This window comes from Scleropages formosus, chromosome 23 (assembly GCF_900964775.1).
Source record: "Scleropages formosus chromosome 23, fSclFor1.1, whole genome shotgun sequence".
Lineage (NCBI taxonomy): Eukaryota > Metazoa > Chordata > Actinopteri > Osteoglossiformes > Osteoglossidae > Scleropages > Scleropages formosus.
In genome coordinates, this window is record NC_041828.1 from 12,741,332 (window position 1) to 12,860,844 (window position 119,513).

General features: G+C 45.9%; 5 protein-coding genes and 1 long non-coding RNA gene across 7 annotated transcripts; 3 read left to right on the forward strand and 3 right to left on the reverse strand.

The window, feature by feature from the left end:
* Positions 1 to 194: 194 nt before the first annotated feature.
* scrt1a (scratch family zinc finger 1a) lies at positions 195 to 4,022 on the reverse strand. Its single transcript, XM_029248375.1, has 2 exons — positions 2,516 to 4,022; positions 195 to 1,305 (listed from the first exon to the last, which is right to left on the reverse strand). Exons 1-2 carry the CDS (start codon positions 2,628 to 2,630, stop codon positions 581 to 583), a joined length of 840 nt encoding a protein of 279 aa, XP_029104208.1. The 5' UTR covers positions 2,631 to 4,022; the 3' UTR covers positions 195 to 580.
* A 23,916-nt stretch (positions 4,023 to 27,938) lies between these two features.
* On the forward strand, positions 27,939 to 48,712 carry LOC108922034 (uncharacterized). Its single transcript, XR_001965102.2, has 3 exons — positions 27,939 to 28,102; positions 48,125 to 48,279; positions 48,514 to 48,712. It is a non-coding gene; the product is annotated as an uncharacterized LOC108922034 (long non-coding RNA).
* A 2,069-nt stretch (positions 48,713 to 50,781) lies between these two features.
* On the forward strand, positions 50,782 to 60,353 carry slc39a4 (solute carrier family 39 member 4). 2 transcript variants are annotated; one of them, XM_029248346.1, is made up of 13 exons: positions 50,782 to 50,814; positions 51,091 to 51,335; positions 52,653 to 52,943; positions 53,441 to 53,639; positions 53,963 to 54,117; positions 54,792 to 54,963; positions 55,412 to 55,584; positions 55,898 to 56,083; positions 56,420 to 56,515; positions 56,666 to 56,720; positions 57,016 to 57,168; positions 57,527 to 57,714; positions 57,967 to 60,353. In XM_029248346.1, the coding sequence occupies exons 2-13, from the start codon at positions 51,132 to 51,134 to the stop codon at positions 58,093 to 58,095; spliced, it is 2,001 nt and encodes a 666-aa protein (XP_029104179.1). In that variant the 5' UTR covers positions 50,782 to 50,814; positions 51,091 to 51,131; the 3' UTR covers positions 58,096 to 60,353. The 2 variants fall into 2 exon arrangements, with proteins under 2 accessions (XP_029104179.1, XP_018587461.2); XM_018731945.2 differs by lacking the exon at positions 50,782 to 50,814 and having other exon boundaries at positions 50,831 to 51,335.
* Positions 60,345 to 84,504, reverse strand: LOC108922068 (maestro heat-like repeat-containing protein family member 1). Its single transcript, XM_018731944.2, has 43 exons — positions 84,382 to 84,504; positions 83,748 to 83,826; positions 82,881 to 83,026; positions 82,214 to 82,345; positions 81,714 to 81,876; positions 81,188 to 81,286; positions 80,953 to 81,104; positions 80,423 to 80,563; positions 80,099 to 80,191; positions 79,885 to 79,963; positions 79,194 to 79,307; positions 79,029 to 79,102; positions 78,516 to 78,638; positions 78,235 to 78,345; positions 76,346 to 76,490; positions 75,630 to 75,670; positions 75,415 to 75,556; positions 74,644 to 74,696; positions 74,192 to 74,299; positions 73,905 to 74,024; positions 73,415 to 73,537; positions 72,912 to 73,058; positions 71,942 to 71,968; positions 71,180 to 71,302; positions 70,953 to 71,032; positions 70,338 to 70,476; positions 69,653 to 69,748; positions 69,417 to 69,521; positions 68,812 to 68,947; positions 68,508 to 68,620; positions 68,119 to 68,271; positions 66,565 to 66,719; positions 65,836 to 66,001; positions 65,542 to 65,744; positions 65,265 to 65,402; positions 64,264 to 64,378; positions 63,367 to 63,513; positions 62,966 to 63,154; positions 62,696 to 62,845; positions 61,792 to 61,926; positions 61,599 to 61,701; positions 61,153 to 61,218; positions 60,345 to 60,905 (listed from the first exon to the last, which is right to left on the reverse strand). The coding sequence occupies exons 2-43, from the start codon at positions 83,752 to 83,754 to the stop codon at positions 60,775 to 60,777; spliced, it is 4,983 nt and encodes a 1,660-aa protein (XP_018587460.2). The 5' UTR covers positions 83,755 to 83,826; positions 84,382 to 84,504; the 3' UTR covers positions 60,345 to 60,774.
* Positions 84,505 to 86,217: 1,713 nt separating this feature from the next.
* recql4 (RecQ helicase-like 4) lies at positions 86,218 to 99,112 on the reverse strand. Its single transcript, XM_018731849.2, has 24 exons — positions 98,842 to 99,112; positions 98,462 to 98,495; positions 98,124 to 98,218; positions 97,532 to 97,678; positions 95,964 to 97,111; positions 95,696 to 95,795; positions 95,219 to 95,369; positions 94,798 to 94,905; positions 93,030 to 93,179; positions 92,342 to 92,434; positions 91,960 to 92,096; positions 90,944 to 91,027; positions 90,587 to 90,775; positions 89,997 to 90,179; positions 89,673 to 89,871; positions 88,976 to 89,253; positions 88,634 to 88,771; positions 88,153 to 88,522; positions 87,863 to 87,992; positions 87,574 to 87,740; positions 87,182 to 87,371; positions 86,911 to 87,091; positions 86,664 to 86,772; positions 86,218 to 86,339 (listed from the first exon to the last, which is right to left on the reverse strand). The coding sequence occupies exons 1-24, from the start codon at positions 98,923 to 98,925 to the stop codon at positions 86,218 to 86,220; spliced, it is 4,587 nt and encodes a 1,528-aa protein (XP_018587365.2). The 5' UTR covers positions 98,926 to 99,112.
* Positions 99,113 to 99,320: 208 nt separating this feature from the next.
* hgh1 (HGH1 homolog (S. cerevisiae)) lies at positions 99,321 to 104,178 on the forward strand. The gene is made up of 7 exons (XM_018731841.2): positions 99,321 to 99,386; positions 99,877 to 100,484; positions 100,645 to 100,745; positions 100,889 to 100,987; positions 101,238 to 101,329; positions 101,560 to 101,682; positions 102,454 to 104,178. The coding sequence occupies exons 2-7, from the start codon at positions 99,943 to 99,945 to the stop codon at positions 102,634 to 102,636; spliced, it is 1,140 nt and encodes a 379-aa protein (XP_018587357.1). The 5' UTR covers positions 99,321 to 99,386; positions 99,877 to 99,942; the 3' UTR covers positions 102,637 to 104,178.
* Positions 104,179 to 119,513: the final 15,335 nt, after the last annotated feature.

The following is a 119,513-nucleotide window of genomic DNA, read 5'->3' on the forward strand; positions in this document are numbered from 1 at the left end:
AAAAAGGTAGCAAACTCAAACAAAAAAACAAAAAAAAACACCTTATTCAGAAAGTGGCAAATGCTTTGGCATATTGATGACGAAGGCTTTGTAAAACAATAATACTAATAATAATAATAATAATAATAATAATAATAATAATAATAAAGTGCAAATAAAGACTCACAGTTTATGGATAATAAAAATTGGGTGAAAAGACATAAATAAGTGAATGAATAAATAGTTTTACCTCAATGCTGAACACTTTGTGGTCACTGGCCGCAGTAAAACAAGATCCCATATATTAAAAAAAAAAGGAGGTTTGACCTTTTGTAAGACGACAACAGACATTTTTTGAAATGTCTTCACTGAGTTTCAGCAAAAGTTCATATTCCTATTATTCATATCTCGCCCCTAATTTGTGTCAACCGCGGGACGCGACTGCAGAAAGAGAAAGCAAAAGTATGCTAAGTGCATGCGAAAAAAAAATCCGTATTTTCCTCTGCCGAAGAAGAAAAAATGTGCTATAGTCAGTTCTCAAGGTGGAGGAAAAAGGAGGAGGAGAATCAGAGAAGGTGTTTGTGTTTCTGCCGTGTGGAAGTCATGCGTCAAGCGGACTCAGGGGCGAGAAGGCGCCCTTGAAGCACGCCGACTCGTAGTGCTTGTTCAGGTACGACTTGAGCGCGAACGTCTTGTTGCAGCGCTTGCACTTGTAGTGCTTGAAGGCCGAGTGCGTCTGCATGTGCGCGCGCAGGTTGGAGCGGTCCGCGAACGCCTTCCCGCAGTGCGCGCACCCGAACGGCTTCTCGCCCGTGTGCGAGCGCATGTGTCCCTGCAGCAGCCACGGTCTGCTGAACGCCTTGCCGCACACGTCGCACTTGTGCTTGAGGTCGTGCGTGAGCAGGTGCATGGCCATGGCGGGCATGGACACGTACACCTTGCCGCAGGTGGGGCACTTCTTGGCCATCTTGCTGTCGATGCTGCGGTGCGTCTGCTTGTGCCGGCTCAGGTTCGAGGACGTGGCGTACGTCTTGCCGCACTCGTTACACGTGTGGCGCTGCGCGTTCCGCGCGTTGCTCAGCACTTTCCTCCTGGACCTGCCGTCCGTGATGAAGAAGGCGTCCACCGCGTAGCCCTCGCTCACCGCGTTGTCCCCGTTTATGTAACCGGAGGAGATCTCCGACTGCGGGCTGTCCGGCTGGTCCGAGTCGGGAGTCCCATAGTCACCGTGCATGCCCCCGTAGATGGGCTCGGGGGAGGGCACTTTGATGGCATTGTCGCTCTCCCCATCGTACACGGACGGGCTGATGTAGTCGCTGATGTACCCTGGTGATGGAAGAACGGAGCATCCTCCATCATCATCACCACCACCACCTTCATCACCATTTCTATCACGATTTCACTGACACCTCTTTGTCAAGGGTCAGATTACAATATTAGATAATCAGCTTTGCCACGATCTGCCCGTTTATACCGCCGGGTGTTATTACCGTGTCCATTCAGGGTAAGAGCCTCGGTACTAATGGCAGGGGTGGGATTCGAACCCAGGACCTTCAGGCTGCAAGGCACCAGCCTCGAACACTAAAGTACCCTCTTACGGCTTTTAACTTCGGCATGGATGCTGGTTTGACAAATGCAATCTATCCCTGACAGTTTTCCACCGACGACCCCTGAAGGGCAGCGCGTTCACAGTAATCTAGAAACGCACATTTGAATATGTGAACTTGTACTCGAGGTCTTTCCCCACTATCTCACTCTGACTGAGCGACACCTCACTGTTTCATGTAGCACAGTTACGTTAAGGACAAAGACAGGGGAATCGCGACTCTTCCTTGGATTGACATCGTCCGCGTTTTAACAAAGATCGCAAACACACCAACCTGTGTCCGCGGAAATCGTCCCGTATTTTTTCACTCGGTTTAGCGGATTTACTGTCACCAGCATTCAATACATGATAACGACATCCTGAACATACAAGGGGTCAGCAAAGCGCGAACACCTATGTTCCTCGGTATATTTATAATAGTTTTGAGAGGAGCAAACGTCAATGCAAGTCTTAATAAGATTTGCGTCTTTCTCTCTGCGGAAGCACATGGAAACAATGTGCAAGCGAACAAATAATTGCTGTGGTTTCGTGTCGAAGTTTTAAGGACACCGATCCACCACGCACACTTGTGGGAGGCGGGGAAGCTCGCGCGTCGCGTGCCGTCCGACAATGACACTCCATCCCTCTCAGTTGCCATCGCGCGTCGGGTGTTTCCGAGCGAACGGAACGGCACCGCGAATAGATCCCACGAGGGGAGAAAATGTGCAAAGTCGACAATTTTGACGTTCGCTCGGTCCAAAAGGACAGCGCAGCTGATTTAGCACAAACTATGGGCACACTTGAACACATAGAGGCTGTCGCCGCGTGCCATTGTTAGAAAGACGTGGGGGAGCATGCGAAATGCCTACATATGAGAATTTGTGGAGGGTGGGGGGGGGGGGGGGTTACAAACATGAACCCGCGCAGTTAGAAAGGAATGGGCTCCTTTACCTTTGTCGTGGAAGCGGAGATTGAGGTCGGTCCTGGATCTGCCGTACGAGCTTTCGAGATCAGCAGATGAGAAATCATCGAGCTTCACCTTTTTCACCAGGAAAGACCTTGGCATGTTTCTGACGCTGCACGAAACACTCGTCCGGCACGAAGTCTTCCTCTCCTCATACAACACACACTGATGCACACTGTTTCACCACGGAAATGACCTCCCTGTGTGTGTAGCTCTGCCGCGGTTCAAATACCCGACACGGGGCTAAAAAAAAAAAAAAAAAAACGCAAAAAAAACCCTTCCCTCTTTGCCTCCCTGCTGCTGCTGCTGCTGCTGCTGCTGCTGCCGATGATGATGATGATGATGATGGTGATGTTGAGCAAGGAAGAACCGCCGTTCCTCTGGACGGAAATGCAACTTCAGCACTGGACAGCTCCCCGCTCCCGCGGCGCGCGCGCACACACGCACACGCACGCACGCCTGCAGCAGCGGCGGCAGCAGCACGGGCCGTGGACTCGCGCGCTCTCCACCACCTCCCTCCCGCAGCGAGGCGTCCGCTCGTGCCTCCTCGTGCCGCCGTCCCTGACGCTACTGTGTCGCACAACAGAACAGAAACGGGGTAGAAGAAGAATAAGAAGAAAAAAAAAAAGAAGAAGAAATGTTATTTCTGCCTCGAATTTGGAAATCGTCTAATAATTCTGGGTTTTTAGGTTCGATTCAGCGCGTGGTGGCTAAATTTATTGCACGTCCTTGAGAATTGCTATTAATGTTATTATTAATATTATTCCCGGAAAAAAAAAAAAATCAAGCGAGCGAGGAAGGAAGAATTGACGCTTCGGTGGAATCGCGGACCGTCTCCTCCCTCCCTGTGCCGCTGCCTCGCCACTCGAACGTCCTGGATGTCTGAAGTCCTGTTGATCAGCTGTTGGGGGGATTTATAGGGCTGCGATCAGGTGGGAGATGGAAATGGAAGTGCTTAATTTAATCCATCAAAAAAAATCTCCCGGGACCGGCGTTGGACTGGAATGATTTATTGACGCTGTTACTCGTCCCCCCTCTCTCATTTTCTGGAAACAAACCGCCATGTTCTTGTTAAATAAGTACCACACTTATTCCTACTTTATTAATAAGCGCAATACCCGCCGAGCTGTCCAAAAAATGAAAGTAGCCTTATAATGTGTTATGGTATTTTACTTGTATCCTGTGATTTCGTCTATGCGGATTTGATTTTGATAGTTTGATTTGAATACTTTCATGATCAGTGCGGGCTATACTTTTAAAGAAGCTGCTATTTAAAATATACTATATACAACCAAACTGCATGTGAAGAGCATATAGTGTTTTATTATAGGATGGATGTGTGTTATTGACTCACAGATCAAAGGCAAACCCGGCAATCAATTTCCTCTTAATCATTTTTTCCCAGTGCCACAGACCAGTACAACAATAATGACCCTCCCTCTGCACAGTTTTAACACACACTGTTACCCTGAACCATTAAACCAAAGGCTGAACATGGCCTAAAGTTTGCGGGTCACTCTTTTACATCACACCATGCAAACCAATGGTGCCCTGCATCGTGCAGATGGATGGGACTGGGTACCAAAAGGTCCCTTTTTCCTCAGTGATTCCTCTGGAAGCCATATGTCCCCAAGTAACAGGGACCAAGGAGCAATATAAGCATTGCCTTCTGTTTTTTTTTTACATCTTATTGTGACTTGTGAAGCTTGATCATGCTGCTGTCTGTGAGCTCATTGCTGAACACAGCACTGACAGTTCAGACTGGATCTGTAGAGTACTTTACTTTATATGAGGTATTGTTACGATTGCTATTAGTGATAACATTATCTCCACACCACACCTTTTCAATAGGCAGTAACAGTTGTAAAGACACCCGGCCTGTGTTCTTCTTTTGTTATTTTTAAATAAATAGTGACATGAGAAAAAGTCAATAATTCTTCAATATTTTTGTACAGATTTCTTTTTTATTAAGTTGTACATCTTGCTGTGCATTTCATCATCATTTTCACTGTCCTTTGAAAGCATGCCAGGCTTTATCTTATTATTCGGTCTAAATGAAAATGGTTAATTTTTTAACTTCCGACAGCAAAGAGATGAAGATATTGTGGTCAGAACTGAAACATTAATTTTCGTTTTAAAAGATGTAATAGCCTACAGTGATCCAACGTTACTACAAGAAGTGTTCAATAAACCTCAAAGGAACTGCCAGTGATGGTTGTTTTAATCTATTTTCTCCCCTCCTTTTTGACACATCCCATTTTTTAAGCATATTGTATAGAATTTTAGTTTGTTCAATGTATATGGCTTTGCAGATGGTGTGTTCAACTGTCCCACACGGCTGGCCGCGAGATGACCTCGCACAATTGTCAGAAAAAAGTCACGAGAACGGATCGCGCGTGGAGCACTCAGCATTTCCCAGAACTGCTGAGTTCAGCCCGAACTAGAGAAAATATAGAAACTGGCCTCATTTGCATAATAACACCCTAAGATGTTCTGTGATGCCCAAATGTCCTCCAAATCAGAGGCTTCACTGGCATTTAATTTTCATGCGTCATTTTGAATAAGAGAAAATAGTGTTTTGGTTGTTTAGAGCCATGTTTGTCTGGTTTAGAATGACCAGCCATCTGCGCTCCTTCCACCACCCAGTGGACTGTCTGCTCCTACAGGAGAAACTTGACTGGTGCAATAATATAAGACAAACCTGGTGGGCGAATAAGAATAATTTCTGTAATTAATAATGTGAATAATTATGTTAATGACGTATTTACACACCAATAGCTAGCGTCTTTTGGAGGTTATTTTTGCAAAATCACAGAAATCTCATCAATTTGAAATATTTAGGGTGACCGTGTTGGACAATGGAGCAACATAAAAGGGGCCACCTTTGAAAAAAATTGCCATGTGCTGTTTAATGGGCCAAATCTACATGTCATTTTAATTCAGGGTGTCAGTCGACTGGCTGTTTCCCAGTTAATATGGCACACGCATGCGATTCCCATTAGGCGAGTGACCCATCAGCCTCACCCACCAAGACGCACATGCCCAGGCAAGAGTGTGACTCCAGCTGGTACATACATGTACAGAGGCAACCGGGGGGGTGGTAAAGAGGCTATCGCAGCTGCTGCTTCCCAATAAATGGAAGCAGTAGGGGCAAGGCCAGCAAAGCACAGGCAAGAAGGGGGCTTCCTGAAGTAGCCCAGAGACCCCCAAGGGGGTGGAAAGTTCAAGGTTAGGCTGGAAGACAAACTGGTGCAGGAAATATGTGACTAGATGGAGGCCCAGCTAGAGGACAAGCTGCAGGGCCTGAAGCGGTGGCTAGATGAAGGTCACATGGAGGAAAGTGGACGCTAGAGTGCAGGAGGAGAAGTAGAGAGCAAGGTGCACAGAGAGGAAAAGAGAGAGACTGTGAGTGAAGAGAAGTGATTTCAGGGACAGAGGAGGAGAAAGGATACAACATAGCTAATAGGTTTTTAATTCATAAGATCAGGTGTTAAAAAAATTTTAAACATGATTTTCCAGTCACCTTTTTCTATATGAATACACTGTACTATGAGTGGCATTCCAAGTCATTTACAGGAAGTATTATATTGGCTAATAAGTGTTTGTACTGTAGTTTATGGGATCTTGATGGTCATGCATGAGTCACTAGGTAATTTCAGCAATAACAATTAAATTATGAAGCGACTACAAAGGTATACACTCTTAAAATATACACTCTCAAGGATCATGTATGGTATTATTGTTGGTCCTAAAGTGTGAAATGAAAAGTTTCCGGAGAAAATATACTTTTACGGAAACTGTACTTTGATAAGAAGTGAGAATAGAAAAGGTTCACAGATGTCAGACTTACTTGTCATGTTTTTAAGTTTCATTATATGTGAAACGATCAACAATATTACAACACGGCTGGAGGTGAACTGTTTAAAGAGAGAACAGGTGGCAAAGCACTTTGCTGATGGACTGAATCAACTTCTGTGTTACAGTAATAACAGTATTTCTGAGAGCGCATCTCATTTTGGTTGAGAACAGGTGCCACTGTACTTTGCTGATGGATTCAAGAAACAACTACGTTGGTTTAAAAAGGGTTTTATAAAGAATAGCTAAATTCCCCAGATGATTACTGATATCTTAGCTTTGACAGTGCTTACCAGGTGTATAAAACAAATCCTCTTATCCTCACACTGAGTACCTTAACCAGAAAAAGAAAAAATACACTGAAAGCAGAACATTTCAAAATCATGTAAGAATGCACGTTCCTGAAAAAGGAAAATCTACAGTATCGGAAACTTGTGACATAAATATAGTTTTTTCAAAGCATATCTGAAAACCTTATCATCATCTTGAAATTTACATTTCACAGCACCCAACAGCAATAAACTATTGAAATTTACATTGAAGTATACCATAAAAGTCACATATAACAATGATATTCACAAAGAATGTACTGTCTACAGACTGACTGCTTAACAATAGATGTGTACAAGCCTATACAGGACAGAGGCATTTAATGACAACTGATGGAGGAGTCGCTGAAGGGACAGAAGCATTAATGGTGCTTGAGAAAGCTTTGAACTCAACTTTCTGCCACAGTAAAATCTGTTTTGTAGATTTTTTTTTCATCAGGTTGCTGAGTACCAGTAATAAAAATCAACCAAGGAGGAAAAAAGTCTTCTCCAATCTTTGCTGAATTGACTTGGTCAGAATTGTGCAAGTGAATCAAAAATAAATAGTAAAACATCAATAAGAGAGCATAGCAAGAAGCAGGAATTTCATTATGACTTTTTCCTGTGGCTGATGCTGCTGCTCTAGTGCTTAGGAGGCCTTGCAAACACAGTGAGGTTCTGCCAGTGCAGGTTGTGTTGGACACCTAATCAGTTATAATGATAATGCTGTGTTTAATGCCTTTGCCATTTTAGTGTCATCAGGCTCATAATAGCCCACGAAAACACATAATAAGAGAATAAACCAAAGGGTCAATACACTCATGAGATCTTAAGACAGCCTTGTGATCTGCTGGAACTGATGTGGCTAGAATGTGGCTTTGACATTTGATTCGGGTGGTAAAGCCACGTGTTCTTCTGCTTAGCTGCTAAATCTATGAAGATCCCCTACTATTTGCCTGCACTTTACTACAAATCTAGATAAATGTAGTTTGGAGACATCTTGTCTTGTGGTTGAATCTGTCTGCACATTAACGTAAAGGCGGGAATCCTAAAAATTATGTTAACGATGACTGTCAAAGACTTACATAACCAGTGCACCGCGGCCTGTGCAGAAATGAAATTCAACAACTTACATAACCGTGCAATGTAGCCTGTATAGAAAAGTAGTTTTACCCTGTTTTGGAGGAAATGAAAGAACAAAAATCATTACCTTCCACAGACAGCAAAACATTGCCATGTCACATGTTATAAAAGGAAACATATTTCCGAAGCCTTCGCCGCTGAGGGTGAAGGGACAGCAATATTTGCTTGTGCTCGGTGATAACATCATTACGGGTATTGTTGCTCCAGTGTTCAGCGTAGCTGCAAATGGGCCCTCTGAGTGCCGCGATTGCCTGCACCACACTCTCTGGACTGCTCAGGGATCCCGATGCCCTGACTGCAGGACCTCACCTCACAACTCTGCATTCATGCCTCCGTGCTACACAGCGTATGGATATATTTAAGTTCCATTGACTTCATTGTCAACAGGGACCTTGACTTCCTCTAAAGAGCCATCTTGTAGGGTGTAGATCTCCTAGAAACCACTGGGCGACAGCAGAAAAGGCCAATGAATGATAACAGAGTTTTTAATGGGTAGACATATGCAGACGTAGTTACGTAATTTATGATCGTTCAAATCCTTGGGATAAGGCATATTTCAGATCTGGTTAGCAGGAAGAATTAAAGTCGTCGTGAAAAATTTGCAACTTATTTTCGCATTTATTTGTGTCGTTAGTCATAGACTTGGCTAGCGCTGTGTTTTTCTACAGCAGCTTATTCCATTCCTTGCACTGCACTATGTCTCTGGAATGCTCTTTTCCATGCTGGTGACCTGTCACGCAATGACTAGAATCCCACCATGATTTGTGATACAAAGGCAGGTGGGCGGCGGTGGCCCTGCACCAAGGTGTGAGTTCGGCGCAGCAGCGCAGTAAATTGCAGGCGGCCTTCAGAAGCGCATGAGCGCCACGGCGACGCAGCAGTAGGGAAACATTAATCTGTCCCAGACCAGCACCTGAGGAATCAGCCGCGGAAATGCACTCTCTGCTCTGCTCAGAAGAAACAGCCATGTCTATTGATTTGTTTTTCAGGTTATTAAAGCCAAAAGGTTTACAAAGCCCGGTGGCAGAGCAACGGGTGGCTGGAGGGAGACTTGTGATGGGGACTTTGTGACCTAGATCTGTTGGATTTGCTGGAATAGAATAACAGGGACACCCTAAAGATGTGTAAGGAATAGATGTAAACGTAGATATGTTATAGCATCCTTTCTCAGCACCAGCATTAACCTGCGAACGGTATCCATACAACAAATGAAAGCGGGAAGTATGTTCCACACAATGGCATCTGGTGAACAGCGTTACGACCGATATAGCCAGAAGTCTTGCCATGCAGAACCAGCCTATCAAATCCCCGGATGCAACGAGCTTAACAGAAGGACATACGGCTGTCAGTACTGCCTTCGATTTCAGGAGCCGTGGGTGGGTTGGGACAGTGAAGGTGTGCAGGCGGCCACCCCACCCACGTCTGTGCTTCAGTGCCTTCCCCCCTCCAGGCCTCCAGGCCCTCCATGCTCGAGTGGGCGCGGAGGGAGGCCATGTGTCCGACGGCGGACACCCTCGTGCCCTGGGACTTCTCCAGAGAAAATCACCTATCCGTCTGATCTGTGGGAGTCTGGGGAATGAGGGGGCAACATTAATCTTATTTGTCATAACCGGTCCCAGGGGAGGACCCCATCGGCTCGGACCCCTCGATTGGAGGATTGGCGGAAAACCCTTCATCGCACCCCAGCAGTCCGTGGACCTAATTAGATGTGAAAGTTAAAGAGGCCGAAACAGGGACAAAGGCGGCATTATGCAAATTCTGTTTGATTTTTGTCCATTCTCCTTCTTCCTTTTTGATGGCGAGCGCTCATCTTGGAGGAGGAGAGGAGAAAGACCGCACGGGTAAAGCTGCAAGCGGCCCCCTCTATGCCCAGCCAGATGAATCAGCCGGCAGGACCAGGCTAATTGGACATTTTATGCAAAGTCCCAGTATAATTGAGGTTTTGTTGTTGTTTCTTTTTATTTGTTGCCCAGGGACATGTCTCGAGCGACCTGTTTTGATCTTTGTGAGGTTCAGAGTGTAGCATGTTGACCGTGAGCCGCGGAGAGCAACCCAGAAACTGAGAAATCATCCGTGGGGGGGATACAATTACCACGAGTCCGACAATAACAAGAATAAAAAAGGAAACATCTTAAAATCACCCACATTTTAAGTTCTGTCCCCGGAATCATGTAATCAGGAGAATGTAAAAGCATAACAAAGTGTAGATGCGGGTTTCCGTTGGAGCAAGTGGTACCTAAGTATACTCACAGCCTCTTTACTCTTAGTCAGACTCCATTGTCTTTTAATATATACAATATTTTATCTTAACAGCTTTTCCCAGAATGCTTCATGTTTGTGCAGCTATAAATCTGATTTTTTTTTTTCCCCTCTATGCTCCATAAGTTTGAATAGATAACACCTGAGCAGTGCAGCATAAATTGGCGGAGCCACATGAGAACTATAACAAAATGTTTAACAGAGGAGAGAAACACCTCCCTGATAGCTGCAAATACATTCAACGCTCAGTGGAGAAAGTATAGAAACAACGTCGTGTGAAGCGGCCATTAGAGACGAGTTTTTTTTTTTTTTTTTTCTCCCCCCTCTTGCAAGGGGACAACGTAATCTCTGAAATCTTCTGACCTTTAATTATAATGATTCTGCCATTGTCTCCTCGGCTCTACATTGTTATATCAGCGTAAGAGCGGTAAGGGAGGGCAGCAGAGGGAGGGGAGCAGCGGACGGCCATTGTCATTAGCGGACAGAGGTGTAAAAACATCCAGGCCAATATGTTTTAATGAAGAACACACAAAGAGATTAGAATAAAGAAAGGGCCACTGGTAAATTGAGAGAGCACATGCGGATCAGGGCACTCTAACCTGTTTTACATAGAGTCTGCCGTCGGGGGAATTGAGCAGATTAGCATTTTTATTGCGCCGCAAAGCCCCAGCATCCCGGGCTGTTCCGGCAGACTGCGCCTACCGCCACATCACCTGTTCTCCTCCACGCAGTCACGGTGGACGGAGGGCCGCTGCTGGCTCAAAGTCACCGGCTGCACGTGCGTGTGCGTGCGTGAGCACAGCCAGGAGAGAAAGAGAGAGAGAGAGCGTCTGGGTTAGCATTAGCACGAGCACACTGGCGCAAGGCAGTGGCTACGGCTCTCTCCTCGCATTCAGTCGAGAAAGGAGCCTGAAAGAGACAAAAAGAAGCGGTGGAGTTGGTGGTGGCTGAGGGGTGGGTGCGGGGCGGGGGGGGGGGGTGTCGATTTCTTTCAAAGGGAAGAAGAATGCAGAGAGAGTCACAGTACATTTTCAATTACAGCGAGCGCCGTGCCTCGCTGTTGTGTTGCCATCTGCGTGTCGTGCTCCTTGTTGCGTTCATGCGGGATGACTTTGGAAACACAAAGGCAGCCGGGGGCTACGGCGAAGTGGAGGGGCTCTCGTATCGGTTACCGCGCGGCTGGGCTCTTTTCAATTAGTCAGCTCTTTCCTCCAGCCTTATTGCATCTCCTACCACCTGAGGAAGACACCATGTGGAATTCTATTAGAGAAGCTCTTTTCCCTAAATCAGATATTCTCCTCTCGCCCACGTCCCCCTCACACACAGAGACACACACACGCACACACACACGCACACACACGCACACACACACTTGCACGGAGTTCTTTGTTATTACTGTAAAATTCTTTGTGGGCAAATAATTTAGAAGGAGCAGCCTTTTAGTCGAACGCCAGCTTGCTGTGGCTGGCGGGAAGTTAAACAGCGCTATGCTCTGCCTCTCGCTTTCTCTCCGTAGGCCGCGCGGCTCGCGTAGGAAGACAATCTCATTATCCTCTAAACGGGAGACGCCGAGTCCATCAGTGTCAAGGGGCAGACATCAGATACAGCAAGATGGGCTGTTTGAAGGCCTTTCGAACAGACGCCCTTCTCCTGGAGGCCCACGGCCGCAGAGTCTCCAACACCTCTGCGCTGGACGCCGCTCTGTCAGGGGAAACCGGAGACGGGCGCGTTATGGGATGCGAGACAGTAGCAGGACACCGTTATGGGCAAACATCGATCACGCTTAATTCGCTTGCGCAAAGATCAGGTTGTTCCGACGCGAGGAGAGGACCTTGTAAAAGCTCAGGCTTACGGTGGCAATCGCTTCATTATCTCTTCCGCTTTCGCTGGCAGGTTCTCCGGTGGAGCACTCAGCCTCGGGTCTGCAGAACCTGTTTAATAACACCCTGGTGCAATGAGATTAGAGCTGTAATGGAGCAACGCCGCACCTTGCACAGGCCCATGACCGATGCTGTGTCGTGTCTCTGTCCTCGTAGAGCCGCACAACAAGGTTCAGCATGCGATTTGGAGGCAGGAGAAATGAACTCAGAGCCAAGAGCCCTCCGATCGCTGTCTGGATGCTGCTCCGGCTGCTGAACGCACGGGACATTGTTCAATTACCCGCAGTAATTAGCGGCATCTCCACCGGTTACGCTTGTTCTCCTTGGCCATGCTATTTACCACGCCGAGTCGCACATGACGAAACGCATCCCGATTAAGGAACTTTCATCATCGGAAACAAAAGAATGGAAAACAATACCTTTACCTAAACAGCCTTCCGATCGGCAGCATTAAGGCAGACTTTTGTTCTGTGCTCTTAGTCACTTTCACCTCAGTCGTGTTTTACACCCGCTGCCAGTTGATTCTCGTCTGTCCTTCTCGTCCACCACCTGGCTGATCAGGTACTAACAAAGGACGTGATCAAGCAGCTAATTAAGGAACGTCGGAAACCATGGTGAGCCTAATTAATGGCCACCGAGAATGTGGCAAGACGAGCGTCCCCCAATATGTCGCCGACGAAAACGCTACAGACGTGCGACAAGATGTACTCAGACAGACAGTGGGGAAGTAAGAGCTCTTCCAAACCTTCACCAAACTATCAGGATCTGTAGTTCACTACCAAGCTTCAGAGAAGTTAACTCATTGATTATCTGACGCTTGCATCCAAAGTGACTTACAGTAAGTGATTCTTTTATACAGCAGTTTATTTTTACCAGAGCAATTCAGGGTGAGCATATTGTCCAAGTGCACTACAGCAGGACAAGGAACTTGGACTTGACCCAACAACCTTTGCCATACAACTCAGGACTTTTAGCCTCTAAATTACCAGTGTTCTGTAGGCTTCGTCATGAATAAGTCAAATAAATCAGCCGTTCAGCTGATTGCTGCTTGTAATAAGTTTGAAAGCAGCTTAGGTAATGTTGAGAGCTCAAGGGCCGTCACATGGTGGCAGCTCAGGATTGTAAGGCCTGGTTCGCTGGGGGTGGAGCTGGTGTTGGGAGCATCTGACCGCAGCTCTAGCTGTTTGCCAACTCGCCAACGCAGTGCCACCATGCAAGCCAGCGGGGGGACAACGCATCCATGGGGGTTAGCACAAGCGCTCGGCAACATGGGGCCCAATTAAAACAAAGGGAAGGATGTGTAACATTCATAACAGTGATTAACATGACAAACAGCCGCACGTGCTAGCCCTACTCGGGGCCAAGGGCTGGTGAGGAGGCATTTGCCCCCGATCCATCCCTCTGCTACCCCTCACCCACCCCTCCAGCCCCACCCCCTCGTTCCTCCAGATGGCGCAGGTGACTCAGCCTGTGTGTTTCTCTGGGCAAGAGGACGGTGACAATGCCATTCTGCTGGACATATGCACCATTGTAAATATCTACAGTGCTACCAAGATTTGTTATGAATGACTCCAGACTCCAGATAAGCATCATCTCAGTTTATTTGCAGTTGCTAAGCAGTTGTACCCTTGGAGAGCCCATCTAATACAGTCACCCCGAATGCCACTGCACTTCCCCATCGTGGACCTAGGGCCGGATGGAGCTGGAGTGCAGACAGGCTTGCTGGCTTTCTCGTGTTCCGCAGCAAGGCCGTGTTCTTCAGCAAGGACTATATGTATTTAATATAAAATAGAGTAGAGCCTCCTGGAATTAGTATATCAAGATGGGAATTTGGGTGGATTCGAGAGTCACGGTATTGATTAGACTGCTGTATAGTTTTGTCTCGCTATAAGAAAAGCCCAACTGCAGTGCTTTAAAACAATTGCTTAATAACCCTTGTTCAGCCACGTATGCACCTTTGTGTGGCTCATCATTGTTAGTGTGCTTCTGACAATCCGCAGCATCTTTCAAACGTAACATTTCACTGCAAAAAAGAGAAATAAGCTCAACAGTACATTGACCATTTCACCTTTCAGAGCACAGTGCAGGAGTGAAATCTGAGAAATAATTGGCTCACATCCTGCAACACTAAAATGGGGTTAAAAAGTGGTTTATTGAATACTACCAAGACAAGTCTAACATATATCAATAATGTTTTGTAATAGTGAGAAAATCATAAACGATAAGCCAGACAGTTTGTGAAATGCTCTCCTCTCCCTTTCTTCCCCCGCGACAGTGTCACAATGGCCCTTTTTGTCCTCTGTCACAGGGGGGTCGCGCCTGAGTTTCATTCGCTCTGATATTTGACTGCTTCAATCAAATGAGATGGGACATTTCAATGTAGCACACAGCTAGCACACTGTGTGAGCTCAATAGCCATTTCAAAAGGTTACTTCAAAGAAGAGCACGCATTATCCAACTTCCCGTGGACACTTTTCTTACCAAGTACACTTCATTGTGACGCTCGCTCAAAAAACATGAATTTTCACTGCTTTTTCTAACTGAATAACTGCCTTTTATCTTGCAAGACCTACTATTATTATCTGTTTCTCTAGCTGTGTGTAAAAAATGGGCCTACCTGCTTGGTAAGAGGGCCTTGTAATTGATCTCTTTCTTACTCGTCTCTGCAGTTGGCTACTGTTCGTTTGAACGAGGCCATCGAGTGGGTGTCCCTGTAGGATACCGCCAGTGGCCTGTGAGGGCTGTCCTTTCCCAGCCAGCCCCAGGGTCAAGTGCAGAGGCTGTCCTCCGCATTACCATTCCCCGCTGGGGCCACAGTGCCCATGATTCCAGCAGTCTTCTGCTCCCGGTCGCTCTTGCTGGAGACCTAATCTGTCAATCTGAGGCTCACAGTAATGTGGGGCCTGATTTTGGGTCTCTTGGCCATGGCTGAAGCTGCTGTGTTAGTTGTGTGATGAGCAGTGTGTGACATCTCCTCAGACTGGCAACACTGTGTCCTCCGCGGCTGCCCGCATGGCCTGGCCAACTGGACCGCTGCCACGAGAGCTTGTCCGGCTGCCTCTCTGCTTCAGAAGATCTGTAGAAGATCTGTTCGCAGTTTGTTGGGAGTGTTCTGATTCGCCTCATTTACCACTCTAAGGCGTCTCAAAGACCAGCACATCTAATGGGGCTGGATGAGCCAAACGGAGCCCTAATGGTGATGTACATGGTTGCTGTTCTTTAGCCACTTATCTCTACTTCTGTGGTTCTCCTTGAAAACTGTCACTTTTTCCCCGCTGTTTTGTCTTCTGCTGTGCCCATTAGGCTCAATTGCAGAGAGAGGCATTAGTGCCGGTTCAAAGTGGTAGACCACTTACCCCCAAAGCCTCAGTGCTTAAGGTCCACTCGTGTCCTAGGAACATTTCTTTGGGCCTTCCATGCAACATTATACTGAACGCTTCCCTGCCTAGAAATCCTCTTTAATGACTAGTACAGTTACACACACACACACACACACACACACACACACACACACACACACACAGAGTAAGGTCACCTAGATGAAGATGTTGGCTCTTCTACTGAAATTATAATCTCTAGTCACATTTTCATGACACTCGAAAGAGTGATTACTCCTGCTAAGTATTCAAATACCTTATAATGTTATTACATTAATAACAATAACATCAACAACAAAGGGCAGAGACAAGAAATGCATTAATCCAACTTTGTCGTCAAGCCAGAAAAGATATGTGTACCCATGCATGTAAGCACATATTAATAAACCATTTCTGTCTTGGTCCTGGTTATTATGGACACAGTGAAGAAGCAAACAGCTGGAATGCTAGGGTCAGTTGTTTAAGCACAGTGTTTACCGCGGTCGATCAGAGCAGCTCGCACACTCTCCCTACGTCTGTCTCAACAGGGGTAGTGTGTTTGTGTGGCTGTGTTTTAATGAGGGCTTTGTTCGATGTTTTCCAGCTTTCCAGCAGAGCGCCTTCACACCGCTCTCCCTGGTTGCGGCCTGTTACCCTCCTCTCTCGCTCGCCCGGGCATCGCTGGAGGGGAAGCTGCTGAAGTGCCAAAAGATAGTCAGCATCTCTGCTCTCGGGCGGCTATCAGTGTGCGACCGTGCGGCCACCCGGACAACTCGTCGACCGCAAGCTGTCATCGTCAGAGGAACCACGATAAGAGCACGCTGAGCAGCTCCCATGACAAGTCAGAAAGCCTTCCATGAGTGCAGAGGGGAAGGGCGACAGGGTACATCGACTCAGGTAGTGACCTGTTTCTGATGCGAGTCCTGTAAAAAGCTTTCGCTCGCATCAGAATTCGGGGCCGCGCATCACACAGCCGTGTGACAACTGAGGAGGGCTTTACGCTAAATTGGCCAGTTTGACGGGGAAGTTTCTCCTGCTGCCGTGTTGTCATAGATCTTCCACTCCTGCTGTCGTCAATCCTCCCGTGATCTCAAGCACTTCAGAAAGAGTGAGATTTCTCCCGTCGCATCATGGATCGACCTGAGCAGTTTTAAATTATGCCAAAAGTCGCAAAGGGGGTCATATTATCCAATTATGTGCAGCTTTCTTCAATATATAAGTTGTTACTTGTTACTAAAGCCAAGCATCCATCTTGATTTATGTCACTTTTCTGATATTAAACATTTTTCATTAGCTATGGTATTGAGAAGCCACATGCAGTAGATTTATCACGACAAATTGTGGATATATTAGCCGCAATGCAACTAGACGAAAAAGGTTTAAGGTTTAAGAAATCATAGCGGCGCAATAAAATAGAATCCTGCCTCTGAAGTGGCTCTTCAAGTTGTTCGAGGGTTCAAAAGAAATCGCTCAGGGAATAGAAAGACATTTTCGCGTTTGACTGGAATCATTCAGTTCATTCAATTAAGACTTAGACCAACTGCATATACAGCAATGCTCGACATACTGTGTACTCAGATGTCACACTGGGCCCTTACCAGTGCGAGCCAAATCACTCCATGGGGCATTTTCTCATCTCTCCAAGTTACGGCTCTATTGTTTGCAGGGTGTCTGCAGAGCAAATGTTCGGCTGTTTGTTTTCTGTGTCTGGGTGTGTCTGTCGACAAAGGCATCCTGTGAAGGGACACTCCATCTTTCCGAAGGCTGCCAAAGGGCTAATTACGGAATAATAAACAGAGGAGTCGCATGTGGCCAGCAGCTCCCATTCCACCTTTGCATCCCGGGCCCCTTGCTAATTTCGCAGGCGCCTGGCCCACGTAGGGGGGAATATTCCCCCTTTCCACAGTGGATCCCCAGAGGTGCATCCCCCCCTGCATTCCCTGTCCTCTCTCCAGTACGCCCCTTCTGCACAGGTGCCGGCAAGGCGTGGAGACAATTTCCAGCAGATGATCCATGCTCACAAAGCCTGCGCTCCCCGCAGATCAATTGCGTGAGTCTCGTAATTGAGCGCCAGGGCGCACCGCTGTTTGTCACATTTCACGTGGGGGTGGCGTGGAGCAGATGCGATTGCAGAGACCCCATCAGGACCTGACAGCGGCTAGCGAGGGTCCCACATGCGCATGTCCCCCTTTTCCAATTTGCTGTAATTAGCCCCCGGACGGAGCAGCCCCACAAATCCTGGGACTCAGGTCTAGGCCATCCCACTCCGACTCCGGATCAGCTGTGTTAACCCTCCTGTGACATCTAAACTTCTAATTCATTGCTACATTAACAGTATTGATTAACATATGTGCCACTGGCGGTCTGTTGGGGCCAATCCCCCTATGATCTCTTAACGGGCACCTTGATGGGCGCTGGCGACGGTGGTGTAGCCTCCATCCCTCATTTCGCCTTCATTATAGGGCTCATTAATGATTCGGAAAGTGTCACTGACTCCAGAAGTCCCTCTGAACACTCTGGGGGTTGTAGAGTTAAGGTTCACAGATGCTCCTAGAGGGAATCTTATACTGACTTCAACACAGTTCATTCTAAAGCATTTTGATAATACTTGCTCTAGAGAAAGATTTTGACTTTAACATACACGAAAAATCCAAAACAGAGGCAAAGCAATTTCACTTGAAAGCTACAAGGGTGCATGCTGGTGCTCGGATACAGTGACTCATTTTTGTTAATGGTTTTCTCCAAAGTGACTCACAGTGACCTTCCCATTTATACACCAGGGTAATTCTTTACTGGCGCAATTCAGGATAAGTACCTTGCTCAAAGGTACTGCAGCGGAAAGGGGGAGTGGAACCTGCAACCTCTGAGTCCAAAGGCACTGGCACTAACCACCGGCTACCTACTCCCCCGCCACATCCAACTAACACTATGCTTGCAATTAAGACGGATGAGACAGTGATTTAAGTGTTAAGGGCACCATAATAGTGGGATGCGCTCCAAAAGGCCCAAACCATTACAATTTTACTGCCTGCAAGTCAGGAATATATGTCCCAAAAAGGACTCAAAGAAAGTGACACAGTAAGACTCACTCAACACGATTCAGCAGGGTGGAAGTGAGTAATAACCGGGGACCACAGGCAAGAACCAGTGTGACGGCGCTGGCATCATTGCCTTAGTGGCAGACAACACGCGGCACGGTCGCCACAGAGCACCATGTGCAAAAGAAAAAAACTGAAGGCAGAAACATGCATTTCTCTCCATCTGAGCTGTTCGACACATGGAAATAATAGCTATTTCCCCCGCATTATGAAGTATGACTGAGTCTGCAGCCGGGTCCAATTTGGGGAGCAACAGGATGCTCCTGCCGGTGAAGTGGGGAGTACAATGAGCGCCGCTGCGGGTGCACACCCGTGCATCTGCACATCCCACCGTTCTGCTCTAGGCCCACGGCTCCCATCAGGCTGGCAAGCCCAAGCCAGGGGCCGCGTAATGACGGGCCACGTGAGTGGCCTGCAACAGCCCCAAAGAACATGGATATAATGGCGCTCTAACTGCCTCGCTCGCCTGTTATTGAGTTCATTACCCGCCGAGCAGGGCCAGGTGCTGCCAGTGGTGCGAGGTCTCGGGGAGGGAGAACGAGAAGAGGCGGAGGAGGAGTAGGACAACGGGGGTGGGGGAGACGGGAGCCAAAAAAACAGAGCTGGAGAGAGAGGGAGAAGAAATCCATTTCAATAGGCTGCTGATTTGAGATAAGTGATCCCCTTGAAAGAGGAAACGTGCTCTTTCTGCCAGCTCGGCGTGAAAGGCAGCCTCCACCTGCTCGCCGCGTCAATTGGCCCTCGTGTGGCTTTTCACCGCTTCCTCTGCCTCACGCCGGCCGGGGAGCGCTGAGCGCGGCGTAGCTCTGCGGAGCGCCATTGTTCGTCCCGCCAAGTGCCCGGGACGGATGGACTTCAAGAGGTTCATGTTTATTTTGCCTTGAATTAACAGCATCCTGTTTTTTCCCCAGTCTCCAGCCGATGCCGCGCCGTAACGGAGTCTTTCAGCCTGGCTGATTCTTTCCGTTTTTCTTTGAAGTTTTTTGGCCTTTTCCACCAAACAGTTACAAATGCGCAGAACAGGGTGTCTGTTGCTGCCGCTTAATACGTAGTTTCGTATCATGAGCGGTCAATAATCTGCTTTGACAGGTGGACAACTTCTGAAGTCTGCTCTTGAAGTTGATTCTGAAGATGGCCTCTATTTCTCATTTGTTCCGATCATCACCAGTGAGAACATTAACAATGCGGTGCAGAGGTTTGCAAAACAATGTATTTACATAAGCTTTAGACATACCTTTAAATTTACAGTGAACGAGGCGAAAATCAAGCAAACCTGAGAAGCATGAAGTGAAGAGCAGGAACAAAATATAAACCACATTTTAAAAAGTTTTTTTATTTTGATGTATACAAGAGTTTTTCCCCTCATATTGACATCTAAAATGCTTCAACTATGTCAATTAAACAACAAATAATGAAAAAAACATTTAATACTGATGTTTACATAGGGGCCAAAGGTGTCACTACATCATAATTCTAAAAGTTTCCAATTTTAATGCATCTTGGAACCATTTCAATTCAATTTTTAGTCTTATATATACAAAACGCTGCTGGTCACAGTTCCAGTATCAATTCTGTTGCAGACCAAATTCCAGTGCCAACTTAGAAGGTAAGTTAATTACCAGCAATAATTGAATTCCCATTTGCCGTGCATAGCAAAAATCAACAGCAAAAGCAGCATAGTCCCCAATCATGATATCCCCCAATGAATAAAAAGGTATGGCATCTTCACAATCCATGGAGCAGCAAATCAGCATTAACATTCACATTTCTGCTTCTTTTGTCTGTTATTCCATCACCACGGTGAATTATCAAGCAAGAAGGTTTTCACTTATGCTTCACAGTATTGTTTTGTTGTGAATTGTCGTGCAGTCATTGTGCTGATTTACCTATATGTGCAATATTTAATAAGTTCAGTGTGGAGTTACTCCTGCTCCCCTACAACCCTGTTAATTCCAGTCATTCTCTGTTATTCTGGTGGAAACCACAAAACCATGTCATCCATTAGCCCCTGCACACACTTGAGGGTAGCCTCTCGAGGTAGACCAAACAAACAGTTTATAGTACAAGGAAGCTACTTAATTTGAAAATGTTTACCATGTAGCTGCTGAGTTTGTTTTAATGTTTTTTGGGTTCGCCACCCCAAGCCGTCTGTGTGTCTCTAATCTGTTTGCTTTCACCTGTTTAGTGTTTTAGTCACTAAATTATGTGAAACCATATAAAATGCTGAGAGTAAACATGTTTTTGTTTGGATTTACCAAACAACACTCTGTCACCCTCTAATCGTCACTGTCTGGATCAACACAAAAGTACGTAACAGATAACACGCACCCTGAAGCGCTTGTCCCATACAGGGTCATGGGGAGCCAGAGCCTAAACTGGCAGCACAGGGAGTAAGGGACGCACCCAGGACGGGACGCCAGTCCGTCGCAAGGCACCCCCAGCAGGACCCAGGCCAACCCACTGCGCCACCACGACCCCCTTAACAGACAACCACTTTAAAATAAATAAAGTTGATCTGAACAAAGAAACACTTCTGAAATTAACGACCTTTTAAATTCTTAGCAAAACAACCATGCTACCAGTTCTCTGTAGTAATTCCGTTCACTTAATTACGAAAATCATTGCAAAGTGTGCCATTACTAACACTGACATGAAAAAAATGCAACCAACCAGAATTCGTGCTGCCAAACAGCAACATGAAACAAAAGCAGGCAACGACTCAGACAAAGTTAAAAATTAAAACCCTGGCAACCGCATTAATAATTAGAAGGAGATAAAATGGAAAAATCCCTCCAAATCCCTAGTACACACAGTAGATAGGATAGAAAATAGGCCCAATAAGCTTGCATATTTATTTACAATTGATATGCCAGCGGTGAATTGTCGGTAAAGCAGATGGCTAATTTGCATAGCCATGTAAACAGTGATTAGGCTTGGTAAGTGTGATAAAATAACAAGGCAAATAATGATTTTACAAACTCTTTATCCTTTTGAAATTATACCCATTGTTTAAGAACCGTCAGAGAACTTAATCTTTGGCTCATGCTTTCTTTGGTTCCTTGTTTCCTTCAGTGTTTGGTTGTAGAACAACAAATCGCTCGCCTTCTGTGAGACAGGTCCCACATCCCTGACGTCTCCGTGCACAGCGGTAAAGTTTTGTCACTGCATCGTCTGAGGTGAGCAGCCTGTCGTGATGGAGGTTTCCTGCTTCCTCAAATGAACCTCCCGGTTTCGTGCGATCCTTGTCGGTGTCGATCCTGTACGCGGGGACGTTACGACTGTGCTGTGAGGGCAAAGGGCTGAGCTGCTTTTAGACAGTGACAGTCAATACGGAATGACGCCGATACAATGTGATGTCATGAGCATAACGAAACGCACGTCATTTACCGAATCTAAGTTATACGCAAGAGTAATTGCTGTAGTGTCAGTGTGAAAGAAAAACAGTAAGATATAGTACGAAAAGTGCAAATGTAATTTTCCTTGCAATCACATGACTGCGAAAGGGCCTTTCTGGCAGCTGGAGCCGCAGCTTTTCTCCATAATTTTTCAGGCAATTTGTTTTCCGCCACAATCGTGAGACAGTCCATAATTTAAAAGGTATTAAACGGCAAGTGACGCTTTCTGTCACATTTTCTCCAGTATAAAGTGTGGGACTTGCTCCTGACTGCGGCTTGTTATTCTTTACTGCATTCACAGTCGACAGCTTTGCAGAGGTTGCACCTACGTGATATCAGAAGGCAATGAGGCAATGACACCCTGTTCAGAGTCCTTCAAACTCGGCGTCACATCACAGCTGATCCCAGGTTCCCGTCAGCTCAAGCCTTTCTCTCCAACACGGTGGTTACTGAAGGAGGTAAGTACGGTACTTGACGGTCGTGCGGATGCTCCATGGACTGCGCTGACTCTGACGACCACACTGGCTGCGCTGATAAACATTCACGTTGCCCTAATATGCCATTAGTATTCTGCGGCAGAGTGGACTGTTGCTCTTAGGAACGTGACACTGTGCACTGATTGCCAGGGGCGAGGAGGGTCCTGCTTTCTCAGTGCATGTCGGTCCTCGATGAAAATGAGGTTGGGCTGAATTATACTGCTCCCACGCGGTCTCCCGGGCAGGGTTATAACTAGTAATCAAGTGATTATGCAGCGCACGCGTCTTTGGCGTGTGGGTGAAATAAACTGTCAGCCTGATCATCGCCTTGTGAGGAAGCCTGAAGAGGTGTGTCGTGAATAACACACAGCTTGCCTGTCACTGTCAAGTGACACCTATGCATCCAAGAGCATACATTATTGTCTGAATTGTGCGTACGACGCAGAGGGAAGCGGTCTTGATTTCGGGCGGCGCAGTCACCGAGACGGACGACACAATACACTGCATGTGTGTTCGTCAGACATTCGCTGGATTTGGCATTGTTGCATAGGATTAAAACGTGGCCTACTGCTGTGTGAAATGAAAACCCAGATGGTCTTTTTTTGTTGGTCTTTGAGAGACTCCAGTCTCTATTTGACTAGCCAGCAGGCAAAAAAATAAAGCAAAGAAAATTAAATTTCAATATATTATTCGCTTACACCTCTTGCACTTTTGAACTTTAAGTAAATGACACAGGAGCCCCTGAGTTATGTGTGAAAACCTGCGTTTCTCTGGAATGTCTTAGAAAACTAGCCTCCCTGCTGAAACAGTGTCATCACACCTAATGATAATTTGTTGTGTAAATTATATTTCTACCATGTATTAGATTTGTCACATTTTATTATTGAATGTATCTTAGTGATCCAAAGAAACTGAAATTATTTGGTGAGTTTAGCTTTTTCTCTCCATGCCTCTAGATTATAGGTACATAATTAATCAGCTAAAGACAGAAACATAAATGCTAATTTAACTTGATTGGAGGTACTAAACAGATCATGAGCCCAGGAATTTATGATGACTCATTTTCTAATTTAGTGGATTCATTATGGAGTATAGTGCTTGTTTTCACATTTTGCAGTTTGATTATCAAAGTTCATTGTTGTCATTTATTTGCAAGATCCTGAAACATCCAAATAAATCCAAAGACCGAGATTAAAGCCAAAAGTCAACCAAAAAAGGAGGTAAAATATAACAGATTCCAATATACATATACCTTCATTTTTTGTATTCAAATTAATGGTGTTTAGCTCTTTCTAAATATCACATTATTTAGCAATCATTCACGGAGGAACATAATTGTGTGCATATTTTCAACAGAGGGATTACAAAGGAATGCCTAATATTGTACTTGTTGCTATGGGTCTTGAGAACTCTGGAAATTGTTTTCATAAAGAGTGCCTCAAAGGATGCACTTAGTTCCTCATCTTTCCTGCATTGGTCTCAAAAGAAGCATATTCTCCTTACAGGCAGCATCAATTTTTGATTGAATTAAAAGTATTTGTAAATTTCTCTGGGCACACTTGTAAATTCAAATCTTCATATTATTTATTGTTATAATTTTACAGTACAGACACATTTTAGCAAGACGCCTTCTTTGGCGCACCTGCACATTTCGTAGGGAGTGGCATACTGTAAATATAATACGTAAATCAAGCTATGACATCATTGGATCAACAAATGAAAGAAATACTGAATTACAAAAGAGCTGATTCTTGTATGTGATAATCCATTGTGTTGCAAAAGGTGGTGTGAGATACTAAGCATGTGTTTGTTACTTTTGGTTCTCGCTTTTCAATCTCTGTCCCTACCTTAATGTTCTATTAATTTGACCAATGCTATTTTGTTTTATCGCGGGGGGTGCGGCGGGTTTGGCCAGGTTCCGCTCTCCGGTATGTCTGGGGTTCGAGTCCCGCTTGGGGTGCCTTACAATGGACTAGCGCCCTGTCCCGGGTGTGTCCCCTCCCCCTCCAGCCTTGCACCCTGTGTTGATAGGTTGGACTCTGGTTTCCCACAACCCCACTTGGGGCAAGCGGTTTCAGACAGTGTGTATTTTTTATTTTTGTGCTCATAATCCTTATATTATTGAGGCTACCTTCTGCTGTGGTCACTATTTCAGTTTTACTTTGAACTGTTGGTCCAGTGAAGTCATAACCTGTCGCATGGTCTGTGTATTGTATTTATATCACTCCCTACAAAATGTACGCATACGCTGCGGAAGGCATCTTGGCAAAACGCATCTATTCTCAACAAATTAATGCATTTGTTTCACTAAGTTTGAGTGTGCTCTCCCTCTTCTTTTCTAACAATTTCTGGGATTCTAGGACCCAAGTTTGTAATTCATTCATTTTTGGCACTGATTTCAGCGCACCTTTTCATAATTCTGCCACTATAATTGTATAATTTATGCTACATTTATTTAAAAAAATGCTTCAACAGCTGATGTGTCGAAAAGATTGCTAGAGCACCTGTTCCTCAAGGCTGAGCAAAAGAGGGTCTCTCCTGCACACTCTGGATAGAAGCAGTTCGCTCCCCTCCTGACTTCTCACACACGGTCACACAGTGACGGAGGGACCAGCGCTCTCCTCAGATGTGCAGACACCCAGGAGACGAGTGCTGTTTCTGTGCTCTCTGCTGTTTTGCTGAAGCGATGCATCAGAGCTTATTGAACTTTGCATGTAATATGATAGAATTTTTTTGCAGAGCTGCGACTTGCAAAATTGGGTTGACTCTTTCATTTGGCCCCCTTTTTCTGCTTATGATGCTGCAGTCTGTTTGAAATCTCCTGACACCTCTGATGCCTTTTAAAGTGCTGATGAAACCTATTGTCGCTGAAGGTGCCAGGATGCCAGGGAGGAGGCAGCGTCACGCCTCCTTTCAAAGGGAGCTGAAGGGATGAGCCGGCCTCGTCACGCAAGGAGTCTGCACTTTCCAGCTCCTGCGTTTTCGACAACAGGGGCTCGGGGCTTTTTTTTAATTCAAATAAAATACCCCTTGAAAGAGAGGACGATTGATGGTTGTTGGAGAATGAGTGGACTGCCCCTTAATGAGCCATTGCCTCTGCTTGTGATTCACCTTCATTACAGCCCTGACCTTATCCCATGGGGTGCACATTGGTCCCTATGACCTCCGGGTATAAGGGGTCGTAGGTCCAGGCCAATTACCCATCAGTGTTTGAACAGTGTGGCCCAGGATGTCCAAATAAACTGTGGCTTGTTCATTATAAAGTAATGATTCTGCTCTCCTGTCATTCAAAGGTAGCGGCACCACCTGCCGCATATAGACCCACCCTAAGTCGCCATGTCTGTCCTGACTGTCTGCTGACTATATATTTTCATCATAGCCCAGGTCATCATAATGCATCTCTAGATCAACCCCCCAGGGACTTGGGGGGGGGGGGGGGGGCGCTGTGGTTCACTCCACACACCACCCATTGGCACCTTATTTCAGGGCTTTTTTAATCTTTCCCTCTACTGCCGTACAACTTGCCTGGATGAAGGAGATGCGCAATCGGAGGCGAAAGGAAAAAATTGAGGGATACAGTAATTTCTCCAAAGGCTTGGAAAGCTGTAAAAAAAAGTTACCACACAGCTTTAAATATCATCCAGAGACAAACCATCAGGACATATTTCTGACAGCAATATTTTCCTGTTGCACCACAACAATTGGAAACTTTCATTTGATTTCACCATGGGGAATGTCCATAGTGAGAAAAACATAGTACTGGACTTAACTGGTGTGAATTCATCAGTCAAAAAGCTCAAAGTAAAAACATTTGTGGATTACTGGTCAGGATTTTTCTCTAGATTGGGATGGCATACCATTATCTGGGTGGATCAGCATACCTCACTTTGGAAACAAGGTCATGGTGTGGTGGAGAGAGTCATCCATGACACTTTAAACCAGTCCTTGCAGAACACCCGAGGGTTCGGAGGGCTGGGGCAATGGAACGCTCTGTCCTGCATGACGCCTGGAACCTGCTGCTCCCTGAGTCAGCCAGCCCAGCTTATCTCGCTCTGGCCAGGGTCCGGGCCATCCAGCAGCTCTGGGCACTGCCCCCGTTTGCATAGCGCCTCGTTGTGTGTCAACCGTAAAAAGTGTCAAACTGACGCTTTCAAGAGGTGTGCTGGCACAGCACATCGGTGAAACTCCCCAGAGTTCATCATACGGTCATTCTTCATTAGACCTCAGTCTGCATGGATGTCCTTAGCGAGACACCTGAAGCTTGAGCAAGCCTTTTGGAACAGTTCAAAGGAAACACTTTCTAGAGCAACTCAAGGATACACAGTTAGATGGTGCACCCAGATCAAATGAAGACATCTAGCTTCACAGGTAATGCGTGAACGATACAAGATGCAGCACACACCTTTGATACGTTATTCAATGAGCCCACTGGCTATGGTTTAGAACAAGGCAGGCAACTGCACAAGGGTGTAAAACTGATCTTTGAACATAAACTGGTTATATGGGTTTTCATAACTCAGTTTCATGAGCACTATTGAACCCTCAGGGGGTACGAAGGCGCAGTGGGTTTGACCGAGGTCCTGCTCTCTGGTGGGTTGGGGGTTCGAGTCCTGCTTAGGGCGCCTTGCGACGGACTGATGTCCCATCCTGGATGTGTCCCCTCCCCCTCCAGCCTTGCGCCCTGTGCTGCTGGGTTAGGCTCTGGCTCCTTGCGACCCCCCCCCTCATAGGACAAGCACTTTCAGAAAATGTGTATGTGTGTGTTGAAGCCTGGCCCAAGACTAGACAGCCCTTTCACCGTTAGAGCTGTAATGATGTAAGTGCACAACAACACACAACTCAGATAAGGAAGATCTTTTGTTACTAAATGATACACACAATCATTCTAAACATAAAATTAGTTTTTTGCCCTTTGGCAACCGAAGTAAACGTAACAAACGTCAAAAATGCTATTTGCTCTCAGTACAAGAAGAGATAATACTATCTGAAATCTGCATATTCTGAAGATATTGTCCTGCCCAGACTGTTATTTCAAAAATAGGAGAATCAGCCAATGCATAAAAAATGTGGTCCTTGATATTTCAGTGAGATTAAACTTCTTGAAGCAATCAAACATGTCCTGCACTAAAATATTTGAATAATTAATTGTAATATAAGATAATTTTTTTGGCTAGACAGCCAACAGCAACAGATTAGTGAACTGGTCAGACATTTAAAAAATTATTAAACATCCCAGCTGGAGAGAAAGTTACTGTGCAACCTGAACTGCACCACTGCAATTACATTTGCACATCTAAGTAGTTTCTTGACCAAGAGTTTTTCACATCATTATTTTGCACCGCGCCTCTCGAATCGGTGAAGTCAGCACCGAAGTCTGAGGCATAAAAGCTGAATGTTTAAGGCGTTACACCTAATAAGCTGGAAAGGTAGCATTTAAAACTTCACCAGCCGTGACATTTCTAAAAAAAAAAAAAAAAGGGGGTCGTTCTCTTCACATCGAATGCACAGGAACAATGTGCAGACACACTCCGTGGTTACTGTAACACCCTACTTTCGTTGTGCGGTAGACAAACAGATGTTCGAAGAGGTCATAATTAGTGCGGAACTCATACGCATGCGCAAATGAAGCCATGTGCATGAGCCTTGGGACATGTACGCAGCACGGACGGTCCACACAACTACGCACGTAGCAGAAAGTTCATCGCTGTCAGACTGCTGAGTGACATACACTCACTGTCAAGACAGAAGATAGGTGCTGATGATGTAATGTGAGAAATACAGCAGAGGACTTCACTAAGTCTTAGGTAGGACACATGCGGTTTGTCTCCTTAACGAAGTGTTAAAATTAACCATTGGAACTGGTGAAGGTAAATGACAAATTAATGCATTAATATGCATCTTTATGATCCTTAAACTGCCCGTTATCTCCAGGCAGGGACAACATCGGCTGTTGAACGCAAACGTTCTCTAACGATTTCCTGCGCAATTCTGACGCCATTCGCTGCCGCTTCCGCCCTTCGTCCCGCCGTTCCACTTACGCTCAAGTGCTCTCAGCCTAAATTGCACTGAAGCACTCATTTGCCGACTCAACGAGTGTCTACCATACCTTAAAAACCCGGCGCGTGCCAAATCACAATGAGGCGGGTTGTCCTTAAAAAAAGAGAAAGGACGTCTTAAATCAACAAATAGGCAGATAGCCACTTAAAATACCAGGCACCTTCCTTCCTCCTCCTCTCTAATTTCTTAAGTCGTTTTTTTTTTTTTTTCCCCCCTCAGATGTAAATTAATACCTGCAATTTGAGGGGAAGAAAAAAAAAAAAGAACACGCGAAGATCCCTCGGTGCTGTCTAGTCTGATCCAAACTGCATCTATTCCGGTATCTATTATTTCCTACGCTTAACAGGGGGTGCAATTATTTTCATCATAAGGGGGGGGGGGAGACATTTTGTTTGGAATCTAGATTAATTTAGTTGCCCATGTTGCTATCAGGCGCGAACAAGCTGGCAGCTCCGAGGTCTGACGGTCCCTGATAAAGAGTCTGCTCCCAGCTAAGCCTGATTAGTGGCCCCTAAAAAGCTTTGTTATGAGAGGCAAATAGACTCTGGAACGGGTGCCTGGGACAAAGCTGATATCAGAAATCACAGACTACCCCCACCTTTTGTGTGTTGTTGTCTGAGGAAGGCTCCATGTGTCTCTGAGCGAGTCGAGTGTGTGAGGCTGAGCGGTGAGTGTACTGTGTATGTATGTGCTTTCCTGTTTCGCGTGCTTGTGGAATGTACACACACACGCACCCATTAAAAGAAAACAAAAAAAAAAAAAAAAAAAAAGGTAGCGCACGCCCAAACAAACAAATATGTAGAAACAGAAGTGGCTTCGTCTAGCGGCGTCTCGTCGCGCCCACGTTAAAAAGCGAGGCGCCGCCGGGGAAGCGAGTGAGGAATCGATTGCTCATTATCTGCGCGCGCAACGTAATGTATTCGAGGAGCCGTTCGGAGGCACCCGCTCCTCGCGCGGCTCCTCGCGCGGCTCCACAGGTTCCCTTTGTCCCAGGAGACAGTGATGAATGAACCCCTCGTGCAAAGAAAGGCCCCGATGTCAGAGAAAGTAATTGTATGCTTTTCCCCATTATCAGCGCCATTCCAAAAGAGCTCTATTAAAAGAGTCCTAAAAACTGATCGTCCACAAAGATACAGGGACTCGCTCCTCACGGGCGTAAACAACATGAGGAGGAATTTTGCCCCCTTCTGTAGTACAAGCAACGCGTTATAAATAAATCCCTCAAAGCGTACGTGTGTGTGAGTGTGTGAGAACGACTCAGTTAACGCTACAGAGCTAACTAGAAAGCGCTCCCTAGCTTGCGTGCGCTGCTAACAGCTAATTTGTCAGCTTTCGTCCTGTTTAATAAGCTCCACCATTGCATTGTACCAGAAAAGTGCCAATGGCTCGTGCTGCTCTTATATCAGTTTATGGAGATTCCTCAGAATTTATATCTCAGTCGAGTGGTGGAACAAAAAAAAAAAAAAGCTTCACCCAGCTGCTTAGAAATTTCAAACAAGTTCTAAGAACTAGCAAAAAAAAAAAAATTCCCTCAATAAGTGTCAAAGGCACCAACTCATGATCTGAGGGTCATCGGTTTAAGTCCCAGGAAGGGTCTTCGCTGTCATTGCACACCAAAGGTACTAAAACCTGGATTCCTACATGAAAATATACCGTTGTCGAGAAATGTGTTTCTTTGCATAAAATCTCAGCTGAGGAGCAACACAGTAAATAATTAGGTAAATCTTTGGAGAAGGAAAGTCTTTGATCATAACCACATTTAAATGGACACCCCCCTAAGCGGAACCTTTTGCAAAGAAAACTGAAAAATGTGGATTTTTTGGCAGGATCCAGCACACGTCCAATTTTGCAGCTCTGCACGCGGATCTTAACCTCCCCAACGTAGCACGCGATGCGGTGACCCTATAACTACAACGCGGCGAACTAGTCTTCCGTGGCTTCCTGGGAGACACCCGCTGCGCCGCCGTGCAGCTCGGGGTTTGGCCGCGCAGAACAAGGCAACAAAGTCGGCGCAACGCTACCGTTTCCGCAGCGGTTCAAAAGCCGGTCCTCAAATTAGCATGAAGTCACACAAACAAGCAAACAATTTTGCTTTGAAAGAATGTTTTACTCTTTAATAGACTTATTAGTATTATCTTCACATTTTCATTCTTCCATGTATGTATGTGTATGTGTGTATATATATATATATAATATATACACCTATATATATATATATAAATGCACATCAACTCAGTAGATAAATGTAATTACCTTGGCACCATATGGCAAGCTCTGGATCATGTGACACTATTTTTTTCAGCACAATGTCTTTATTAGTGTGTGGCAGCTTGTGCTGTCAGACCTTGTTGGTGCTCCACTGCACTGCGCTGCGCTGCACAAGCGCCACTTTAATTAGCTTCTGCGCTTCTCTGCTACTCCTCAAATTAGTGATGGTGTTTGCTCGCCCGAGGTACCTGCGCGGACCCCCGAGCACGGCGTCCCTGGGCCTAACATCTGGATTCCTCGCTGCTTTATGTCCCCTCCCCCGTGTCGTTTCCGCTTCTATTTACAGGCCTGTTTGTGGAGGATGGGGAAAAGTTTTGCGCCTGCTAGACTCCGCTTGCATTTAAGTGGTTGTCTTGTCAAAGCTCACCTTTTGGACTCTGCTTAGTTAGCAAACAGCCTCGCGGGGCGCGCTCCGTGTCGGATAGCGACCTGTTAATGCGCGGCGAGGGAAGGGTTGCAGCATCTCTGTGAGGAGACGGAGATGGCCACAAACACAGGGCCTTGTAAATTGTTAATAATGCTGACAAACTCCCCGTCCTCCACGTCTCTTTTCATCCTGGCTTCAGATCTGCGTGAGCCGCGCTGCTTTGCCCGAATTTGCATCTTCTCCCTCCGCCTGCAGGCTGTGTCTCCAGAGATGGGGCGGGGGCCTGCAGGCGCTGCGCTGCCTCGCCGACTCTCTGCCGGAGCACGTCGGAGGGGGTGCTAGGCACTTATGAAGGGGGTGTGTGCGTATGTGTGTGTGTGTGTGTGTGTGTGAGTGGCTTCGGGTGGGGGGGATGTGAGACAGCAAAACCAGACACGCAAGAGAAACAATATAGGACGCCAGGGGTGCCGTGAGAACGATAGCTCATACGGGCACTAGTTAATTTACCTGTGCTAAGGTGTGAAGTACATAAATGAGCAGTAACACAAGCAGAGGGAAAAAAGACTGAAAGCTTTTATTTGTTGCATACCATGTTTTATCGGCCCTCGTGATAGAGATAGCGATCGCTCCGAGGACCCAGAAAAGTCGTAGCGGTGGAGCGTGGCCGTTCATTCCTGGGAAAACGCGTCACTTTGCTCCTCCAGAAGAGCTCAGGCACACATGTAAAGTTGTGTTGACGCAGCTTCGCTTCTCTGCACCCCTCCTCCCAAAAGCAGGTCGACCTTAATATTGCTAAGGGAGCCCCCGAGGAGCAGCTGGAGTCCACGTGCTGCAAAAACACGTCTACAAAGCGGCTTTCTTCGCATGAGAGCAACAGACACGCACCAGTAAAAACAATGTACGCTTTCAATGGAAATGGGCAACCTGTTACTGTAGCAAAAGGCAACATAAGGATTGGGGGTGGTTGCCATGGCAACTGGGCCATTCACCTCTGATCTCTAAAGGGGCATCGGTTTGGGTTCTGCGGCGGACTCGGCGTTGTGCTTTATCACGTAACACAATAATATCCAAACGTACTTTTTACCCCCAGCACAGATTCAAAGGTGATCCCCCCCCACCCCTCCAATCATAGCCCCGTTTTGGATGTGTGTTATAGTCAACATTGTCGTTGCTGCTACTTCTACTTGCGCTGTTGAACTACAATCCCTTCAGTATTTTTAGCAAGTCAAGTATCTTTTCCACTTGTTAAGTCTTTTTTAGAAGATTATTGAGTTTGGTATTTGGGTCACAGCTTGTTCCTTCTCCTGTGTTGATGTGCTCTGATACATCATGCCGTAGGTGGGAATATGTAGGGTTTTAAACCTAGAAAATGGCATGGTTATATCACCACGCAACCTGCATTGTGAGACAAGTCCCACATGTGCCAAGCACTTCAGAAACCGTCAACGGGTTCTGGCGGACTCCCGCGGTAATGTAATTTGTTGAATAAACAATTAGAATAATTGAATTGAACTACAGCGAAAAAATAAATGAAACGAGTGGTTGTAACGGTCCTGTGGTGTCTGTTTGCAGAGCGTAAATGCAGTTAATCCCGGAGATCCTGGGAGAGCAGCAGTCTGCGCCCGCAGGAAATGAAGACATTGAAAACTTTTATTCTCAGCTGCATTCTCTTCAAGCCCTCCCCAGATTAAATTATTTTATGATTTGCGGCCCCGTTTCCGCTGGAGGCGTGAAATTTAAGTTCAACTTACAGTCAGTGATACTCTTATTTTATTGTTCTTCTGCCCCACTTTCCGCACCCAGTGTTGAGAGAGGTGGGGTGGTGGATGTGTGTTTGTCTCTGTGTGTGAGCGAAACGTGTCGTGGAAATTGTAGCGCGCCATCCGTCCGTGGTACCGCGGGCTTGTTTTCGAACTCCCGTCGTCATCGCGGGTGTCAAGAGCGGGGTCCTCTCCGGTCCCGGTGGCCTCCGCATGGTCCGGACAGAGACCCTGGAAAGGGGCGGACTCATCCACCACCGCCTGTCGGAAACACCATCCGTTTGTGTCATAGTTTGCTTGATTTACACCCGCTCGTCTTCATTTGGGGGGGAGTCCATTTTCGAACCCAAACTCAAGCGCTACGACTCCTTAACCGTTATGCCACCAAAATACAATTATTAGATCATGAATATTTCAATCATACCACGCATATTTTAATCAAACATTTAGTCCCCGAGTCGCTTGCGGCACCACAGCATTATATATGAACTGTTAAAATAATTGCAGCAGCGCCCTTTTATGTGAAATACGGACCTCCGTCTTTGTTAAGCACATGACCTTCCTGGGACAGGGGCTCTTTGCTCCGGCTCTGTCCCCGCATCTTAACCCGCACTGCGAAGCAAATCTGCGGATTAACTCCCAACTTCATTATCGATGCAGAATAGTGGAAAATACATTTTAACAGTTTCTTTCCAATTTCTCACTTGGTTGACCTAATATGTACAAGGGGGGAAAAAACCTCCCATAAAACAGGGTTATTATTTTGCTAATGCGAGATATTTCCACTGACTCTGTTTTAAATTCTCATCAGCATTCTGACCATAGCCAAGCCAAAAATTTCAATTTGTTAAGATTAAAAACTTTGCTTGTATAAATAATCATTAGCACTCGACAGAGGAGCCATTTAATGGAACCCAACAGCTGTAGATGATGGTTAATAAGAGGCCCTTACTGGTGTCCTTAAAAGTTTCATGGACCAAAGTCCTTCCTCTACTTTTATTTAAAGATTGCGTCAACACGTAGGTTTAATGGTGACTCCCGTTTGGCAGCTTTGAGCAGAAATGTATTTTTAGGAGCGTTTCTCTACCAATTAATAAAAAAAGGAACCTTCGCAAGTCTTTTGCCGAGCTTCACTTGGTGTCTTTATGGATCCCTTAGATGGTGTCTTGGACGCTTTGTTTTTCGCTGTCCTGCGGAAGACTAAAAAATGAATGTAAAATAAAAGATCGGCTTGTATCTGCGTGCCTCAAAGAAATTGCGCCGCACTCGCTCCGTCATCGATCTTTCAGCAGCCCTTTGACTGACTGTATGTCAGCGAGCACGTCCTCGAAAAATGAGCGCGCCCGCGTAAACTCTGTTATTCGGGGCAGGACTGCGCTATACTGTCTGTGACACATTTCCCTGTCATTTTCCCCTTGTTGACTGCCCTACCTTTGCTATCCGTCTTCTTTAGACGATTAACTTGTACAGCCACTGATCTCGTTTTTGGCCTTTTCCGGTTGTCTCCCGTTACTCTGTCTGCTCCCTCCGTTTTTTCGCTCATTTTTACACTAAACCTGTGCTCTAACCGTACTTCCTCTGTTCCTCACTTTCAGTCACTTTATTTCTGTTATTATAAGTTCAGGACTTTTATTGCACCCGTGCAGGACCGGTGCCTTCGTCGAGGGGACTAGAGCAGGAGGTGGGATTCAAACCGAGGTTTTTCCATCGTAAGGCGACTGCACTTACCACCACCGTACCCCCCGCTCCTTCTTCGGAAGAGCCACGGCTCCTGAGCCGTCCGTCGCCCATCTCTACATGGCCACGTTGTTCTCCGTGCCATCTCAGCAGGCGTTGTTATCCATGTTGTTTTCATGTTCCACATGCAGCCCCTGCGCTCAGAGCGCTCTGCTTTCCACTGCTGACAGGCATCGCCGCTCAAGGCTGACTCCGCCGCGGAATGCAGAATGTCTCCGATTTCTGAAAGCGTTCCCAAGACGATAGAAAAACAATGACCTGCTCATGCAGGGGCTCCATCTGGCGACACGGGCCCTTGGCTCGGAGCAAACCCCGTGACCCGGGATCTCTGGCCCGGGCCCCAGGTGCAGCCGGAGTTCCTCGGGGGCGATGCCGGGTAGGCGCCAGCGGCACGGCCGCACGCAGGAGGCCCTGGTGCTTCTCCAAGTTCATCAGAGGCCCCGTCCTCCCCGAGTCCAGCGCTTGCTCCTCGCTGCTTTTTATTTAACTCCGTCTGACTTCCTGCCAGAACAACGAGGTTTGTCTTTTTCCACCCGTTTTACCCACGGACTCCTTTAACATTTATCTACCTATAACCTTCTTGCAAATGGAATACGGTTTTATTGTCACTTGTTGCAGGGTTGAAAACAGCCACCTCAAAACAGCCGTCTTGGTGTAAGACCTTTCCCGTGACTACACTCTGCTATTTTTTTGTGCACTTCAGTGGAGATAACAGCTTTTTAATAGGCTTATTTACCGCTCACGTAGCACACAATTCCAGTCACGGCATCGCTTTCCACTGTATCCGAAGCCACCTCGTATCGGGGCCGAACATGAATGAACTTGATTGATTCCAGTTTAGACATTTCATGATTCTTGAATTAAGGAAGGTGCGAGAGATGCGTTTAAGGTGGGGGGAAAATCCATAGTAAAAGGGAGGAGAAAGCATTTTCCTACCGAGATTTATTCCCAAAGAGCTCACCGCTTCGACAGGATGCAGATGTACAGATGTGATTAAAATAAAAATAACAACTTACGTTATGGGATAATTGGTGCTGAAGGGTTTTCACGAGACACACGTTGAAAACCTGCACAAGAAGCCCTGCAGTTCTTCAAAATATTTTAAGTATCTTCAAAAAGCTAGATGAGTAACTGAAGGTATTTAGCACCTGATCGCACTTTACCTTTTCAGTACCCATTAGTGTAACAGCAGTTCTTTATGCATCTGCTTACACTTTTTACTGCAGTGTGAATGTTTACTCGCAGACTCGCCAGTCAGAAATGAAGAGCAATCAACACTTTAGACTCATGTTTCATAAAGTACTTTCTCAGAGCTGGCAGTTTAATGTAGTCATTATGGTTCGGTTACAATATTGTTTTTGTTTCTGCAATTATACATGGAGATAATCATTTTACCGGGGCTCCGATACCTGACTGCAGATGATCCGTGTTGTTCATCTCCACAGCAATCATGTACGCTCTCTGCCAGATCCGGCACATGTGGTTTTCCAAGCGATTGCTCTCCCCTGTGTGTTAGATCTTACTCTAGTCTGTAAGGAAATGCTCCAGGTCGTGCAGTCCTCGAACACTAATCCCGCACCAATTAGTTTCAGCCCAGGAGGGCCGGGGTAATAACGCAATATGGAATTATCACGCTCTCTTATACACCCTCTCCTCTATCATCAAATGAAATACGAGAACCCCTGAACAAAGTCGCATTAAAAACCAACAATTGATCCTAGGTGGTATAATCACCAGACCTCCTCTTTCTCCACTTAGCCCATTGTTTGCAGACATAAATCAGACCAAATTGTTTCTTACAGCCATTCGGAGTGAGAGAAGTTTTTAGTCATGTTGCACAACACTGGAACTCTTCGTATGAAATCTCAAGATCTTTTTATACAGGCCATTTACAGTTTTTGAGCACTGTAGTGTAGGGCATTTATTTAAAGCTGACCAGATATGACTGATTTATTATGTCCAGCAAGGAGGTAGCATTTCAGGAAAGGCAAGTGCTCAGGTTGGTGGATGAAGTTATTTCCACCTGTCTACTTTGAAAGAGACAATGGATTTGAGAAAAAAAACAAATTCACAAGAAGAGCCTCATCTTGATCCGTATCCGTACTGCAGTTCTTCTGAACCGGAGGAGCCAGCTGACATGATGTGTGAACTAGGTGCTATTAGGTGGAGAAACGCTGTCATTAAGAGTCGTCGAATCTCCAAGGAGCTGCTTTGTAAAGTCCTGCCGTCTCGCAGTCACATCACACTGGGTGGAAAAGGAAGCGCCTCTTTCAGATCCCCCTCAGTCGACATTAGACGTCTTCATCAAGCCAAGTCATTTAATTAGCAGAACTGGGGTCTCTGTTCATACATGTGCCATGAAATTCTTTTTATGGGCTTAGAGGGAAAAAAAGGACCCTATTCTTTGCTCATACTTGAAAATAATTACTTTTTTTTTTTACAGTTATGATTCAACACTTCTGTCACAGTAAATTCAAAAAGCTTTACAGAAACGTTAAATATATATAGGATATAAAATCACGTTGCCAATCGTTGATTATTCCATCTATGAGGAGTATGGGGGGGGGGGGGGTCAGCTGATAACATAGCGGTTAGAACTGTCGCCTTCAGACCAGAAGTTTGCGCGTCTGAATGTCACCTACTGCTGTAGCACCCTTGAGCAAGGTGCTTACCCTAAATTGCTCCGGTAAAATTATCCAACCGTACAAACGGGTAAACTGTCAATACCTTAATATTGTAAGTTGCTCTGGAGAAAAGTATCTGCGAAATGAGTAAGAGTAAATGTATGAGTGCTGATGAGCCATCTCCTTCACAGTGCTGGGTCCTTCAGAAGTTGCTTGGTGTTCTATCTGTATCGGCAACCTGTTCCCTCCGGTCGAACCTCCGGGTAGGGCGGCATCCTGGACTTAGCTGCAAGCGGAAGATGAGCGCCGTTGAAGGACCTCTGGAGATGGGCCCAGGGGCAGGACCTAGCCAGCAGGAAATGAAACAATGCTGATGAGGCTGGAGCAGCACAGGAGGCAAATACAGCCATCGTAGGATGTTGGCTAAGGCACCATTCGAGTATTGGCAGAAAGAAGACGACGGCTCAAGAGTTTGAAGTTTAAATGGAGCCCCGAAGAAGCCACACCCGCTAATTAACTACATGTCTCATCTCCCTAACTCGAGGCAGTGCCGTGCAGAGACACAGATCCTGCGGCAGCACTACTGCCCCCTGCTGCCCAGGTGTGCGCATGACTGGAAGTGGATTAAAACGCATGATTTCTGCTCAGCGTCAGCAGCGTCGACCCAATATCCATGTGCTGCGTCCTGCCCAGGGGCACGCGACTCTGGGTATCACGGAGGTCTTGCGTAACACAGACCCCTCATTTTAGTTACTCGAGAAAGCTGAAAAGCCGTCGGAATAAGCTGCGTTAATAATAATTAAACATCCCGGCGCATGTCCGGGAAGCCGCAGATGAGGGAAAGGGATCCAAACGCTTCTACCGGTGTGAAGAAGGGCCTCTTAAGCAGTGAACGGTTACAAAGAGGGAAGAGAAGTGATTGATTCGTTGCCTTTGGGTCTCATTTATTATAATGTTGTTGCTGAAATGAACTGAGGACACGATGTTGCCAGTAAACAGCAAAGCTGCGCACAGCTAATATAAATATTTTGCCTATACACTGAAATACACTGAACTGCAGAGCTGCGCCAGGAGTCTCTAATTAGAAATTGATCCCAAAGGTAAAATATCAACTTCAGTACAATTTATCAACGGCAACGAACATCCAAACCACAATTGCATGAAAATGATTTTTCCTTTTACCATGTTTTGCCGCTTGTCGGGCTTTTACCTTGCAAACGCGGTGGTCTTTCCCAGCTCTGTTCTTTGAGAGAAGTTTAATTATTTTAATTAGCGAAAGGTGAACCAGTGCAACACACACAGCTGTCGCTGCGGGGAACTTTAACCAGGTGGCCCCATCGCCGCTCTGCTTCGGATCCTGCTGCATTCTGAACGTCCTCTTTGTTTTTGCTGTTTTTGGGGGAAAAAAAAAACAGATGCTTTCCCAAAGTAATTATTTCCTGCCTTGCAACTGTGGGCTGACAGGTTGAATGTACATCACCGCGAATTGCCTCCATCCAAACCCTCCGCCGACAGGGACGGTCTGGGCGACAAAGGCGCCGCGGAAAGCTAACGAGAACCTCTGGGGCTGCAGCGACACGCCCGGCCCTCCTGCGGCCCTCCGCTGGAACCATTACTTTCGTCCCCCTGGACTCTCGGAGAGAGGAGGCACCTTAACTTATACACCATGCAAGCAGTTATCCAAAAGTGTCCAAAGTCAGATGCCATTAAGATCATAACGCGGCAAGAGGCCGCACTGCAGCGTAGCAGTACTGCAGTCGGACAGCAGGGAGCGCCGTGGTTAAGAACTCTGGTTTATAATCTGAATGCTGATGCTTCGAGGCCCCGCACAACGTACTTAACCCGTATTGCCACAGTAAAACACCCCGCTGTTTAAATGGCTTCAAGTCACCTTAGAGAAACACAATGGCAAGGCAACAAAGCAGCGCCATCAATAATGAGATGATAAACTGTACAGCCTCTAGATTTAGTGGCACGGCGAGTAGCGCTGCTGTCTCACAGCGCCCGGGTGGTACGAGACGAAGCGGGCTCGATCCCCGCTCGGTCTGTGTGGCGTTTGCATGTTCTCCCCGTGTCTGTGTGGGTTTCCTCAGGGTGCTCTGGTTTCCTCCCACACTCCAAAGACATGCTGTTCAGGTTCCCCCATAGTGTGCGAGTGACAGAGAGAGTGTGTGTGTTCCGCTGATGTATTGATGAGTGACCCAGTGTAAGTAGTGTATCTAGCAGTGTAAGTCACCGCGGTGAATAAGGTGTGTGGTCTAGTAACACTACATAGTATCCGCTGTAAGTCGCTATGGAGAAAAACATCTGCTAAACAAGTAAAGGTAAATTTAGATTAGAAGCAACATCTAAAGCGATCGGTGAAGCACCTTTAAGTTGTCCTCCTCAGTCAGATGTACACGCAGTCTTTTACCTCCTGTTACATAAAGCAGATGCTGCGATCATTTGCATTTTAAATACAAAAACGTGCAGTAACTACGAGCGGAGCACAAATTGTTGGGAAACACTTTTCTGCCGTCCTCCTTTTGTGCGTTTGTTTAATAACGCACACGTCCACGAAAACAGGTTTGAACAGAACTTCTTCGGCAGGAGTTCTGGAGACGCGCGATTTTAAGTGTGCCACTTTTTGAAAACACGCAAGTCTCAGAAAAGCGGTTTTAACGCGCCGCTCTTACCTGCCCCTTTCTAGCTTATTTATACAGGCGTGAAAAGAGAGCCACACACAAATATAAATAAATGGATGTAGACAGAGATGTGCCACACAAACTGCTTCCATCTCTGTTTTTACCAGTGTTTTGTCAATAAAATGCAAATTGCCAGCTATACTTTTGAGTATAATGCGTGTGTCGCGTCAGGATGGATTATATTTTAAACATCTATTTGTGGAAAGTCTCGTTCGTGGAGCAAGCAGCCAGGCCCTTGATGCAGGCAGCCTTTGGCTCAAACGGGATGCAAACAGGCAAAGTCGGGGGGAAAAAAACGCCCCGTTGGAGTGCATGCGAACTTTAATTTTAGACCGCAGCCACAGTCCTGCAGCCGCTTATTATTATTCTTGATTTAACTCGCTCCTTTGACCGAAGCGACTTTCTGCAGCTGCGGACCCGTTTCTAGAGCAGGGTATCCTTACTGCGTCGCTTCAGCGTACGTACCTCGGCCCAAGGGTACTACAGCAGGAGCGGGATTCGACCCCGCACCCTTCCGATCGCGAGGCCGCAGCCCTGAAAAGGACGCTACCTGCCAGCCTGTCCCTTCCCGTCATCCCCGGGCTCATCGCTGCAATTTCAGGAAGGAGGAATCGTGTCCCAAAGTGACGTTTTGGATGAACCGGGACAGACCGTCAACTGGAAGTTTTGCCGTCGTCCCGAGAATCTTCGCACCCTTGTCACTTTGGCGTAACATCCCAGCCCCACAGGGACGGCTCTCGACTTGTTCCACCGAAAACAATTTAAGAACGCTTACGATTAAGTGGTTCAACCAGCGTTTAATTACATATGAGAAGGGGTCGATTTCTAGTTAATTAAAGCTCCATTAACAGCCGGCGAATCCCAATTAACATTGAATATATATTTAATAGATAAGAACCTCTGTGAATCTTCCTCACATTTTTTCCTGCGAAATATTTGCAAAGTAGCGCACATTACCTATCATAACAGGTTTAATTAACTCGGCGAAACTATCTTGACGTGTGGGGCAAATGGCATTCGTTATTAAATCAGATGCGTGCCAATTTTCTGGAGTTATTGCTCCATCGCTGTGTAATGGGAAGGGCGACCTGAGCAAGCAGAAGTAAAATTCCCCTGTGTGGTATTCCTTCTCTTTCTGCACACGGGGCACACAAAAACGTTATGGAAGGTCTTCCTGAAACACGTGAGATGAAATACCGCCGACTAGAAATGTTACGTGAGCTTAAGCAACCGCTGAATTTGTAAGTCCGTCGTAACAGAAACCTTTCTTACGTAGATGTTTACAAGGAAATTTTGTAACATTCAAAATTTCAGCACGTAGCGTAACGACTGAGGACACGGACACGACCGAGCCATAGATATAACCAGAAGGTTGCTGGCTCACGTCCCACTCCCTCCACTGCTCTAGTACCCTCGATGAAAGTACTTACCCTGAATTGCCGTAGTAAAAAACCCAGCTGTATAAATGGGTCAAATACCATAAGTTGCTGTGATTGAAAGCATGAGCTAAGCCACAAATTAATAATCCAGAAAGAAGGTTGTTATGCTTGAATTAAAAGGTGCATTATATATTTATGGTTTGATAGGCAGATGTACCTTTTGGCCTTTAAAATGAATTGAATGTGGTGTGTCAGGCGCTGATTAAGGCTGAATTGCCTTTTCGCAGCTCCAACCACCCCTTCAATTACTGGTATCTGACATGTATCCGGCCATTCATTAGCAACCTCTAATACCTCGTGCAAGCCGACAGTGAGGACCTCCAGCAGTCAAGGTGAACACTCCTAGCTAGTTTGTGTGTGTGTGTGTGTGTGTGTGTGTGTGAGGGAGGGAAGGGAGGCTGGGTGGTGGTCTTTAGGCCTCCTGTCGCACCCCTGCGCACATCCAGCGGGGCTGCCCCGCTGCGACAGTCCGGCAGACTGTGGTCCCGGTCGCCACCGAGCTGTCTGTTTAGTATTCGGCGGGACGGCCCCTTTCAATCAGACAGACAGGCTGCCGCAGCGCCACCCCTCCCAGGGCGGTCCCCGTCGGGCCGTGTCCATCACCTCCCATCTGGGTGACGGAGCCATGTGGTGGTGGTGATGGGGGCTATGGGGGGGGGGAGTCCTGTAGCTGCGACGCTACATCCCACGGTACTCATTACACCAATTCCAGCCCAGGCAGATAGAGATGAGAGAGAGAGAGATGAGAGGGTGCATGAGAGAGGCTCACCATCCTCCCAGCTGGTGGTGGCTCGTTCCAATTGTGTGCCCCCCCCACCCCCTGACCACACGCACGCACGCACACACACACACACACCTCACCAACCACCCTCCCCTTTATTTTCCACATCTCCCTTCTTCCCGAAATGTGAGACGGAGCCTCTGTTAATTAACCAAATCATCCTCTGCAGACACCCCCCCCCCCCAACACTGCACAGCCAACAGCTCACTGTATCCCAAATACATAAATAAATAAATGGATAAATAAATAAATATAAATAACACAACATCGATAGAAAAGAGCCCTACAGGCTGATATAATCTTTGCAAACTTTCCCTTCCCCCCCCACCGAACCGGTTGAGGGCTGTTTTTGTAAAAGCTCATTGAGAGCGGTCTACCGAGATTAGGGATGTCTCTTTTTTTACCGAGGTAGAGGCATGATGTGAAAGCACAGCGGGGGGCTGGCTTCAATCAGCAGAAACTAGTGCTTGGAGACAAGGGCCCTGGTTTTCTAGTTGGTCATATTCTTAAAAAAAATAGAAATGCACTTTAAAGATGGGTAAATGGATTAGCCGTCATGCTTTATTTTTGTAACGGAAATATTGGTTAAAAAAAAAAGAAAATGGAGTAAGAAGTGTACAGAGAGGATATTCCATGGCTGCCCAGTGCAGATTATTTTATTTGTGAACGCTGGGAGACATAATATCTTTCTGTGTGTCTCCATGAACACCCAAAGCTACAGCTCTTAGCTGAAAGTTTTAAGTATGACACACTTAACGGCATTTTATAACTGTAGTGTTTCAGCTAAACCCAGCAGGACAGAAACACCTTGTCGGTGGAAAAAAAAAAAAAAAAAAAAGCAAGCATATGCGACTTGTTGATAAACAAACACAGGTGTGCGTTAACCGTTTCTTTGCGCTGGGGCCTTTTGAGAAGAGGCCCCGAAAGAGAAGATCTCGGCGTACAGTACGTTCGCTACGGCCTCAGGCTCTGTTTGCAACACTTTCTAGTTGTGAGGGTTTCATCATGTAGTTAGGAGGACCCTCCGTATATTGCCATGATGATCTCAACCATGAAGTCATGGTAGATCCAGTATGCAGCTATGACGGCGCAAGTATGTAAGTATGATGGTCACAATATGCAGTCATGATGACTCGGGTATGAAGCCATGATGCTCTCAAAATGTAATCATGATGCTCCTAATATACAGTGATGCTGATCCCAATATGCAGTGATGATGATTCAGGTATGTAGTCATGGTGGTCCCAGTATGGAGTGATGATGACTCAGGTACGTAGCCATGATGGTCCCAATATGCAGTCATGATGACTCGGGTATGAAACCATGATGCTCTCAAGATGTAATCATGATGCTCCTAATATACAGTGATGCTGATCCCAATATGCAGTGATGATGATTCAGCTATGTAGCCATGATGGTCCCAATATGCAGTGATGCTGGTCCCAGTATCCAGTGATGATGGCTCAGGTATGTAGTCATGGTGGTCCCAGTACGCAATCACGATGACTCCGGCGTATTGTTATGACAGCCTCACTATGCAGTAGCGAGGACCTCGGTTTGTACTCGGGAGGGCTACAGGTTTTTTATTAGGTGAAAAGAGCGAGTGTAAGAAAGCAGGTCAGGCAGCAGCGAGAGCCGCTCGCCTTGGCAATTAGAGACGCTACAGTGGACGCGCCAGCGACGTGGCCGCAGATGTGCAGGGTCTCACGCTTCTTAGGCAGCTTGGTGGCCCGTGTCCCGGAGCCCTCGGACTGCTGCCCGTCAGCAGAGGGCCGTGCTCTCCACGGTGACGGGTCAAGGTGTCCTGTAGGGTCCACTCTTCTCCCACAGTGAGGTCCCTTTTCTTTGGACAGTTCACTTTAGCTGGATTGTTGTCATTAGAGCTGAAGCAGACTGCACATGTGTGCAAAATCAAAATGTGCAGGAAAGGAGACGTATCGGAGGGCATCCGGTAGTGCAGCGGTTGGAGCTGCTGCCTTAGGACCCAGAGGTTGCAGGTTCAAATCCCAGCTCCCTTGAGCAAGGTACTTACCCTAAAGAGCTGCAGTAAAAATTACCGAGCTGTAAAAACGGGTAAATAATTGTAAATTGCTTTGGAGAAGAACTAAATGTAAACGCATGATGTGCCACTAGACCAGTGCGCAGAGAAAACTCTGAGATGGTTTTTGAAAAGCAGAGGAGGAAACGCGTTCTCAGGGTGCTCATAACTGGTGTGGAAAAAGCAGCCGGTCTAATTAAAGCGAAGCGCAGCACACGTTTCCAAACTAATGACGCTTGCGTGTGCAGGTCTGTCCAGCTGACACGTTAAATTAAGGAAGAAAAATGTACCTTCGTTATGCACCGTACACTAACTCCCGCATTTACTCCTGTGGTAAAAAAACAAATAGTCTCACGCCGCAACGTTACCTCTATAGTTTCTCTACTGAGCGCTACCGTGGTGAACCTGTGTTTCGATTTACCACTGTACTCACGCAGCGTCACTATCTAAGTCTGGGGTATCCTATGAAACACTCTGCTGGTGTATCTGTGGGATTTCTCCGTCCACTCATCCACCGCCGATAATTGGACGGTCTTGTCCGCCGCAGGCTGTGGTGGTCTAGAGCCTATCCTGGAAGCAGAGGTCGTGAGGTAGGGTACACCCTGGATGGAAAGCGAGCACATCGTAGGGCGATGGCACACGCACTCATTTACTCGCACGTGCACACACTCGGGGCAATTTAGAGTCGCCAAGCAACGTGTCTCTGGACGGCGCGAGGAAACGAGAGCACCCGGAGGAAACCCATGCAAACGCAGGGAGAACTTGCGAACTCCCCACAGGCCGGGCTGGATTCAAGTGCACATTCGAACCCGCGACCCTGGAAAGCAGGAAAACGGCGCCGCTACGTAGATTGCAGCAGCTGTGGCGGTGTGTCTGGAGCTGTCCGTGTCTGGGAGACAGAGGGTCTGCTTCTCCGCCCGGTGGGACTACGGTGGAAAGCAGCCCGACCCGCCGATTCGGACACATTTTCTCAGCTGCATCCGTTGACGCTTTGCGGCGCAGAGCGCATCTGACACACATCTGCGCCGATCAGGTTACCATCGACGCGCAGAGCAAAGTGCTTCGTGGCAAACGCTCCATTTGCAGAGCAAGACGTGAAATTCGAGACACTTTTGCGAGCCGCCTGAAAGCCATCGCTCGAGACACGTGGCAGCGGCGTGTAACGGCGTCAAGATCTCACGCCGGACCCCGGCTTTTTCCTAACCTCCAAAACGCACCGGTTGCGCTGCCTGCGCCGCGATACGCCACGGAAGGACTCGATGAGCGGGACGTTCCCTTCTTTTGTTTTCCGTTTCGTTCCCCCCTAGGACTCGCACTGATGACAAGCGCAACCCCACGAATTAGTCATTTTTTATCAACGTCACAACGGCTCAAGTAGGAGCAACTTTCGCAGGGGGAAACAGCCGGGCTTCTTGACGCTGAGCGAAAGTGAGCCGGCGCGGCCCAGGGACGGACGGCGAAATGGCCAGTCGCAGCCTGACAAACTCGATCTCGCCGAGACCCCCGAGGGCCCCGGGGCACCACGTCTGCCCCCGGCTGCGGACGCCCCCTCCCAGCATTCGTAATCGGCCTAGGAAGTAGGGAAAAAGCACTCGAGCCGTTGAAGCCGCTGACCCAAAAGATTCGTCTCGCTGCACAACACGTCTCAGACTCTACTCAACTAGTTGCGAGGACCCCCTGGGCCGACGGGCCCCTTTGTGCACTTTTTTCGGGGGCGCTCTTTGTTGGGACCCCTCCCTCCCTCTTTCTCCCATTCCCCTGGCACGCCATTGTTGTGAGGAGAGTAACCTTCTAATTGCCTCATGAAGTAGCTGAGCTGCGGCTGAGTCTCTCCGAGGCTCATGATCCCTCCCCGGCCCCCCGGCCCCCCGCCCCCGGTCTTGGCCGGGCGGTCCCTTTGTACAGGGGTCCCCCCAAGAGAACGCGCTATCTGTTTCTTAATTTAACGCTTCATTTGTGATCGCTGTCAGACTAACTGCGTGTGCTCTGTGTGTGCGCGCGTATGCATGCGCTCCTGCGTGTGTGTACATTAGAGGGTGTGTGTGTGTGTGTGTGTGTGTGTGTCGGGGGGGGGGGGTTGGGGTGTAGAAGTTGGGATCCCCAGCCTGTGTCATCTACCCAGACACAAAGAATGTCCCCATGTGGAACCCGGTGCTCTTCACTGCAGGGTCCTAGATGCCACATAATTTGAAGATCATTAAGTGTGAGGACCGCCCATTCATTTGTGACGGGGGTGGTGGGTGGGTCATTCACACGAGCCACGGAGAGAATAATAAGGCTATTTGTTTTGGCAGACGGGCAATATGGTGTTAAACTTGATTTGTGTTTCAACATCTGGTACACATTTTCTCCACTTTTTTAATCTTAAGCTTTGTCTTTCATTCGACATATAGCAAAAGCATTAATCACGTTACAACAGCAGCACAGGGACAATGCGTCTAATTCAGGGGTTTCGAGGAATCGATGCACAGTACAAAGAAAACAATAAAAAATAAACGCAATGCAAATCTTTCAAAAGCTTTTACCGATCATGATACTCCGCTTTTAGAAAATATATATATGTTCTTCCTGAAAGCATCTCGTTGTTCTGAATTTAACAGAGCTGTGGGCCATTAGTGTAACGTGGTGTACATCTGTCCCCGTTTTACCGCACTGCTGTTTGAAACACACACAGCAAGCAAAGGGGGACACAAACACACAAACACACAAGGTAAGAGCTGGACGACTGCTGCTAATTGACTTCACCTATTGAGTCCTGGGCTTTCTGAAATCCCTCTCTGTAGATTAACATGCCAACCACAGGCACAGGGATTCTCGCAGGCAATAAATGAGCATTAAAAAAACAAATATATAACAGCAACATCATCGACAACAAGAAGGACAACAATAATAATAATAGTAATAATAATAATAATAATATATCCATTCTGTACACCTCTCCATGGCTTCCCTCCCCATTTCATTAGCTGCCTCACTTGTGTGGAAATTGAAGGGGACAATGAGACGATATTAACCTCCCACAATTGGGCTCTTATCTCCTTTCAAAGGGCTAGAGTGGCAAAAAAAAACAATTGAGCCTCATACAAGGTCTGCTGGAGGATTATTACGAGCTTGATCCCAGTGAAGGGCAGTCACCGACATCAACAAGGAGCCTTACATGAGTGGGAAAGGGCACATTAAGGAGGAGACATAATCATGCCTTACCTGAAAATTAATGCTAAAGAAGCATTACTTCTTATATTAGAAAAAATATATATTCTCAACACTCTATGTTCAGATGTTTTCAAACTGAAATACAAGTAGGGATTAAGTAATCTGTTTTCAGTTTTTTTGGGGATGTTACTAAATAAGGACTGCCGAAAAGTATGGTCTATATTCCACAAGTTCTTCTTAATCGTACAGAGTGTAAGTAAGGGTACCGCTGGGCTCGCAACCGCCGGTGCGCTGCGCTAAACAGGGTCTACATCGCCCTCTAGTGGACAACATATCCGTTACACGCAAAGGTGTCCAACTGAACTATTCAAGTAGGACAGTACAGTACAGTGTGTGTGTGTGTGTGTGTGTGTGTGTGTGTGTATATATATATATATATATATATATATACACACACACACACACACACACACACATATATGGAGTACAGTACATGTACTTCAGAACTTTATGGCTACAACTCAGAGTTCAATTTAATGAGCATGTCTATTGCGGGATATGTGTTTTAATAAATCATACTGCTGTTCTGGGCAGTGGACATGGCATTTGTCAGCAGACGAATTTTTATCAAGGGTCATATTATAAGAACATAATTAAAAGTTTAGCATCATAATAAAAAAACCCAGAGTTCAAATTCCCTCACGCCTAATGGGTGAGTACAGTAGCGTGATGGAAGGCTGGATGTTCATGAAGAAAGGTTTGCAGCAAAACTGACAAAACTTGGACATTCGATACTGAAGTTGAGTGAAACTGAACTGTGCAGGGGATGACACTGGTTGCGCTGTAGTGTCGCCTATGTCTCATAACGTGTCTGCGCCGCTACCTCCCAGCTAACGTTCCTGTCATCCTCGTACCCAGAGCCACGCAGCTGAGCTGTAGAAGGGGGGCCAACGTGCAGAACCACAAGTCCAAAGAAAAAGAAAAGCCCAGGCATCCGGCAGACACGTTCCAGCTTCCTGTCAGAAATCCCAGAGGGTTCATTTCCTGAGTTATTTGAGATCCCACCATACAAGGTGCAATTATGGGATGTCCATTGTTAACTGTGGCCCATTCACATGCTTCACTAACTGTGTGTCAGCAGCTCACACCTTGTACCCCTCTGTCCTTGCCTAAATTCCTGAGAACACAAGCTGCTGTGCCTTATTTAGTTTAATGTTTAAATGTTTCATTGCCGACCCTTGGGCCTTGCGAAGAATACTTTCATGCCTGAAGCTGCTCCCTCACCTGGTTTTTACTTCTCTTCCCAGATGCCTGTAGTGAACCAAGGACTGGCAGTGCTGTAGATCACCAGCAGAGGGCGCCAACTAGACGAGGGCCACCACTCCTTTGACATCAATGTATGAGCTTTACCTCTAAAACAGCACTGATTCATGTCTATTTTTTTTCCCCATTTATTTATTTTTCAATTTAAAAAAACACTTTTGTCAGACTTTTACTATAAGTGACTTTCACCCTTCTCCATTTGTGGCAAGAAAAAATATTTGCACATTAGTGCAACTCTGCATTTAGATGAGGTGGCGGCAGCCTTCATAGAGCAGCTGCTCTACTTGGGAGTTTGCTTAGATGTCAAAGCATCTCGTGCCACTTTTACCCAGTCTGCCGCCGTTTCACAAATACCAGACTGGCACTCAGGCACCGAATCGGCACGATTCAGTTTATTTCCGGGAGGTTGTACCTAACGCGAGCTGTCATACACAAGGAAAAGGATAAGAGTTTTGAGCGCTACGGCTATTTTAAGTAGCTCATATGCACTTATCTCAGCAGGTGAACCCTCCTCACGGTTGTGAAAGGAGCTGACAGCTGTGACAGCATCTGACTCGGTGTCCTCATTGTCAACAAGCCGGTTAAGCTGTCATCCCAGAGCTACTTCAAAAGCTACGATATGGAAATGGTTTCCTACACACTCCCTAAATAGATAGGTTGGCCTGATACCCAAAAAACAAACGGGTCCATCTTTTGTAACCGACGTAACATCTCTTTTTGAGGCTAATATTGTCGGATTACGGTGTCTCTCGGTATTAATGCAAAGTTGCTGCAAATTTCAAATTAATCTGCAGCTTAAAACAAGAACGCTCAAGGATATGTAAACTGACATAAAAGGTGTCATAAACACCAGAAATGCAGGCGTACGGCATGAAAACTAGGAAACAATGATACAGACATCAGTAAGGGGTTAAGTGTACGAACTAACGCCTCTCTTAGACACTTCAGATACGACGGGAGCTAATCCCAGATATTAAACTGTCAATTCTACCGTTTAAGGCCATTCCTCCTGCTTCCTATCACTCCATCCCAAAGAGTGAGGATCGGAGCGCTGAGTTGATCAGGGACCTGCTTCACATTTCCTTCCATTTACCGTACCGAGCCATATTAAAACCATCAGTCAGTTAGAAAGCCAGGTCAGCAGTGGAAACAATTAAGTTTTTGTCTTTGCTTGACACCAAAAAGTAGTCAAAAGATCAAAGGCCTACGTGGAGAAAAAGAAAGACTTGGGGTGGTATGTTTGTAGAGAAACTTCCAACTGGTTCTTGCAAACATGGGCGAACGTGCAGACTGGCTGTGCACCTGCCAAACCTCAATATTTCTTCCTTATTGTAACAACATAATGGGTGGCGAGTAGCGCTGCTCCCTCACAGTACCTGGGTGGTATGACGGAGAGCAGGTTCGATCCCCGCTCAGTCTATGTAGAGTTAGCGTGTTCTCCTGGTGTTTGGGTAAGTTTCCTCTAGGTGCTCTGGTTCCCTCCAAAAACACATGTGTTTCAGATGAACTGGTGATGCTAAAGTGTCAGTGTTGGTCCTAAACCTGGGTAAATGGTGACGACTGACATCAAGAAGGGCATCCGGTCAAAAAATCTCTGCTCTGTCCACACTTCCAAATGCTGTGACACTTGGAGGTGCAAGAGCCAGCCTGAGTTCTCCTGAAAAACAAACACACAGTGAAACTGAAAAGTAGTAGCAGTTATAGTAAGAATACAGCAAAAGAAAAGCAGCAACATTAGGTAACTAATGCGTAAGGTACGGTGGAACAAATACACACTAAACTTCACACGGACTGAGCCAAGTTTGAACCCATGACCAAACCCACATGATCCAGGATCTGCGAGGCTCCGGTGCCACCCGCTGCACCATCGTGCTAACACACACATTCATCGATCACACTCGGATCATAATCCAGAACACGATGGATTTTCGGCGCAGAATCCAAACCGACAGTATAATTAAACCCAAGACAATTCTCGATCCGTTTGTGGAACACCGGTACACGGCGCAATGGCGCCACAGCGACCCCGCACACGGCGTACGGTTTGGGCTCTCTCTCGAAACGTAACCAGCATTTTTGATTCAAGGTCGCACCACAAACTTTTCTTTTAGCCAAACACAATTTACGACCCACCCAGAGCCACCTTTCCTCGTCGTTTTGCGGGAAACAAGGCCATCGCTTCACACGTCAACATGATACCGCGACCTCCTGCGGGCCGCCTTAACGCGTGGGAGCGCAGGTATGCGGCACCACGCGAAGAGCGCTTAAGGACACGTTCGGAACAGGTAAGTCAATATTTAGGGATGGTGGCACATGGCGTGAGGGCAGACCCCCTCGAGTGCGAAGGTGCTGCAGGTGTGCGTTTTATGGAGCGCGAGAGAGACACACAAGTCTCCTTTGAGCCAATCAAAAGAGAGTGAAGTGGAACCGGAGAGAGAGCTCTCCACCTGTCCACACTGCACCTGTACCACCACTTTACTGGGCACCTAGCCTTCTGCCTCTCAGCGGCCATACTTAGAGAGGAGGCCCCCCTGTATAAAGTAACATTTCATTTTTCTCAGCACCCGTTTAGTGAAAAAAGAAAGAAAAACCAACAGCCGCCATGTCAAAGGCTTCGCGAGCGCTGCTGTGCCTCTGTGTCAGCGTGAGCCTCCTGAGCCGCGCGCTGTGCGCGAGGGGGGCGCTGCACGCGAGGCTGCTGGAGCTCGTGTCGCCGCGCGAGCCGTTTGTGGGCGAGGAAGGAGTCCGCGCGGCGCTCGCGATGCTGGAGGACCGTGTGCAGTGCGCCGGAGTGTCGTGTGGAAAGGTAACCAACCGCTTTTTTTTCCCCACTTCTCGCGCCTCTTCTCCGTGTTGAGGAGCGCAACAGGTCGAGGTCAAACGAGCCGCAGCGCTAACGGCTTTCAGAACTCATCTGCGATAAAGTTTTTAACCGTTGCTTTCGTCTCCAGAGTATTATTATTATTAACAACAATAATAATAAACAAATAATAAAAATGTGAAACAATTTTAAACTTCCAGACAATACAGCTTCGCTCTTGCAGTCTCGACGACACACACACACAGTTGCTGAAACAACAACTAGTCTGAGTCTCACACTACGCATTTAAGTGAAAATTTAATCACTAAGTAGTATGTTCTTGATACATAAATGGCTACTGTGACACACGAATTGTGTGATTTATTAATCTAACATGAATGTATTTAAAGTTATAGCTTTCTGACTCACTGAACTTCGTCGTGTACCTCCCAAGCGCACGCTAAGGAAAATGGTAATATTTGGTCGTTTTCAATGACTAAATGAAACAACGGGACATTTTTATGAGCTTAACGGGCTCTTCTGAGTAAGTGGACACATTTATTTAAGGTTGCTGCATAATTGTCCCGTTTTCCTCTGCAGTAGCTACTAAATCAGCAAAGTACTGTGTGCAGTATTACTCATTTACTCGACATAATTGGTACTTTGCCACGGTGACATCGCGCATAAACACACATGGTGTCCTTGGGACAGCACAGTGAGCCACAGAGTGACTTTACTTTGGAGCCAAATTTCCCCCTCTGTGTGCCGTGGTGGAACTCCTTCAAAATAAACTGCGTGCATCAGGTGGTCCACCTTGCCCGCTCTCTGTTACGAATTAGTATTATTCATCTATATTTATCCAACCTCTTTGTCCTGGGAGACTTAGATGAACAACCATACCACACACACGGCGAACCGGAACCGAACCCAGCAACACATGGTGCAAGGCTGGAGGGGGAGGGGACACACCCAGGACAGGAAGACAGTCTGTCACAAGGCAGACCCGGCAGGACTTGAACCGCAGACCCCCGAGAGTAGGACCTGGCCAAGCCCGCTGCGCCACCACCCCCACAACCTTGCTGAAGTTTACCCCTTTGTACCACAGGGTATCATTACCACACCAATTCAGGGTATGTCCAGCTCCGCAGCAGGATTGGGATTCGAAGCAGGAACCTTTGGATTGCGAGACAACGGCCCTGAAAGCAAGTCTACGTGCTGCCCGTGGAAGGCAGAGGACTTTCCGCTCCTGTTTCGTGTGCCTGAACATGTATACAAAGTGAACGGCCAAGGGTTTGAGTGTTTGTGTCGTGCGTCTGTCCCCAGTGCTTCTCCCTGGAGGATGTGGGCCAGCTCACTGGCGGCATCGCAGCTACTGGAGGGCTGTCCATGGAAGACTTCTTCAAGGTGGCAGCCGGGTGGTGCTTCTACCTAAGCGCGCCCAACGAAGCCTGTGCTGCCATAAAGGAAGGGCAGTGGCAGCGGGAGACCAGCCGATTCATCCGGAACGTGACAGCTGAGGGCGTCCAGGGAGATGGATTTCACCCCTGGACAACTTTGGTGGATCATCTACTCCATAGAATAGGGAAGCACTACAAGCCCGCAGACCGAGATCAGGTATCTGCTTCTTCATTTGGCTTATGCACAAGAAACTCAGAAAACTGCCTTTTAAAATAACACTTTTATCTATTGCTTCACGTAGCTTACAGTTGATAGTGCTATTATATTGTGCTATTATGACAGCAGAGTAACATAAGAGTTTTTGGTCCAAGTCTTCAGAGAGAAACTGCTGTAGTACTTTCAGTCTTCATGTTTTTCATTTCACTGATGCTTTCCTCCAGAGCAACTTAAAATTATATACTCATTTATATAGCAAGCTGGATAAATAACTTGTTCAAGGGTACAACAGCAGGTGGTGGGATTTGAACCAGATCCTGTGAGGTCAAGGTGGTGGCCCGATCCACTATGCTTCACACTACCCCAGTTGAGCAAGGTGCTTCATCTGAGGGCTCCAGTAATAGAAATTAATGTGAAAGTCACTTTGGCAAATGAACAAAATAATGATGTTTTGAAGCATCAGTTTCAAACCTTAACGCTTTGGTGATTTCTCGTAGCACTGTCTCAGCAGTACTGACATCTTGGAAGAGAACAACATGACACGAGATGACCTCCACAGCATGGACATCATCTTCGGAAGCGTAGCATACCATGCTCTCCGAGGTGACTGTATGACTGCCCACGTGCTGCCTGAACCCGATTACTTCCTGGAGTTCATCTTCAGTCGCTTTGGCACTGATAACATGACAGTGCATGGTAAGACAGAAACCAAAAGAAAGACTCGCCTCATGTCAAAGACTGATCTTCTGAGGGGTTATTTTAAACCTACAACAATGATATTTCCAAATTCTGAAGAACCTGAGTCTGTAATGTATTGCAGGTTGTTTGATAATGATGCATCTCAAACAACTTACAAAGAATGTTCTTTCCTGTGCCTGGATATTTCACCACAACTGTTAAGCTTAAGTTTCTTGCTATGAGAGATACACTGCATGGGCATCTCCTGGGGCTGGAACCTGCAAACTTTTTTCTTCATAAGTACATATTTTCAGCCAATGTGCTGTCTGGTGTACCCTTAGATTTAGAGGATCTCATGAGGAGTCTGAGCCTGGGCAGACACAATAGTACCCATGACCATGGGAGTGAACACAGGGGCCACCTCTCACGTCAACATCACGGGCCTTCTGGGGGCAGCCAAAGAGAGACGCGTCAGCAGAACAGCAGCTGGGATCAGGTAATTACCGCAAAGGAGCATAATTAGGAGGAGGCCGCTCTGCTCTGCTGGAGGGCCTGCAGGCCTCCCCTGAATGCACACTCATTATGGCCCAACGAGTGCATAGTCATCGCTGCAGTTGCATTGTGTCTGTACCCAAGATGCCGTCAGCTCCAGCACAGCATACAGGATATCTGTTGGAGTTGGTCTGATGGGGTCTCTTCTGCATGCTCAACGCTTTTTTTAACTCTACATATCCAGATGCTACTTTTGTATGCAGTCATTTGAGATAAAATGGCACAAAGCATGATTTGTGTTACAGATTGCAAACCTAATGTCAGTTGTGGTTAGAGATGTTCATAAATAATTAGAAAAATTTAACAAAATACTATAGGCTTGTTGGGGGGGTGCAGTGGCGCAGCAGGCTTGGCTGGGTCCCGTTCTCTGGTGGGTCTGGGGTTGAAGTCCTGCTTGGGGTGCCTTATGACGGACTGGCGTCCCATCCTGGGTGTCTCCCCTCCAGCCTTGCACCCTGTGTTGCTGGGTTCGGCTCTGGTTTGCCACGACCTCACTCGGGACAAGCGGTTTCAGCCTGTGTGTATAGGCTTGTTTTTCTTTGCTGGATTACATTCTATACAAAGATTTTATTCCATTTATAAAGAATCCATTTTTTACTAACATTTCCACGCGTTTAGATGTGCTTCACAGCCAGAGAGCTTCTGGAAGTATTCGGTGTGAATGGCCCGGGTCTCTCACGGGAACACTTCACACAGCTCAGCCCTGCTCTGGTGCAGCAACTCCTCAGCAAGGCATGCGAGGACACAGCCCAGCCTACAAACCCTGGAAGTCAGCTTAGCAGGACTGAGAGTGAGCGCCCTTTACCTCAAAAATAAAATTATCAGGAAATATAATCAAAGGAATGATTGATAGCACTGTTTGCCTTTTCATCAGCAGTTCATGGCATGGACTTTTAACCTGAACATTGCTAGTTCAAGTCCCAGTCTCTGCTACTGCTATAATATTTTTGGGAAAGCTTTTAACTCTAAATTAATCCAGTAAAAAATACCAGGCTGTATGAATAGATAACGTACTGGAAGTCATTTGTGATGAAAGCATCCGCTAAGCAACAAGTAGATAAAATATTTACATAGTAAAATAAAGTTTAAATGAGTAAAAGAAGTTTAGTCCTACTGACCAGTCTGCATCTGGGTCTTGTCCTTAAGACTTCATATGAAATATATATATATACACACACACATACATATAACTATCTCAGTGTGAGTAGGGTTTAAACTGGACTCTCTGTGTTCTCCAGGGTATGTGTATGCCACCATTGCAAACGTGCTCATTTGCCTGGTGGCCATGTTTGGTATTGTTGTCCTGCTGTGCACCACCTGCACCAACTTGTTCCAGCTTTGCATCCAGTTCTGCATCAGCCTGGCGGTGGGCTCCCTCACAGGTGATGCTGTGCTCCATCTTCTGCCTGTGGTGAGTACTTGTCCCCCTAAAACCTAGTGTGTCTTTGTACAACCACAGCACTCTGTGGACTTGCTTCCCAGGTGTGTCAGTGGTAAGGCATGAAGCTTCCCCTAAGCAGTCCCATTAACACACGTCCACATCATGTCACACACTGTTGAATAATATCCTTGTCACCACGTCACCACTTTAAGCAGAAGTAATGGCACTAAAGTGCCTAATGATCCTCGTCTTTCCCCCTCTGATGGAGAATTGGGGTTCAGTTTGCTGTGGGAAGGATTTCAAAGTTCGGTTTCACCATTTCTTTTCTGGGGGTTTCATGCAGTTCCTAGGCCTCCATTCTCACAGTGAAGGGGAAGGTGGGGATAATGATCACTCTGCAGAAAGCTCTGACTACACCTTCAAGCTCCTGGTTCTCTTGGCCGGCATCTACTTGTTCTACCTAATGGAGACCATCTTTACCATCATCAGTCACACAGACAAGCAGCATCATCATCAGCACCACCATGACGTATGTACCTGTGAGCTTGCTGGTACGCATTGCTCTGAGACCCAGAACACACAGTACTGTGTCCCAACAGCAGCCTTGTTTGCAAAATGTCAGCTGGTATGAATTACGGGTATTGGCCTGGAACTGGATGATACTATTGTTTTTGCTAAAATGTACCGTTAACATAAAACACAAACTGGAATGTGTTGGAATTGCAACCTCTACTTTACAGTATCAAAGGGATTGATTAAACAGACCAAAATATTTCTTCAACCCCTTGATTTTGGCACGAGGGGTTGAACGTCTTTCCCTGTGTATTATTGTATGTTCTTATTTTCTGGAAACATGCTTTCGTAGGAGGACTCTGACCCCCATCACTGTGACCATGGTAAAGTTCTTCAGATGTACCAGGAACAAAGAAAGAGCAAGCAGTCAACATCCCAAGCAGATCTGGTGAGACGCTTTTCTGATACATGGCCTGCAGATATAGGGCTACAATATTTAGTACTAAGGTGAATTTAGAAAAGAAAAAAAAAAAAACTAGAAGTAGGAAGAAGATAAGAATCCCACACATCAGTTTTGATACCTGACTTAAATGCACAGGTTGATGAAGAAGAGACTGAGAAGTCATTCACAGTTTCCGATGATCGCACTAGAGGTAAATTTTCATTTCTTTGTTGTCACTTTGTGAGACTGACAATTGCTCTTGTCACATCTAAAAAAATGTAGTATAGACAGATGTCCTGTAAGTGGAAAGAATGGTCCAATGTATGTCTGTATATCAATCTACGATGTACTTTCACTCTACCAAAATACCTAGAATACCTAAGCCTACATGCCTAAAATATGTACCTAAAGTACCTGTGCATAACACTGTAATATGACAGAGATATTGCAATGCATTGTTGATAAAGCAAGCTCCCCACAGCTATCCTCCACTGTGGCCTTTCCAGAGCAGCACCTGCTCCCCTACATGGTCACGATCGGTGACGGCGTGCACAACTTTGCGGATGGTCTCGCCATCGGGGCAGCCTTCTCCGTGTCTTGGAGGTCGGGTCTGGCCACGTCGCTTGCGGTGCTGTGTCACGAATTGCCTCACGAGCTGGGTCAGTGCGCAAACACCTGCTCTCATCTTTGTTCTCAAGTCACCGGACTGAACTGACCCCGGTGTTTGCCTGCTTAACTTAACCAAAGTCTTGGATTCAGGATTTCACTGTACTCTTGGTTAAAGGAAATTCCATTTTAGGAAATGGTTCCCTAGGCAAAGATTAAGCTTTGTGTTAAATTGAAAAGGATTTCCAGTGAAGAATGCCTTAAGTGTAATTTGTTTCAAGACTTTGTTAAATGTTTCCAGAAAACCAGTTCTAGTAATACTGGCATAATACCAGTGTAACATCTCAGGAGCTAAGATTTCCTGATCTGTCCTGAGTTCCGTTGCTCATTGTTGTGTTTTTGTATCCGCAGGCGACTTTGCCATCTTACTCCACTGTGGCTTGTCTGTGAAAAGGGCCCTGCTGCTCAATGTGGGGAGCGCTATGACCTCCTTCATTGGCCTCTACATCTCTCTCTCTGTGTCTACGGACCCAGCTGCCAAGGACTGGATCGCTGCAATCACGGCAGGCCTCTTCCTCTATGTGGGCCTGGCAGACATGGCAAGTGCTGATGAACATACAGACGTAACACATTGCTTCGGTATCACGTAAGGCTAGAATGGGAAATACAGTTTGCATTAGTTTAGATGTTTAGGTTTGTTTTTAAGGTTTAAATGGCATTTAACTGAGCGGTGTTATGTTGTCTGAACACTTAGTGATTAATGTTCTTTGTGCACTTTGTGTATTTTTAAATTATGATTGTCAGCTGGGGGATCCATGGTGGTAACCTACCTTTATGCTCTTCTACCACAGCTCCCCTGTATGATCCACGCAAACAGCAGGAAGCCATGGTTAATGTTCATTCTACAGAACCTGGGCCTCTTGAGTGGCTGGGGAATCCTTCTGCTGCTGTCATTGTATGAGGATAAAATTGGCTTCTAGCTGCCATGGACCCTTTCTATACACATCTTTTTATTGGTTATTTAATGTAATGAACATATTTTTGTAACACTAACCCATTTAGCCACAGAGCATCTTATTAGCTAAAGTATGCACAAAGGATTGTGTGGCCATTTTCACACAAATGACCACAAGTACAAAAGAATTAGTAATACATTAGAAATTAAAAAGTATTTTTAAGGTACACAGAGACATTAATTTAAGAAACCATTATGCTGTTTAGAATATGGTGAAACATGAAGTGGTGTAGTTTTAGAAATGGAGCAAATACCATAGGAATATTTGTTTATGATAGAGTAAGCTGTTTATATCAATATAGCCTTTTTGTACAAGAAAAAAAAATTTACCCAAAGAATTTAGAATGTGTATACTGTAGAATGCTATGCATAAGTGTTTTTAAAAATATATGTGCTGTTTTCCTGAATTACACTGTTCATATGGCTTGTTATCCAAACTCATGATCTTTAGTACAAGTTCTGTATAAAGGCCATGGCAAACACCCTTCTCTAGCTATCACTGATCATGTTACATAAGATACATTACAAAATTTCAGTCATCATTGTGAAAACTGATCAAAACAAGTGAATAGGTATTACATAAATTACTGCCAAACAGCATTTGTCAGCATTTCCAGAAAAGAGCACACATTTAAAATCTTAACTGCAATATTTTACATGATGATTTGATAAAGCGCATTACAATCAGAAGAGCAAAAGGTGCTTATCACATAGCCCAGACTACAAGAGCAAGTGTGAAATTTCCCAGATGCCATCACTCCCCCCCGTGAAGAAAAAGTTCCCATTTGTCAATAACTGTACAGCATGATTGTTCTGCTCAGGTTTTTATGTAGACATGTACGGTACAACTAATTTCCAGAAATAACCATTCTTTTACAGCGCTCTTTTTCCTGTGTTGAATAAAAACAAGAAGCCAAAAGGTGAAAATTAACAGCAGACATTGTAGCAGTTAAGGACAGATATAAAAGCTGTAGGTTGAAGCCCCACTATATACTCTGCTGTAGTGTAATTCAGCAAAATTCTTAACTTGAAACTATCCACTAAAACATACAGCTTAAAAAAATAATTTAAAAAAAAAAGCAGCTTTGCATAACGTTAGCTAAGCAAAATAAGCGTTCTGGTATTAACATGTACAATAAGAGTAACAGCTAATATCTGTGGAAGGGGTAAAAATTCATCCCACACAATTATCACTGCATACAGATCCTACAGAAGGAGTATGAGATCAGGCAAGCATCCAGGTATTCCCTACTCGGTTCAAATGAGGAGCAACCATTTTTCCTACTGGCATGAGAATCTAAGCCATTCATAGCATATTTCTCATACCCAGCCTCCCACTCTCTGCCACCAGTTTATGGTGGGGTGGGGGGGGTGATCAGCCCCATCCAGAGGGCAAACCTTTCATCTGCATCCAGGCCAAAGAACACTCTAATTACTTCATTACTGCTGAATTTATTCAACTGCATCCAAGGCAAATTTACAGTTCTGCTTTAATTAAGGTACTATAAAAGTAAAGCAGCCATGGTTCTTTCTAAAATTTTTAAACCTTTTTTTTTTTTTTTTTATTTATTTGTTTGTAATGCTTGCAAACACTTCATGTTAACTTTTAAGGGTAAGCTGTGAGATGTGCAGTAGGAAATTAAAACTGGCATGGTAACTGCGCATATTTTTTAGTAATTACCCTGGAGCCTATCCAGTGTGGTCTCCAGCTGTGCTGTACAGCTGTGCTACTTTGTTTGGAATGAACATGTGCAATGGCAAAGCTAACCTAGAGGTGACAGTTTGTATTTCCAGATTTTTGCTAGTGTGCTATCAGCAAGGTGCAAAAAGTCAGCAAGCGGCAAAAAAAAAAAATCCACCTAAAAGTGGATAAACAATAAGATCACTAGATAACAAAATCACAAGTCCGCACCATAGATTAGCTTTATGTAAGATTAATAAGATTAATTATTAAACATGATAAACAGTCTTTTAAAATAAGTTGGCAAGTGCAGGCATAGCATAAAGCAATGTGGATCAATTCAGTGTCACGTGACAACGATGGATCGCAAGAAGTATGGTTGTCTCTCAACCAAGTGAGTAACAAGAAAAATCACCTGGATATGAGGCCCACAAAACAGGCACAGTCAAGTAAATTTTTAACTTCAAATTATACATCGGCTACACCTGATACAGAACTTTGCTTTTTGTCAAACAAATACACCTGTACTGAGTTTGACGAGACAAATGGAGAGCCTCCATCGACACACAAACTACACCAACTTCAGAATCAGAATAACTTGCACTGGTTTTCCACAACATCTCATTCTGCATCTCTTGCAGAGTGTTATTCAACTTTATGAAGTAACCTAGGCTCTTTTCACACTTTCATAGCAATGCAGGACTAAGCCAAGTGAGGAGCTGGAGTACAGTTCAAGAATTAATAGACCGGATGTGAAGGGACGCAGAAGTTTCAGGAAAGACATCTGTTTTTAGCAAAACTTTTTCATTGACACAACATGATGTTCTGGTGCTACAGCTGGAGGAAAAAGGGTCTGGAAAGACGACAAACTGTTCAGCAGAAAGGGAAGTCGTGGTGCACCCTGCAGGTCCTGGCCTGAATTCTTTGAGGGATATTTTGACTCTGGAACGGGGATATTTACTCCTAGGATAGGACATCCAGATCCTTCCACATGCTCGATTGAACTGCTGGACAAAACTGATGGAAATATCCCATGGCTTCAGCCGCTTTGGCCCGGACCCTGGGGTCAGGGTCCCGAAGAAGCTGGAGTAGACCTATATTCATAGAGAATATTATGGTACAATCTAGCCAAGTCAGACCTTCAACTTTACCACCATACAGCATGTTCACCAGTGAGCAGTGACCCACTTTTCAGAACCACATGCTTCCTTTCAAGTGACATGGTCATTTCAGCAAGTGGATGTTCTCTGAAATAGTGTGGTGTACAGATACATGACAGCTACAGCTGGATGCATCTATATTCCACAGGAAGGACTAAAGTCACCATAGATGAATACCTACCATTTATTATGCTCCCAATGTTCATGTCTGGGTAGTACTGCTTTGGGAGACCCCCCAGAAGAAATCCTGGTATTTTCAAGAAAAACAGCAAACTCATATTTAAACAATGTAACAGATTTGGGGAAGGAAAAAAAACGCAACTGAAAATCTTGGAGAATATTACTGCCAACATTGGATTAGACCAGATACAACACCCACGTGGTGAAGGTCTGTGCTTCACAAAGTTCACCCACAATAAACTGATAGAGGTAATCTAGGGCTATTACAGGCAGCTGTAAAAAAACTCAATTTAACATATTCTAAAAGGACAATGCCTTTCCAGTAAAGGTCACCAAGTCTAAAGCATTGGGTTCCTCACACCTAAGGACACATCAGGATGTAAAAGGAACAGATAACAAGGAATCTGACACAGCAATGCAATGAGCTGAAGGCACTCTGATCCTTACCAATGAACATGGCAGCACTGGCTCGCACCTCTGCCCAGCTGCTCTTGAAGAACTGAATGATCGTGGTGTGGTAAAAGTTGAGCATGCCAGGAAAGTCCTGAATCTACAAGGAATTCTGTTATTTGTGCTTGGTCCTACAGATGCTGACAATGAAACTAAGTGTTACAGTTTACTACCATCAGAGTTAACTCACTATGTATTTGGTGAGGTCATTGATAAACTCGCCATAGTGCAGGCCTCTGTCCTCATGCAGATGGTTTTGAAACATGGTGGCAATCAGCTTGGATCCCAGTAACGGCACACACTCCCGCATGGTGAACTTACAGGCCTAAGAAGCAAAGATTTTACAGAATTCCTGAAGATGTCACTGTGCTATGACAGAACTAACACAGCAATCCATTAAGAAAACATAACACCTTGTATTTTCATAATTTAGCAACTCTACTGGACTGTTGCCCAGAAACATACAATAACACTTATGAATATCATTATGCTGTACCCAGCTGATAACTTTGTCAAAGACAAATCACAGTGATTTTCCCAGCAAGCAATGTGACAACATACTGATTTATACTGCAGTTTTTTTTTAATAAAAATCCCACTTTCTGTGCTACCCTTGAGTGATGTACTCAGAATGGTTTTTTTTTTTTTTTTTTGATTCCAACCTTGTGCTCAGAGACTAACCCTAATCACTACTCTACCTGCTGTCCCTACATGGCATGACCTGGCAGCAACATAGGGTTAGCAATGTATGAGAGTTTCACCATGACAAAACAACCCTAAAAGGCAGCAGACCATAAACCTAACAGTGACTATAAACTGTATTTTGACATGACCAGTCAGCAAGGCTCAAGACCATGCAGACCACATGACAGTATTTATGAATCACATCATGACATGGCAATCCTTTAACCCTATACAGGGTTAACAATGCATTTGATCCTCAACATCACCTGGCAACCCTATAAAGCTGTAGAACATAAAGCTCTAGTAAAAATGGTTATGAAATTAAAGATGATCCGCTGGTGGGAGTGGCAAAAAAAGGACCACCTGAAAATGTGCTACAAAGCGAAATGTCAGGATAATCATGCCATCACCTTGACTACTTGCGGACTGGGGTCAGCGAGATGCAGCAGAAGACTGATGAGTACATTGTGGATCTGGTCCCTAAACACAGGTTCCCCCAACCCGAACCTGGAGAGGTTTCCCAAAAGCACAATGGAGGCACAGCGAACAGCGTCTCTCTGCTGCAAAGCCAAAGAGGATCAGGGACCAGAGGTCATATTTACAGTATAAATTGCAGAATAAACAAGATGCTCCAGACACAGGGAAGACAACATCTGAAATGCAGAATATTTAAAACTCACATTTTCAAGGAAGGGCTTGATCTTCATGAGGATGTACACCAGTAGCATGTGCACGTTCTTCTTGTCCAAGTAGCGCAGTACCTTAGAGAGGCCTGCCATGGCTTCGAGTGCAATTTGACCTCCAGGATCATCCCGTTCCTCCATGCCAGCGCTCATGGCAGCCAGGAGCTCTCTGGCATACTTGTTGACCTGGTCAGCAGTAGAAGACAGGAAGGAGCTTCCATTGATCCACAGATGCAAGTACACACGGTCCTTTTAAAACAGGAAAGGCTTCATGACAGTTTCAAGGTGAGAGGTGAGATAATCTAGAAAGCAGCGTTACGGTTAATGGGCCAGGAAGCGTTCTAGACAGATGCTATGATGCGTGCTTTTTGTGGGACAAGGCTTTGCTCAGAGACTACCTTTTCAGGGGATCCTGTGGAAATGTTACCCAGCCCCCGAACAGCTAGCATTCGCACTATGTTGCAGGGATCAGCAATGCGCTCCATCATGATGTTCACCAGGGTGTCCACAATCAAAAGCTCCATTACCACATGGTGGTTCATCAGCTACCAAGAAAAAGCACAAATACAAGACAAGGCAATCCCAATGCAGTCATGCCTATTTCCAATCATATGAACACATCCACATTTTTCTAACTTCAAATTTTATCAGCAATGACATCATAACAGTAATTTCTGGATTGCTGCACATCTAGTTGGTGCTCATAGAATTATCTTCCCATCTTTTGCTAACTGTTCGCTAGATCATAAGTTGAGCTGGGTCATTTGGGACCAAGTGCTTTTGCCTGACTGGTTGAGGTCATGCCCCACTTGTAGAACCAGACAAAAATGTTAATCAAGTTCACTTCAGCAAAGACTGAGCAGGGGTTCAGTTTATTAAATCTTCACTGTATTTTTGTATGTGGAAATGTGCAGCTACGTTGTACTTTTACTGTCATGCTGACCTGTATTGTTTTTGATAAACATCCATAAATGTAGGTCATCCTGCATAATAGCAACCGCTAAACAACAGGGAGGCGATAACATCAGCCTTAAGATCCGCTCTGTGCTTGCAAGAACATCCAGAGTTACTCATTAGCCAGTAAATGGCACCTTCCGCTGCACTGAGACACGTATGAGTCACATGTTACGGCTGCAACAGCGTCTCAGCCTCCTGGCAGAAAGCATTTCTTCATATCACCCTGACATCTCTTAGCACCTCCTGAAAGAACAGGAGGCGAGTGGGAGGTAGAATACTTGAGGCACATGCAACTGGACTGTATGTTGCCATGGCTACTATATCGACGCCCCCCCCACCTCACACAGAAAGGCCATGCCGGTGGTCCGCTGACACTCGTAGATGCTGCTGAGGCTAGGATACAAGTGCTCCATTACAGGCTGAAGGTGTGGGCCTGCGTATGTCGCCATTGCGCTGAAAGGAGATAAGACAAAGGCAAACAGACACTGCATTCGAGCAATCAGAGACTTGATTTACACACAAAGTAACAGACGGTTCTTTTTCTATGGCAACTGGTGTTACTGGAAAACTGAGCAGGATTGCAAAAGTATAGGTATTTATTAACTATACCCATTTGCCAGGAAAGTGGACACAACCGTGCACTGTTAAAGGTTGTTTGATGTTTTTCACTTATTCAAGAATTTTATTTACACAAGGTGTTCTAGTTTAGTCTCACAGTCCAAAGATACGTGTGTCAGGTGGATTTGTAACTCTAAACTGCCGGTTGTCAGTATCTGTGTGTACATGGCTATCCTGCAATGTACTGCTGTCCTGCCTAGCCTAGTATGCTACGCTTCCAGGATAGGCTCCAGACTGCTGTGACCCTAAATCGGGACAGTCTGTTATCGATACTGAGTGAGTGAGCCAGCACAATAACACTACCTTCTGAAGATAATGGCATTCCAGACACTTCTTATAGGCTAAAGAAAAAGTATATTCAGTTTATCTGAACCAAATGGACGAAAATGAGAGCTAAAAGATCTGTTTTCCCTTTCTTTCTTGGCTTCTGAATGTCGGTGTGTTTTTTTCTCGGTAATGGACCGAAGGGTTTAATAGGGAGCAGATCCAGCATGATAGCATGCTTTTAGCTGTGAACGAACTAGCTTGATTCGGCTTGCTGATACTTGGTTATGCTCACTGAATCTGCAAGTGGTCTTCAGCTGAATTTGTTGTGTTAACTTTCTTTTGGATCTTATCTCCATAGGCTTCATATTTATCTAATCTGTTTTGTTTGTCAGAAATAAGCCTGATTTGTTTGACCTGACAGTTTACAGTGTTCATAGAACGGTCCTCTACTGACCTGGCCAATAGGGCAACTCCTTCAATGTACTGTTGTGGATCCCTCATCCTGATCCAGGCTCCATCTGCATCCAGGGCTTGAAGCACTTGGTCCAGCTGGGCACGGCCCAGCAGAACATGCATAGCCTCCACTGCCACCCTGCACCGGGGACCAGACTGAACACTTTGAACTACTATATTTTCTCCTAGTGGTTTCAACTTTTAATTTGAACCATGTCCAGTGGTTTACTGCTTCAAGCATTTCCATGGGCATCTTTAGCCAGAGGTTTGTCACTCACCCACATACATCAAAGGTAGTTGGCATCCTTCCAGGAGTCCTCCTCTCCAGACTTGTGGCATTGCTGTTGAAGTCCTTAGGTAGCTGGACCCCAACGCTGGAGCCCAAGCGCAATAGGAGGGTACTAAAGAGTTGGGGGAACAGGGCCCCCACAAGGTCTTGGATTTCAATGCTCCTCATCAGCTCTTTGAAGGCACATGTCACCTGACAACAAGGGGTAAAGGATGGAATATAACAGTGGGCACAGACATTATGAGGCTCCATCCAGGGTGCCACACCTGGCTCAGGTACTCACAGCCAGGGGTGGTCCGGTGGCCACTCTGGTCACTCTGCCCGGCAGTGTGGAATCCCTCTTTTCCATATAGGGCACTGTCGTGGTCAGCTTCTCCATGAAGGCCTCCATGATCTGAGAGGCTAGGAAACCGTCAGCGCCGAGCACCACCCAAATCTCGCAGCTACTGCTGCAACCAGAGCCCAAGCATGAATATCAGACACAGCAGTAAAACAAAGTCAAACATGTTCGCTTCACAGGAGTCATTGCTGTGATTCGATCTCTGCCGCCTCAGCATTATTATTCTTGTATTCAGGTCTCCGCTCCCTGATCTTCTGACAAACGCAAACGCAGGTTTGGAGCAGTAAAAACTTCAGAGTTCCCTATAGTCATCAGAATACCATATTTAACTGTCACACAAAGGAGATAGGAGTAACAGGAAAGATTTTCGCATCAGTTAGGAATCTCAGATCTTGCTGAGCAAACAAGCCGTATGTGTCAAAACTTCAAAAACAAAGCACAGCTCTACCAGGAAATCTTACATTATACCTGACTCATCTCTTGCAATACCACACCTGTTGGAACAGCATAATTTGTAGCTAAGCAATACATTTAGCAAATATATAGAATTTTTCTCCAAAATGTTTTAGAAACACAAGCAAGAAGCTAATGTACTTTTGTGTGTGCCTTTGGTAAAGCTTTGCAGCTCATGAAGCCTTGTAAGAATCAAAATTCCATAAGACTGCTTCTCACCTGTCAAAGGGCAAAGGAAAGGACAGAAGTGTGTTCATCACAGTGGGCAGGTGCTGAGAAGCCAGTGGGAGGATGGATCTGACCACTGCCACCCTCACCTTTTCCTCCAAGATGTCCTGCAAGCGGAGGTGCAGTGTACCCAGCACCTTGGGCACCTACAGGGCAGGAAGAACCTTTCAGTGAACACAGGGATCACAGTCACTACCATAGAATCAAAACATCTCACTCACTCAGCAATACATTCCCAGGTACAGATGGGTTAAAAAAACCCCGCCAGCAGACATTATATTGGTTTTTCTAGCTTTCTTTCTACTATAACATTATCCTTAATTATAGCTGAATCTCGTAGCTGTACCCTAATTCCCCCTAAATAACAGTGTGCAAAAACAGGAGAAGTGTGCACCAAGGGGGCACTTCAAGAAAGACCTGCATTTTAAAAGAGAAAACATCAATTAGAGGCCAAAGGAAAGCTTCCACTTTGTGATGCTGTTTTGCCTTTTGATAGCTTAATTCTATTCTAATTTGTCAAAGGCACAGGCCATTCATTAACAGAAGGAAAAAGCCCAACCCGAAACAAAATAAACAAACTAGGATATCATCAACATGTGGCTGCCTAACCTGATTAGTTAGGCAACAATCTTTCAGCAAGGAAGCTGAAACCCAAAATCAAAAGAAACATTGCAACGTAATATATTCGGTAATCTTCTGTAATCATAAGTACTTATGAAACACATTTGTGAATCAGACTCTTAGCTGCACAGAGCCTCCTGGGAAGTATGTAATTGGCTGCCTCAGTAACTTAAAATGAGCAAACCTTATTTCTGCATTGACACCAATATGGGACTGCAAAAAGTCATTGTGGTGATGAAAAGAGGGGACAAAATGTGTCGTTATGAATTGAAATCCTCCGCTTTCATAGCAATAAAATGTATCTATTGGGACTGGCAGCTGTGAATAACAAACTAGCTGGACTTCATTATAACGGGCAAAAGAAGCCTTGCAGGTAGCAGTGTCTGCTCTCCAGCACCACTGCAATCCCCCACCTGGACTACAAGGGCAGATCAGAGTGTTTGATACAACACTTGTCAAAAGCATATCAAAGGCAGCCTTCCATTATCACGCTGTGAAATTTGAGCTGCTATCAGTTGCCCTGTCCACCAGCTAGCCAAGTGGAAAGATGCTGAGCAATGCTGATTAGTATGCAATAAACGGTAACGTAAATGTGATATATCTTTATTGCTTACTTTTTGAGGGTGCCAGAAACCACCTCTGTTCTTTTCTTCTGTGTGATGCACAATGTGATGCAATTGCGCCACCTTGCGCCACTAAGGTGAATTATTTTGTCATTAGTGCGACTCCCATTACTAAAAGGCGGCAAAGGCCTAATATATTTGAGGTATCCTTCCCTTCAGGTTAATCCCTATATAACCAGCCCTGGTTTGTGCCTGCAAACACTTTCCTTGATGAGATTGTAAAAGAGTAATTCTGCCAAATGCCCTCTCTTATTCATGTCAGTGTGATCATGACGGTGAACATTAATGAGAAAGCCTTTACCAGTTCCTGGAGGCCAGCTCCCCTGTTGTTGAGCAGGGTGTTGAGGATCACACTGACTGCGTGGGAGCAACTGGGCATCGAGTCTGTGAGCCCTTCGACAAGTGCCAGGATGAGAGAGCCCACCTGCTGCTGCGAAAGGCGCTTACTCATGATCTGCAAAGTCAGCAACACAGCAGGGCAACATTTGACCAAACAGTAGTGTTTGAAGTAGCCTAGTATTGACCAGCATGCAGTGTTAGCACTTTTTAAATACCAGATATCCACCAGCACTTCTGAGCACCACCACTTCTTAAAACACACATACTTTATACTTCTCTTCAAAAGTTTTGGAGTGTTTTTTTTTAAACTTCAATTCCTCCATTAAGTCCTCAATTCTGTGGGCGGAGTACCTTGGTGAGCTCAGAGCAAGCGTGGTACAGAACCGTGGAGTCAAGTTCCTTCAGCTTTTCGCGTAAGGTCTTCAGGCTCTCCACAACTTCGTCTCTGTAGTCCGGGGCAAACCCTGAGAGACGTGAACGGGGTTTGGGAATAGGGGGTGTGAAGGGAGAAATAACATATGTGGTTCAATTCCAGCCACAGCAGGAGACAGACCTACAGAGAATACCATCCTTTTTTTCAATAGGACACGGCGTATTAAACCGAAACCATGTCTTTGTAATGAAAAAAACTACACTGGCAGCCGGAGGGGCTCACCCTCATAGCGCAGCTGGATGTGCAGCAGGGCATACAGGCAGTCCATAGCCACCGCCCGCACTGCGACACTGGGGTCGACACATCGGGGGGTCAAGCGCCCAAGGAGAGCGCCTATGGTGTGGAACACTACCACCTTCTGCAGAGACATGGAAAATGGATCATGGTGTTCCAAGAACATAAATTTATAAATCAGGCGTCTTGTTTCCATGCGGTGCTCAGTATGGTGTACAGCGGTCTTAAACTTTGTTTGAAATTGAACACAGCAGCAATAATTACACATCAGTGCAGATTCACACTCACTTTGCTGCCCTCACACTGGAAATGAAAGACTATTAGTGTACAGCAACTGATTGTTGAAACATAGGCTTAACTTTCAAATCGCAAGTGTGAGACGAGGCCTGAACCCACCGATACTAGTGATGTTAACACAAGTGCTTCCTGAGGCCAATCACAAACCTTCAGTATAGACCTTCTTATAAGCCTTATAGAAAATACAGTCATTGGGGTTAAAAAACAGGACACTGAGACAATAATGATCCATTAAAAATGTTTTGTCCCTCTCTACTGTGTTTATGCAATAATGAAGGCAACAGCCCTCTACTCACCTTAACGTTGATTGCATTTAGAAAGAAATCCAAGACTTGGGCTGAGGTCTGCACTGCACGCTCCCTTTCATGGTCCCTCTCAGAAACAAGCCATACTTCAATGTGCTGTAGGGGGCAAAACAGGGAGATGATGAATGTGATTCTCAGTTGAGCTCTCGCATGTATTCATAAACAAAATCAATCATCAGTGGTAAACCATATCATTGAGGAAGGGTTTCCTTGCTTCCATCCCATACCTTGAACATGCTCTGCAGCCCATCTGGGGTTAAATCTTGGGCCAGCACTTTTCGCAGCAGTTCATGGAATGCATTAAAAGTGTCTGTGTACAGGGCCTGTTTACAGAAAATGGCTTGCATCAGTTCCAGTATTATTCCTATTCCTGCTGCATGCGTCTCAGAATATAGGCTGATATATACTCTCACTTCATATATAGTCTTAACTTTTGTAAATGCTTATACTAAGAAATTGAGAAGAGAGGAGGAATTATCATCCTTTGAAATACCATTGAGTCAAATACAGAGAACTGTTGTGCTATTTCTATATCAAGAGACTATATGATATTGAGCAAAAACATACCTGTTTGCATATCAGTCCTTCTTCATATAGGAGATATAACTATACTATAACAATGTACATTCTATCAACTTCAACAGAAGACATCAATTTCAATACTTTACTAAAATATCATTGATTGTAGTGATTTTTTTTATGTAAGTGGCCAGTAACCTCAGTGACAAGTGAGGGCAGTGCAGCCCCACAGCTCCTCATAGTGGACAAGAAATGTTATTACATCTGCACCATTACTTCACTGCTTGTATCACCTCTTCAGAACTTGAAGGAGCAGCCAGAGGGGATTTACAGATATTTCTTCCATAAGATTTCCTGTCCAAGGCTCCAATGAAGGGATCCAAGCATCCTCACCTCTCTCTGGTGCAGGTCCAGAGGGTCCTCTTCCTTGCCTTCGTCTAGTGACTCTTCAGAGGGCAAACCCAGAACACTGTTCATGCAGGTTTGCAGCATATCAGATGTCTCGCTCTCTGTCAGTGTAGGTTCCAAGGTCCTGGGTCATGGGTCAAAGACCAACAGCTCTGCTCATATGACTCACAGAAACAAATGCTTTGTTCAGTCAAAGGGCAATAGCTGTGATTATACCCTGCACAGAGTCATAGGTCAGTAGGTCATATCTTTTCTTAAAAAGACCAGTGGGCTTTACTAAGGAGCCTTCACAGGGGTCTGCTCATACAGTAGCATACTCACAGAGCTCCACAGCAGATTTGAGGAGACTTTCAAACAATGCAAAGGCTACAGGAGTTAAAACGAGTGTGTACAGTATCCTGTGGGTCCAATTTTTAAGTCATTTTTGTAAATGAATACTGCTTACTGGAACTAATTCATGATTCCCAGGGCTCCAAGCATAATGGCTTTCAGAGAACTGTAAGATAAATACTTTTCTGCTTGCACAAACTGGGGAAATGCCTCCTGCTGGAAACCACAACCGATTCCCCACATTCAGAGTCTGGTCTTGTGGAAGGATACATTAGGCTGGCACAGGTAGTCATGGCCAGATGGCGAACAGGGGTCCTCAAGACCTCCGTAGGTTCTGCTTTGACAAAGGCCTTTAGCAGAAAAGGAAACGAATTTAAAAAAAAAATAAAAAAAAAAAAAGTGAGGCCAACACACAGCATATTAACTCAGGACTTAAAATACATATTGTACTATGCTGGGCCACAGTGCATCAACAAAGAAACAAGAGGGCCTCTGACCAGGATGATGCCCAGCAGTTCTTGCTTGTGTGCAAACAGGTAAGCTTGCCGACGGACGCAAGTGCTGATAGCACGGGCTATGAGGCCAACACTCTGGATTAGGCTGATCTTCATGGCCAGGTCCTCAGGAACACAGAGTCATACAGACAACATTAGACTGGCCTTCAAAACACAAGATGAAACCAAATCTAAATTTTGGTAAAAATACTAACTGCTGGAGCACAAAGCAATGAAATGAACTAGCAACAAAACTAATACAGACCTGTAGACTCACTGCATTTTGATTTACAAGCAACTTATTGCTTGCAGAATGAAATGATTTACAATCTAATCTGTGAACCCTCAAATATTTTTAAAACACATCCTATTCAGACTCACTTCTCTCCTGATCCATCTGTTCCATGAACATTGCACTATGCTGTCTGTTGAATAAAAATAAACTTTTGTATTCCCTATCAGTTGTGTATGCAGTTACTTGGATAATATGTTCCAGCAAAAACTGTGGTTTTGGACTTATTTTCAAGAATTGCATATCTGCATCTTTTCAGCTGTGAAATGTCTTTTTGTATCCTCTGAAATGTGTTGTTTTGAAGAAAAATGTGTATTAAATCAATGGATGTAAATGTCATGTAAATGCACTTCCTTTATTTGTGTTAATACCCAGAATAGAAGCATTTTGGCAAGTGAAGAGACTAGCCAGTGCAAGGTCTGCTCACATCCAAAAACAAAAAAACGTTGCACTGGTTTGTGTTTTGATCTTACCTTGGTCTCCACTTTTATCCCCAGGACCTGTAAAAGATGAATTAAGTTTGATTAGCTCTGGTCTGCATGCAATTAAATACCAGACAATTTCTTTGGGGGGGGGGGGGGGGGGGGGGGAGTACCTGCCCTCGAGCCATTAAACCAAATCTGATCTGATATTTCCATTTTAAATGCAAAAGTAAAAAGAGAGCATATACAGGTATGGTTTTAAAAATATCTGTGGAAAATACCACTAGCCATCAGAAAAATGCAGCAGATCATCATGAAAACCACTAAACTGCCGATATAAGTTACAGAGCCTGCTATTTTAACAATTTGTTGGTGGTTTTTGGATTACCAAAATAAAGATGTTCTAGTTACATTAAAGTGAACTTCACTGAGGGTTTATTAATACATGCATGTGCTTGCTAACTCATTAAGTAAGTTGATCTATGAGCTCTTTTGAATGGCCTGCTTTTGAGGACAGCGCAGCAACTGTCTGATCAGCATGTATTTAACCCTCCAGAGCCAAACTGTGGTTCTGCAACATGAAGTAATGAAGTGGAATGCCAAGCAAAGCATGCTCAGTGTTCCAGTGGACAGTAAAATTGGATTTTTAAGCATAATGTGAAGCCACAGTTATTTTTACTATTTTCCTTACCATTTAGGAAAATATTACAAATTTGCTGCAAAGAGGCAGAACTCATTCCTGGACATATTTGGCACCCCCAAAAATGTACTATTGGTTTCATTATTGAACTACAGATATATCTAAAAAGGCTAAATGTTTTTCTCTCTGTCCATTAGAAGAGGAATTGAATTATGGGCTATAGGTACTGGTATGAATCTGTAGTTAACTGCACAAGGCTTTAACTTATACCTTGGCTCTACATATAGGCACATACAACAGTGTCAAATTTCTTGCTGACATTGGCTTTGGCTTATACCTTGGCGTTAAAGCGCCTTAGTTGCACTCGGCTTCATTTCATACCTTGGTATTAAAATGCCTGCTCATGCTGTGCAATATTTCAGAGTCAATTCGGCCAAGGATCTTGTCCTCTGGAGCATGGAGAGCCACGTAACCATAGGACAGGATCAACGTACTCTTCACCTTCTCCATATCGACATCACTCTTATCCTAAGACCATGAAGTTCCCACACACGGATTGAAAACAGGAGACAGAACAACATCTGATTAACATACATTCAGACATCTTTCCATCAGTTTAAATGCCAGCTGAAGTTTCATAACATTCTTTTGTAGCAGAATGACATAAAAAATGTGTAAGTTTCATTTGTAATTTAATAAAGTTTCAACTGCACAGTGCAAAGTAAGAGGGAGAAGATATAATCAGCACATTTGATCTTACTCATAAGAATGATAATTATATGATGAACAGAACAGACATAAAATCATAAAAAGGTGAACTGGAGTTCATCAATGGCATTCTTAATTTGTTTTCTTCAGAGAAAACAAACCCACACGGAACTCACTTTAAGCAGACCAAATATTCCAGAGGCTTTCCTAAAGACATCAGATTTCCCAAAATCTTCAAGCTTTGCCAAAGTATCATCGAGGTGGGTGCTGGCACAGAGCCCAATCCCCTTCGCCACTCCCTGCAAAACCAATTACCCAAAATACCCCTATATTAGTGGGTTTTAAATTCTCAAACAGCATATATTTACATTACCCTTACTGTCAACAGTCTTCTCATTATAGACTTGAAAAAAATGAAAAAAATCTTTATTAACTTCTTAAAAAGAAAAATTAAACTAGGGCAAAAATGACGATTTGAAATGCAGGCAGGAAGCCGAAAAGCTGACATAGCATACATACTGATTGAAGCCACCCAGCTGACAAACTAACCAGGCATGCTGTTTGGGCCCATAGGCCAGCTAACTCGCCAAGTCAGTTCATCTGTGAGCTTTTAAGTGAAAGACTACACTCTATCTTTGTCTTGAGCTCCACGGCAGTTGAACATACCACTCTTTCAATAGCATCGTTGTGATGTGCCGTGATCAGCATTTCTTGCAGCAGCTGCTTTACAACTTCCTTGTTATAGCACCGCTGCAGAGTCACTCCTAGACACTTATAGAGGAAGGCCTGTGCAGAGTAACATCAGATGATGGGAAGGTGATGCAGCACATTGCATAAGATGTGGAAAGGTGAGGATGAGTTACGAAGTTTAAAATAGGACAGAGGTAGTATGCAGTGAAAGAGGAGAAAGTGATTCAAGAAAAAGATGGATACTTCACGGTGGTTCTGCTGACCTTCTCATCCAGGGAGTTATTGTAGGAGACCAAATAACGGGACATCTCACTAGCCAGCTGACAGCACCACTTATCATCCATGATGGCCACCAGGGTTTTGGATAAAAGCTGTAACCAGAGAAGTGTAACTATCCAGCTTCAGTTCTGGAGGCTGAGTCCAGAAGGTTTTCCAGCTATCTGTACACTAGAAAAAGCTCAGAAATGGGAGTTTAATGGGTTCAATCAAGAGAGAAAGTTCAAATCAGATTGCTTGGCGCCTGCTGGAACAAAATAAAACTCCCTGATTAGGCGTATGAAGATCATAGGTGTATAATGCTGCAGTAAATTAACAGCAATTCAAGTATCCAAGTACTACCACATCCACAAGAGATACCATTACAAAGGCTGGCACAAGCAACCCACTTCAGCACTACGTAGCAGGGAACACACATAACCGAGGGCATGTATCAAACCTCAAGTAGGCCTCGCTCCCATCTTCTCCTGTTCAGCGTGTCCACTGTGGATTCTGTACAAGCCAAGAGACAAGAGGCAGTGTGAGGTCACAACGAGAACGGAAGGGCCTTTCTCACGGAGCATTGTTTTCTGGACGCTGCTGGCAAGCTCTGTGCACAACACCCACATGGTTTGCAGTCTTTACCCCATTTATTTTCCGTTTCCTCTGGGTCTGTGTCAAGATATACATGAAAAGCTAAGGTGTGAGGAGGGTCATCAGACCGCAGTGGCATTGGTCCGATACAGATCTTTACATAACTGAAACATAATTATATAGAGGCTCTGGTGCTAGGCGCTCAACTTTAAAACCAACAATAATAAGCTACGGTTGAACTCTAGGGGGAAAAAAAGAGCATATCGGCGCACAACATTGTATGTGAGCCAATACAATCAAATGTTTCAGATGACTGCAGATCAGTTCAGCAATACTCCAGGCTCTATTTGAACTCAGAGTGAGCTTTTTACCAGAGAAATAATTACCGGTAATAAAGCCAGGAATGATTTTGCAACATCGTACTGAAAAATTTACTGCTGTACCTTACCTGAAGAGTGGAGCACTTTTCACATTTTAAACAAGCCTAAATGAAAGTTAAATTTGCTTAAAGATATGCAAAACTCATTACTGCACACAAAAGCACTAAGATCTGGTATCCCAATGACACTATCAGAGCTCTGTACCAAGATGTATATATTAAAAATCTATGTCTCTGCCTACAGGGACAAGTCTTCACCTTCCAGGTAGCTCAGGAGAAGAGGGACCTCCACCTCCCACAAGTTCTCCACATTGAGATGGATGCTGGGACCTAGGACTTCTAGCAGCCTGAGGGAGGGTGCTCCTCGTCCACGGGCCCGGAATGGGTACGAAGCATTGACCTGCGTTAAACCGGTCAATGCAAGACAGCACAGGATTCTGGTGGGCATTTAGACAAAAACATGAGTTACTTACTAAGAGCCTAATCAGGATGACATATGGGGATGGAAGGCCATCTGAAAAAAAGTAAAAAAATATTTAAGCTGACACCTTTGTTTACATTACTTCATTTAGCAGACACTTTTCTCCAAAGCGACTTCCAGTGAACACTATGCTGCGTTATCAGCCCACACCTTATTCACCCAAGGTGACTTAATACTACTACTTATACGTCAATGAAACACACTTTCTGTAAATCACACACACAGGGTGATTTTAGTGTCACCAGTCCACCTGAACAGCATGTCTTTGAACTTTATCCAAGGTATCTTAGAAGATTTCATATACAACACTAAACGCCCTGGTTAACCTGTTTATACAGCAGAGGTCACACATTCATACAGTATAGGCACAGTACACGGTACAGTTTAAAGTGACAAATTAACCTGAAACACACATCTTTGGACTGTGGGAAGAAACCAAAGCACCCCAAGGAATCTCAGACAAACATTGGGAGAATATGCAAATACCACACCAGCTGAGCTATATGCTAACCCACAAAGCAAGAGCTGTGAGGCACCAGTGCTACACGGTGTCAAGCAACAGCAACACAAACATATGAGAAAAGTTTTTGTTCATTATCAAAAACCTGAGTTTACACATTACCTCAGTGTACCAACACCTGTTTTTGGAGTAGCAACTGTTGGACCACAGGAAGAATTACATAGAAACTACAGAACTGCAAGTAGGACCTTGCTTGCTGAAGTCAATAATGAGGCCTGGTTCTCCGGCTGCCTTCTTCCTGGTGCCCAGCAAGACAAGGCTCTGGCAGATGGGTACAGTGGCATTGGCATACTGCGCTGGAGTCAGGTAGCACAGAAGCACTGGCCACAGCACCTGTGGGGAAGATGGAGACACAGCTGGGCACCAATATCAGTAATCCAACCTGCAGCCATCAACAGAGCCCTTGCCAGCGTCTTGTCAAAGTGATGGAGGAGCCCTGTCAAATGTTACCATTTTTAATAAAGAAAAGCTTGGACTCCATGTGGGAAAAATACCCAGCTAACTTGGAGGTAAGCAAGCAGGAAGTCCCATGCTGTCCTTGGCTGTGAAGCTTGAACCCCCCCCATCAAGTTTTTTACGGCTGGGGGGAATCATCTCCCACTGGGAGGAAAAAACTCATTTTTCTATCAAGACACATTTGAATGGAGATGAAATGGACTTTAGCACACATCTGCAGCTGGTTACTGTTCTCCTGACGAATAGTTCAGGCAACCGTCGGCTTTGGCAATCCTCTTGACTGGACCGTGGAGTTTAATTTGAACATACAAAAGCAGTGTGCATAATGAGTACAAATCACTGCAAGTCTCCCTTAGAGTAAACTCCAAGTTTCAAGACACAATTATGCCTAGGCCCCATTCCTGGGCATTCATAAAACATTTCCAAAAATGTTGCTAACACAGTGTTTCTTCTATATAGTAATGCAGTATGATTACCAATATGTAAAGCTGTCAGAACCAGTGGAACATACTGATTTATGTCTGAGGTCAACATAGACAGATGGTCCACACTGTACAGTGCTCTAGTACGTTATTTCAACACCCCTTACTTGTGACTATGCCTTGCTGTAAAACAATTTATCACTACAGATATCAGCAGAATTGCAAAGACATTCATTTTAACTTGGAACTGAAAGTTATAAAGAAACAAAAATTTGATTTCATATGTTCATTCAGAAATGGTCTAAAAAGTATTTCTGACAAGAAAAAACAGTTGTGCTGTTTAAACTAGTAGATGAGAATCCACACACACTCTGACTGAAGCCGGTTGGTCCGAGCGGGGTTGCAGCGAACTGGAGCCTAACACGGCGCAAGGGGACACACCTAGGACGGGACGCCAGTCCGTTGCAGGGCACCCCAAGCAGGACTCGAACCCCAGACCCACCAGAGGACAGGACCCGGCCAAACCCGCTGCACCACTCCACACCCCTCCCCGCAGACATGAATAATGCCAACCAAACAAGAAAGAAAAACCACAAAACCACGTGAGGTCAGTACTCATATAAAATGACAGGACATTTACATATATTCATTTAGCTGACTTCTCCAAAGCAACTTGGAATGGTTTACCTATTTATACACCTTAGCAATTTTTTACTAGAGCAATTTAGAAGGAGTACCTTACCTTTAGGGTAGTACAGCAGTGGATGGGATTCAAATCTGCAACCTTCAGATCTAAAGGTGGAAGATCTAACCACTACCACTCGACTGCCTCAATACAATAATATAATACCAAATAAAATAAAAAACAATGTCTGAAAATATAAGGTAATATGGTAGTATAGCGGACAGAGCATTGGCCTTTGGACCCAAAGGTCAGAGGTCTGAATCTCACCTCCAGCTCTAGTAACCTTGAGCAAGGTACTTACCATAAATTGCTCCAGAAAAATTATCCAGTTGTATAAAAGGGTAAACAACACTAGGTAGTTTAATGTTTCACGGTGTTTCGGAGAAAAGTGTCAGCTAAATCAATAAATGTAAGTACGCAGCCCTCACTTTCCGGAAAGAGGAACATTTGTTGGGGGAGGGGGGGTTGCAGGTACCATGGAACCAGTTATGTGGACAGAAGGGGTGGGACTCACATCAGCCACACGTCCAACAGTGGTGGTCAGGAGGTGCAATGTGTTCTCACACATGCTCCGTAATGCCTCGTTGGTCACTTCCTCGGGGTCTGCAGGGTGTCGACCATGCTGCTGCAACAAGAACCACCAAACAAAATCACATACTTCCCATCTAGCAGTGCTTGTTATACATTTAGCCATCAACAGATAAAACAGTGTGCAGCATTAAATATTGCAAGTATAGCCGTTACTTTCAGGCTGGCACACACGGGCATATCAGAAAATAGGAAGAGCTAACGTACATGGAAGGTGTCAGGCAGAGCGCAGTGCAGGACCATGAATCTCACAAGGATTTCGCCCCCCTCCAGCTCCAGGTATCCCCGGTGAGCCATGGCACTAATCACCTGGACAACACTTTTCTTCACCTGTAGGGGGTAGCGCAGCACATCACCGAGGGCACGTTCTTCTGCAACTTTTTTTTTTTTTTTTTTTTTTAATGTTGGGGTGACTAAATGGCCAACAGCCCTACGGCATTTGGTTGGAGACTGAGGTATAATCTCTACGTGACCAACAAAGGGCCAGGTGATTTTTCTATTCAAATAATAACTTTTAACAAATCAAGAGCAGGGATGAGGACCAGGCTGGCTGGTAGACACTACCATTTTAAAGCATGTCAGTCAGTAGGGTGAGTGATCCAGACGAGGTGCATTGAGAGTTATAGTATTCGGACATCATTTTAGTGTCCAAATTAAACACTTCCTGTTGCCAAGGTTTTGCTGCTGTTTGAGGCCAACATTCAGAGAGGAGGGTTTCACCTTGTTGCTTTGGTCCAGCAGTGGCTGCCGGAGGCTGCTGACGATCAGGCGCTTCTTGCTCTCCACAACGGAAGCTATATTTCAGAAACACATTTTGCAGTGACTCAACAGCACTGTGGGGCCAGGTCATAAGCAGCCGTAGGGTCTGTGGAAGGGGGGTCTTACAGGAAGTATTGACAAGGTGTCTGAGCACTGCCAAGGAGCCCACGCGGTTGCGCTCGCCACTACTCTCCAGCCTCTGGAGCAGAAATGCGATCAAGCGGTGTGGGAAGGCACTGGCTGGGGAGAAAAGGCAGACAATGAGTCTTTGTTCTGAGGCATGCACTTTACAAATCAGGCAAAGCCTATTTAAAACACTGCCGCAACCCCCACTGAGCTGCAAATGCTGTATTGGATTTAAGTCGGGGGAATTTCGGTGTGGCGCGAAACCGCTACGATATCAGCCAAGTTCCTGCTATCATGCAGACACATGCAGTTAGAGAACAAACCAGAGCACTCATCTGTGAGATTCTAACACACACTCAATACCTCCCGTTCCTGGCCGAGGCCATACAGGCCAATAAGAAAGAGAGGGCAAAATGGCAGCTGTTTTTCTGGTCACCGGTCTCAGAGAAGTTTAATTCAATCCTCTGCCAGTCCCTGACTACTAATGGATTAGAACTGTGCTCAAATCCCTGTGCCAGGGTCAGAGAGAGAGCAATCTGTTCTACGAGAGCTGAGGTAACCTGAGCATTAATGAAGCCAAGACTGCCACTTAACACAGCTGAGCACCATTTCCCTTTTGCTGGAGATAGGAAAGCTTCAATGCATTCTCTTCGGTTATTTTTTATTATCACAGCGGCACAGGGCGTCGTACCCAAGATGCTGAAGCATCTCAGAACCTCATTGTGGTTCTTCAGTGTTGAAGGGTTGTTGTAGTCAAGAGGTGCAGATACCTGCAATTTGAGCATAGCCTCAGTGACCAGTGATTCATAGTGAGATGGACAGTATGTTTGAGGTATTATTTCACCATGGTATAACTATAAATTTACAATTATTTGTAATTTATAGCTTTAGCATGAAGGCAGTACCTGCTGGTGTAGAGCAGGAAGCAGGCTGGCCACCTGTGACTCCAGCACTCGGGTACTGACATTCGAGGAGGCATCCAAGATCTGACATAGACTCTGCAGGAACAACCCAGATGAATGCCCATATGACAAATGAAAACCTCTCACCCAGTACCCAGGCTCAGCCAATATCAGCCAGCTACTAGAGAACAAGGCAGAACTACAGGATAAGACTATATATGCACACCAACAAGAGAGCAGACATAGCAATTTGCTCCTTCTTCACCCTCTGTGGTCTCAGAAGACCACTTGAACATTGCATAAATTACAAGTCCTCAAACTTCCCACCTTGCTGATTATGTGAGGCTCTGGGCTCTTCTTGTACAAGGCAAGGATGGCAGAAACCAGCCTGGGGAACTGCTCCTCCAGCTTCTCTGGAGCCATCAGAGCACTCATGGACCCCAGGGCCTCGGCCACCGTTAGCCGTACCTTAGTTGCAAACACATACGCACATCACTCTTCAGACATGCAACAACAGATCTATCAATTTCTTAACCAAGTTACAGCAAATGTTTTGTCTTGAAATCTGAAAAAGCTGGTCAAGATTTCAGCTCTTTCTTTATTAGAACTGTGTATAGCACATCTCATCAGTGTTGTACAGCCTCAGATTTCATCTCTGTGACAAAAGCCCCATGTCATGCTCTAACCAGACCACGTTTATGAGCTGCAATGTATGCGTACGAGGGCTCCTTAATTCCCTTTGCCGGAACAGCCACAACCAACCAGCTTTTGAGACAAAAACACAAACTGTGTCTCCATTAGGGAGGAGAAATTCAATTAGAATAAATTAGTTTCCTTCTGCTCCCAATTTGTTGTACCTTCAAATCCCGACTCTGCAGCCAGTTGCAGAAGAGGATGTTGTAAGCTGTGCTGATCTCACTAGAGATCATACTCTTATTCACGGTACAGTCTGAAATTTTTTCCACGTTGGCCAAGTACTCCAGAATGCAACTGCTGAAGTGAGACAGGGCTGCAGATAAGGAGTGAGATGAAAGAGTGGATCAGCATATTGTCTTGAGCACACACTGCTCATTGGCCAGACTTCAGCCTCACCTGAAGAGAAGACCCACTTCATTTTGTCCTGCTTGACCATGCCCAGCATTGGCAGCATGGTAATAAGGACAGGTTTGAGGAATGGTACCATGCCACAGACTGGAACACAGGAGAAACATAGTGCTTTGCTGAACTGGGCGGCTGTCCCCATTGTAGAATATCAGCAGTACAGTTCATACTATAGGCTAGAAAGTTAATTTGTATATTCACTAAAAACAATTAAGCACAGGGACAGAAATGTTATCTGGCATGCCAGCTTGAGGAACGATTGGCTAATTATCATTTTCATGAAGGTTAGTTTACCCCTGGAGGTACAGTAGTTTTAATAGCACTGTTTCCTCCAACTATACACAAAGACAAAAGCATTAATTCTTGAAACATAAGGTTTAAAATCTAAAGTTTTTTTGTTCTGGGTGATAAGAGAAGAGCAACTGCTTAGTTTACATTTCTATTGCACATTTACACAAATAATTGTTAGAAGTGCTCTGAGAAACATCAGCTCTTGAATAAAAAAAAATGTTCGCACCATTGGAGAGAGAGAGTCTTGATAATGTTTGTACCACAAAGAAATGAGGCAGAACCCCTGGTTGGAATTTGCTCAGCATCTCCTCCGTGACGTCCTCGATGTGTTTGTTGCCGACAACAACTAAAATGTTGCTGGCTGCCTGTTGCCATTCCGACACCATGTCCTTGTTTGTAAGAAAGAAAACAAAATGAATGTCCTTTTTTTTTCTGAACTGAAGATTATCCCTTGCATTGCACCTACAGTGTCCTTATTATAAGAATGACACTTCCCTATCATGCCTACAGTATTACTGATTTTAAACTGTTGCTGAGAGCACTTTTTTCCAGGAATTAAATTGATAACCAATTAAACCTTTTTTTTTTAAAAATTGCTGCAATCCTCCCTGCAGTTAAACACACACTAATTATAATCAAACCCTCAAAAATATAATATACTGGGTTATTTTCCTAAAAACTGTACCAAACAGATGTTTTCACTCACATTTCATGTAACAGCCTTACCTTCGATCTGGTCATTTCATCTGAAGCTAGAGAGACAACACTCTTAACTATGGGGTAGCTTATCTCATCAAGCTTAGCCTTCAGAACAAGCTCAACAACCTCCAGTAAGGCAACACGGTGTTCTGTCAAAAGCTGTAATGAAAAATAACTAATAGATAGTAAACAACTCCCAAATAATTACAGAACAGAGAAAGTGCAGTAAATCAGCACAGGTATATATAGGTATATTCTCTTAATGTAATGCATAAATTGTACTTTTGCTGAGATGTACGTCGCTTTGGTCAAAAGCGTCTGCTAAATGAATAAATGTAAATATGTTTTTTCCTGTCCTCATGACTCTCAGTAAAATCTCTTCTAAATCTTTGATTTATGATTCTTCTGGTGTCTGCATGCAACCATTTAGGCAAACAAATACTTTCTAAATGTCCTCAACAGCTTAGACCCACCGATGAAAGGCCATTTATGAAATTACCGAGGAATTAAATGAGATGAAATTATTAATACATTCATTTATGAAGGCCATCGGTGCCCATATTTTAAATTTTAAAAAGCAGTAAACATTGAAAAGTTCAGTATTTTGGTAAAGCTTTCCCTTGCGTCAACTACAGAGTGTATTTAGATGCCCTACATGCTGAGGAACAGAGTCTGATAGATGACGTAGTCTGACCTTGGGATGTTTGACCAGGTAAGCATGACACAGCGCCAGGACTTTCTCGGGCTTCCGTTTCCCCAATGTCGCCATGGATCTCCTGACCTGCTCCTGGACCGCGGGGTCCCGGTCGTTCGCAGCCTCCACGAGGGCCTGTAACACCTCTGCACAGGGAAAAACCACTCTACGGTGACTTATGCGCAAGCTGGAAAATGGGGTGCTCGCAATTTCCATCTGTACGGGGCAGGCAATCGCACCTTTGAAGGCCTTAGTTATTGTAGGGTCCCACCACCTTGTTGGAGAAGTTAGTCCCATTAAACTCCAAAATTAAATGTATAATTTATATAAATATCCATTATATATTTATGCACGTAGGGGGGCGCAGCGGGTTGGACCGGGTCCTGCTCTCCAGTGGGTCTGGGGTTCGAGTCCCGCTTGGGGCGCCTAGCGAGCGTGTGTGCGCGTTTTAGGGGACAGCTGGTAGTACAGTGCTTCGGGCTCTGCCTTCAAACCCAAAGATTACAGGTTTGATCCCCACCTCTGGCTGTTGTACCCTTGAACAAGGTACTTACCCTAAATAAGTCCAGTAAATCTACCCAGCTGTACTAATAACGGGTAAATAATTGCATGGACCTTAACATTGTAGGTCACTTTGGGCGAAAGTTTCAGGTAAATGAATTATGTATTGCTATAACTTGGGTATGAAACAGATTCACCTTGCTTGAAATAAAATGACTGACTGAGCTGGCAGCTCAAAGTAAAGCTTCATGAGGATGTTTGAAAATTGAGAGGAGATCATCATCTGAGCGCTGGGATACAGGAGAAACACTAAGAGCAGCCCTGCTAAAGTTACGGGACAAGTCCGGAGTGGGGACACTTACTTACCCTCCATGTTCGACTCTTCCAGCGTGTCTTTTTTCACAATGTTTTCTCAAGACACATCGACCCCCAGTCAGTTCAGTCCCTACGGGGTTTAGAACAGCTTTAGAAACAAGACCAAAAAGCGACTCACAATGATATTCATTCACTTTGAATATTTGTGTTCAAAGCAGGCAGGCAGGACCGAACGTGGTCCTTTCTCAACGAACCGAAGAGAGAACCCACTGGTGCTTCTGTTCTGAGTCCAAAACTACATTGAACTCGACTCACAGTTTTGTTGAGAACGTTAACATGATTTAAACTTTTGCGGGAGTTTCGATCAATGGGTTTTTGAACGTCATTAACACTCATTTTCTGCAATTCTGGTGTCTTTTTTAAATTAGCGACGATACGCTGACCTGGCCTGGGGCATGTTGTGTGTCTTTTATCATGATAAAGCAAAGTTAATACCTCCGTTCATGGCGGTACTGTATTATATTATAATTTATAAGTGTATTATTATTATTATGGCGAAGCGCCACCACGACTAGTCAAGTGAGGTGCTGAAGGTGACGAGCAGCGAACGCGAGCGAGTTCAGAGTTCGCGTACAAACACAGCGGCTCGCCTTAGGCTTAAGTTTCACATCACCTCATAAAGTACCTTTCGCGGCACCGCGCTGTCGTACTTCCCGCGCCTTCAGTCGGAGTTGATATCTCTGCTCGTAACGTGTCGTCCGAGGGAGGAGAACAGCGCAGAACCGCTGGCTGGCGACCTTCCGGATAGGAGCTCTGACAGAAGGACCGCAGGCGCACTCGACGCTTTGGGAACGTGTGCTCAACTGCGAACGGCCCTCTTTTCCCCTCCTCCTCCTCCTCCTCCATCTCCACCTTCTGCTCCTCCTCTTTCCCTTCCACCTCCTCCATCTCCACCTTCTACTCCTCCTCTTTCTTCTCCACCTCCTCCATCTCCACCTTCTACTCCTCCATCTCCTCCTTCTGCTCCTCCTCTTTCCCCTCCACCTCCTACTCCTCCTCTTTCCAATCCACCTGCTCCGTCTCCACCTTCTACTCCTTCTCTTTCTTCTCCACCTCCTCTATCTCCACCTTCTACTCCTCCTCCATCTCCACCTTCTGCTCCTCCTCTTTCCCTTCCACCTCCTCCATCTCCACCTTCTACTCCTCCTCTTTCTTCTCCACCTCCTCCATCTCCACCTTCTACTCCTCCATCTCCTCCTTCTGCTCCTCCTCTTTCCCCTCCACCTCCTACTCCTCCTCTTTCCAATCCACCTGCTCCGTCTCCACCTTCTACTCCTTCTCTTTCTTCTCCACCTCCTCTATCTCCACCTTCTACTCCTCCTCCATCTCCACCTTCTGCTCCTCCTCTTTCCCTTCCACCTCCTCCATCTCCACCTTCTACTCCTCCTCTTTCTTCTCCACCTCCTCCATCTCCACCTTCTACTCCTCCATCTCCTCCTTCTGCTCCTCCTCTTTCCCCTCCACCTCCTACTCCTCCTCTTTCCAATCCACCTGCTCCGTCTCCACCTTCTACTCCTTCTCTTTCTTCTCCACCTCCTCTATCTCCACCTTCTACTCCTCCTCCATCTCCTTCTTCTGCTCCTCCTCTTTCCCCTCCACCTCATCCATCTCCACCTTCTGCTCCTCCTCTTCCCCTCCACCTCCTACTCCTCCTCTTTCTTCTCCACCTCCTCCATCTCCTCCTTCTGCTCCTCCTCTTTCCCCTCCACCTTCTACTACTCCTCCTCCTCCATCTCCTTCTTCTGCTACTCCTCTTTCCCCTCCACCTCCACCTTCTACTCTTCCTCCTGATCTTATCCTCATTCTCCACCTTCTCATGGGAGGTTCTCACTCACCATGACACTAAAGTTGTCAACACAAGTTGGTCAAAATTATCCTGACAACCTTTCTGCCTATTAACACAGAAAAGTAAAACAGAGCACAAAGCACAGCTACTGACAGCCCTGGAACTTGACACTGCCGTCAATCAGTCATGGTCATGACAGCTCTTACGTTTTTGATGTCAGTCTTGGCTGTGGTGAAGCTCTTGGCTATGACTCATGTTTGTGGCCATTGCTATGAGTTGTATTTGGTCATGTTTATGGTCACTTTTGTGGTAGTGTTCATGGTTATAGTTTTGGCAGGAGTGTCAAATTCAATGTCTCAAGTGTTTCAGCATTAACCTCAGTACAGATGACCCTAACCTTAAACTGCAGCACCATTCCACCCTACTGCATAATAGGAATTAAAATCCACATTGAAAAAATCTGAAGTTTATATATTTCAATGACAAGAAGAAATAAGAGAAACTGCTGTGCAAAAAAACATTTTGTAAAATATTTTATTTTCTAAAAAAATTTGCAGGACTTCATAATATACAGTTAAAAAGATAACAGTGAGAAGCACAAACATCCCACAAAGCAAATACAATACAATAGAAGGTATCTGCACTCATGCAGGATCAGTTTCTGTTCAGTTATATTCATTTGGTCCGTATGATTTCCTGTGTAGCAAGGCGGATGATTTCATTGAAATCAAACTGAATGTACCTCCTCCAGAACCTGCGGTCCCGGCCAAACACCTGAGCTGGATAACAGGGGCTCCCTGCAGATGAAAATGAAGAAAACAGGAGATTAGTAAGAGCAGTAAAAGGCAAATTCTAACTATGTTAAATGAACTCTGTCACAGTGCACCTTTCCCAAGACAACCCAATTACTCTGTTAATAGCAGTGTGCACTTGAGAAATATGTTCATTTAACAAACCTGATTTTGCATTGGAGCAAAAGCAACAAATACACAGACACACAAGTTATTAAAAAACAGTCCTGACCCGCATTTAACACACATTCACATGGGTTTGAAAATTATCTACTTTGAAAACTGTTCACCTAAAGCACTATTAAGTTTTCAGGGGAAACAAAAACACACCAATGCCATGAAAAATCCTTGCCACAGCTCTGCCGGAGAACTTCTCATCACTGCGGCTGGACAAGAAACTTCGAATATCAGCCCGAATCTGGTCTTCCCAGTCTTTCATCTTGAAAAATGTGCATAGTCTCAGATAGGTATTCAACACACAACATTTTAAGAGAAACTAGTCAAAGCTTGTATCAATAAAGAAAAATAAATCTGGATTCTAAAAGAGACTCTGAGATCAAGTCAAAAAGCTGCTGACCTTAACAACATTCAGCTCCTCATATTCCTCAGCATCCTCAGCCTCTCTGTCCTTCTGCAGGTTTTTGCTTAAATCAAAGTCCATTTTCTTATCAAAATAGTCCTTCAGCAGGGCCTTCAGTTTGAGGCTCCTGTCTTCGTCCCGTTCGTCGGTGCAGAAACTGCAATTTTGATATGCCACACTGCGCAAAGGTAAAAAATATGGTCTACCATTAGAACAACACAATGACTGGTCTGGTTGAAGCTATATGCACAAGAAGTACTTGTCATACCTGCGAAATGCCTTGAAGCACGCTTTGAGCTGACACAGCTGGGTCTTCTCCTGAGCTATAACTCGCTGGTGCAGAAACTCACACACGTCGTCCATCTCGTCAGCCGTCAGGTCGCCATAGGATCGGAAGTAGAGGGAAAGGTTGGAGAACTCTACCAGGACACCACTCCTTCCTGTGCCACCAAAAGGCCCTGGCAGAGTGAGAGCAAACCTTAAGAAACTTCAGCACCTTTGATGAATCCAACTTGATCTCGTCTGCCTCAGCTTGCTTTGGATGCAATGATCACAATCTATTTACAAAGTGCCTACTGCTTGCCACAGCCATGCTTTTCCACATTCATTCCAGTGCTGATGTATGTGCATAGTGTCTACTGGGTATTACAGGCCTCCCACCTCTCTCTGTGCTCCACTGGAGCTGCCTCAGACCCCTCTTCACCAGCGGTAGCTCCCAACCCATGGTGTCCGCCAGTTCCACCACATCAAACTCCAGAGAGTCGCATACCTCCACCCTCTCTCCAGCCATCCGTTTCCGTGCCAACACGACAGCCACTGGGGGGCAGCTGTCAAAGTAACAACTTCCCCATATGAACAACAAGCAGCTAGCAAACTCAGACCTCAAAGTTCCAGCAGCAACACGAGTCAAATGGACACATCTTCACACATGGAGATGACAGGAACGTACATTTTAGTTAGCTTTCGGAGCTGCTGTGGACCACCGTAGCACACTAGACGGCAAGCTGATTGGGTGGGGTGCATCAGTTCCACCCACTTCTGAGGATGCAGCTCCAGGTAACACAACAGAGTCTCCAGGCCTAAAAGAAACACAGCACGTTGTTCACATACGCTTTCACACCAGAACACACGGTTCACATCCTCCATGTTCACACCTGCAGGTCACATAGTAACAGCAATGAAAGAAAAAGCTTACATTGGAAACACAGAGCAAAAGACATACGCCAGTGTTCGGCTCACCTTCCTCAGTGATGTCCAAGGCCTCCACAGTTTCCTGGATAGGTATGGCCCTCTCATGGGTATGGCACACCCGGGACGCTGGTGTGCTCCCTGTCTGCTGGGCCTCCTCCTGCTTCCAGTCCTCCTGATCTTGACCAGTGACCTCTTCGAGCTCACCATTTTGTAGTTGACCTGTTGTTTCGACTCGTTTCACCTCTGGTGCTTGACCTTCAAACTTCCCATAATGCCCATGTACCTGGTGATCATCTGAATGGCCCTCCTCCTCCACATTCACCTTTTCAACTGAGACCTCCTCCTGCGGCCTTTGCTCAAGCTGCATGTCCGAGGTCTCCATCAATTCCAGCAGCTCTGTATCATCCACCTCCATGGCCTGTAAAACAAAATCTATCAAAATCCATCTCTTACAAGGATCAGACTAGAATTGGCTTAGTTTAAAAACATGACATAACTAGTAATTCAAACGAGGGCATTTCAGTTTTACCTTCACCAGTTCACACTGTTTTTGGTGGATTTGTCTACATCTGCAGGGGAGAAACACCTTCTGGACCAGCTTTTTGACTGTGACATAATCAACTGTGTCAGCATAGATATGCCTGCGAAGCTCATGCAGGTCTCCACCCTGTGGGGAAAAGGTCAAGTTAATTGGTTCTGCCTTCTTCAGTCACAGTACCAAAAGGACTATTCCATTACATTTAGTTCACCACTGGTGGCACAGCTCAATATTCAGCTGGAAAAAAATCCCCGGTGTGCCGAGGTATTGAGTGATATTTAGCCTGGGACCAGCACTGGTCTTGGTGGTCTGGTCCTTTGCCCGGAATCTCACCTCTGGGTCCAGGAAGAGGTGGCAGTGTGCTGGCTCACTGTCTCGCCCCGCCCGGCCAATCTCTTGCACATAGCTCTCAAAGCTTTTGGGCATGTTGTAGTGGATGATGCCACGGACGTCTGACTTGTCCAGACCCATGCCAAAGGCCACCGTGGCCACCACCACCCGTAGCTCACCACACATAAAGTTGTTCTGCACACGGCGTCGCTCTGAGGCCGACATTCCCGCATGGTATGACTCAGCAATCCACTTCAGAGGCTTCCGGATTTTCCTCATGGCTAAGGGTTCAGAATGAGACAAGACAGCTTATTACAGCTTACATTTCATGGATTTTAATAAAATAAAGTGCAACCAAGCAATCGATTTTGGTTTTGCACCGGATGTGGCTTTAATAACAATCTAAACGGAACAAATAGGCTGTTTAATTATACACAAAGACATGAATACTGACATGGCTATTCATAAATTTTGACTTCAACAGAACATAATAAACCTAACCTTGTAGGAATTTGATTTCACTGTGACAATAAAAAAACTGACAGTAAATACATGCAAAAAATCTGCAAAATGAGACATAACTGAGAATCATTCACAAAATGCTGATTGATCATTCAGAGTCTGTACAAACACGTTACACAATGTACCCATAAACATACAGAAAGGGAAGAAAAGAGACTTAAATACGAGAAAGCTATACCCAGTGCCTTCTTCCTCTTCCCCACTGGATTTTGTTCTGACTCCTCGTGGAGTGCTCGCGACGACTCCCTCAGCATCACTCCCTGCAAGCAGGTCCTGAGTAGTGCAGCAATGCGGACAGTCTCCTCCCGTCGGGTGCAGTACACGATGACGGACTCAAGAGAGCCAAAGCGCTCCCCCTTCAGCAATGACACAAGGGCCTGGTTCAGGACAAAAGGAAATCTCAATTAAAGCTACCATGATGCACAGAAACACAGGTAAATACACTCAGGCAGTGACGGAACCCCACAGACGGACGCTGTGCAGAAAGCATCCCTGAGCTCACCTGGTTCTTATCCCTGTCCATGGAGACAGATAGCTGCAGGTTGCTGGGTATGGCGGCACTGCGCACAGCAATGCCTTCTTTGTCACCAATTTCCAGATGGCGGGCAATGTCCAGTGCCGTCGACAGAGTGGCGGTGGCTGTCAGTCCCAGCAGACAGCGCACGCCAAGTCGATCCCTCAAGACCTCAAACAAGAATGGTTTACTAGCACGTAACAGAAACCACGAATGCTCCGGTCGAGACGCCTGGAATGCTTCTACTCATTAATGTAACACAGGGCTTGAGCCAAGGGAACTGGGTTAAATGAGAATCTGTATTTTGCTTTAATGAAACAGGATAGGTACAGGATTCTACAAATGACTAACATCCATCTGGTCCTTTAAGAAAATCACAGAAACCATTAGTGCAATAAAAATCATTCTGCATTAATACCACAGCCTCTGTCGCCATTGGCAGGGTGGAAAAAACTGAGCTTCAGGAACTCACTTAACATTCCTGAAATTAAACGTATAACAGTTCAAGAGAAAAATCCTTATTTTAACAGACTGCAGCTGAAAACAACCCAAAGACACCACCATTCAACATAGCTTACCTTGCACAGTCTCAGGTAGCACGGTCGGAAATTGTGGGACCACTCGGACACGCAGTGGGCCTCGTCGATGCAAGCAAAGGCCACTGGGGGGAGCTGGTCAGCTGGGGGCAGGCAGCCAGACCCAGCACGCCCACCTCCCACCAAGGCCTCTGGGGACAGCAGCAAGACATGCACCTGGCCAGCCTTCACCTGTAAAAACCATTCCAGGTCGGAAAGGTTAGAGGCACCGCTAAACAAAAAAGACTATGAAGACTTTGAATCTGCAAGTACAATCCAAAAAGGTATCATGTAAAACTTTGATAGGCATGAATTCTAGGCCTCATAGTCATAAGATACATATTGCACAGAACAACACACCCTTTCAATTGCAGCCTCCCTTTGTTTCTTAGTCAGGTTCGAATGGATGCAGGCAGCTTTAAACTTAGGAGGGAGTCCAGAAAGCTAAAGGAAAAAGTACAAAATAAGAATCACAATTATCAACAGTTCTAAAATCTGTTATTTCTATATATTGCCCTTCCTACCAGGTTGCCTCAAAGTGCTGAACAAATAATAGTAGACACAGGGCAAAGACACGTCCAACAAATTACAGGAAGTAAGACAAAAAGCCAGAAGGTAAATCAGAAATATTTCCTGCGTCATATGTGTGTGTAAATTTGTCTACTTAAAACAACTTAAAATGTAATAATGCCCCCCCCAAAAAAAAGAAATCATTTGAAAGACATTATACAGTTCTCAAAACATTATGTAATGAAGTTAACCAAAGTTGTTTTGATCCTTCTTTACTGATAATCCATTTCTGATCTTTGGCCTTGTGTTCATAGAAAAAGTCATAGTTTTTCCCTGTCTAACAAGGGCCTGACTTGGGTTTCCAGGAAATGTGTTGTTGGAGGTGAAACCAAACTTGCTGCATTATTTTACAGGATGAATGTAAGAAGATATCATTCTCCAAGCAATAGTGAGAGAGGCCAAAAACCGTACATACAAATAGCTCTCCACTGCTCAGCCACATAATTTGCAACTAGAATAAGCTCATATACTCATTTATATTCTTATTTATTATTCTTATTTGCTCCTGGTAAACCTCAGAGACATGAGACGTTTTGGCTGGAGGTGGGCAGGACGGCAGTCATGCTGTTCTTTTATGGCATGTTTGCATAAGTAGAGAAAATAGGGTCACTAAATTGTGACTAATGGACTTTCAAGATAAAATTAATGCATCCACAGTGCTCCTGTATGCACTTTGTAAACCATTTGCTTGGTCCGGGTAAAGTATACATACCAGCTGTGATGCAGCGTGAGGCTGCATTATAAGTGACTACTGTGGAACAAGATCTGTGACATAATATAAAATGAAACAGTAGGGGTGTCGATACCTGATCATCCATCAGTGACACCAGTGGGGACACCACCAGTGCAATGCTCTTTGACTGCTTTGCATACAAATATGCCGGAAGCTGGTAGCAGAGAGACTTCCCCATTCCAGTCGAAAGAACTACCAGTGTGGAGAGACCTAAACAAATACACATTTTTTTTAAAAAAAAAAAAGAAACACACACACAACCTCACCTTAAAGATTAAATTTACTTCCATTGTAAATAAAGGTGCTGGACAAATAAATTAATGAACAAAATAACAAAGCACTTTGAAAAATCCCATTCATTTAAAAAAAAAATATATATAAAGTTAAAAGCTAAATATTATCTCACTGAAAGAATGCTGATGCTCGGACACACAGTGGAATTCTCAATGTCTTACCCGAGAGAATTCTCATGATGGCCACTTCCTGTCCAGGTCGGAAGGCCTTGTAGCCAAAGTCTGCGAGAGCTTCATAAACCTCAGGAGTAGCAGCTATTACATTCCAAAAGAGAAGAAATCAAAAGGCCATTTGCCATGTGAGCCAAGTCTCAGAGAAACAGTTTTGTTTAACTCAAGTGCAACACCACATTTAACACATGCTGTGCTTTGAAAACCCACACAAACTTTGCATCTCTAGTCTGAAAGTGCTTAAACATGTGTTGCTTGACTCCCACACTGAGGAAAGCAGCAAAAGAGGCTTGTAAGTCATCTTGAAGAGTGATTTGCTATGCTACAGAAGCAGTATACCATCCTGGAGACACAGGCTGCTCTCTGCTCCCCTGGGAGTATCTAGTGACAGCTGTAGGTTGTGCTCATATTTGCTTTACAGGTTATATTCAGAAGTAGCATGTATGATCCTTAGACCGCATTTCTTCAGTTCGGAGCTCAACTGGGGCTTCTTGAAATATCACATACTAAAAAATGACAAACACAGAGGTCTGCAGGGGAATATTTGTTTGACAAGTAGCTCCACTCCAGTATTTATCTGTACATTGTATGCATATTTTTGCTGTCCAAAGTCCTTGGCTGCTGAACACAAGGGAAAAGAGTTACTTATTTCCAAGAGGATGTTTACAGGATACCTTACCTTTCACTTTGCCATCCTCTGCCAGGTCATAGAGAGGCTTCATGGGTGGGGGCGGGGTGGGTTTCTCATAGTTGGGCCGGATGACATTCAGGAGAATCTCCCCACTGTCATTCTCTATCTCTTTGCCCTCCCCATTACAGGTGGGGACATCTGATGGGCCAAGCAGAGAGCAAAGGAAAGTAAGGGTGAAGTTCTGGCCCATAGATCACTGTCTCCACTAGCAAGGGATGCTGCTCTAATCAGAAGAGAAGCGCTTCCCAATAAAACTAGGGGACAGCTAGTAGTGTAGTGTAGTGGTTAGCGGGACTACCTTTGGGCCCACAGGTTCGAGCCTCACCTCTGGCTGTAGTACCCTTGAGCAAGGTACTTACCCTGAATTGCTCCAGTAAAATCTATACAGCTGGGTAAATAATTGTAGTCGCTTTAGAGAAAAGCATCAGCTAAATGTAAAACTGTGTCGTTGAGGTATAGAAGGTCTTCTTAATTAATTTTATGTTCTGTGAAGTAAGTGTGCTGACATGAACTAGTGTCCTATCCAGGGTATACTGTTCCTCACACCCTATACTTTCAGGATAGGCTCCAGACCACCGTGACCCTGCACTGGACAATCTGTCATTCACAACAGAAGGATAGATGGAATACTATGAAAGCAGGCATTCCCTATGAATTATCTACAGGAAACTACCCTCAATGTCATCCACGCCTGATGCTTAAAAAAGCAAACAGCCTAGTGCAGCTAATGAGCTGGTAGGGCAAATGTGGTTTGACTGCAATGATGGTGGCCTGCGCTTGTCATTTCCATTCACATGTTGTGGAAACTGTTACATGGTGCAAGTTGTGAAAACGCTGTGCTCTGCAGCGTTGCTGCCCGGAGCCACATTTTCCTAATGCTCTCCTATTTCTCCTGCTTCTTTTCCAGCTTCATTACATGTCTTATGGACTGTTACCTGATGCCTTTAAAACAAATGCACTAATCCTGCACGGATCTAAAGAACATTTTTAAGTTTATTATGCCTTTTAGAACAAGAATCAACAAATTTTATAAACCTATTCTTTGAATGAGTGACACAGTGGCACAGCTGGCAGAGCTGGTGCCTGACATCTCCTAGACTGAGTTCAGACATGGATTTGAATCTGGTTCAGTTTGTGTGGTGTTTGCATGTTCTCCCCATGCTCATGTGGGTTTCTCCCAAGTGCTCCAATTTCCTCTTAGAGTCCAAACATATGTTTCAGGTGAATTTCTTTACTCTACATTTCTCTTAGTGTGTATATGTGTGAGTGAATAAGAGTATGTGAGACTGGCCTCTGATGGACTTGTGCTCCATCTAGTATATCTACCCTGCCTCAGCTTATATGCTTCCATGTTCTGGATCACTACTGCCCTACAATGGATAAGCAATGATCAATAACAGATTTTTCTTCTGACTTAATCACTCTTCATTTTGTCATATCTAAGAAACACACATGACTTTAATGTGTAATATGATATAGCAGTGGAATAGTGATCATGCTGTAGATAATGGTGACAAGGGCACTGGGCTCAATGTCATTCATTTGGTTGATCATTCTCATAGGGAATCAGGGTGAAAGTGGGGGGGGGGGGGGAGAGAAACAAGGTAATAACCCAGATAACTCAAAATGAGTGTGTATCATCATTTAGAGTACAAGTGTTTGACCATGGTCACTAACCAGGATGGATCACAAGCTCAACACTCGGTTGTGGTCACTGACTGGTTGGCAATAGGAATGTATGGTGGTGGTCACTAACCAGGCTGTTCGCAGCGCAGCGTGCCTGTGGCCCGTGCCACCTCCTCCAGAGTGGGGAGCTCAAATGGCTCCTCCTCCACAGCACTGTCGTCAACCTGAGGAGTAGGAGCTATGGACACAGAGAGACAACACCGACATCTTTTTTCACACTCTCAGCTCACCGTTTCTCGTGGTGTTCGGCTTCACAAATTAAATGAAAAGCATTGCATGTCCAGCATAATAAGTACAAGGAAGTACACAATAAGTACACCCCCCGTATAAGACCTACTAACTCTTCCCCGTGTTCACATCAGTTACGGTGCAGTTCATCCTTGCATGTATGTGATGCACAAGCTATAGTTCCAGTTACCAGGTTATTTCCATATCTAGTCTTTTGTGTGGTTTACATGGGAAACCGGTCATGTGACTCTAGACATGCCTACCTTTCCCATAGCAGTCCTGTGCCCAGTGTCCGATGCCTCCACACTTGAAACAGCTGTCATTCTGCCGTGCGAGGCTTCCAAACCTCCCCCGGCCCCTTCCCAGTCCGCCTCCAAACCGCTCCCCCTTCAGCATGAACTTCTGCACGTACATCTTGAAAACAAACATACAGATTCTATGATAATGGGGTCAGTCTAACACCGGAAAAGTAAAGTTCTCAACAGCAATGATACTGTAACAGATAAAATTTTTATATACATATATCATTTTCATAGATTAAAATGACGTTTTAAAGGTGAAATGCTTTGAATCTGTCATACTTGAGCATTAAGCATTCGGTATATCTCAATACACAAATGTGATTGAACTTTTATCGCAGCAGGGTTGTTAGGTGGACAGATGTCACCGCTGAAGTTTGCTACACCATGTTATAGAAGAACGACCAGCAGTGCGATACCACAGCTTCACCGTTCACTCACCTGCTTTCGAAGGGCGGCACCTCGTAAGGCAAATCCTTTCACATGGGACTTCTTCTTCAAGTTGATTTTCACAAAGTTTCCATCAATGTTTTTCATTCCCCTGATGTTTAAAACGTAGAAATAATCTTGAATGCAAACATTGTCAACTTATTCTAATATAGAACACATTATCTGCCTTAAACTCTGTCCCTGCAACATTCTCTAATCTGTATTACGCACACGTTGTGTGGCATAAAGATACTTTCACAAAAGTGAGACAGAGCCCTACCTCAGTTTCACTGGATTCTTTGGCCTTGTGGAAACTGAATGGACTTCCTCCTCGTCCACTTCCCCTAGAAGGTTTTCCTGTGGCATCTTCTGTTTCTTTATCTTTTCCAGACTGTTAGGGTCCTCCAGGTCAGTGCCGTCATCCTCGGTGGCCTTCACTTTTTTCCTCTTAGATTGAGGTGCTCTTGAACACTCCACAGACCCATTTCTGACCCTCCTTTTCTTTTTGGTAGAAGTCTTCTCCAACTCCTCACCCCCCTCCTCAAACTGTTCTCCTTTGGCATCAGATTCCCTCAGCCTCTTTCTACTCCTTCTCTTTGCCTCTTTACCCTCTGTCCCACCACTATGACCTTCACTCTGGCAGGAGGCCAGTGACTTGCCCCCTCCTTCCTCACACTTGCTGGATTTTGAACGAGATTTTTTAGCAGACCTGACAGGAGGGGTCACCTTGCTGTCCCCAAGGGCTCCTCCTTTTGGGCCCTGTCTGGTTTCCTCATCCACCGTTTCCCTGGTCGTGGCCTTTAACGGGGAACCACATCCACTGGCTCGAGAACAAGCTGTTTCTGCCGGAGACGTTACGCGACTCATCTGCAACTTGTCCCCTGGAGGCAAAGGCAGTGGCGGTGGCTTTTGAGCAGTCTTGGCCACAGTTTCCCTTAGGGGAGTTGCGTCATCCTGGGCAGATGGGGTAACAAGGGAGCTGGCGGCTCCCGTGTTTCCGCTAGTGCCGCCAGGGAGCACCGCAGTTTTCCCCAATGGAGAAGACAAATTGCCTGTAGCTGGCTCCTCTCCATTCTCCACTTCGTCAAATACCTGACATCGCTTCAGCCAGCCGCCGTCCACAGACGAAAGCCGCTCAGTGACCGAGCACCTCAGACGGACCGCTCTCTCCGCCAGGGCGTCTGGTGTGCCTGACGTGGGAGGGTGCCTCTTGGAAAGCGTGAAAGCTGGTAGCATATCAAACAGCTCGTCGCTCTCCTCGGCACAGGAGGCCTCAGCAGGAGTGACGCAGGGCCTTGGACAAGTGTCAGCCGGCCTGGGCAAAGCAGGTTCAGTGTCTGCTGCAACGCTTTGGTGCGGACCCTCTTTCCACGACTTCATGGGCGCCCTCCCCGGAGTAAAAGACTTTTTCAGGGAAACAGGTTTGTCCTGGAAATTCAACCAGGGATATAAATGAGGTTTCTCAACAATGAGAATATCTACTTTCATTCCTCACTCCAACTGAGGTCATGCATTCATTTTTAAAAACAAATTATATTGAGTTTTTTCTCCACTGTGTGGATTTATTAAGTATTGCTAATCTCATTTAAATAAAGAGAACATTTTTCAAACAAAACAAGTTCTAAATATTAATTTTGAATGATTGCAATTCACAGCAATGGTTAAAAATATCTGCCATGTCAAATTATCCAAGGCAAACGCATTTTACTAAAATGAAAAACCCGAGACTTCTGACAGTTCTCGGACAGAGACATGTACTTCAAAGCATAAAAATAAAGTACCAAAATAAACAGAATGTTTAACTTGCACTCAGTTATCATGTTTCCCAATAAAAGAATGCTAATATACCTTTAACAGAGCACCTAAATTTGCTTTAAGCTTCATCCCAAAGTACTGGACAGAGGCGTGGAGTGACTCTCTGTCTTTAGGCGTCAGTTTAGGAGAAGGCGCCGGCATGTTCTTGCGGTTCAGATGGGTGCCCCAGGTGTCAAAATTCTACAGCAAAGATGAAAAGAAAAATGATCCAGACAGTTAACAGTGCCATTTAAAAATATCAAACTGAAAAGGTTCCCCCATAGTGTGCGAGTGACAGAGAAAGAGCGTGTTCTGCTGATGTATGGATGAGTGACCCAGTGTAAATAGTGGATCTAGCAGTGTAAGTCACCACGGTGAATAAGGTGTGTGGGCTCATAACACTACATAGAGTTCATTGGAAGTCGCTTTGGAGAAAAGCGTCTGCCAAGTGAATAAATGTAATGTAAATGTAAAAGTACTGTTAGTCAGGGGATACATCATACAAGACATGTTATTGTGGTGTAACTGTCAAACCTGCTGATGAGAAAAAGGTATCTGAGGACCGAGCTAAAGTTAAAACAGCAGACGTGTAGCATTATTCCTCAGTCTTTGTAAGCGGGCTGTTTACAACTTTACTTCGTTTTACCTTGGATGGGGCCTGGCGCTCGAGGGTCTCCTCAGGCTCTCTGCTGGTGTCTGCGCTCGCCTCCTCCTTCAGAGCCCTGTACTCTCCGTAGAGCTCTGCGGGAAACAAGAGCAGCGCGAAAGTCACTCAAACACCTCTCTTCGGTGCACAGTGAGTCAAGCCAAACTAAGCCTTAAGTTTAGGGAGATAATTCATACCTTAGAAAATAACAAATGAAGATATTATTATAATTAGCATCTTGAATATTCATTAGTATTCATTAATATTCAATTCTGTATTAGAAGCATATCGGAAGAAAATACTAGGATATTGGAAGAAAAGCCAGAAATTCTGCGTACTTTTCACCTCCTCTGGAGCCCTCTCTATATCATCCTAAAAGAAGAAAGAAAAAAAAAAAAGAACATGATAAGGCCTCGCAGGAAAAAAGAATGCAGACAACACACTCAGCGACAAAATGCGAAAATACTACTACCCGCCGGGGGTCTGAAGTAGGTTTACTTATAAGAATCACATGACATGCTGTCTGCAACTATGTGTCTCTTTCTCCTAATGTAATACGCACATTGTACTAGTTTCTAGGAGATGTACGTCACTTGGAGAAAAGCGTTTAACGAAATAAATGTCGGAAGTTGTCGTACTGACTGAGTGAGTGTCAGGAGCTCTAGTACGTCCGTCGTCAGCAGCCTACAGCCACTCTCTGCACATCATCTCCCCTCACCTTGTTTGGCTTCCTTTGGTTCTCCTCAGTAAAGGATTTCTCCCACTTTTTGAGGAGAATTTTGACTCGGTCATATCTCTCCATGATGATGTTCCCTCCTCAGAGACACACTCACTGCCAGGGACGACGGGGCGACCAGCACCAGATCGGAGATCGCATCCACACACACTTACTTTTGCTGTACGTTCCCGTTTACACCCATCTGTTTTAGTTCACTTTAGTTCTGCATTTTTCTTTACGTTTTAGAACCAAAATCTTACACAAATTTAAGTCAACTGTCAATACGCCATTATTTATTTTTTTTATTTTTTGAAAAACAAGCGCTTTAAAATTTTAGCGCGCGACGAAAGGAATTTCCGGGTTCTGACCAATCAAGACGCGTAACAAGGGGCCAATCACAGGCTAGACTGAATTTCTAAGTCCACATGCAAAGCGGAAGCGCATCAGGAATACCGTTCTCTAATTGGACGGACGGTATGTCATTTTTGAACGCGGAAGAATGGCGCTCCAGAGCTAACATGTGGATGCCGACGCGGGACGGTGAGGTTAGTGTTTTCTGTGTATACAATGGAATCAATCAATGCGATGTCTAGTTTTATGGTTTGCGTTTCTTCACATCTTATAGCTTGCTAATTCGTCCCATAAATGTTTGAAGTAACTGCCATGTTACCAAAGTCATCGGCATTTTAAAAAAAAAAAAAAAAAAAACTAGAATTAGATTTGGGGTGAGATACATCAAAAAAAAATTATACATAAAGGTAGGTTGTGTTTCTGTGAATACATGATAACACAAATTACGTAATACTAGCTGTTAATGAAGTTGTTCCGGTAGAAGTTGCCTAAGTAAACCATACCATTGTGATTGTCTAGCTAGTAATGATGTAAAATTGTAAATCTTCTTGGACTTAAACTAAAGTCAAAGTGCCAGCAAAAGGTTAATGTAACTAAAATCAACACAACCTGTGCCTTGATATTTCCCAGTTACCACAACGATGACTACACACCTGTTGTCATCTTTTTGTGTTGTCTCGACAGGTGGGCCTCTATGTCTGACTAATTTAAAAACTATTGGACAACCAATACCTTCAAAGTGAGAATACGATGTTGAGCGACACGGAAGCAAAAGAGCTGCTCTCTTTCCTGACTTTGGAAACTCGTCCGGATGTGAAGGGGCAGGCCACGGAGTACATTCTCGGTCTCACTGCTACCGGAGATGGCTGCAGATACCTGCGCGGCAAGCCGGACTTCATCAGAGCTCTGCTGACTCTCACTGGCGACCTTTCGGTTGCGATCGTCAAAGACTGCTATCACGCCCTCATCAACCTCTCCGCGGACGAGACCCTGCACCGGGTCCTTGTGAAAGATGCCGACGTCCTGCCCGTTTTGTTTCGCAATCTCCTCGACCCGGCTTACGTGTTCGCGGATCGGATCTGCACCGTTCTCACCAACCTGTCGCGCCATGAGAAGACCTGCAAGGATGTCTTCCGGGTTCTCCAGCAGGAGCAGATAGGCTTGGCTAAGATAGTCGAGATTCTGTGCACAGAGGACTACAACAAGAAGGCCTCCCTCCACTATCTCGGGCCCCTCCTCTCCAACCTGACACAGCTACCCGAGACCAGACAGTTTATCCTGGACAGAGAAAGGTCATTGCTCTCTTAGCCACACGTTTTAATTTCTAGAGAATTCTAGACTAATGCAGTCATTGTAGACTCGATAACTCGGGGATGACCCCAGGAACATTACCAACTACAGTATCTCTTCTGCTGTGGTCAGTCTCTCTTAACATTTTTATTGTGCTTTCAGGTGTGTGGTTCAGCGACTCCTCCCTTACACACAGTATGAAGCTTCTACAGTCAGACGTGGTGGAGTTGTTGGAACTCTGAGAAACTGCTGCTTTGACTATGGTCAGTGGGTTTATCATCTAAACAGAAGTTGGGTTTTATCACCATGTGACATTAGAGTAGATCACGTCTGTGGAGAGGACACAGGCTTAGGAGATGTGTAGCCCATCCCCTGAGTAACTAATGAAATGTTTGCATTCTTCCAGCTCACCATGAGTGGTTGCTGAGTGATGCGGTGGACATCCTGCCGTTCCTGTTGCTACCCCTGGCTGGACCAGAGGAACTGTCAGAGGAGGAGAATGAAGGTGAAGACAACATAGTACTTTGACAGGCTTTTTCCCATGACAGTCTGTGTATTGAAGGAGTTAAATCCTTCAGACAGGCAGAAGACCCACTAGAGGCCAGTATGAAACAGCAACGCTGAGCAGATTTAACTTATTTGCCGTTTAAGAGCATTTACAGCATGAGGTCAAACCCTAATCATCCAGACAGATGCATAAAATGCAGTTAAATGTGTGTTGAATCATATTTAATTTACACTGGTACATTTGATAGGACTGCCGGTGGACCTGCAGTATCTTCCCGAAGACAAGAAGAGGGAGGAAGACCCTGACATTCGCAAAATGCTTATTGAGACACTGCTCTTGGTAAGTGTGAGATCAGTGTTAGTAACGCCAACATCAATATCAACAGAATGATGTTTTGCAAACTCGGTGGATTCTATGTGCACATAAAAGACTCGCAGATACATCCAGTCATTGCACTTTATACTTTCCTAATTTCTTCCCTGGGTTCTTAATGTACTCTAATAGTGTAAGATTTCATGTAAGGGCTGATGAACCACAGTCTACTATTCTCTTTTCATGTCTTTCTCCAGTTGACAGCCACCAAGGTTGGCCGTCAGATTTTGAAGAGCAAGAACGTGTACCCCATCATGAGAGAGTTTCACAAATGGGAGAAGGAGCCCCAGGTCATTTCCGCCTGTGAGAAACTTGTGCAGGTAAAGAGCTCAAGTTCTCAGCTGAGAAGGTTGCCCTCACATCACAGGTTGTATCCATCAAGATAAATGGACAGTGGAAAAAAGTTATTTTTATGTACAGTTGTGTTCAGTAAGAGACCAAATGATGACCAAGTAAATTAAATCCAGTTTTCGGTGCGGAAATCGATGCTTTTGATGTAAGAACAGGATTCCCTAATTTGCTGGAAAAACTTATGCCCCTTCTGCGGTGCGGTGGCAGTCTGGCAATAGGGAGCAGCTCCATGGAAAACATGTCACATTGTCTTGCATTAAACGATGATATACTGCATTAAGTCAGGAGGCTTCTTTTTAAAGAAAGCACACTGCCAAAGGAGGTTATTATTTTACTTTGTCCAGCCATTTTAATCAGTTTTCTGAAACAAACTGGAAAGCATTTGCTTGTCTTTTTTTTTTTTTTAAAAAAAAAAAAAAACTTCCTTCATTCCTTTACAGAATTATTTTTCCAGTATCAAAGGACTAATTTTTCATTTGCTTTCCATTTTATTTTTGAATAAAAAAATCATAAGAATGGAAGTCTCGACATCTGAGATTTTTAAATAGACACACACGTGTATAATTTATTTTTTTTAAAAATTTTATTATTTATTTAAATTCCACAGACTTTCGCGCTTGTTGGAGTTGCATGGATGTGCACCGGTTTTTTCTGCTGCCATTAAATGAGACTGGGGGGTTCGAATAGGTGAACGGTCAGGAAGAACGTTTGTTTGAACTGTCCATGCGCACCTCACCCAGGTCCTGATAAGTGACGAGCCCGAAGCGGGAATGGAAAATCTGATGGAGGTGGACATCCCCGAGGATGTGGAGCTGAAGTTCAGAGACATGGATGCCAAGGAAGAGGAGCAAATTGAGAAGGAGAAGAAGGAACTGACGAGAGCTGAAGCTGAGACAAACGATCCGGAAGCTCCAAGCTCATAGCGCATCGAAGAGCGTTACCTGCCGCGATGTGACTGGAAATTCCGTGTCACGATTTGCAGCTTCATCTTACGAGAGTCGGAAGAGTTCTGCGCAACAGATTGATATGTGTCACGAAAAAAGGAACTGTGAAGGAAAGGAGTGCATGCAATATACTACCAAGGACCATAAACCCAGATGCAGTTTGGATAGTAAATGAAATGTTTTATAGGAGTATAGCTCGTCTTTGCATTTTTGTGTTCAGCATGTGGCCTTACTAAATCCTGTGGATGCTGTGTCCAGACCTCCTTGGTGAGCAGGAGGAGGATGATGGTAGATGTGCAGAATCAGCGAGGTTGCAGTTATTATTCAGTATGTGGTGGTAGCGACACAGGGGATATACAGAGTCCTCAGATCCTTGGTTGATTTTAAACCAGTTCTTTAGCGTCTGTTACCTTCATCTACATATTGTACCTTCATGTACAGCCGTACCCCTTCCGCTGCCAGCCAGGTTAACATTTACATGGCATTCAAGCATTTGGTAGATGCTTTTTTTCAGTCTCGCAACGCTGTAAAAAGTGCATTCTGTAACAGAATTGGATGCAAACAAGTGATTACTGAAGCACAGCTTGTCACCACCATGTTGTCACCCGTATTTTGATAGCTACCCAAAGAAGTGAGATAAAAGTACAGAAACAGGTAGAAGAAGGAAACATGGCGAAGAAGTAACTTGCAAAGGTTTCAGGGTCTCAGGAGAGAGAAGGATTTCAAATATGTTTTGAAAGCCTTCTTGAACGCTGGATGGGATTTAGCAGTTCCGAGGGACATTTCTACTCGAGGGCACGCGAAGAAAGCCCCTCTGAAAGGAACGCAAACTCATGCATTGTATGTTTTGTTGGCTTTCTTCGAAGAGCTTGCTACGTCAGGAGCAGACGGAGTTGTGTAGAATTATGAACTAAATATCAGTGGCTGATACGCAAAAGCTGCCGCTTCTCCGTTTATTTATCGTTCCTGCTCCAGCAGTTTTCAGAGGAGAACGTCATGGGTGTGTTGAGTGACCTCCGAAGGTCCGCAGGAACGCAGCCACTGTGGAAGCAGGTTAGAAGAGCCAGATGAAACACCGACTAAAGACTGTCTGCTGTCACTGCATGAACCATAACTACACATTTCAAACAGGCTGAATCTGGCAGCCGCTGAAAGCATCTGCAGAACAGTAACGCTGTGTGACTAAACCTTTACAATAGGCTTTTATGACTGCACAGCCCTCTTCTGAAACTTTTCGGAGACTACACGCCACCTGATAGTCATATATCATAGATCGCGAGGTCTTCAGGACAGCCGTTTTTCTTCTCCCAGGCATATTTGTACATGGAGTGTAATTAGGGTGTGCTGGCAGTGGGGTTAAGCCCTAAGGACCTGTGTTAGGATCTGTCTCGTGTTTGGGAAAGTGTTGACTCAGCTGAACTCGGCGCGCACCGCACCGCAGCGTTCCGGTCCGCAGGGACTAAAACGGCAGATCCCCTTCATGCACGCAGCTTTCGCTTTTCAATGGGAAATAAACTAGACACAGGCATGAAAGTGAAGTGATTCTTTTGTCCCTTGCGCTTTGGATTTTTGTTGGGGAAGAATTAACCCTTAAAAATGACTATGTCTAATTAATAGCATCTTACATTTATCTACTTACTAAGCTGTTACTGCAGTCAGATGCTGACCTATTGCAAGTCCCATGGAGCCTCTGTGGTCACTGTGTCAGCTCTCACACGGAAAATTGAGAACACTTTATTCAGGGTTCTTTGTCCTGCCGCAGAGCATGTGGCCAGTAGGTGGGGTGGCGATTAGTGGCATCTCCGCACTCGATCAAGGAACTGACCATGAAATACACACATACGCAATGGCTACAACCGCTTATCCCAAGCGGGGTCGCGACAAACCGGAGCTTAACTTGGCGGCGCAGGGCTGGAGGGGGAGGGGACACACCCAGGACGGGATGCCACTCCGCCGCAAGGCACCGCAAGCAGGACTCGAACCCCAGACCCCTCACGCAGCGGGTGCTGGCCAAACCGGCCGTTCCCCCGCGGACCCCTGACAATGAAATACACACACACACACACACATTTTCAGAACCGCTTGTCCCATACGGGGTCACGGGGAACCGGAGCCTACCCGGCAACATAGGGCGTAAGGCCGGAGGGGGAGGGGACACACCCAGGACGGGACGCCAGTCCGTCGCAAGGCACCCCAAGCGGGACTCGAACCCCAGACCCACCAGACAGCAGGACCGTGGTCCAACCCACTGCCCCACCGCACAATGAAATAATACAGTACAAACATTCGTAATGGGTAAGTAATGGTAAAGATGCTTGTCTGACTTTCTAAATCACCTTCAACAAGGGTGCGAGACAAATAAAGGCTGTGTGGCTCAGCAGCCTGGCCTAGTTGGGAAAGAGGTCTATGCAAATAGGCTACATTTTACGTATCAAAAATGGGGCTCTGCTTAAGCTTGGGGATCTTATGTCGCAAACACAGTGTTATTCACAACACAATAAAACATAAAGATCTTAAATGATTTGTGCATTTGTTCAGCACAAAATTTATAGGCTTACCCCCATCTTCGGGACTCCTCCGGCCTTCGGTGACGGAAAATAAATCTATCCTCGAGGCCTCGGATCTCGGCCGTTTCTGACTTCTGACGTACGGCGTAATTTAGTGGCAGAAACTGGGAAAACAAAGGTTGTAGGCCTGACTTGGAGAAACAGCAGAGAAATGACAAAATGAAGCTATGAGAACAAAGACATTGCAATACTGTGTGCTGCCTGTGGCTTCCCAGAGTGTGTTGTCTCCCCCGTGTGGCCAGAAAGGGAAGTGCAGCGCCGCCTCCATCTGCACATGAACCGAGGACAAACAGCACAGAAAAGCATGAGATTAATGTGCTTTTTCTCCACATCCCAACCAGTCCCGTTGCGTTTGAGTGGGTGCGAAACCCTTCAATATAGCTGACACAGAAATAGGTATGAAACTTGCTCCGGAACGTAAGCGATCATTCCAACGTTTTACAAGAAGGAATTCACACACACACTTTCTGAACCGCTTGTCCCATTTGGGGTCACGGGGAGCCAGAGCCTAACCTGGCAACACAGGGCATAAGGCTGGAGAGGGAGGGGACACACCCAGGACAGGATGCCAATCTGTTGCAAGGCACCCCAAGCAGGGCTCGAACCCCAGACCCACCCACCCAAGAGCAGGACCCGGTCCAACCCGCCGCACCACCGCGCCCCCTACAAGAAGGAATTCCCTTGGGATATTTCTTCCCTGATATGAATGTAGATTAAGTACGTTTCACCTCCAAAGAAAGTAAAGTCAATTACATTACAGTGAGGTATTTTCAAAGCAGCTAATAATCCTGGGATTTGTTTGATACGCATTGATGGCTCGGGTTTTCCTCATCCCGAAGCACTTGGGATGTTTTATTTGCTGGTTCTCTGGGCACAGGTGGGTCAGCAGTACCAGTACCAGTACTAGTACCGGGCTCGACTCAAGTACACGATAAATATGTGTAACCGGGGGGGGCTATTTTATCACATTGTCCCCCTCTCTCCCATCCCCATGTTTTCCTTGGCAAAGACAGCGGCCTGGAAGTTGCACCTCACATCCGAGCGGCTGCTGTTTACTTTGGAACCCCTGGAAGGAGGAATTGTTGAGCTTTCCCTAAATCTCGCTGCCTCGTTTCAGCTAGGGCTTTGAAGCTTAACCACAGATTTACTGTCACCATAACGCACATTGTCATCGACGCTCTTACGGCAAGGAACTACCGGGGGAAAGAGGGTCTCGATCCAGAGACCGATTCCTGGGTCTTAGCCTTGATCACATGAAGACTGCAGTGACTAGGGTGCCATAATGGAGCAGCGTTCCCATGATGCACTTCGCACGTCGAAGGGGGGCGCGGAGTTGGACAGATGAGGAGACTAAGGAAGATGAGGACATTGCACGAATGACACCATATTGCACTTTCCCTCTTAACGGTGGACGGTATCTAATTTCAGAAAGCAAACATTAAAATGGGGTGAAAATGAGGGACGATCCTTCAGGGGAAGATCTGAAAACGAAAAAGAAAAGACATCGCACCAGAATCGCAGCGCGTGAACTTTGAAACGGACGCGAATGAAAGTCTCCTCATTAGTACTGTTCTGGTTTCCAGCGCAATTACAGATTTGGAGAAGGTCGCGGGACGGGGGGTCCTCTCGCTGGGCTGGCTCGGCCCGTGTTAACAAGCGACGCGCTCAGCGTCGGGTAACTGGGGCTAAGGGCACGGGGGGGTCGGGGGGGCACGATGGTGATCGAAATCCGGATGAACGCACCGACCCCGTGGGATCGCAGGTTTTCCGTACGAGGTTCTGATCCAACCACAGCACGAGCGCTCCTTCGCCTCTCTTTCCTTCCCACAGCCAAACGCAATCAGCCTCCTTCCTGTGGGCGAGAGGCGCCGCTCCTTCATTAAAAAGTCGAGAGATCGTTCCTACCGGGCCGGTGGCGGGGTGGAGGGCGCCGGAAAGTTATACATCAGGCAGCTGTGGCAGTAAGAGAGATGCCGGATGGCTTCCGGGCCGCGGCGGAAGGACCTGCACCTGTGGGGGGCGCCACTGTGCTGGCGCCAGGCCAGCGGCGATCGCCATCGTTCCTCGTCTCTCGTCGCTGCTGTCCGTCACCTTGACGCGAGTCGCTTGCGGGAACTGCACGAGTAACACTTTCCCCGGTCTGGATGTCGGGAAAGGCCTCGCGTTTAACTCTACGGTCACGGAGGTCACGGCAACCAAGGGCCTCGGAGACCCGACGGAACCTGCGCCGAACGTAAGCGCAGGTACCGGCCGTGTGTGTATTTGTGCTTAATCTTAAGAGCATTAATGGGATTTGTGTTCAGGAAAACAAAAGTTCAGCGTTCAGGGTAACACGTTTTAAACCGACATCTCTGACAGCAAAGCGGAGGTTGAACATCGCACTTTTTAAAATTAAAATCTCCTTTTTTTTTCCCTCTCGAACCGCGGCCGTAGCCAGTTAATGAGCAGGTGTTATAAACATCTCCGTGTTTCCACGGAACGCGTCTGAGCGATATCCGTGCGTCGATTTGCCGAGATACCGCGTGCATTTTGATCGGGCCACCTCCTCGGAGCCCTGGGAGGGAGGAGGCGCAGATGGAGCAGGTGGTAAGAGAATTAACCGGGAAACACTTGAAAACCAAATGGACGCACGCCACCGAAAACAATCCTCCGCGTTTCATGCGGCAGGACAAAGCAAACGAGGAAGAATAACAAATTACATAAAATAAGGAAAATCAGGTTACAGCTTAAATAAACGTCTGTGAGGTTGTCCGGCTGAGGCCGGCGTAGAGGACAACCGCGTTCCCTTCGTGTTCCGTCCGACCCATCCGACGTGTCAGGCTCCCATTGCTGGCGAACCTGGGTGACCGGGGGGGGGGGGGTTCGTCCTCCGTTCGTCTCTTCTGATGGCGAGTGCCGCGCTGATACTCGAGAGCCGAACAGAAGGAGCTAAAAATACCATCGGGTTGGAGTGCGCTTTCCGTGAAGACGACGGCCTGTCCGGCGTCTGGGGATCACAGCCAGCCCTGCTCCCGCCAGGTTAGGGTTGCAGTTTTCAAAAACAGTTTGTTCCCCTGGAGCAGCGGTGGGCTCAATTACAAACGACAATAAACCGCTGAGCAGAAATCCATTTTTCGGTAACCACATGTCCAGCGGTCAGTTCGCCTTTCCAAGGTCACGGTGCACTAAAGCCAATGATGCAAACGTGAAATATCGATCCAAGTGTCCCGACAATTGCTGGGAAATAGTCCTCTCCACGTGGTATCTGGCAGGTCCACGTGTCTCCCCGGCTCTTCTGCAGCAGCTCCCGGAGACGCAGGACACCCGAGAGCTGCTTCGCTTTCCCTCCTCTGTCCACTTCGTCCCACACAGGTGCTGCCCAGGCGGAGCCACACTTTACCCCGAGCTGCACCCCGAATGCGACGCCGTCGCTTCATAGTAACCGACCGAGCCGCACGGACGTCTCCGTGATAAGGCACGCCTCGGAAGGTGAAGGGCGGCGGCTCCAAACGTCCGATCGCTGCGCTGCGCTTCTCCGCAGACAGAGGACGAAACAAAGAAAAAGAGCACGCTTCCGTGAGATGTAACTCACGAGAAGTGTCCACCTGCTGAAGAGTGAAAGGATTTAAGGAGCATATGGAGAAGTGACCCTTCGGCCCATTTGCTCTCGCGGTACAATAAGACCGGTGTTGTTTTCCACCTCATGGGTGCGGTCACCATGCCGGTCCTCTCCATCGCGGTTCATCTCTGAACATCTCTGTGAGCCATAAGATTGGAGCTACGTCGCCTTCGCTTGACAGTCTTGTTGACCATTGTTATAGACTTTCTTGTGCTTTAACAGCTGCGAGCAACCATTTATCTCACTCTTGCTGCGCTTGTGTGTATCTCCTGTGCTCGTCTGTAAATCAGCAAGTATGAATGTGAAAAGTTTTATTTCGAACCCTGGGCCGGCCCTACGGTTCGGGTCCTGTCTGACACCCCCGTACCCTTAGCTCATGTGCTTACGTTGGACTTCTCTGGTCCTGACGACACAAATATAGCGAATGGCGTGTGGTAATGTTTGGACAGCGAATCCCTTAATTACTGGCTTTATCTTCAAATATTGTAACTCGTATTTCTCATTCGTAAAAAATGTGCCTTTTTAGTCACTGTTACTTAAGGACCTAAATATGTACCGGCTCGGAAATGGGTGTCTCGCACCACGCGACAGGATGGACTCGTATTTCATTGTTCTGCTTTCGTGACAAAACGTGGAAGAGGTTGGAGGCGACTCGGGTTTCTGACCGTTCTCAAACGCTGCACGTTGGGTTATTTGCTGCGAAGGGCTCGTGCGATCCTCTGAAAAGGGTTACCGTGTTGCGGGTGTGCCGCGAGTCCCCGCTCGTGTGGCCCAGCCGGTCATCCTGGCCATCCCGGCCCCCACTCTTAAACGAGTGAGCGGAGACCTATAGCCACTCGTCGCCTATCTAACGGACCCGGAAGGTCTGAGCCCCGCACGGCTTTAGCGCCGCGTCGGACCCAGACTCCAATGTCACCCGCTTGAGGCGGTCCGCAGTTTCCGGTGCCGAGCGAGGGGGTGGGGGGGGCGGCGAGGTCAGCGCGGGTGCGCAGACACGCGCTGCTGGAGCCTTAGTCGGGACGCAGCTGGCGTTCGGGGACCCACCGCATTGGCTCCGCGTGGAGTGGCCGCTGGGGGCCCGACAGGACCCGGTGGAGGGTGGGAGGGGGAGTACCGGAGAGGCTTTCGTTTCAAATCGCATGCGAAAACATCCAAAAACAGCACATTTGTTATTTTTAAATCTTCGAGCCCAAGGCCTGCTCTATTTAGCCCTTCCTCTACGTGCACCACTAGCGTAAGTATAACCGTAGGAGACAGCTCTTCATCCTCATGTCTGGGAGAGCTGGGAATCGCCACGGTAACGGCTTCGCTACCCCCCCGGTATTTTCTTCGCTCTCTCCCTCTCAGACACCATCTGCCTCACATTTAGAATGAAGCCTTGAACCGGTGGAGTGCCGCTCTAGGGGAATACGAACTGTAACTGGTCTCCAGAGGGCCCCGGGAGAAAGTCCGTTTCAGCGCAGATGACGCCTTTTCTTGGGGTGGCCAGATTGATTGCGCTCGATATGAGTTGCTTTTCATTTAGTATACATCAGGTGTTGGATTTCCACAAGGTTTATGGCTCTGGTAAATTGATATAATTGTCGGTTCTAGAAAAAAAAATTTATGCTTCACGCTTTTCCTTTGTATGTAAGTTGAGAGTCATCGGGAATGGAGACAAAGGGCTTTGCCTTCGACCTGGGTGGGTTTGCAACGGCAAGGTCGCCGCAGCTGAGTGTCTCGAGCGGTTGGCCTTGACTGGTATATGACATACGTTTCATTTCTTGTGTTTTCAGATGAAAACGTTTAAATGATTTATATGCGTAAATTTCAACACTCAAACTTTCCTGTACACTTCATTTGTGTATGACTGGAAAAATACTGCGGAGGAAAATAGAAGAGAATAAATTCATACTTATAATATACTGCTCCATCTCATCATCGCAGGAGAATAAAACTTTTCTCTATAGTATCATTGGACACCAGGGAGAAAATAAAAGTAATTTAAGGCCTATCAAATGTAGCAGGGAACCTGTCATTAGTCCCTTAACCGTACCTAGAAATGTGGAAGCGAGGACACGCGAGGTCGCGCTGGGGCCCCTGGGTGCGGGGCCGATGTCACGCTCGTCCGCCGGGGCCTCTGGGAAGCTGCAGGCGGCCGTTAGCGTGGCTCCGCGGGGCCCGGACTCCTTAGTGACAGTGACGACATGCAGTGCCAGCGAAGGGGGAGAGAGGAGGGGGTGGGCGTCCGCTCCCTCCACCCGGCGACTATGAATAAGCAAAGCAGGACTCACTTTCCGCCAGCCCTATAATTACCCGCTGGCCTGAAATTAAGCAGCCGGGGCAAAGTGTGCGCTCCGCAGCGAGATAATGCACAACAGATGAGCGGGCGGTCCCCGAGACGTGTCTCGGAAAACCTCAGCAAACGCTAACCTACAGCTCAATTAATGGCGACTGGGCCACGGGGTTCTTTGCCGCAGGGAAACTCCGCGCGGCGGCCCCATTAACTTATTTTAATACCGGCGTGGGCTCTTCCACAAACACGTGGATCGCTGTCGGCGATCCAGCGCGAGGCCTGGAAGCCCTTAACGTTTGATTGACACGCTCGTTGCCACGGATGTGAACTCGAGCTCTCGACCGTGGTGGGGCAACGAGAAGAAACAAACAAATTAAATGAATACGGGACTGTTAAACAGCTACCTGTCTTACGCTCCCTGCAAACGGCGCCTCGACAGCCCCGGCCTGCAGCGGGGCCTACCGTTTGGATTAGCGCCGTCACCTAGAGCAACGACGAGCCAGACGCGCGCCGACCGGCGGGAAGGGCATGCTGTCCATTAAGGACGAGCGCGGACTCCTCTCCGCGAGACACGGTTAAAGGCTAGCTTAGGGATCAGATTGCCCCTCCCCCGGCCGCCCCCCAGATTCCTGAAGAGAGCGCACTTTCTGAACGGTGTCCAGGTAAGGATTTAGTAGCTCAGATTTACGACCCAAAGGGGACCCCGCAGCTGGGGTGGGGATTAGCTGAGGACTGGTGCAGGAAGGTTTCGGAGAAATAAATCACGGGCTCCCGCTCTGATGTCCGGAGAGCAGAGGACAACAACAACAGCGGAGACAGAGGTGCGGAGAGGGAGACCGTCGGGAGGCGTGGCGCTGGGGCCCAGCGGACGGGGACAGGGGACGAAATCATCGATGGTCTCCGCGCGTAGGATCGCAGCGGTGGAGACGGTACCAACCTGCGTCGACGAAAGAGAACATTACCCCGTACGTCTACAAAGACACTCAATCAGTTCCTAAGCACTCGTCCACGTGAGGGCCGCGGCAGTGTGGAGCCTATCCCGGAGGCGCAGTCCACAAGGCAATGCTGGGAACACCCTGGATGGGACTCCAGAGCAAACCCTGAAAAAGGTCCCGTAGGAGAGGCTGGACGCACAGCTCTCAGTGAGGGATACTGCTTGGCGTGGCTCATATTAATAAGGATTTGATGCACAGTCCAGGCGCTCTTTGATTCTGGTTATGGACTTAAGCGCCACAGCTCATTCTTAACTCGGGGCCTCGAGTCCCGTGCTCGTCTGGTCCTCCTTGGCATCCCGCTCCGCGCGGGTCTCGCAGACACCCCGTCATCGGCGACAGAAACGGCTTCCGTCGGCTCGCGCGCTGCCCCTCGCAAACGGCCCGGAGCAACGGCTAATTCTCGAAGCAGAGCGGCGCGACTGGAAAGAGCGCTTTGCGGCCATCTGCCCGAGAGCTCGCCACATCCTGTTTTCTCTCGGATGCCTGTGTCGATTTGCGTAAGAACGACAGCGGTAACGGGAGACTCGTGCCCGGGAGTCGGCGGAGGGGTATTTTCACCGCTCGGAGCATGCTGCTTTGGCTCGTCGTAAGCTTCCAGCCCACATTCAGGACATGCTGAATACTTCAGCGCTGCAGTGAACATCATAATGGGTGTATTAAAAATTTATTCCATCGGGAAGCGTTATAAAAACGCAGGGTTGGCAACGGCCGAAAGCAATAAAATTGGGACTGCCATTTCACCGGATGCGACCGAACAATACATTAAAATCCTGCGGGGCTGGAGGGGATGCAAAAGGTTTATGTTCTTATTCTGGTGAAAAGTAAAGTGAAAAAGACCTCGAGCCACACACTGAGATGGGAGAGTCCACTTTGCGTCGCACCGCTAGGTTCGCACGGGATTCCGTTCAAGTTCCGCTGGTAGCGGAGAGGTCGAGTTGCTGCCTTGGGACCCTAAGCTTGCAGGTTTGAATCCCACCTCTAGCTGTAGCGCCTTTGCGCAAAGCACTTACCCAGGATCGCGCCAGGAAAATGACCCGGCTGTATAAATGGGCAATAATTATAAGTCGCTTCTCAGCTCCACGTAAACAAGTCCAGGGAGGTACGGTGGGACACCGTAGGAGTGAAGTACCGTACGTCCTTGACACAGCTCGTGCTGTGCTCCAGTAGGCCTGCAGCACAGCTTTGTGGCTACATCTAAGGAGAGCTGTTGCTGGGCCACGGGTGTTCATTACTTGCACATGGACGGGAAGGCGGTGCCATTTCTAGCCCTTTCTTCTAAGGCTTCCCTATATCAAATGTGGTGTTTAAAGTAACCAGAGACCTGCCTTTCGCTCTCTCTAAATTAGCACAGGCAACTCAATTGCGCTGTGGTTTACGTCCACCACTGTCTGCACGACTCGAAGACGATGATGTCATCGAAGGTCGTAGGCACATGTGGCGCAAAATAAAAAAGGTTCCTAATTTAGGGGTAATTTGTAACAGATCTGAATAAAGACGACTGCCAAAAGTTCATTGTGCTGTTTTTCTTCCAATTAAAAAGACCGTAAACTCCGACACTGAGCTTCGCAGGTGCCATAAATTGGGGTCAAGGAGTATCGAATCTGCCGGTGCGCCGAAAGAGACTTTGGTCTGAGGCCTGTGTTACGCCGGCGTGGTGTTCGGAGGGTCCAAAAACGTCCAGGAATGTTTTCGCTCGACATCTGCCAAAGTCTTCAAAGTGGAAGAAGGGCCCTATTGTCAAGCGGGGAAAGCAGAGACCAAACAAGATTGAGGATGTGTGAGAGAAAAAGCATTAGCCAGCACTTGTCTTTGGAGCTCTGAGCTCCTCCAATTTGGTTTCCCGACACAATCAAACATGTCTGGTCCTCGTGCGGAGATATAAGCTATTACAGGCATTTTACTAAATGTGCATTGAATTCCGTGCAGATGCCGACTAAAAACACACTATTGTAAAAGGCTCACAGTCACGCAGTGTGAAACAGCAAATCCTTTCAACAGCGTTTACAGCTCCTGCATAAGGTTCATCAAACCATAACGCCACGATCTCGCTCTATGTAGGATGCGTAAAGTGCGGAAGAACAGGCGTTCAGGGTAGTACGGTGCCACGCTGGGTACTGCTGCCACCTCGCAGCACCTGGACAGGTATAGGTTTGAATGTGGCTCAGTGCATGTGGAGTTTCCTTGTTATCCACGTTTGCTCTGGTTTCCTCTCACACTACAAAGATGCAAGCTTAAGGGGAACCGGTGACTTTAAATTGCCTGTAGTTTGTCCGCGGCCACCCTGGAGTGGAGTGGCGTAAAACTCCAGCCTTGCGCGCAGTGATTTTGAGATCTCCACGACTCTGACTAAGCCAAGAAGTTAGTGAGTGAGAAGAGATACTTGTTAAGAAGACCAAAATACTAAGGTAAAAAGTAACTAAAGACAAAATTATAATATCTACAAAACCATCGTCTTTTCCAGTCATCTTCTGGCAAGGCATAATGGCTGCAGGGTCCAGTGAGGCAGATTTTCATTAGACAGGCATTTATTTTTTTATAAAGGAACATTGGAAAATAAATTGATTGCATTTATAGCATCTTCATACTTTCTCAACAGTACAGACATTGTCTTGGCTGTGGCGGGGAAATCCATTTTGCAGGAAGAATTCATGAAATGCGGAGCATGATGTTCAAAATCATTCTGGTGTTGCACATGAGTGAGTTTTAGTGCTTAATATTTTGGATTTGTGTCTTATAAAAAAAAGTTATTTGGAAGCTGAAACACATTACATAAGAGATCACTTGGAAAGATGTAATTGGTACTTTTAGAGCTCTAAGGAGCGTTTCAGTGAGCAGTCTGCCATCTGAATGGGCTACTGAAAGCACTAAATGATATTTGCAACCATGCATACTTTAAATTATTAATAACAGATTTACATATTAATCATACCAATATTAAATTGTTATGTTCAGATCCAGGGTAACTATTACATCATTTCTTGTTGGTAAGCAGTAGCTCTGTCCACGGTTAGTTTTCTTTTCTTTCTAATCGTTCACCACCCAGGGGCACATGAGGCCCCTACAGGTGTCCTCACCTAGAAAGACTGGGAGGTTGAAGACTTCATTGTTATTGCACTGCTGCGCAGTACAACAGAATGATAGTGGTACTCCCTGAGTTCTTTGGACAACAATATGAAAGACAAACGCTTAAGCATAAAAACAGAAAATTAGACAGTTTAAACAGATAGTAAAGTAAATATTGGACAGCTGGTAGCATAGTAGTTAGAGCTACTGCCTTTGGACCCAAAGGTTGCAGGTTTGTTCCCCACCTCCTGCTGTAGTACCCTTGAGCAAGGTACTTACCCTAAATAAGTCCAGTAAAATCACCCAGCTGTATAAATGGGTAAATGATTGTAAGCATGTAATAAGTATGACCTTAACATTGCAAGTTGCTTTGGAGAAAAGTGTCAGCTAAATGAATAAATCTAAACTGATGAGACAGTATAACATAATAAAAATGAGGCAGTGTTCAGCTGTTTCATACCTCTGGGGAAGAAGCTGCTTTTCATCCTTGTGGTGTGTGTGTATGTTCTGTATCACCTTGCAGATGTGAGCAGTTTAAAGAGGTGGTGTGCAGGGGGAGGGGAGTCCCTGATAACTCTGGAGGCTCTGCTCTGACATCTGGACAGATAAATGTCCTCAACTGCCAGTAGCTGTGTGCCAGTGATGTTCCGAGCTGGCCCGATGACCTGTTGCAAAGCCTTCTGGTTTTCTCTTGCGCAGCTGGCGTACCATGCTGTAACGCAGTACATCATCGGTACGCTCTCCACCGTACATCGGTAGAAATTCACAATAAGATCCTGGGGCGGTCTCGTTCTCCTCAGTCTTCTCAAGAAATAGAGGCGTCGTTGTGCCTTTCCGATGACGGTAGAGGTGTGTGTGGCCCAAGAGAGGTCTTCTGTCATGTTCACGCCCAGGAATTTGAAACTGGGGGCTCTCTCCACAGCCACGCCCTTTACGAGCACAGGACTGAGGTCCACCACAATCTCCTTTGTCTTCCCGGTGTTAAGAATGAGATTGTTGGTGGAGCACCGGGCTGCCAGGTTTCGTACCTCGTCCCTGTATGCAGTCTCATCATTTGCACTTACATTTATTCAATGGATACTATGTAGTGTTATCAGTTTATTATCATAGGTACAAGTACCGTGTACAAGTATCATGAAATTCTTCCCGAATGCTTCTCCACAGACTATGGACAAAGACAGAGACAATAGAAATACTGCACAAACAAAACAATGACAGTGAGTAGTGCAACAGCAATAGCAATAAATAATGGTGACAGTCATAACAATAATACCAGTTGACAGTCAGAGAACTCAGAATGAGAGAATGAGAATGCTTAAAGTGACAGTGTGATTTATTAATGCGCTTGGGAGGAGCAGTCCAACTCTAGTTACTGAAGGTGGCACATTGGTTAGTGTTGTATACTCTTATAGCAGTGGGGTAAAAGCTGTTCCTGTACCTAGCAACGCGGGTTCGAATAGATCTGAGCCGCTTTGCAGATGGCATTGAAGAGAAAAGTGCCCATGCGGGGTGACTGACCTTTCATGATGCGCATCGTCTTTCTGAGGCAGCATGTGGTGTAGGTGTCCTGCACTGCTGGCAGCTGTGTGCCGATGATTTCCTGAGTCATTTTGACCACCCTCTGTAGGGCTTTCTTGTCTTGTATGGAGCAGCTGCCACCCCAGGATGTAATACACCCTGTGAGGACGGACCCCACAGCACACCTGTAGAAAGTGGTGAGGACTGTAGTGGACATCCGGGATTTCTTCAGATGTCTGAGGAAGCGGAGACGTTGATGGGCCTTTTTGATGGTTGATGCTGTGTGTTCAGTCCATGTGAGTTTGGCAGTGAGAGTGACCCCTAGGAATCTGAAGCTGTTGACCCTCTCTACAAAGTCCCCTCCTATGTAGATGGGTGCACGAACCGTATCCTGTCTCCTGAAGTCAATCACCAGCTCCTTAGTTTTACTGACATTTAGAGACAGGTTGTTGTCCTGGCACCACTCTCCCAGGAGCCTCACCTCCTCTCTGTAGGCCGTCTCATCGTTGTTGGTGATCAGACCTACAATGGTGGTATCGTCAGCAAACTTTATGATGGTGTTGGAGCTGCGACTGGCCACACAGTCATGTGTGAACAAGGAATACAGCACCGGGCTCAGGACACTTCCCTGTATTCCTTGTATTCCCTGTATTCACCAAGGTGACTTACACTGCTAGATACACTACTTACACTGGGTCATCAGTAATTAAACCAATGACTGTTGCATCATCTGCGAACTTCACATTGGTGTTTGTTGCCTGGGCAGGTAGACAGTCATGGGTAAAGAGTGCATACAGCAGAGAACTCAACACACATCCCTGCGGAACACCAGTGTTCAGGGTGAGAGTGGAGGATGTGTGCATTCCTAACCTAACGTTCTGGGGACAGTTGGTCAGGAAGTCCAGAGTCCAACTACTGATGGCTGTGCTTAGGCCTAGGTTGTGGAGCTTGGACACCAGTGCGCTGGGGATGACCGTGTTAAAGGCTGAACCGAAGTCAACGAAGAGGATTCTGACATATGTGTTCGGCCCATCCAGGTGCTACAAGGCAGTGCGGAGATGCTCCGCTCCTCCAGGGTGCTGGAGAATGTGATGTGCAGCAGTTGCACAAACCTCACCTTTCGTTGTCCTCCAGAGAACACAGCAAGCCAATAGTCTGCTGTGATCCAAAAGCTAATAATGAGAATTGGAGACCATTCAATCAGCATGAAAATGTCAGCACAATAGATTTTATATACATTTATTTATTCAGCTGATGCTTTTCTCCAAAGTGACTTACAGTGATAACCTACTTAATACAATTCACCCAGCTGGGTAATTTGCAGTGCAACAAATCAGGGTAAATACCTCAATCAAGGGTGCTACAGCAGGAGGCGGGATTCAAATCTAGAACGCTCGGATTCAAGGAATGCAGCTCTAACCACTGTGCCACCTGCCACCCCATTTTCAGAAGCCTAAAAAGCTATTCTCCAGAAACACAGGGAGAACACTGCAGACTGCAGCACTGCTGCACTAAAAGCAGCGGGAGTGTTGGAGAAAAGGGGAATGTTGCTCTGGGTGGTGCAATAATGGGGTGATTCAAGCATCGCCGGTTTTGGGATGTGACAACTGGAGGAGACAGAAGATCCCATTGCATTGAGGAGATGAATAGTGACCAGGTGTACTTTAGAACCACACACTGAATTCCATACAATTACAACCGATGCACAAGAATCAAGAGACAGAGAGCTAAAAATAGCACTACATACTAGCATTGACTAAGTTCACCACTCAACAACCAGACACGGCCAGTTGGAAGCCAAAGACGGGGATGATGCAGCTCAAGCGACACACTGCGTTGAATGTGCTGAGAGATCCGGAGATCAGACAGAAATCCTACAATAATTGTTTGGCAGAGGGTCTTGTAGATATAGCGGTACAGTGATTTAGAGGGAAGGTTTGGTACGGCAACCAGCATACCGAGGTCTCTTTGTCCTTCAGCGCGCTTGTGACATGACTGCATCTGGCAGTCTGCAGGATGGCTTGGCTCTGCAGTATGCATCCTTTTTATTTCACTGCAACGCAGTTCGTTAAAATAAATAAAATTCCACCGCATCGCTGCAAAATCATTCCGAAACCAAAATGTGCTCTTCCAGCTTTCCAGATTTTGACAGGAAAACCTCATGTGTTAGCTGTGGTGTCAATTTAGGAAAAAACCTAAAAAAAGAAATGTCCTCAAGATACAAAGTGCAAGGAAAATATTAATCTATTCTTGCCATGTCAATAGTGTGCTTGGCTACTACCGTTTTGAGTGACTCAACTTCTGAAAAGCCTGATCATCGAGCCCAAAAGAAACCATCCGCTTTTTCGCCAAACGGCCTTGGATATGAGTGCGGCTTTTTTTCAGTCGTGTTTACCGTACGCTCATTTTCCTCCCTACAGTTACCCACGTTCCCTTGAGGCAGAGCGAATCAGCAGTAGTGTGGGCTCATAAATACGTGACGTTCCTTCTCTGCAAGCGCTGCGGAATTTCTTTCAGCAGAAAGCAGATGCAGAGAGAGGGGTCACTCGTAAACCGCGCTTCGATAAATCGTGCAGATCCATCAGCGGAACCAACGCCGACGTCAATTCGCGCAACACTTGTGGAACAGCGGAACTCAAAAGTTAATAAGGTGATACTGACAACATAAACTTGATGCCAAGAGTTCCTTTTTTTAAGTAGAAATCCTGTTTTTTATTATTACATTATTATTATTATTATTATTATTATTATTAATAATAATAATAACAGTGATGTCAGAAGCATGATACTGTGCCTTTAATATTCCCACTTTATGTGGAATGATACCTTTGGAGGCTGTA

What these genes read in the sequence shown, in the direction of transcription:
- scrt1a (XM_029248375.1), bottom strand. Translation starts at nt 2,630, where the DNA reads ATGCCAAGGTCTTTCCTGGTGAAAAAGGTGAAGCTCGATGATTTCTCA. An exon ending in TCTCCGCTTCCACGACAAAG is followed by an intron (nt 1,306 to 2,515) that starts GTAAAGGAGCCC and finishes TTCCATCACCAG; the next exon opens with GGTACATCAGCGACTACATC.
- slc39a4 (XM_029248346.1), top strand. Translation starts at nt 51,132, where the DNA reads ATGTCAAAGGCTTCGCGAGCGCTGCTGTGCCTCTGTGTCAGCGTGAGC. An exon ending in AGAACAGCAGCTGGGATCAG is followed by an intron (nt 54,118 to 54,791) that starts GTAATTACCGCA and finishes CCACGCGTTTAG; the next exon opens with ATGTGCTTCACAGCCAGAGA. An exon ending in ATGTGGGCCTGGCAGACATG is followed by an intron (nt 57,715 to 57,966) that starts GCAAGTGCTGAT and finishes CTTCTACCACAG; the next exon opens with CTCCCCTGTATGATCCACGC.
- LOC108922068 (XM_018731944.2), bottom strand. An exon ending in TGCAGAGTCGGGATTTGAAG is followed by an intron (nt 80,564 to 80,952) that starts GTACAACAAATT and finishes TTTGCAACTAAG; the next exon opens with GTACGGCTAACGGTGGCCGA. An exon ending in CATTGGGAGCATAATAAATG is followed by an intron (nt 60,906 to 61,152) that starts GTAGGTATTCAT and finishes CTATGAATATAG; the next exon opens with GTCTACTCCAGCTTCTTCGG.
- recql4 (XM_018731849.2), bottom strand. Translation starts at nt 98,925, where the DNA reads ATGGAGAGATATGACCGAGTCAAAATTCTCCTCAAAAAGTGGGAGAAA. An exon ending in CCAGTGGAGCACAGAGAGAG is followed by an intron (nt 87,372 to 87,573) that starts GTGGGAGGCCTG and finishes TCACTCTGCCAG; the next exon opens with GGCCTTTTGGTGGCACAGGA. An exon ending in AGGAGCTGAATGTTGTTAAG is followed by an intron (nt 86,773 to 86,910) that starts GTCAGCAGCTTT and finishes ACATTTTTCAAG; the next exon opens with ATGAAAGACTGGGAAGACCA.
- hgh1 (XM_018731841.2), top strand. Translation starts at nt 99,943, where the DNA reads ATGTTGAGCGACACGGAAGCAAAAGAGCTGCTCTCTTTCCTGACTTTG. An exon ending in AAACTGCTGCTTTGACTATG is followed by an intron (nt 100,746 to 100,888) that starts GTCAGTGGGTTT and finishes GCATTCTTCCAG; the next exon opens with CTCACCATGAGTGGTTGCTG. An exon ending in GTCAGAGGAGGAGAATGAAG is followed by an intron (nt 100,988 to 101,237) that starts GTGAAGACAACA and finishes TACATTTGATAG; the next exon opens with GACTGCCGGTGGACCTGCAG.